Consider the following 140,228-nt stretch of genomic DNA (forward strand, 5'->3'; position numbering starts at 1 on the left):
AATGAAACTATACCCAAAGAGCAGTAAAATATAGTAATATTTAAGTATGTGGCAGATTTGACAAGTTCTTAGGGTCACAATGAATACCCAAAACTTGGATTTAAAATGGATGGATGGATGGATAGCTTGGATACTTTTAAAATACATTTGTATAGTATGTGATGGTTTACTCGGTCACCTTCTAAACCTTAGGCTGCAGCTTTTCGACCAGAAATTTGCTAGCTGAGCTGTGAACGAGGTCAAATCTTGGCTTCGACACTATGTGACCATTGCCACTATTGCCAAATGGCAGAGAACGGAACTTGCTGCCACAGTAAATATTAGCTTATATGTTTACCGTGTTGCAGTGGTCTACTTAGCTCAAATCTTTAACATACCTGTTCTTGACAAATACTCTTTCATGTTGGGTAGCGCAGCAGGCAATATGTGCGTACGTACTAAACCCTCAACATCAAGTTTAGCATTTTAAAAAAACCAGCTAAGTTGAATTCGTTTCTACCAGTGCAAAATTCAGCTCCGAAAGTAAAACATGTCCATAAAAATTCATTAATTTCAAGTCTTTTAACGATTGTAAAACAAAAAACGTCCTGAAAAATTTACGACTTAAAAACAAGCAACGTTACGTGCATTGTATTTTGACCTTATGGTATTTCTATACTGTACGATTTCTACCTTATTAGGGTATTATAGGCGTATTGTTAATTACAAAAGAAATTTAACTAAAACAGCGCAAACCTGTAAGGACCTATACCTATAATTGCAACTATAATATAAACAAAATTCACGCAAAATTTTTGCAGGTTTTTCATACCTGATAGCTGGTAATCTGCCAAAACGTAAAAATATTTTGTCTGCTCGCTTCGCTGCGAAATAGTTTGTGAAAACTTTAATTTATATATAATATTGGCCTGAATAAAATAACAGTGGCGATCAATTACGATGAGGCCAATAATATAGGTTCATAAAGACACTTATTTTTAGACCTTAGCCCGAGAACGTTTACCTATATTTTGCCAATTTATTTTCATTAAGAGATTTGTACAACAGAATTGGTACTTATATCGCCTTTGACATTCGTTATTGACTGTCTAATTATTTCTGTGATTTTCACTTTAGTAGTTGACATAAATACAAATTCTTTAGTTTTATAACATTAATTTTAAAATATATCCTAGTAAAAAGTCATGCTTCATACAATAAAGTTAATCCTAATTTCGTTGGATGGATTAAGGAACACTTCTTTTGTAGAAAACGATGTATTTGCCAGATCGTAGAGACAAAAAGCTTGAAAAAAGCGACACAACCCTATTTCTGAATCACAGGCAATTATAAAACTGTGTTACACAAAAATGATGTTTATGCTCATATCTCATTCACGATTCCCATGTTATGATGAAACAAAAGAACAAACAAAAAGATTCCTCATGACAGAGACGCCTCACCACTCTAATTAGGTCAAGCGAGAGCTCCACGAGCCCCCCTTTCTCTAATGAATTCCTCTGATGATACAATACAAGCATTTTTAGTGCTATAACGCGAATAGCAGAGTTGCTAGTTAATACTGTCACAGCTGAGTTGACAGCAAAAGCTCACTTAGCTGCAAGTATAATTGGAATGATACCATGATATCTTTAAATCTTGAATATAAACGTTTAAATAGTAATTGTTGGAAATCAAGTCGCATAACAGCTATGTTCGCAACGGTTGTTGATTTCTAAAAAGTTCGGTTATTAAGAGAAATTGTAATAATCCATGAGCATTTTATGCTCATGGATTATTACAAATGGTATTTTTCCAACATTTAATAATGATCAGTCAAAGAAAATGCCGAAATAAATTAAACCTAAACTCCATTTTTAATATTTACATTCTCAAATTTCGCCATCTGTTACAAAAATCTGTTTAGGGAATAATTGTTCATTTAGTTTGGAAAACATTTATTACATATAGAGGTCAGGCTAATAAAGTTTTGTAGAAATATATATTTTTATAGGTTCTTTATACCATGCACAGAGATCTTATTCTCAAATTATGAATTTCTTATTTGCATTAACTGTGACAAAAATAAATGCAATTTATCACCAGCTCGTTTGTCCTCATATACATTTCAGATAGTCAGAGGCTCGAGCACGTCGTTAATGAAGATTAATGACCTCTCAGCAAAGTCACACTTTCTTGCTTTTATCTCTCTTCCACTTAATATTCAGAATGAGCAATCAAGTAGCATTAAGTTTTTAGGGGACAAAAGAGACTCTTTTAATTTCCAACCGTCTCGCCGCTTACTTGCATATAATTAATTAATATTCTATACGTTGATAGGCCTTTTGTCAATGAAATTAATATTTTTTTTTCATTAGCACCGAAAAATAGCGTAATCTCTACCTTTATTTATTTACATAATATAGATCTCAAATAGTTGAATATTCGATTGATAAATAAAAATTCACTGCTGAACCTCAGCTGTTGTTTTATGCTGTATTATTTCACGCATTTAATTTAATTCCCAGGAGGCCGTGTGAACAGTGATTATGCAAATATGGACGCCCTTTGCGCGGATCACATAAATCGTTTCATATTTTATCACATTTTTGTATGTATTTGGTAAGCGAACCATCAGTCAGGATTTGCGGTAAAGGTTGCTACTAATTTGATTGATGATTTGTTTTCTGTAACGTTAAAACGTCTCGCTTAGATTTTGTTAGGTATAATTATGATGTTTTGTAGAAAATAGTGAAACAGTAGGTACGGTACACACGGGCGGACCTAGTGTTATACATACGCAAAGGTCATTCTGGGGTGTAGTGCTGGGTAACACGTTTCTATTCCCCGTACACCGCTGACACCAAAAACTTCTATTTTCGCTTCAAGCACGTACAGTTTCCTGTAAGTGCATCTACTTCAATATATTTCCCACGATAAAAAATAAGTGCAAAGGAAGACTCTACACCTCGAGTGACCTCAGCAGTAGCTTTAACTTGAACGCTACTACGATATTTTTGGCAATATAACTTAAGCAATATTTTCAGCCCTTTGTAAATGCTCCAAAAAAACCTGTATAAAGTTATAAAATGTATAAAATTATAAATATGTTTGACTTCGTTCGCGATAACAATAATCTATTACACAGTACGTAATAATATAAATTCGTAAGTTAAGTTGAGATGGTTGTTATTTAATTGCACCAAAATTAGACACAGCAACTTAGTGTATATGCTGCATCCCAATATCATAAATGCGAAATTGTATATGTTTGTTTATTTGTTACCTATTTTCAGTCCTACAACTGCACCGATAGTTATTAAATTTGACACATATAGTAAAGCTTCTGTCCTGAAGATGGTTATAGGATACTTCTTATCCGGAAAAAAACGTTCCCGAAGAATTCTTGTTTTGGCAAAAGTAAGTTCGAGTAAATCGCCTATCGTGTATTATTATTAAAAACCAAAAAAGGGCGGATGAAATCTTTATAAGAATTTTAGTCATCATCTTAACAACCCATTACGGCGCACCACATGTCATGGATCTCCAACCGGCTCTCAAAATAATAAAGGTTTAGCCTGCAACCTGCTGGTCCCGTATACGATTTTGAGAAAATTATGTAGAACTCTCAGGCATGCTGGTTTCGTCACGATATTTTCCTTAACCGTTAAAGCAAGTGATATTTTAATTGCTTAAAGCGCACATAACTTAATTTTAGAAGTGCGTGCTTTGATTCGAACTCGGCCCCCGAAATTGAAGCCGAAGTCCTAACCACTAGGCTATCATTGCTTATTAAAAATATTTATTGATTGTCATGCGGAACGTAAAGTTCTATGAGCAAAACTCAAAACTAAGGATACGAGTATTAGAACAGCGAATGAAAATGAGGATGTATAAGATTCAAAGGCCGCCTAATCCCATACCACAAATAGCAATTTGCATTCTGATAAGAGAACAGAATTGGCTTTTAACTTCAGACACTTCATTGCATTCAAATGACATGTTTGTAATTCTAACAGAGTTTTGGGTATAAACTACATGGAAGGTTTCTCTCGTATGTAATTTAGATCTCGTAGTTATATATTATTATCTTTTAGAAGAAATAAATAACTTTGCAATAATTATTTTACAGGCTAATTCTTGACATATGTTACTTTGAAAAATTATTAAAATGGGAACGATTATATTAACAATCATTGTTCTGTGGGTTATATTATACTACTGTTGCCCGCGTTTTTCGTTCGCATTTATTACGTTTTTTCTTATAATTCCCGTAGGAACCGTTTGTTTTAATTTAAAGCCTCTGTTACTCTGCTTATTAAATAATTAAAATACAAAAAGCAATTGAAGTATCACTTGCTTCAACGGTGAAGGAAAACATTGTGAGAAAACCCGCAGAGAAGCAACCTGGTTAGAGCAATTGTTCACACCCTAGCTATTTTATCGTTTACGTAATCCTTTATACTATAATAGGACTTTTCTATAAGCTTTCGCTTAATACAAACTTTCAACTTTTTTAGTGACATCCCCAAGATATCATATCGGTAATTTATTGTAAAATTGTATACAATTTCCTTTAAACATTATCAACAAATTGTATACAATATCAACCCATTACCGGCCCACTCAACGGCACAGGTCTCCCATAGTGAAAAGGGCTCAGGCTGTAGTCCACCACGCTGGCCACAGTCCACTGGCAGTGTGTATTATTACTGCACATACCTTTGAGAACATTATAGAGAACTCTCTGGTATGCGGGTTTTCTCACAATGTTTTCCTTCACCGTTGAAGCAAGTGATACTTCAATTGATTTTTATATTTTAATTATTTAATAAGCAGAGTAACAGAGGCTATTAATTAATACAAACGGTTCCTACGGGATTTATAAAAAAAAACCGTAATAAACGCGAACGAAATACGCGGGATACAGTAGTATAATATAATAAAACTCTCTGGCATGCGGGTTTCCTCACAATGTTTTTCTTCACCGTTGAAGCAAGAGACACTTCAATTGCTTTTTATATTTTAATATTATAATTTGCATTTTAATATTTTGTTGGGTAATTTTCCACCATTGTAGCGTTAATTCTGAAATTAATTTGCTTTAATTTAAAAATATATACACCTATTTCGAATGATCGTAGATCATAATTGGTAACTAATAAAGCTGATCCATCCAGGAGTCTTGCGTATAATCCACAATAACTTATGCTTGGTCAGCACGGTAATTGATGTATGATAGTTCGGTTAGCTGCCTGGCTTTGCATAAATGCCAATAACCAATATTGACATTTATATTAGAGATATGATAATCCCCATTCAATGGAACTGGAGAAGATAGATCAAGCAGAGTTAATAAATTTTTGCTCAAAGCGACGAAAGGCGCTTGAATATTTTGGCTCACGAGTACTTCATTATAACAACCAATTCAGGGCACGGTCCCATAGTGTAAAGGGTTTAGGCCGCAGTGTACTCGCCTTTAAAAACGTTATAGAGAACTCTTAGGCATGCTGGTTTCCTCACGATGTTATTCTTCACCGTTGAAGCAAGTGATATTTTAAAACACACATAACTTTGAAAAGTTGGTCCGTGCTGATATTCGAACTCGACTCAAAGTAAAGCTGAAGTCCTAAAAACTAGGCTATTGCCGCTTCACTAGGTTTCACTTTTGGCTTTACTTTCTCGTCAGCAATTTTCCCCAAAATATCGGCATAAAAAACAAAATGTATAAAACGAATAAATATTAAAATAGAGCACCACAATTTGTTATTTTTACCATTTCCGTGAAGGCATCTGAGCTGCTATGTCATGAAAAAAAAACAAGATATTATACCGTTGCCAATAACAATAATTATTATGCCTTTACTATGCGAAAACCATTTAAACTTTGTGAGTATGAGTATGAATATTAGACATGGGGCATTAAACCCCTCAGAAAAACGACAGCATTTCAATAGTTATAATAGTAGGACCTCAGATAGCTTTACATTAGACTTCCGTGGGCATTTGCCACAGAGAATGGAAGGAATGTATTTTGTAACCGACTTATATGGGTTTAGCGTATAAAACACTTTGCTTTAATCGGAGAGTGTGATAAAACTTAAATAAGTTTAATAAAGTGGGAGAAAAAGAAAACTAAAAGATAGTGCTTTGTAACTGAAAAGTATTTTTCTCCATTCTTCTCCCATTACTTTTAACTAATTTTGCAAAGAATTCATCCACTTTATATGGTTTTCAGACAATATTTGTGCCCGCAAATGGTCAAAGAGAGACAATGGTCAAACCAAATAAAAAATGTCAAAGCGTTTGTTTTTATTCTAAAGCACACACCAAACAATGGAGGAATTCAACATAACCAAAGGAACGTCCTTTTTCATTCGCAATTTATCTATTTTTGAACATGTCAAAGATCCTATATAGTAACATGTTAGTTATTTATACAACAGTACTTTTCAGTTACCGATAAAGATAAAAGGAAAAATAAAATAAGCTCGAAACTATTTTCGTTACCGCTACAAAAAACAAAAACTAGTGTTAAATTTTGTTATTCCCAAATCAATCTCAATGTTACTATAAAATTATATTATACTACCTTAACTAATTGCGATAGAAGTCATAAACACTTGAAATCGTATGAAGAAAACTTGATGCGTTTCCGCCTTCAATAGTCAGCGAGCCTTTTTATCACCAGATGAGGCAATTAAACACATTTTTGTAAATAACTTGAAATTTCCTTCAATTTCTTATAGTCTTAAAATACCAACTGATTCATTAGAATTCAAACGTACACAAATAACCAGACATGTGAGAATTAGACTTTGCAAAACTCACACGGGTTCAATTATATATTTGATTAAATTATTCGACCGCATCAAAAACACAGATTATGGTCATAAAATAAAAAATATGGTTTTTTTTTAACTATGTCGGTACGGAACGGTCGTTTCAGAATTAGACATCTCAATGTCTCGACAACTTGAAAAACCTTTATTATTTTAGACGACGGTAGAGAATAAAAGTTAATGCCTACCCGACCCCAATAAAATTACGAATAGATTCAGTTTTGAAACAAATTGTCCCGCAAACATCTAAATCATCAGGTCTATCATACGGACGGACGGATAAATAGATAGACAGCAGAGTAACATGAAAAGAGCTCGGTTGCTGTAGAAATCCATCCAATTCCGCATTACATGTATTACATTGACTGATGACAACTAATTGAACGCTATTTGTATGCCAAGTAAAGATTTTATTATAAGTAAAGATTGAAATACAAGTTTTGTCTGCTACTTTTTTTTGCAATTTCCAGTACTAGCCTAAAGAAAATAGTACCTAAGTTAAATACTATTACACACACTAAGTTTATGTTGCTAAATATGTACATTTCATTGCTATTTCAATTTGAATAAGCTAAATGTACACCTTACAAGAAGGGAATCGTTGATTGAAACACAAGTGAGTTAATAACTGAATAGGCAAGTGTTGTAACCATTTCTATTTATTGTTCAGACGTTAATGCTGTATTTCATTCGGTTGATTTTTCAGCTAAATAATCTTGATTAAAAATAGAAGCATTTTCCCGGTCTATTTTTATTATTTGCTACTCGATTAATAATCTATATCTATAATGCTTTAGCTCCAAAAACAAGTTAAAATGTTATTAGAGAGTAGATGATCTAATAATTATATGTTTGAATGTTTAGTATTAATTATTATTGAATTTACAATAAGCAATGTTATTATTGTTTTTTTTTAATTCTTAATTTTATATAGCTTATGTTTTATTTTTATTTTATTTTTTGTTATTATTACTTGTTGTTAAATTCTTTTAATAGACGAATTGGGCAACTGTAATGTCTTCACGGGGTGCGTTTCTAAATAAATAAATAAATATAACAAAGACTTAACTTTATATATTTCTCAAAGGTTTTTGTGTAAATATGAAACATCTATCTCAATACCTAATATATAGTTATATGATTTAAGCATAGCCACCCGGCTAAAATTCTCCAAAACAATGGTGAGCCACGAATATATTCTAAAAAATTTGGAAACGTTTTGCGAAAATAAGTCCATCGTGCGTCCATTTTTACCATAGAAACATTGTAGCAGTAAATAGAAACACTGTTACTAGAATACAAGGTTATATGGCTTTCATCGCATCTTGAATTATAGACTGCAATATCGGTAACATTACTTCTCACCACTTTCGTCAATGCTGACATCTCTGAAGCTATCACAAGATATACCGACGTTCACAACAGCAAGCATAATACCGAATGAGTATATAATAAATTGATGTTTCAATGCGAATTTATGTCACAAACACATGGCTCCATTACCAAAATCTAATGATATCGTTTCAATATTCGAACCGGTTTTCTCAAATATTCAAATTGGATTGCTGCCAGTTAACATTACTTTAACTTACTACTAACTTTCGATTTTACGGAACTTTTGCCAGAACTTTTGACAAAAGCTCTCTATATAGATATATTTTAACTGCATTAGATCAACTTCATTAAAAAATAGTATACCGCCTCGTTTAATGGCGTGTTTGACTACAAATTTCAAAATCTTGGGCCAAAAATTGTATGGGACAAAGGTGTGCTTTAAGTTCTGTTTTTAGCCGGAGTCAGAAAATTGGTGTTGTGATTATCCTGTACCTTGGGGCTCTCCAGCGTATAAATTCCCGATTTATTCATTATTTTTGCAGCCATCATTCAATCAATCAATTAATCAAATCTTTATGCAGTTTAGGCTATAGTTACAGCACTTATGGACGTCATACATTGTATGTTTTATAAATACAATAATAACACTTATATTAATGTTATCAAATAAAAACAATGGTCAATAATTAATAATTAAAATAAAGTAAAGTTTATGTTACAGTCTTAAAATTAGATGTTTAATAAAATTAATTGTTATATTACTGTTATTATTATAAGCCCTTATATAATTATTGTTATATTACCACTAAAGCATTCATTAATAAATTAATGATTGGGGGAATTTATTAATAATATGCATTTACTCCACCATCAATAACCTATGTCCGAATTTCTTTATCATTTAAATAGCCTTTAACACAATAGTAGGCTTTCTTTATTTACTAACCGAAAGATCACTGATGTTAAGAGGAATTTTGTTGTAAAAACAGGTACATTATTTAAACATTATAGAACCGCTTATAGGTAGGACCAACCAGCGAAAAGACATTTACTTTAAGTGAAAATTAAAAACTTAAGACCCGGTTAGTGTCTACTAGACTAGTTAATTACTAAAGTTAATAACTAAAGATACTGTGGGATTTTATAAAATGAGCAAGCGATTAAAAAACCTAAAGTCGGAAAATAATGAAGATTTGTTTATGGATTTGTATTGAATTTTCAAGAAACATTTTTGGCAATATAGGCCGACCGCAGAGCTAGTTGCGCTCTCAAAAAGCTCTCACCACACTATCTTGACACCTTATAACGTTTGGCACTAGAGACTCGCAAGTTTGCTAACGAGCTAACTAAATTTCTAGTTTGTATTTAATTCGAGTTAGATTCGAAACGAATTAAACATTACGAAGTGCCTGTGGCTTTATTTGCGTTGCAAAATTTAGCTTTGTATCCTAAGCTATTCTATATGCAATTTCCAAGAAAATGTCATCAAAGTCTAGATCTTAAATACGAAAAAGCTATAGTATATGTTTATAGGATGGCGTTTGTAACTTAAACAGCTAGATATATATAATAAGTATTAAGGTAATCACCAAAAAGTATGATTTAGCACCAATTTAAATTGGGTAATATAGGGAGGATAATATTGATGAATTCAATTATTACTTCTCTACCTTTTAACCAGATAATTTAAGTTCCTTTCACAGAATATAGAACAATGTATTTTTAGGCTCCTAAGGTGCACGGATAATAAAATTTTAGCACCCCCTGAAGCGGTAAAAGTTTTGGAAGATATAAAGTTTCATGTTCTTAAGTTACTGACATGAAAAACAACTTAACATATTTATTTTTAATTAAAATAGTGTAAAAGTTTTACTTTTTTTTAAATAAACCTCAAAAGATGTAAAAATGTATTTAGATTCAAAATTGATTTAATTTAAGTAGACGTAGACCATAAACACTTTTAAAACGTCAAGTCAATCTGTTTGTAGGGACTCTTCTACCGGTTCGGAAGACGACAAGAAGCGGGCAATCACATTGTTTATAATTAAATAGTTCTCAATTTCTTAACATCCTGCTTACAAAATAAATAATTTAATGAACACATTACAGAACTTAACCAAATTGCAGATATTTCCTTGAGAGCACTCTCCGTGGAACAGGAAGAAGCCATTTCGAAGTTAAATTAGTTCACCAGTTTCAAATACTCACTGGCTTTTAGTGTAAGAACTCGATATTTCCTTAATGAAAAATATTTTCCATGATGTTACTATAGTATATACATATTTAGCCCAATAATACTATCATCACCCTTAGAATATTTCCCACTACTGGGCACAGACCAGCTATCATTTAGAGTTAAGATCCACCGAGCAGCTCCACTGAGTGTTGGTGGGCTTTAACAACTCTTCATAGTGGTAACAGCAAGACCGAGGGCTGCACTTGCTTTTCGAGGCACGGGAGAGAATAACACAAACTTCGAGACTAAAAATTTTACTAGAAATTTTATCGAAATTACTCAAATAAAACCCTGCACCCAATACTTCGTGATCCGTTGTCCAGCATGTTCACCTATGCCAATGAGATAGTCGCATGCCGAGGGTGGGACAAATTTAATTGATTGTAAAAAGAACCTTATACCTAACAATCTTCAGCCTGACAGCGAGGCAGTTACTGTTGAAAATATGAGATATATACAAAAATAGAAAAAAAATATCATCGTTATTTTCACGGAATTCGTACTTATATTAACGTTTTCACGTTTAAGGGAAATTGTTGAGATAACAGCTTTGTAAGGGATAGGGTAAAAAGTTTTATCCCCGAAGTGAGAGGTAATGCCGGGTTCGTCGAAAAACAATTCCAGTACGTGACCCGCGCCGTATATATCCTTTGGGAGCTTCCCACTGATATATTGCTGCAGGTGTATATTGGGAAAAGATGTTCTCGCCGCCGGATCCTTTTTACAAAGAGTTCATGTTATACTCGTACATCGGTTAACCGCTAAGAATTACTTTCGACGCTAAAGACATCCAAACGGCTTGGACTTATTTTTACTGATATTTAATTCTCTTTCTCAATAATGAATCATTTTTTAAGTATATTTGCATTAATGCATGTAAATGCAAAGTGTCATTTAATGAATCGCCAAGACGCAACTTCCTCATCAATAAATCAGATATAAAGATTCTACAGATAATTTCATAATTTATTAATATATTTATATTAAATCACGTAAACAGTACCAATCCCGGTGACCAATTCCAGTTTCACTTTACTTAAAATGGCCCAGTCGATGTACGCAAAGTTGACCTTAGTCAGCATATGAATGATCGACTTTGGAAGTAGGAAGAAAATTGGGCATCCGTCAGTTACCTCCGATCCCTAACAAAAAATAGAAAACGTTAAACAATAAGTCAAAATTTGCAGATAGTTGGCTCTTATACAGAAAGTTAACAAAAGGCTGACTTGGTTACGCAGTAATGAATCTTAATTAATATAATATGCATAATACCTATGTGTTACTTGTGAGATACATTGTTTTCATGCGATAACCAACTCCAAACTATTTTATTTAAAAAAATTAATATTTTTAATTCTGATATGGTTGGTCACTATAAGATGGTGTTAGGTTAACTAACTACGTAATAAACACAGAGGTTAAATAGGGACTTAGTATAGAATCCGAAATGCATGGATCTCACAACTTTTAACTGTACTTGGTTTTTACAACTTTTGATAGCATTCCTATTTCTAATGGGCACATTTTGATGACTGACAACACATTCAGTATTATAGTAGTAAAGAAAAATACACAAAATTAAAAAAAAAAGTGTAGAAACAGACTTTTTTAAAATAAGACTCAAAAAAATGCACCGCATCAGTATATCATAATGCGACATGACTTTTTAATATCAATGTCACGTAATTAAATACCTGGCTTTTAAAAATAGCGTCCTCGTAAAATAACTGTTGCGAAACTTTCCCAATTATCGGTTGGACAAAATTTAAACATTCGTACAAATAATGTTCTTTACGTGATAATTAAAATTGCGATAATAAATACCATATTATTGCTTTCGATACTGATGAAATCTTTATAAATGCTTTGTTGGTCAGCATGTTCAACTAGGGATTGTGAGGTCCTGGGTTCAATTCCCGTTACTGGAGTCCTATAAGAGAGGCTTCCCTAAGCTGAAAAAACATGAAAATATCTTAGTTAGCAAAAACTTTTTTTCCCATAAATTATATATAACGATTTGTTAGAAACATAACCATGATTTCCATTTTATCAAATATAGATTAAATATTTTTTTATATCGGTAATACTGGGACTCAAAAACCATGAACTCAAAACCTCTTTATTCAAACTACCATATTAGATAAACGCGTTTTAATAGTACGTAGTTTTTGATTAACCATGCAAATAGTTATGAACCGTCGTCGCCTATAAACAGAGCAACACTTCGCAGGGAGTACAAGGAACTAATCCTACAAAACGCCACTGTAGATGGTACAGTATCGATGTACGTCATCCTGAGGCGTAGGTGCTAAGACTCGTGTGCCTGTAATTACACCAGCAATCACGCCCTTTAGACCGGAACTCAGCAGTGCTACATGGCGGCAGAAAAACGAATGGCGATAGTTAGTTCCCCGGACGAGTTTTTCTACAAGTCGCGTTTTTCACCTAAATAAAATAAAAAAGTTCCCAAAAGTAACGTTCATTTTACAAAAGATGCTTATACTAACTCGTTTTACTAGTGCCTTTTGTTACGTTGGGAATACGATACCGACTAAGTACAATTAGCTGCTGGCTAGAATCCAAAATAAAGGAACTTTTAGCTTGGGATATTGAAAAGATTAATACAGCTTATGGATAAGTATACTTCGGTCAAAGTTTTTATTTCCACTATAATAACTAAAAATCAAATTAGCAGAACTTGCGTTATTTGATCCCGTATCTATGCTGAAACTATAACATACATTTTTTTATGATTCCAAGCGACCGTAGACGCTGTCTTATGGGTTTCGATCTTCTTTTAAAGATTTTAATCTTATTTCAAAAGTTTCTTAAACTGTACATAGTTACCTCATAAGCGAAGCGTTGAGGTTGTGCTCTACTCTCGACATTTCAAAAAAAGCAGTTTTCTCGAAACTGAAATTGATTTTTTGTTATTTATATTGCACTTACAGGTTAATTTGAGTACACTAATATCAAGTCAAATAATTTGTCAGGCACATAAAATACATTTCAATAACAATTTTTTTGTTTAACATAGAAAATAATAACATTAAACATAATCTTTTCTGGACGTCCGTGTATGGACGGGTGTATGCGGCATCAAAATTGGTCGAAAAAATGATCGTATCGGAATATTTTTTTTTTAATTATCTAAAGTAACACACGACATAATTTCTTAGTTAATTTCAATCACGTTCAATTCACTGTCGTTAAATTTCCATGTAATTATTCTAGCTAATATTAATTGTAACTTTCAATGTGCAATCATTATGACATTCCCGTGTCTTGTTTACAAAAAATGAATAAAAAATTAATATGAAAAAAAAAAATTGTAATGAGCATTGAAAGTTTCAATTAAAAAAAATTCAATTTTATTGTGCAAAAAATGCGATTATGAGTGCACTTTTGGATTTTCTTTTTTACAAATACACGACTAAACAATTAATAATCTAAAAAGTGGGCCAAAATTCCATTTGACTTTTTTATTCCTCAGAAAGAACCAACTATAGATACTTACCTATACTTTGAACTTAATTGTCAAACTCACACTGTCTGTGAGGCCTTGTTAAATGTTCATAAATAATAAATAATTTGATATTGCGGTGTTAAGAACGAAACCTTCAAAGTTCCTGAAACAAGTCTGCATAATATTAATTAACAGAAAATTAATTGTTAGTTACCGAAATGTTTTCATTAAAGTTTTGCCAGCCTAAATTATAGCTTAATAATTTTACACAAACTGTAGCACCACACTTTCATATGACTATCACATACCGAGCCTTGTAAACGTGTTTATCGTGGAAAAAGCCTTTGGAAGAAATACATCAATAAAAAATATTGCTAATAATGACTGCTGGCACGAAGCGCTTACTAAAAAGCTATTGCAGATATGTGTATTACGCAGGAGCCGGAAATTTTTGGTACCAGAATATTTTCCCAGAAACAGGCTGCTACAAAATTTACAGCACCGTTTCATTTACTGTATACTTCGTTATGATTCTTCTCGAAAATCTCGCGTTTCTATTCGGAGATTTTCCCGAAGTGGAAAAAAAGTCTGCCATGATGTTTGCTGCTATTCACGATATTATTCTCATTAAAATGTTTCTTCTACTTTACCATAAAAGCTCTATTAAGAAATTAAATTATGAAATGGCTACAGTTATGGAATCAATCGAAGAGGAAAAGGTTATGGAAAAACAGCACAGGAAAGTTAAATTGGGAATCACGTTTTATATAATAACAGTGTATCTATCTTTGACTGCATATGGTGTCGAGAGTCTAAGGAAGACAATTGTTGAAGGTAGAACTGAACTTCTGGTAGTTAAAACATGATATTAAAAAAATACGCTCTTTCAAATATACTTTTTAAAAAATCTAACTTATTATGAACTTTTAATTGAATTACAGGGACTCCTTTCTACACCGTGGTCACGTACCTCCCTCATTACCAAGATGACTCCGTAACTGCTAGTATATTTCGTGTGTTTTTCTATATGACTTGGCTGTACATGATGCTGCCTATGATTTCAGCTGATTGTATGCCTATTATCCATCTCATCACAATAGCGTATAAGTTCATCACGTTATGTCAACATTACGAGAGGATAAGACGAAAATTCGATGAGAATGTATTAAACATGAGAAACGAAGCAGCTGCTATGGTATTGAAAGCTGGGTGTTTAGATGGAATTCGTATGCATCAGAAATTGATGTTGTGAGTTAAATCTTGTTTAATTTAATGAGTACATTTATATAACCACATTTTATTAAATTTATACTGTGTTACAGTCTTGCAAATGAAATTCATCGCGTATTTGGAATCATAATGTCACTACAAGTTTGTGAAAGTTCGGCAGTGGCAGTCTTGCTTTTGCTTCGCTTAGCGGTGAGCGAAAACTTTCTTAAGCAAAGAAATATTGTTGTTTGTAAACCTCTGAACTATTTTTGCAACTTTCAGCTTTCTCCTCATCTGAACCTAACGAATGCCTTCATGACATACACGTTTGTAGGCTCTCTGTTCTTTTTACTTGCTCTGAATCTTTGGAATGCAGGCGAAATTACTTATCAGGTACCTGCATCGTACATATTTTTGAATTGTTTACAAATAGGTTTAATTTATTAATAAAGCTTACTTGAGCTTTTTTCCTAAATAAATTGGGAGTTTTTCCTATAAGGTGTAATGTATCTTATAATTATAAACCAGTTTAATGAATATTCCAAACAGGCATCACTATTGGCGGACTCGATGTTTTATTGCGGCTGGCATCTTTGTCAGATGGACCAACGACCCCATTACGACATAAGACGTTTGGTTATCATTGGGTGTGCCCAGGCGCAAAAGCCGCTAATACTCAAAGCTTTTGGTATTCAGGATCTCTCATATACCACGTTTGTATCGGTATGTTATGTTAGTCTCTAAATAATAATAATCTTTTCATAGGCCTTCTTGTAGTCAATCCAAGCAGCCGTGAGGTTTTTTCTGTTTCGCCGAACCTGCTGGCAAATAGCAGTATCAATGATTATCTTAATTCCTACGGGTACTTCATTTCAATCGTTTTACCGGGCTATTTAACTTTTATTTCAAATCAGACTATAACGTTCTTTAGATTAGTGTGTTCAAACTTATCAACTTAGTATAGGTAGATTCTTAAAAGTTATTAAAATCTTGGTTATTACAGTACAAACTCGGGCTTATAAGGAATAGCCAATTGTAACGCTGTACAACGAATAATATTGTCTCTATCCAAAAATGCCAGCTGCCTCTTAGAGTTTGAGCCTCCATTATCGATGACACACAAAGTCAACTCGCATCAGTATTTATGTTGTTTTTTATATGTTGCCACAAATAAATATTAAAATTAGCTTAGAAGAACTTTGTATATACTCTTTTTTGGGTCAAGCAGTTAGGTATTATGAATTGCTTTTAAACTAAATATTATCATAAAAACAGAAATGTTATTAATGTTAAAATATATAATTTATTAAGAGGAGGAAAAAGTTAACTCTGGGCTAGTAGGTAGTCTCTATAAAACAAGTAAAGCTGCATAAACTGCAAGATAACTTTGTTTTCCTTTCAGGTGGCAAGAATGACGTATTCGATTTTCGCTGTATTTTATCAGCGCCGGGAGTGAAGATGAAGTAGCGTCTATTCTTAGAATACAACATTTTTAAACTTTAATATTTGTTCGGCTCCTTTGAGCTTTTCAGTTGGCACATCAAATATTTGTCTAGTTTTTGGATATTATGATTTTTCTAACATTATCAAATCTTTAAATTTAACTCGTTTTGAGTATTTACCTATATAAATATATGTCTAATTTCTTTATTAAAAAACGGACGTGTTGCTTATTTATTAATGGAAATAAAGATAATTATTAATACTGTCGTGTATCAATTTAAATCCTATCCTATGCTAGTGATAAGCGTTACCACTTCCACGGCTGTAAATTTGTTCTGAAAAATATATGGCCGTAGTTTACGGGAAGAAACACTACAAACGTGCACTTACAAACGTCTATGACGGGGAACCCTCAAAGGCAGACAAAAAAATATACATTTTCAATAGAAACCACATAATATAGCCCAGGTATTTTCTTCAAAAATATCAATAACTTTCAGGGTTTTAATTTTTTAGGATTCCTTTCAGCTACGTTAGGATATTTTTCAGAACAAAATACAGTATAAAACGCATTTTGGTTTGGTTTTGTATTGAAGGATTCCAAAATTAGTGCCGTAAGCTAAAGCAAGTTTTGATGGTTATGTAAATATCTAGATTTTAATAGGATCAAAAGGATGATAACAATATTTTCAAATATTACGAAAATTGTGTGTCTTGACCCTTTTTAAATTTTCAATAATATCCTATATTCACGCTATAGGTCGTAGCTCTAAAACTCTTCCTTTCCTTTTCCTTCTTCTGCATCAGAAAGTGCAGGCAATTGCTCAGCAATGCAATATCACTAAAGATAATGATTATATATATAACTCGTAATATTATTTGGATAAAATCGTGTAAATCTTTTAAAGATTGTTATTAAAGGTAGTTCGCTACGCTACGAATAGTGTCTACTGCAGGTGATCAATCTTCAGTAATAAAAACCAAGATTCTCCACACCTAATGGCTTTTAAATTAATCGAAGGAGAAAAGACACTGGAAACCTTATAAATGTTACTGTCTTTTGCAGTTACTTCGTTCTTTGGTTAAAGTTTTACGCCTGAAATAAATCTAATCGACTGGTTCCTGTATTGATTTAATGGCACAAATTTGTACATAACATATTCATGAATATCTTTAGACACTATTATTTGAATATGCACAAAGCACTTTTTAGCAAGCGATAAGTTGATTGCGATTAAGGTTTCGTTTTATTTTATGTTTATTCCCAAGTTCTATTTTAAATTGTTTTGATAACGCTCTCGTTATGTGCTGTGCAGGAAATACTTAAACTATCAAAAAGCTAAACAGGCATTTTCTTGGATTTCCAAGAAAGCTGCTGAGGAAAGAGCTAAGCTGGCGAAGAAAAGAGCTTAGAAGGTCATCTTCTTTGGATTTTTAATGGAGGGAGCTGATCCTGCACGTAGAGGAAATTTTGGGTTGGTACTATATAACTACCATCTATCTATTTCACTTTTACAATTGGTAGGTCCTTGATATAGACAGGTCGCAATGGAGAAGTGTTGTGTCTGCCCTTACCCCCAAAGGGGGGACGTAGGACGCAAAGAGGACCTTGATATGGCAAAGGCTGCTGCGGCTTACAGCGAGGCAAATTAATCCTTGAGGGATAGTTTTCCCCAGACGAGCTCAAACGGTGGCGTGGAAAGGATTCACCGTTGTGTAATTTGGTGATCCCGAACCCTCCGAATAGTTGCTGCACACGCTACATCACGCAGCCCTCTGGTTTGAATGGGTTGAACATGTTAATTGATTTCTCCCTGCAGAAGTCGGGTATCTCGTTCGTTCTCGTTCTCTGTCACCTAAAAAATTAAAGAGGTTTATAAGCAAACGCGCTCCACCTTAAGCCTCAACATACTTACTTTTTTTTGTTTTTTTCTACTACAAGTTAGCACTTGACTGCCATCTCACGCGCTGCTAGCACGGATTGGTGATCGCAGTATATGGTAGTAGTAGCACAGTGGACGCTGCTACCCGTTCTCCTAGTCGCCTCGTACGACACTCGCCGCAAGAGGGGTGGTGATAAGTGCATCTACTAAACCGCATTCTTACGTACATCAAACGAAATGACAACAAAGAGTTTTTGCGACCTCTATGACACAGCGGTGAGGGCTGTGGATTTAAGTGGGACGTCCCGGGTTCAATACCCAGCTGGGCCAATTTGGTAATTTATAATTTCTTAATTTTTCTTGGCCTGGACTGGTGAGTGGCTTCGGCTATGGCCAAATTACCACCCTACCCACCAATTATTCTAATAGTAGTTAAAGTTTTGTAGTAACCGATTAACGGAATGGTTTTGACAAAATTTACAGCTCCTATAAGATTAGCCCATTATCATCTAAGAGTGCATCGATACTTACTAGCAGGTGAGACTGCAGTCAAGGACTTACTCCTAATGGAGTACAAAAAAAGAGTTGAATAACACGTTGTGAATTAAGATATACTTGTTCGTGGCGAGTAGCCACGTTTACCGATCCGCCCATCTCGTGACTAGTCATTAGCAGCGGCCAACAACCGTCACTAAGTAATTACGGGAGATTGATGGAGACCACGCTAACCACGTTCCACGCCTCACGCCTCCTTAGATCAAATCAAATTGAAACCATCATTTACAACAGTTAAATTCCACTGCACAATATTATTGGTCAAACAGTCAACAGTTAATTTTTCTCAGTAAATTTTGTGATACAGCAGTCACTACTTCTTTTTCTGTCGTTTAGTTTAAATTCATTCAATTTAAATTCATCATTCATCAAGTTTCATCATCGTCATCATCACATAAACCCTACTACCCTTGCAGACCTGCCCACTCCAGAGCACGGGTCTCCTCCAACAATGAGCCGTAGCCCACCACGCTAGCCCAGTGCGGATTGGTGGACTCCACACACCTTCGAGAACATAATGTAGGACTCTCAGGCATGCCGGTTTCCTCACGATGTTTTCCTTCACCGTTGAAGCAAGTGATATTTTAATAACATCAAATGCACATAACTACGAATAGGTAGAGGTGCGTGCTGGGATTCAAACCCGGCCCCCCGAAAGTGAAGTCGAGCTCCTACCCAATGCACTATCACCGCTTCATTCACATTTTAGTTAAATGTAAATAAATAAAAACTTAAATTAATAATGTTTTATTTGCGACGGGAAATGTATTTCCCGTCATTTGTCACGATAGTTAAAAAAGACTGAGCTGGCCTAAAAAAATAATAAAAAAGTTTTTAACTTACAAATGAATCTGATTTTATCAGACTCCCTTAGGACGTATACAGACATAGAAGCATAGAAACAGTAAACACGCATGTCGGTAAACAAACCTGATGCGCCGCTAAATCGGGGCATTAATATACCCCGCTTTGTTTAATTATTGACGCTGGGCATTACACTGTTTTTGTGTATAATGCCTTCACAGGCTGCTCATCATTATGTATACTTCATATAAATAAGTTTGTTATAAATTTTGTAAATTTAAAATGCATATAAAAAAATCGAATCTTTTATATGCATTTTAATTTTATATTTAGACGAATTATAAATTCATCACTAGTAGAAAATTATTAAGTTTTAGACGAGGCATTGCATTACTAGCAATCCGAAAGTACGAGTAGCTCTATAGTCACAATTACACAATGTTTTTCTTTTATACCTCTACAAACTCTGCAAACTCACTAAATGGTAAGTTATCATCCAATCTTAGATGTTAGCGGGCTAACCTGTTAGGGGTATGAGCAGTTAAAAGCCATACATCGTATGGAAACGCTATATCGCTTGGCGGCACTTTTTTGTGGAAGTGTACAGCTCTCATAGTTAAATTTTCTATAACGGTATCCTCTTTTAGATAAGTTTTTATAACGGTAGCCCCTTATTAGAATACCTCATAGAAGTATGGGGAAGTGCATATGATACAAACCTCAAACCTATTCCAATTTTTTAAACAAACTCTTGAAAACCTTTTTCCAACTAGATTATCGTTATCCAACTAAACAACTTTATAAAAAAATTAACATACTTTCCCTTAGCCAGCTGTATAAATACAAAACATGCATTTACATTACAAAAATTATATACATTACAAAAATACTTACCGAAGTCATACATACACAAATTACTTTTAAAACTAAATAACATCTAAATACACGAAATAGGCATAAATCAAGATTACCCAAGCCTAGAAATAAGTATGCAGTGGCGTACACTTCGTACATGCACAAAAGCACTGCATACCCAAATTATTTTATATAGCTCGTATTAGAGGGGAATATTTAAATTTTATAATATATATCTGCTTTATGCATACCTTGGCTGAAGACCCTGTGCACGCCACTGTAAGTATGGCAGTAAAACTATGCAGGTTAAGGGAGCACTACTATACAACAGTCTACCCAAAGAGATTTTTTGCGCGAAATCTTTTAAATCATTTAAAAATATGCTAAAAAAGCATTGTTTAAATTTTTAATAAACGCGCCACCTTTTGTATTTTTGTGTTTGTTTTGTTTTGTATAACACTAAATAGATAATATATTACCACTTCTTTATGTTAATTTAATTTCTCATTAAGTGAAACTGTTTCTTTTGAGTCTTATAATGTCTTTAAACTTTAAACCTAGATATATAGCCAGTCATATATCCAAGTTTAAGTCAGTCTCTTTAAAAGTTTAATAAACAGTACGCTGGAAGTAAGCGAATATTCTCGGTCATCAAAAATATATATTATTACATAGTATGTTTGCCTTTGTCGTTTAATAAATCATAATATGTTCTCAATATAAGTACCTACTATACGAAGTATAAGAGCTGGTATACTGATTAATATTATAATACGTTGCTTTCTAGCTTGCATTACAGGCGACCTCATTCGACGGTGGGAGGTGTAAAAATTGTGATCGATGATTCTGTTTCCTAACATAATGGTGCGGTAATGGAAGTTATTTTATATTTGCTTTCTTCCAAAATGTGGAAATTATTCTTTTTAATCGAAACGGGGCGCTTTACTAAGTACTATTTACAATTTTGTTAACTTTAGTTATAAAGTTTTATAGCTTCACGTACCTAATTAAAACTTAAGTGATTTTTATCAAAAAAAAAAAATTGTGCACTTACTTGACCAAATTGTCAAGTTTGTTGCAAATAGGCCTTTTAAAAAACAGTTTTAAAAACTCATAATAATATTATTCCATAAATAGTTAAGTGAGAAATGCTTGCTCTCGATCCAGACTTTTTTGTTATGAGAAGATATCTACACCGTATCTAAAATGCGTGTATCCGTAAAAATCCGCTACCTGATAAAAATATACCACTACACACATATATACCACTAAATGAAATAGCTAGGCTATGTCGCATTAAATTAAAGAATCCGTCAAAAAAGTTGATTTATTAATCCATTAGTAAGGAAACCTTACTTAAGAATATAAGATGCGAAATCTATCCCGGGCTATGGCTTTCAGTGCCGCCATTTTTTTTATTTCAAATCACACCCTAACCTTACCTGTTTTAAAGAAGTAACTTGTATGTTTTAGGTCACCTCCGTTAATTATTTAAATGCACAAATTATTTGTTTGTTAAGAAAAGACTGGAGAAAGAGGTTTCATTATTTTATGCAATATCAGGAAGCGGCGTAGCAAGCTACGTCGAGTGCTACGCAGTGCTTTATGTGGGCAATTTTATAATCCTGTCTTTGTTCGTTAGATTTTTAGCATAGAGTTAATTAAAAGGGCGGGGAGCAAAATAGGCAACTTTTTTTACCAGGAAAACAAATTGTATAAAACGATAACAAACGCGTACGAAGATCGCAAGCAACAGCTAGTAAGAAATATAAATCGATACATGTCAACATCCCGGTCTTCCATTTTTGCTCGTAGTTATTAATTACGTTAATAAATACAATATCTATCTCGCAGGTGGTGCACGAGCAGTAATAGCTTTATTGTAGATAATTCTGAATTTTAAACAGGTGAAAGTCAAGATTAAGCCAAGAGTGCGTGATTTTGGAGGTCGGCTCATCAATCTTAATTATGGCGTCAACGGCTCTATTATCGCACCTGGCTAGCATAATTATATGAAAGGACATAACCGAGGCAGACGTAGTAGTAGACTCATCTTAATAATATTATAATTAAAGTAGCTGTTGCCCGGGACTACGTCTACATTTGCTACGTTTTTAAATACCCTAATTAAATAAAAATGTATGTTTTTAAATCCCCTTAAAAAGTAGCACTCAATTTCTATGGGTATGCAACGTTGACTGAATTCAGTAAATGGGTGGGTATCGAATTATAAATACTGACATATATGTTCAGTCCTTTATTTTAATATTTAATGAAATTAAAGTATTACATATTGTAACTAGCTCTGCGGTTTTACCCGCATAAACTTCGGGATGCTTGTACTGCTACATATGGTCCACGAAGTTCTTTAATAAATTAGTGACGTAAATATTTCTAACAGATGTAGTACTGAAACTTATCGCAAAAATCGTCAAAATCTCGGATAGCACCAATTCACCCATTAGAAAAAGTATCACTGAGACTCGATTCAGAGAAATAATTAACCTGTCTTTGTAAAACTGAAAATTGTAATGACCTGAAAATTTAAATTTCCGTGTATATGTGTGTGTATGTGAATAGGTGTATGAATTAAAGTTTTAAAAATTAATAATGAGACCCAATAAAACCTTGGGTCTCATTATTAATTTTTAATAAAATAAAATTAAATGTAAATACAGCTATTAGGTTGTTACTGTGTAAAGATGCGATTGAAGTAAGCTTATCAAAAAACCTGGAATAAGCCTGTTAAATTATTTGTTTTGTTCGTAGATGTGTTTTAATAATAACTTTTTTAATGCTGTGTAAACACGATGGAACTTTCTACCAATTAATAGTCACCATTTCACATTAAATTGGTTTCAAGGTATGTGTGCGGTTTAATCGGTAAATCTTGAATTTAACCTGCTTTCACAGCTTGCCGGTGATTTACCGTACAACAATGAATAGGCTCTAACGGGAGATGGCGGGAACCACTAAATCTTGTAATTGAAATTCTCCTCCGATATCGCTTCAACGCAATGGTCTTTGTGTTGCGTAAAACAGGTACTATCGTATCGAATCCATTTTCTTTTTATGTACTTTTTTGTTTATACTTTTGCTGGTTTTTGTTGCGAGAAAATTGATCGCTGATCTCAGATTGTTGGTTTAAGTAAAATGTTTTCTGGTAACGAAAGTAAGTACTTTTAATATACTTAACTTTTGAGTTTTCTTTAGCAGATAATCTAAAGATAACATCACTTCTTCCGTGAAGTAGACCTAACAATGTTGCTTGAGGTTGGTAGCATGAATATTATGGCAGAAAAAGTTACATTTAAGTGAGTACTCGTAGATATATATATGCCAAAAACTATTGTTTTCCAAATAGTAGAATGCAGTGTGGTTTCCAAAATGCAGGATTTTTCTAAAATCCAACGAAAATTACATCACGAACACGTCCTTAAGAAAACTACTTGTCCTCTAACACGGTCAGTAAACGCGCGATTGGCCGCACGCCAAACACTTTAACGTTACAATCTGGTTCACTACTTCAAATGTAAGGATTTATTAGATTTCTAACTTCCGCATTTAAAAATTAAACCCTTTTAGGGTTATAAAACTTTTTGAAAACAAGCTTTAAATATTAAAACGTCGCCTAGCGAGTTCCTAAGTATGTACGTAAGTAAGCAACGCGGGAAAATAAATAATCTTACGGGATACCAGAAATTCTATCGCATCCGTTAGTGTTGTGCTGTAATTAGATATGAAGCAAGAAGAGCTGCGGGCATTCATGCCAGTAACAATGAGTGCTATGCAAATTTTGTTCAGTCCAATAATCCGCATAGCACGACTCAAATCACCCTTCGACAGCAGCGGTTTTGTTAGTTTCACCCCAGTCGAACTTTGGCAGAAATTGGCGCCTAATAGTTCTTACAAAACCACAAATTGCTGCTAGCTATGGCTAATATCTAACAGTTGCTGACTTACAGATCTTGGTTAATTCCACTATGGTAATGTTTTCCAACTCACGGCTGGTAATAATATTGGCCATTTGTATTATTAATTATTAGGTAACCAATAATCATATAGACACGTAGGTCTAATATCCTATGAGACCCATAGGCTTGAGATGGATGGACATTGGGGCCCTAAAGTGTTTCAATGGGACCTATATGGACAGTGGCGTGCACACGATATAATATGAAGAAAATCGACAGAAAGTTATACACATTTAGGGGTAGGCTTTTTTGTAATTCTTACAAAACCTATCCTTAAGTTTTTTATAATTCTTACTGATGATTTTCTTCATATTATATCGTCTGCATACCCTGTGCATACCTTCTATGCACGCCACTGTATATGGAGCCCTTTGATACTAGCGGTGCTAACCATGGCGCGCGAAATTCCTTACAAAAGAATGATTGGATTCCATCGATTAAGATAATAATGATGTAGGATGCCAACCCGCAAACCAATTAACTTTATTTTTGCCATGGGGTTAGTTCAAAGGACGGAGAGTGGCATAGAGATACTTTTTACCCCTGTAAAACAAACGATACCCACGAGATTTGTAAAAAACCTTTATAAAATCGGACAAAGAACGCGGACAACAGCTTGTCAAATATAATTTTATCCAATTATTTCTTGAAAATATTTTTAAACCACCATGCTTATTCCTATCGCTAAGCAGTAATCTCGTACAAGATAGAACAATGATTGTTAAATTGTAATACAATGTTGGAAAAGAGCAACTAGGGAGTTTCTTGCCGGCTTCTAATCGGTAGAATCTGCCTTCCGAACTGGTGGTAGAGTCACTACGAACAAATATACATAACTTTTTAAAAGTGCTTATATGAGGCCGAGTTGAAATAAATTAATTTTGAATTTATTTTAATTTAATAACTTTTTTTTAAGGAAGACAGCGCTGGTTTACTGCGAAAGTGTAAGTCTTCTATGTTTAATACTATTTAACAAAGACATTGCGGACCCGTTATAATTGAAATTCTAAAATTGAGAAAATAATATTTACCTACCAGCCATAAATTTTGCTCAATGTTCTTTATTTCACGGAATCAAAATTCACCTTCCGGAGTTCATCAAAACTTGAAACAATCAAAACTTCACTTTGTCTTTGCCTACAAATAAATTCAGACTCAGCAAAATAAACATAAAAACCCTCAAGTAATGTACTTCATTAGCTACTCAAATAATAAATTTAACATCGGTTTTCGATGGAAATACAAATTGAAATCTCATTCTGTAAAATTTTCAACTTGCAAATTTTGATTTACCACCAACTTCACATTAAATATGCGTAGTAATAAAACCGATTACTAACTGAGAACCGAGGAATTAGTTTTGAATTCAGTAGTGAAAATATTGCTTACTCATGCCTGTCTAATAAGTAGTTATTGTAACAATGGAGTTAATCACATGATACATCTCCATTTTCACCGTGGCTGACTTCATAGAGACGGTCCAGATGGTTTAGTTCAGTCAGTTATTTTCTAATTTCCCGTACACCACAGCTGCCACTCCAGCGTAATCTTTCGAATGAATTAGCTATTCAGATCGGAAACAGTGCATATGGATCATGGTAATTTGGTTACAAATTAAATTTGTATTCCCCTTTAGCTGCAGTTTCGAATCGAAATATAGCCTACTAGCGTCCCCCGCGTTTTGTTGTTGCCGTCTATTTGTATGTTCGGTATGTTATATAAAACATTGTATTAGTCAGGCGGATACCTTTGTACGGGAGCTATAGTGATATGCTCGACCGTAGCAATAGGAAGATCTTCCTCCGAGCGGGTGATCGTGCTCGGGGACCGAGGTCCGGACATTCATTTTTGGAAGTTGTATATATAGGCATTCTTCGTGAACACTTTGCTAGCGTGATGTAGGAGTTTAGTAGCGCCATCTAGTTATGTAATGTGAAGACCGCCACACCTTACTAATAGAAGTTAACTCCCGCTCCGAGGCGTCCACTAGCGTTAAGTGTGGTGGGGGGCTCAGTTTATGTCTGTGAGTTCTTACACCACACGTCATAAAGTCGTGTTCGTCAGAAAATCTAGTTTAAAATAAATTTATGAACGTATTTTGAAAATAAATATGCACTGCATAAAATAACGAATTCATTTTGTAATAGAAAAACTTTATTGCAACACAACACAATAGGTAAAAACACAAGGAAACTTCTTAATAATAAATAATGATAAATAAATAACTGTTCATTATTTTTTGTTAAGTAGGTATATGTATATACAAATTAATGTATCTAAATTTTTCAGTGTTTACTTTTTAATGATACGCATATCGTTAAATCCTATTATAACATACTCGTAGATATGGTCACAAAAACCTTGTGTATGAACTAATTCTTACTAGGAACCCATTTTTGAGTGACAATGCGAGATGGTGATAGTAAAAATAGCCGGAAAATTTGGTTTTAGTAGACGGGTCATTTAAACAGTATTTGCTTTAGTACTAAGTTGACAAATGTTTTAAGTTCATAATACCTCCTTAAATAATGAAATTTTAATTTGAGTAGCTAAAGTTTTGGATCCTTCCATGTGTTCAGTAGTGTTTATACATAAAAAGAGTGAGTATGTCTTCGTTTGTATGACCAAACATCCGTCATTTGATACAGCTATAGATTACTTACTTAAATTAATATGTATATTTAATACGGCTTTATTTTGATTAATATGGTAAAACAAAAAAAGCACTTTATATTATATACTTAATAGGGTTATTCTTGATAGTTATCTGACGGAACAAACAACCCGTACGTTTTCTTGAATTCATAAAAGTATGCAGAGAAATGACCAGTAGGAAATACAGAACGATCACCAACTTGCTCCGAGAACGATAGTGTTTCGCTAGTTACGATAATAAATAGGGCCTTAACGCCGCCAAATGGCCGATTAGGGCATTCTTGACTCGAACACGCGCGTTCTGGTAAAGTAAGCATTTTGTTTGCTACGAGTCTCAGGGGTTTATGGGAAACAGAAAGATTGTTCCCTTGTTAAATCACATATTGGAAAAACAGCGAACTGTTTGTAATATTTTATTCCGTAAAAAGAACTTGCATCTTCTATAATAGGCTTAGGTATGGAATAATAGCTACCATTACACACCTACATGATAAAAAAGTTTGAAAATGTAATGTTTGACTAGATACCTACTTCGTTTTAATACCTTAGATCCCGCAATGTGCATTTTTACGAAGATTATGGGCTCTATATATATTCGGTTCAGCGGGATATGAAAGGTTAGATGGTGACAAATAAAAGCACATCCGGCTAAGGAGCCAGCCCAAAGTAAGCGTAGCTTATGTTATGGGTACTAAGATGATTGATGAATATTGTTATGCATAAAATATCGAAATATTTTATACAAACACCCAAACTGAAAAATATTCAAGACAAACAACACAACACACCGACACAAACAAATATTTTCCAGCTGTGAGAATCGAACTCACAGCGTTGGACTAAGGGTCTTTGTTCACTGCGCCAATCGGCCGTCAACAACACGTATAAGTAAACCTAATATTTTATTAAACCTAACAGCTCTTTGTGTAACAAACCCTGAATATTTCGTCAGTATCCTATCGTTCATTGACATGTTAAGAATTTGGGTCGGTTCATGACTCCCTTTGAAGCAGCCGAATGCCGGTATAGGAAATTAGGTATGCGCTTCAGCCTGTATCGACCGACCCAAGTCACTTCGGTAATTTCAACGGAAATAAAGCGAAAGCAATAAAAAATACTATCCTGGTATGAGTGATACTCGTGCATCGTGGGTCCCGTACTCTAGAAGAAAAAATAGAAACGTAAAACTATAACATAGCGTAATAGACAAAAAAAACCTTTCCTTCAAGAAGGCAATAAACTTGTTTGCAGAGGTTTTTTGCTGATATCTAAACAGCTATGCTATTAGGGGACTTATTATTAGTAAATTAGTAACTTAAAACTTTCATAAATTAATGTTACCCAAATTTTTGGTCAAAAATAGTCACCTCTTACTGTAATGCGATTGGAATACCTTTTTTTTCATGCATATAATTCTTTATTCGTAAATAAAATGTTATGAAATATGCCATTTCGCCCTATCAACGGCCTATCTGACTAAAGGCCCTTTTTTCTCGCGGGGAAATACTCATGGATACCAGCACGCCACAGGGAGGCACTGTGGTTATGGCGGACTCGTACCGACTGAAACCCCACGGTGTTCCCACCAGTCGCCAGTTGGCTGGGCAATGGGAATGTTTTCGCACACATCCGCGACCTAGCTACCGGCGACCGCCGTGGCAAACCCTTCTCTGACACATACTAAAATGGCTCTACAAATCGCCGCAGGCCCACCGGTAACACACGTTGCGCACGTTCTAATCCGAGGACTTCCAATGGGTGACGGATTCGTCGCATCAATCGCATGGAGGACCTCATCAAGGGGGCAGTTGGCGTTCGTGAGTAAGACGCCTGCGCCCGATAAAATAAAATAAATATACTACGACAATACACACATCGCCACCTAGCCCCAAAGTAAGCATAGCTTGTGTTATGGGTACTAAGATGACTGATGAATAATTATATTAATAATATACATAAATACTTATAATATATCGATAAACATCCAGACACTGAAAAACATTCATGTTCATCACACAAAAATTGTCCAGTTGTGGGAATCGAACCCACGGCCTTGGCTGAGAAAGCAGGGTCGCTGCCCACTGCGCCAATCGGCCGTCAAAAATGGAATCTTAACCGATCCTCCTACGACGGATCGGTTAAGATTCCAAGTCGTTTTTACGTCCTTACCTTATTTGTTCGCAGAAGGAGACAATTCATCTGACTATACGCCTCCCCCAACGGAATAGTTTGTCCATAATTTATTACGCTGGGCAGACGGGTTAGAGTACAGAGGAATCTATTTTTTTTTAATTTAAAATGTTTGATTTTGTTTATATTTTCTGTACTTCAATCAAGGAATAATAAAAGGTTTTTATTTTTTTTTTTCATTTATTTATTAGTTCAAAAGACGCTGATGCCCGATGTCCGTTTTATTTTCTTAATAACCTCGTACGACACTTGCGGCAAGCGGATTTGTGATTACTGTAGTCTGATCTGCCATCACACACTACTATTTCCGCCTATATGTAGATAAAAAACTTCTTCCATTTATAAGTACGTAAATTTAATTAATGATTTCCTAGATTTCTATTTTAAATAAAAGTAATTATAGAATACAAAATAGTTTATTTTCGCATTTGAAAACAACAACAAATTGAGTGTTATTTGAGTACCTAGTTAATTGAATGTTCTGCTTGAGGGGCTTCCTGTTCTTTATAGGGGTATAGTTTATTAATCAATAAGATATTTTCTTGACCTCTAGACTCTTGATGAAATTTAATAAAATCTATCAAAGATAAACATCTTTGATAGGTTAGCAAAAATAGTTTCTTGACTCAGAATGTTTGATTACTTCTCTCGTTACAAACTTTTCCCTGTCTAGTGATGGGTCGGTAGCAGATTAATGTTTTCTTTGTACGTATTGGCGCTCTATTTGTAGATGACTATATCAAAAGATATAAATAACAAAATAATAAAATATCTTCAATAGTTGCCAGACTTGTCGAAGGCCGATCGTGGTATTAATATATCGATATTTTATTACGATTTATAATACTTCGACAAAGCAATGGGTATTAAACCAAAGAAACGCTCAAAAACTTTCCACTGATAGCCAGAGTTGTAGAGTTAGGAGAAAATGACTGGACATGACAATTGTCGTGTGTCAATATTCTGTCAATTTATTTTCGTGTTTTGTGTGCCGTAACTTTATTATGAAAACAAAACGCTACTCTGAACTTACCAATACTTTTTATAATATAACGCGCGTTAGTACCTAGGATGGGATTCTTGGTGTGGCAACACCGCCTATAACAGCTGTTCAAAGATCTCTGTACTTTATTTTGTTATTTTAATTTATTTTGTGTGTTTTTAGTGCCCAAATCCAATTTAATCGCCTAATTTATATAATAAATAGTAGTATATATTAATAGTTTAAGTGTTAAAAGTGCGTAAGAAAAGTTTTCGTCGATGTAAACAAAGTGACAGTTAGGTTAGTAAAACTTGAATTTTAAACTTCTGTTTTGGTGTTTTTAAAGAGTGCTAGTAGCTGTTTTGGCTTTGAAACAACTATTTAGCGTGTATATGCAATTGCCCGTTATCCAAGTGTAACGCTGCAATTGTTATAACAATACACTGCAATACCGAAACCTACCTGTCATTTCGCATTCTTTGGGTGATTACTCCTTGTTTCATTAATTAATTAATTACAAAATGATGACCCGCAGAGCCTTAGCGCGCCAGGAGCAATCCAAATTACAATTGGCCCTGAAAGAATTAAAGGCAAGCAAGGAGCTATGCACCCAATTGAATAATGAAAGAGACGAAAACGAAAAGGAATTATTAGAAGTCCTTGGGAATAATAATAGACTAAAATTAGCACTATCGGATTTGCACATAAAGTATGTAGACATTGTAGAAGAGCGGGATAGACTTCAGTTATTAGTAAATAGGTTTGATGAGTGCCGTGCTGAGTATGAGGAGGCTCTGAGCCAGATTACTACCCTGCAGCGGGAGCTAAGTGATGCCCACCACCAGATCACCGAACTGGAAGATGCAGCCCATAACACAACAGCAATACACACTCAAAGCCTATATGAAGAATTAGTTGATAGGGCCCCACAGTTGGTTACTGCTGCTGCTGACATGTCTACTGCTAATACCAACTTCTCTAATTTATTGATAGTCAAATCAGATACAGTAGTCAATCCCTGCAGCAGTAGGAAACTAAAAAAGTATATCAAAGTTAACCGATATATTAAAAAAACACAGAAACTGTTAAAAGTACATAAAAATTCTGTTAAATCTCTGAAACCAAAGAAAGAACGTTTAGAATTATTGAATGAAATTAAAATGTATAGTTCACAGTTAGAAAGTAATAGATTAAGTTATGAATCTGACACACAAATCCTAGAAGCACAAATAGCCAGATTACAGACTTCTTTACGTACACTGGCAGTAAAGTTTGATATGTATCAAAGGCAAATGATATCTGAGTACACACAGACTTCAGATGAATGGCATAAGACAGACCAACCCAGTGGTAAATTAACATCACTATCTACCCATAGTTTTGATAGTATAGGAAGTCATCCCCAGTTTGTGTCATCAGTGTCATCACCCTCTAATGTGAGAAAGGTGTGTGTCAGGTTAAGTAACTCAAAATCACAAAACATAAATATTAATAATAATTCCTTTATTGAAGCAAATGCTCATAGTAGCAGTTCAATAAAAACAATTATGTACAGCGATGAAATTGGATGTAACATGGGCTTATATCTTAACTCTCAGTTGAATGGACACACAGTTTTGAACTACTGTTTACCCAACTCAAATTTAAAAGCTATTGTAGCTGCAATTTGTAGAAATAGGAATATGTTTGACTGTAATACTAATTTAATTATCATAATGGGAAATAGAGGGAATGTTAACAAACCTGAGCTGATTAAACTTATTGATTCTTTAAATACATTAAATGTAAATAGTATTGTATTATACACATTTCCTTATTTTCATAACTTGCCACACCAAGAAAATACTATTAGGTATAATTTAAATATGACTTTGTACAATTTATGTACATATAATAAGAAATTTCATGTTATAGACTTTAGCAAATGTGCTAATCCTACTTATAATTTGTACCGAGATAGATATTACCTATCACACTATTTTAAACAACAGATAGCTGTTTCGCTATCGTATTTTTTTACCATAACAGCCAAGAACTTGGCTAAACCAGCTGCTTTTATTGAGCAGTGTAATAGTTTTGACATGAAAACCTTGGAAATTATTCCAAGTCATTTTAGTTTAAACTAGTTAAGGAGACAACAGAGGCTTTCTCTTGCTTAGAAAAGCAGACAACTGAGTCTCCCTCAGGCATATATGAAAAAAATTATAGTAAGGGGTCGCACAATGTACTATTAAACCAAAAATATAATAAAAAATCTAATTCTAATTATATCAACTTGGTTCACCAAAATATTCAATGTATTAGAGGAAAAGACTTAGAGATTGAATTATTTTTAAATGATTTTAACATTAGCATTTTATGTATAACTGAGCACTGGTTGAAAACCCATGAATATTTGTTTAATTTTGGTAACCACCAGGTTGGTAGTTCGTTCACCAGGGTTACAGCGATTCATGGAGGCTCTTTAATTTTATTAAATAAAAATTTAAAATTTAAAAACAGAAACGATATTGTTAGCCTTTCTGTTGAACGGACAATAGAGCTAGCCTCGGTTGAACTAGAGCAATTTATAATTGTTACTGTTTATAGGCCACCCTTGTCAAACTTTGAACTTTTTGAAAAGGTAATGGATGAAGTGTTATTTAAAATATCAAAGTGTAATAAAAAGTTAATAATATGCGGAGATTTTAATGTAAACATTTTAGAAAATAACTCTTTAAGTATCAAGTTATTGAATTTATTTAAAACTTACAATCTATCAAATATGTTCATGGAGCCCACAAGAATAACTGCTACTAGCGCCACCTGTTTGGATAACATCTTTACAAATATAATTCCTATAAGCAAAAATATTATTAGTAAATTAGACTCTGATCATTGTGGTCAAATTATTCAATTTGAAAATGTGAAGAAAAATGTTTCTAAACGTAAAATAACATTTGTTCCTGTAACATCCAACCGCATAGAGAAAATGAGATATAGCCTAGTAAATGACCTCCCATTCCTACCCTCAGGGGCGACTCCAAATGCAATGTACAGCTCCTTTTTCAATACCTTTAATAGACTATTTCATTCTATATTTACTAGTAAGTCGGTTGTGATTACTGATACATTAAATTTTAGTGAGTGGGCGACAGTTGAACTTCATAAAAATAGGCAAAAGCTGTACGAATTGTATGCTGAACGTCAATTTAACACTGGTGATAAGTTTGGGGATTATGTTAAATTGTTTTCCAAGAATTTTAAACGCGCTTGCCACTTAGAAAAGACGCGATACATCAAAAATAAAATTAAAAATAGCAGCAATGCAATCAAAACTACTTGGAACATAATTAATGAGGAGACGGGAAGAGTAACACCACGAAATATTAATTTTAAACTTAATGTAGATAATAAAGCCTTAACAACAGATTTCGAGGTGGCTACTGCTTTTGAAACCTTCTTTACCAACATTCCCGTCTCCACAACAGAATCATTAAACTCTTCACCAGACATGGCTCTCTCTCTATTAAAGGAAAATGTGCCTGAGTGTAACCATTCTTTTAAATTCACGCATGTTAGTGGCTCTAACGTTATTAAAGCCTTTAAATTATTAATTAATAAAAAAACAAATGATCTGTGGGGCATTTCCGTAAACGTTGTCAAATCATTAATTGATATTGTTGCACCCGATTTAGCCTTAATATTTAATAATTGTATAGATTGTGGTGTGTTTCCTGACTTAATGAAACTTAGTAAAATAGTTCCATTGTTTAAATCGGGTAGTACTTCTGACCCCACTAACTTTAGACCAGTATCCGTACTACCCACTTTCAGTAAAATCTTTGAAAAACTCATTTTAAATCAATTACTTTACCATTTTCATAAGTATAATTTACTTCATATTAAGCAATTTGGTTTCACACGGGGTCGCTCAACAATCGACGCAGGTGTTGAGCTAATACAAAACATATTTGAAGCCTGGGAGGAGTCACGTGATGCACTTGGTGTGTTCTGTGACTTATCTAAGGCGTTTGATTGTGTTCAACACGAAACGTTAGTTAGGAAACTACACCACTATGGAATTCAGGGTGTAGCTCTAGACTTAATGAGTAACTATCTACGCGATAGAATTCAGAAAGTCGACGTGAATGGAAAACGGTCTAATGGATCAGTTATGAAAATAGGTGTCCCACAGGGGTCTATATTAGGACCATTTCTGTTCCTTATTTACATTAATGACCTTCCTTACCTTGCCAAGGATAAACACGGGATAGTTCTGTTTGCCGATGATACATCACTGACTTTTAAAATAAATCGACGTGAACTAGCTTTTGACGACGTAAACAACTCTCTCGCTAAAGTGGTACAGTGGTTTGAAGCTAATAATTTGGTTCTTAACGGAAAAAAAACCAAGTGTATAAAATTCACTTTACCTAATGTTAAACACGTGAAAACCACTGTACTACTTAATAATGAGGAACTGAAACTGGAGGATACGACAGTTTTTCTAGGAATAACGTTAGATTCTAAACTTCAATGGGGCCCTCATGTAAATAATTTATCGAACAGGCTTAGTTCTGCTGCCTATGCGGTAAAGAAGATACGCCATATGACCGACGTAGAAACTGCTAGACTGGTATATTTTAGTTACTTTCACAGCATTATGTCATATGGAATTTTACTTTGGGGTAATGCTGCTGATATTAGCACTATTTTCGTGCTGCAGAAGAGGGCTGTTCGTTCTATCTACAAAATGGGTCCGAGAGAGTCATTGAGAGATAAATTTAAAGATTTTAAAATAATGACAGTGTATAGTCAGTACATATTTGAAAATTTAATGTACGTCCATAATAACATTTCTAAATTTAAGAAAAAATGTGACTGCAATAATTTAAACATTAGAAGTAAGAATAAACTTACAGTGCAATATACTAGGTTACATAAAATTCATAATTCGTTTAAAGGAAATTGCATACAATTCTACAATAAACTACCAATTGACATCTTGGAGATGTCTCTTAAAAAGTTCAAAGTTTGTATTAAACGTAAGCTTATAGAAAAGTCCTATTATAGTATAAAGGACTACGTAAACGATAAAAAAGCTTGGGTGTAAATTATTGCTCTAATCAGGTTGCTCTTCTAATAATTTAAAATTACATTGTGAGATGGCGATAACAAAAAAAAAAAAAAAAAAACACCCGGCTAAGTTTGTTGTGGGCTTCTTCTTAGACCGGGACGCGTTTGGAACCCTCGTAGCTTTAGTTTTAAGTTTACGAATGTGGTTATCGCCATCATCTTACTACCGTGTAATTCTTATGTACGCATCAAAAGTGCCACCTGTGGGCCTACTTGAATAAAGATATTTTTGACTTTGACTTTGACTTTTGACTTTGGACTTTCAATTTCACCCTAATTACACTTGTCACACACGGCACAGTTCAGTTCTACTACTACTGAATTTTAAATTAAATTGGTTGAAATAACAAATAGCCTTATTTAAACATCCGTACTAACATGACCTTTTGCCATTTACTAGCTATCATCTACTAAACCAAATACTTTTCGGTAAACAATACCTTCCTAATATAGATATTAATTTTTAATATTAAGTATAACATTATTCACGTAACGCGGCCCCTCTGAAAGCTGATTACGCAAATACGAATGCCTCTTGCGTAAATCACGTAAATTGCGTTAAATTTCATAACATTTCATGTAATATTTTTCATCAAAGCCTACAATCATTTATAATTCCACCTAAAGCGCAATTGCTGGATTACTGAAGTGATGCCATTAACCCAAATAGTGAATAAATAGGTCCAGATTTCAACCATACATCATTATTCAAAATTAATTTAATTATTACTTAATATGTAACCCATATCAGTAGTACCATCTTTATTCGAATTAAATAAAATCCTTAGTCGTGTGATTCCGTAGTTCTTCACCACTAAACAGTGATAGCTGTCTTTTATGTTTACCTTATATTTACACGACGATTTTCTAATTTACCACAGAGAAAAAAAATCGTCTAAGTAGTTACTAATTTCGTTATCATATGCCAGTATGCACCCAGCGTTGGAAATATATTGGCCATCCAAGCGCTTATCAAGTAAAGAGTAGTAATATATTGAATAAATGATCAAAAGTATATAAACCAGAAAACGGAAACTGGTCACCTACTGAGACTTGTTGAATTTATCACGAATATAACTAAAGGAAAAGAGAGGGAAAGATGGGAAAGGACAAGCAAGACTGTGTTTTTTTTGTCCCAACGAAAGTTTGGGGTAAGGACTTAGTAACGGAGAGGAAAATCCTTATGGATGCCTTGTACATGCCCAACACCATTGGAAATGTTGCCCAACGGCCTAGGGACTAAAACACATCCATTCGATATTGCCGGAACCACTTATACATCTGGAAGAGAGCATCTGGTTTCTTTAGGTCATACTTGGCCTACTCTATTTTATCCTTCTTTTCACAATACCTCGCAAAATATCCGCGCATATATCCAATTATTGAAAGTTGGCAGCGTAAGTGGAATGATCCTGCATGCGATTTTTTAATGTTCTGAATGAATGTGTGAATTTTCATTTTTCTGTGTTCTCTTCTTCACAATACAGGATAACTCACTTGCGTGAGTATGTTACAGCGTGCAGGAATAAACAACGTCATGGCCGCTCATCTCCAGATTTCCGAGACTACGCATCTAGTCCTTGTCTGCTACATTATTCATCGCTCCACCTATTTACTAATTACCGAAACTCTTGAGGCCCTCGTAAGTCTATTGGTCGGCCGAGAAATCTGACCAGCCAAATACTAGGTACTTCAGCTCTTATAGCTCCGGCTACTGAAGTTATTTGACGAATTATTATTAATTACTCTTTTCTGGACTATACGATCTCCGACCGAAGGGTGTGCGCTGTGGTCTTAGAATTAGGAGGTCCTTTAGGGTTCGATACTCGGCGGGGCAATTTAAAATTTTATAATTTCTTAATTTTTTTGGTCTCACCTTTAGGAATGCTTTGGGCTTTTTGTTACCGAAAAAGACGCACCGCGGTGCGTTCCGGGGTCCCCTATAGAAACCAGGGGAATGGGTTTTCTACAACGTGTAACCGAATTACAATGTTGAAGGATGCATAAGTACTCGTATATTTCATAAGGAATCATCCTGTAAAAATATTAAATCAAACGAAGCATATTTATTTTCCATACAAACGAATTCAAAACATTCTAAGTGTTTACTTATGACAACCCTATTGAAGATAAAAGACCGACACGCGTATAATTCCTACGCTACGCGACGCGTACCTTATAAAGTGACAGGAGTCACATGATTTTAATTTTGCATATGTTAGGGCTGCACCTGAATTCTTCCCGTAAAAACTGGCAGTGGTTTCCTCAAAAACTATTTGGTTTTCGGTTTCACAGATAAATCAAGAGACAGTACATAATATACCTCCAAAGTTTGTGAAGTATTATTTCGGTTTTCATTATACGTTGTATAAGTGTCATCTTTCTAAGAGGATACTCCAGTACCATCTCAGACTGCATCACCACTAACAGACAAGGGCTAACTTGTAGTGGAATGAAAAAAAACTTAATTAATTTTGCTAAAACTAAGAAGGCTTGCGTGCTGATTTGCAAGATAATTTGTACCTGCAGTTGTTTCACTACACAGTTTAATAGAAATCAATATGCTATAAAGATCACCCATATAGCTGAACAACAATCTGAAATTGAAAACGAATGGAAAACACATTATTGCCTACACGCAATAGCCCATAACCGGCGTAGCACGGTTTAGTGTGAAATAGCACAACAATAGTACGCGAACCGTGAATGCAGTATTATATAATCAAAAGGAAGAATATTAAAACAACGCTGTGACGACCGATTGGCGCAGTAGGCAGAAACCCTGCTTTCTGAGTCCAAGGCCGTCGGGTCGATTCCCACAACTGGACAATGTTTGTGTGATGAACATGAATATTTTTCAGTGCCTGGTTGTTTATCTATATATTAAAAGTATTTATGTATATTATTCATAAAATTATGTATCAGTAATATTAGTGACCCACAAGCTAAACTTACTGTGGGACTAGATGGCAATGTGTGTATTGTCGTAGTATATTTATTTATTTATTAACACTCAATTATCTTTTTTACTTTGTAGATAAAGATTATAAAGAGGAAAGATGGGATTTTTCTAATTTATATGTAATGAATAAAATCAAAAACCGTTTCATCTCCGTGTGTACCATAACCATGTGTACTCTTCTATCTCTTGAGGTCTTAGAATTTACTACTTAACTTATTAAATTATCCACCGGCCCGCCTGGCTGCCCCCCTGCCCGACCACCTGCCTGCCCGCCTGGCTGTCCGCCAGGCAGCCCGCCTGCCAGCCTCGGATCGTTCCCCGACAGCGAAATTTTGAAATTTATTATTTCTGAATTTTCCCTGGGTTAGCCTTGTGGGAGGCTTCAGCCGTAGTTACCACTGAGACGTTCTGCAAAGGTTAGCCAATTTGGGGTACGGGTTTAAAACTGCTGTACCTCTAACAGGTTAACCCGCTACCATCTTAGACTGCATCATCACCACTAGGTAAAATTGCAATCACGGCAAAGAAATGGTTTTTCTCTTACAATTTACACAGTAAACGCCAATATTACACAAGGCGTAACGCCAGTTCATAATAAAAACATTATGGATAAGGTTGCTTGGAAGCAATCAACTCCACGTTCGCCTCTTACAAGATTGAATAATGATTATGAAATTGTAAAATATTCATGTTGGAAAAAAATAACCACTGCGTTTCTTTCCAGCTTCTTCCAATTGTAATCTTAGGAACTCTTTTTATAGAAAAAGGCTATTAAATAAATAATATTTCACGCTACGAACGTAATAATAGTAGATTATGAATCTAGTTTTCTGACATTGCATTTTACAGTCGAGGCGGTATGAGCTAAGGCGAATGCGCTGAGAAAACCGAGAGTGTAACAAGTATGTAATGTACTAAACAAGTTTCATACGACGATTTTCATAACACTTGCGAGGAAAAAAAACAGGATAAACAATTAATTACGAGATAAAGGATTCTCAGAAAATAACTGACCATTTTTTGCTGTTTTTTTTCACTATATAAAAGTTTCCTAGGCGGATCTTTGACTTTTGACTTTTTTTTCGCGCGCCAAGATAAACCGACACACAGCCAGCATCGTTCGTTGCTATATTAAAAATATAATACCCCTTTATTATATTTTTAATATAGCAGAATATTTTCGTATTTATAACATGTTTAAAATATAACTACTTAAAATAAATAAATATAACTACATAACGTTTAATTTTATCAAATCATTCACTATAGAAGTGAATGATTTGATAAAATTAAACGTTCATTGATCATAATTAAGAACGTAAAAATATTTGTTCATTAATGGAAAAGCCTTTTAGTTTAAGCCGCAAAAAAACCTCTTTGTTTTTAAAAAAAAATAATCCGTAGTACCCGGCAAAATTAAAAGTGGTCCATCTTCATAGATATAACTTGCAGCGAGATGCAAACTAAACTTAATCGTCTTCATCATAAATAAAGCAAAAGTAGGTTCGGTTACTATGAGCCTTATATCGATGTAATAAGGAGCAAATGTGATGAAAATGAAGTTATGGTTGTATTATATATCAGCTTTAATTTTAGCAGGATTTTGTGAGGTTTTAGTTCTTATTTAACCATTTTTTTTTACAGGCAACTTATTCCTGAAAGTTATTAAAAACTTATCTGAATAAAAGGCATTAATATTATTAATACTAATTAAGTACTTATCAATATTTTTGCTACACTCAAGTTATTAAGAATATTACCTGCAACCACTTAAAAATGTAATAAAAAGTATAGATCTCTAAGAAGTCCCAACTAATTCACAGAGTACAATATTGAAACTAATTCCACAGTTGATTGAAACTTATAAGACGGAAAACAACTTTGAGCTTCAAAATTCAGTAATACTTATTGAAAAGTTTTCAGACAATCCGGCGCTACATCAGCTTTCACTTAGGTTTTAATACGGTATTGCGAAAATTATCGTTTCATTAAAACATTTGACTATTTAAGAACTAAGCGATCGTTTTTAACACTTAACAATTTAAGAATTAAGCTACCGTATAATACATTAACTATTAAAGTTTGAAGTGGCAATAGCCCAGTGGGTGATGTTTGGGTTGCCTTGCACAGAATTCTATTCCCAGCCCTAATTTTTTTGTGTTATGGCCTTTTTAAAGCAATAAAATATCACTTGTCACAATCACAATCTGCCTGCTGAAATCCGTGGAAGTAGTTCCCTTCCGATATTTAAGAGTCAGTCAGTCAATTGTGTGTTAAAATCTACTTATATATTTTATGTTTGTTATTTTTTTATATATACTATGTATATTTTATATTTATATATTACGTATATTTATTTAAATTACATATGCATTTGTATCTTTACATTTTGGTATTTATGTATCAACACTCTTGGCACTATACCGTTCTCTTGCTGTAAGTCCTATCTACAAAGGTAGCCTGTAAGAGATTGCTTGCAGCGATAAGGCCGCCTTTGCATGTCTACATTGTGTACTGTATACTCCTGACTGTTTCTTTTCCTGTATGTTATACGTGCATTAAAGTGTTTCTTAGTCTTCTTCTTCTTGTTTTAACGGCCAAGGAAAACATCGTGAGGTAACCTGCATGACTGAGAGCACTCCGTAATGTTCTCACAGGTGTGAAGTCTATTAATCAGCACTTGGCTAGCGTGGTGGACTACGGCCTAAACCCTTCAGCACGGCTAGCATGGGCAGGAGACAAATATATCCCCGAGGAAAGGATATAAATTTATAGTCTCCCACAGCTTTATCAACTCTCAGAGCACTGGCGCACAAATGGAAATAATATCCAAATAATATATGTGTATTAATAAACGGGGGTAAACTTCTCCTATTCCATGTTCCAGTTATTTAGCAGGTGGGCACGTTAATTATATTCCTTGTCAGGGGATGTAATCGGGGGATATAATTTTGACGGCCGATTGGCGCAGTGGGCAGCGACCCTGCTTTCTCAGAAAGGGCCGTGGCACAGCTGGAAAATGTTTGTGTGATGAACAGGAATGTTTTTCAGTGTCTGGGTGTTTATATATGTATTTTATAAGTATTTATGTATATTATTCATAAAAAAATATTCATCAGTCATCTTAGCGCCCATAACACAGGCTACGCTTACTTTGGGGCTAGATGGCGATGTGTGTATTGTCGTAGTATATTTATTTATTTATTTATCTCCCGCGAGTGCTAGCCCTGCTGAGAGAAGACCCGTGCCGTGTAGTGGGCTGGTAATGATGATGATGAAGAAATTATGATGAGTGATACTAAAGCGGCTATTTAAACACGACAGCTTAAACTCAAAAATACTCTACTACTAGGGATTACAGCAAATAAATTATACCTATCTACTTTTTGTTTATTTAGACTAACTGGTCTTGTTTGTTTATTCTTGTTAAATAGCTCGTTGGAGAGTTAATATGGTAGAATGCACTCTGCTGAAGTGTGTGACTTCAGCAGAGTGCTTTCAGAGAGAGTTTCAGAGAGTTTACTGCAGATGCTAATGGGATGTGATGTTAAGTGCAATTTTAAAGACAAAATACCACAAATTAAAATCAGCAATAATCCTAAACAGGCTTAGTCTTGCAGTTCGGTGTTTTAAAGCGATCACATAATTTTATTCGGCTTCGGCTTCACTTTGGGGGGCCGAGTTCAAATCCCAGCATGCACCTCTTACTTTTCTAAGTTATGTGCGTTTTAAATGAAATATCACTTGCTTCTCAAAGGCGTGTGAAGTCCACCAATACACACTGGGCCAGCGTGGTGGACTGCGGCCGGAACCTTTCTCATTGTGGGAGGAGACCCTTGCCCTTCTCCTCAGGTTGATAGTAACAGGGCGGAACGTTCCAGGGCATATTGCTTGCATGCCCTCGGTTCATAGGCGATGGTTTTCAATCAGGTGTGCAATCATCTTGGTACATCAAAAACTACTATTAAAATACATATACATATTTATACATGTATTATTTATTGAAATTATTGAGCTGTATTATTACAATTGTCACCATAAATGTATTTACTAAATACTATTCTAGTAAAATGACAAAAGTTTTACTCATATCTCGTACCTACTTCATCGTTCGAGATCATCGGAACAGTTCCAACTGGTAGTCGTAACAATAGAATACGATCTGCTTTATTGTTGTTGTCTAACAGGGAAATAATAGGAGACATGCGGTAAACTTTTACAACTTATTGGATAGAAGCAGGTGCTATTTTGTGAAAGTCCATAACCTATAACGAACATAAAGCTCGTAATTCGTACGTAAAGAGCGTATTTTGAAGGACCAGTGTGGTTCTGGTGCTTAAGAAATCCTTTAATGTGGATTGTAAATACTCTTAATCTGTACTAATATTATGAATGCGAAAGTATGTTTGTTTGCTTGTCTTTCCTAAACGCCCTAGTTAACCAATCAATAAACTTGATTTTTGGGATAGAGATAGTTGAAAGGACGGAGAGTCACATAGGCTACTTTTTTCACAGGAAAACATACGGGATTTGTAAGCAACCGTAATAAAAGAGAACAAAGAACGCGGGCAACAACTAGTACAATATTTATTTATTTAGGAAAACCAACAGCTAATACATTTTTTCATGTCCAAGTTTCAACGTTGTGAGCTAAGTGAATGTTCAGCTTAGGTACTACAGGTTTCCACAACGTTTACAAATAACATTAATTATATTTTAAAAATAAAACTGCATTACCAAATAAATATCTATAAATACTACTTATTAATAAGGTTATAATGTTGAGAATTAAATAGAATTAAAATAAAATGAAATTAAAATAAAAAAAAAAAAAAAAAAAATGACCCCTAATTATCTTAGTTACGCTGCAGTTATACCACAAAATTATATTTAACTAGCGTACCCAGCCCGCTTCGCCGGGCTAGACTTTGCTTTATTTTATTTAAACAATAAACTTACATCATTAAATTTTAATTTAAGTCTCATAATATATCAAATCATTCATTTCTCTCCGTATTCATTCTCTTCTATTCTCTTCTCGAGCGGGTGAAGATCATTATCTACACCCATGTACACCCAACAATAGAACATCATAGTAAATAAAAGCTGTATTTGACAGTTTGACAGTTCAAAAATAGGAGTGCTCCGATCGTCACAAAACTTTACAGGATTACTCTCCAGGTCAATCCGGAAATTCCCTGAAAGTTTCATTGAAATCGGTCTAGCCGTTTCGGAGCCTATACGGAACATACCCAAACACTTTCTCTTTTACATATATAGATTTAAGGAGCCAGTGCTGTATGTTGAAATGACAACGAACGATATAAATTGCTCGTATGGCGGAGGCGTCAAAAAAGGGAGGGGCAGAGGACGTTTACACGAACAATGTCAATGCATAACTAATTCTCAACTTGCAGAAATTATTATTACTTCATGTAATGCGGAATATTTCAGTTTTATTTTAAAAGCAATCTTAAAAAAACTTTTTATCATGACTTATTATAATGGCTCGACAACACATTAACACGTGTGTGTGTGAATTAATATTTTAATGTTATCTAGACTGGATTCCTTTATATGTGTGCCGCAATCATCTACATCATCATATTCAACACATTTTCGGCCCTCTACATGGCACGGATCTCCTCTCTAGGGTTATGGCTGTGGCCAATCACGCTCGCAAAGCGCGGATTGGTAGACTTAACACGCCTTTTAGAATGTTATGGAGAGAACTCTCAGGCTTGCGCTTTCGCGGTTAAAAGAAGGGATAGTTTCAATTGCTTAAATTAAAAACGCACACAACTCCGACAAATTAGAGGCACGTGCCAAGAATCGAACTCAGATCCTCCAATAGGGATGCAAAAGCTCTAACCACTAGGCTATCACCGCTTCTATAATATATTTCCATGTCAGCCATAGCAAATATTATTTCCAGAAAATATATGTTGAACAAATTAAGTTTTTCATTATCATGAATACTGTATTATTTCGGTATAGCACTCCTTCTCAACTAGACTCGGTCCGTACACCGTGAGCCTATTACGAACACTCCGCCGTCCGTCCGTCTGTCTATCCGTCTGTCACCAGACTATGAACCGTGATAGTTAGACAGTTGAAATCACAGATTTCTGTTGCCGCTATTACAACATATATATTAAAAACATACGTCTATAAATGACAGAGTTCACCTAACAAACATTTTAAAAAAATACACCGAATTGAGAACCTCCTATTTTATCAAGTATACGTATCAAGTCAGTAGGTACAACCGGATAAGTTGCGACCTTGAGGCCGTAAAAAACCCGTCTAGAGAACCCAGAACAGACAGCCCCTCCATATATCCTCTCATTTCAAAGGGTCGATACTACTACATAATTTATTCTGATATTTTCTCCAACGTTTAAAGTTTATTTAGTAACGGCAATAGTTTTATTTATTTTGGCTCGACGAAATTTTTTAGCTCTTTGAATAATGCGGAAAGAACCTGCTATGCTATTGAACTTATCTAATAGAGAAAAATACCCCATAAAAGTAATGCATGAGGATCGAAACAACATGCTTGCACACCGACGAATTGAATTAAAATCATAAATCAACAAAAAAGGTCACTGAAATTAAAGTGAAGTGAATTAGAGAAGGGTCATCATTCAGGCATCTAATGCAATCATTTTAAAATGATTGCATTCTGAAACGACTTTTAGATTGGTAGAAATGTAGAAGTTAATTCGTCAACAGCTCGGGCGGCTGTCGATCAACTGACATGGAATTAGCAAAGCCAAACCAAATTGAAATCTCAAGGGTCCCACCCACGTTGGTTCAATAGAACCGTACATTTCGGAATTTATCAGTAGGTACCCTTACTAAAACATGCACACCTCGCATCTGTGTATTAAAGGATTGCAATATGAAATCAGAGTAAAATGGACTTGATGGTGCTTGGTCTGAATGAAGTGAAGAAGAAGAAACAATTTATAGCACGTATAACATACAGGAAAAGAAACAGTAAGGAGTATAGAGTAAACTATGTAGACATGCAAAGGCGGCCTTATTGCTACAAGCAATCTCTTACAGGTTACCTCTGTAGACAATAATTACAGCAAGAGATTGGGATAGTGCGTAGTGTATATGTAATATACAAATAAATAGATAATTAAAATAGATCTTACGTAATGTATGAATATATAATATATATATATTAAATATAACAAACATCATATATATAAGAAGATTTGAATACAAAATTTACAAACAATAATAAAGCTTCTTAGTAAAATACCCTTACTCAAAGAGAGGTAGTCGTCCTTCAGACGACTCTTAAATATCAGAAGGGATTAACTAAAAAAAACCACGGACTTCAGCAGGCAGATTATTCCAGACAAATTCGTGAATGGCATTTTTTTATTTACGCTATGAGTTAACCCTTGACTGCGATCTCACCTGTAAGATGGTATCGAGCTTACTAGTTAGGCTATAGCAGTTATATTAAACCCATACTCCCGATCGGTTTATACACGGCAACAGAACGCTATATCGCTTGGCGGATTTGTCATTAGTGTGTAGCCTAAGTAAGGCCCTTGACACCTCCCACCTGACAAGAAAAAAAAAAAAAATTGATATTATAAATGTCCTCACCGGCAGAGTGATTACGTATCTCACAACAGGCTTGCGACAAGCGTAAATCTCGCGATCATTGCAGTCAAACGACACTTTTGCATACAAAAAAAATACAAAAGTGACATTTGGCAGCAAGTATAGATTCAAACTACTACTAGAACATCCCACTTATAAGCTTGAGCATCCCACAGAGCTCACCAATGCGATCGGGAAGTTGTCTAATGAATATTTTTAAGAAGTCATATTCTTAGTATAAAATTCCATAATTTGAGGAGGAAGTAAAAACCGATGAACAAAAAAAATATCAAAGAAATTGAAAAACTTTCCTCGCACACATGTATTTGATTAAAAAAAGTTTTGACTGGGATTTATTAAAACTATCAATGGGCGCTAAATTCACGTAGCAAAGCTACGAGGCATAAGCTCTACGAGATAATATTGTTTCACATTAAAAACAAAAACATGGACCTAGCCGCGAGCAATTAAACCAGTTTGGTGCCTACGTACATATAAATGATAACCACACAAAACATGTTTTTCGCTCTCGTTCATGTTATTTATGTGCAATTAATTTTTGCGCGATAAGCAATGTTCACTTGTATTGAAATTAATTTAGATAATGAATAATACGCTTAATGCGTTCCGTTAAATCATGTCATAAAGTAACCAATGATATAAATAACAATTTTGCGGTTTGTAATAAAATTTCGTTAAATAATAATATGTTTATTCATTATCAAACGCTTAAAACTACCGAACTAACAGTTGGAAATGTTGAACTGTGATATTCGAATATGGATTGTGGTTAATTAAAATATTTAACCTGCCACATGTTAACCTCATTTATAACCAGGTTTTGAATTCTAATTGTCTATGAATTTATTTATGTGATTTATTTAAAAAAAAAAGATGAAATATATCAAATTATTCGAAGTTTATAAACCGACAGAAAGTAGAAGGTTCTGTATTATCTTTTTTGTTTGCTCGCCGATTTCTCTTATCTTAATCTTTTACTTTTTGAAAGTAAAAGATGTCACCATGTCAGAATCTGATGAAGAGATCCTATGGAAATTGGGGGAATCCTCAAATTTACCACCGGCGTATACTCTGTCAACTGTTGGGCAGAACCGATTTCTCTTTCGCCCAATATAACGTCTTACGAATATTGTGCGAATTATCGGACGCATTTCATAAATCAATTCTTTAATAGCGCGGGTCTTACCCCATAACTTCTATATACGGGTAAAACCTAGTTTAGAAACTAATTCAAAACAGCATTTTAAGATAATTCTATTATTTTATGCTCAAGCTCAATTTATAAAACTGGAGCGCTTGTAACTTAATAGTTTATACCGTGCTGGGGATACAACTCTGTCCTACTGTGTATTCATTAGGACAGAGTTGTATCCCCGGCACGCAACCCTTCGGAGTTACGTGCGTTTTAATTGTAATTTTGTCGTTATTGACACGGCGAATGCGCGGAGCACATCTAATTAACTAATATAGCAAATTTGAGCCTAGTCATTTTTTAATAGCCTAGTTATTCCAACTGCCAAATTTGGGTAACCCTATTTAATTGACCATAAGCATTACGTTTTAAACGTAGGTATTTACCTGTATGAAGCTGTATAGAGCCTCTCAATATTGCAAACGATCTCTCTATATTTTGGACTACTGCCAACTAGCGTTATCCATTCGACATGCCTATTCCTAGATGACCTAAAATTAGTTTTATGTTCAAGAATTAACAAGCGAATGCAAGCTGGCGATACATTGTAGCATTCGGCCATGTCTGAGTAAGCTAGTAGGTATCTGTTCTATAATTTAAAATATTACATTAAATTTATACTGCATATTTTAGTTACTGGGGTTTATATAGACTTATCAGAGTCAGGGCATTCCGGTATCATGGGCCTCGTAAAATTCAAAGGACATCAGGTATCTCAACAATCATAGTTTTAGTTTTACGTTTACGAATTTAGTTATCTCGATCACAAAACAAAAATAATTAAAAAAAATGTGAGCGCATCCTTAGGGGTGCATAAAGGGTATGTCAGCCAGTCGACGCCCGAGCATGATGTATCTGAATTCTCATTTATGTTTTCTTTTGTTTAATAGTAAAATATCTAGTAGTTATTTGTTTAAAAAAAGATTTACCTGGATATAATCCATATAGGAATCTTCTGACTACAATAAAAGAATCTTCACTGATACCTTTCCTATATTCTTTGAGAACCTCACGACGAAAGCTCTTTGTAACAAATGTCCAACAATACTATTACCTTTTGTGCAAAGGTATGAACCAATAAATATTTTTATATTAACGACACTCACTCCTGTGGATATCTCTCTGGTACGTTCAAGCAACAGCTTCGGTAGAAGTCTCCATCTTTGTATAAGTAGGTATAAAATTATCTTTGTATTTTTCCGTACAAAAAGAGTCCCTATTAATATGAATCCGCTGACCGTGTCTGTCTGTCTGTCTGTCCCTCTGTCACTAGGCTGTATCTCTTGAATCGTAATTTCACAGATGATGTACTTCAGTTGCTGCTATAGCAAAAATACTAAAAAACAATAAAATAAATATTTACGTGGGCTTCCATAAAACAGAAATTATATATGCCGTTTTTAACGTTCGTGCGCGATTCCGACTGGCACTTTGCCGGTTGTTGTTAAATATATTATTTTCCAAATACATGTTATCAAAAGAATACGGGATCGCCTAATAGTAAGCTGCAACCCAACCTGGAAGTGTGCTAACCTAAATGAGCCCAGCCGTATTTGACCTCAGAGAACGTTGCAGATTCCACTCAAGAACGCTCTGAGTGAGTATGCTCTGAGGTGACTCACGTAACCTGCCTTAGTACCTACTAAGCGATCAATCATATTCGAATGCTTTAGCAAACATTAAACTATATGGGTAGGTACTATCGGATCTTTACGAAGCTTGAAAGAAATTAAGACTTGTTGTATACAGCCGTTTTCTGTTAAAGTCTCGTACCTTATCAAAACAATGGAACATTGTTAAATATATCGCTTCGACACATCTTTATGCATTTCTCTCTGGCTGCCCTGTTTACGCTGGCTATCTTGCTTTCATACGCGAAATTCAACTGTAGCTGCCGCGTTATCGAGTGTATCTCGAGGTCCTAGATAATTGCTTATCGAAGCATTTCTGTGTTCTGTAGACGATCGTGTCAGTAGATGTTCATTATATTCCGAAATATCCGTTATAGCTACTTATGCAATTATTAATTAATAACTTCATCTGAATGACAAAATACAGATGTCACCACCCCTCCTTTTCCCTGGATTAACCATCGATTTAGTTCAGCAGTTAACTGTTATAGGCTAATTATAACGATGATGAAAATTTCATATACAATGAAGACATAATTAACATAAAATTAAAATCAATTTACTAGTATTGATGTCAGGTAAAGTATTAACAATTTGACGATTTCGATGTAGATATTTTTGTTCAAAATCAATCAACGCAAATAAATATTGCAAAATGTATCTCTTTACTGCTCAATTGTATATTAATATTAGTATCTTAACTTACAGATATGTTAAACAAATTTATGTAAACAAAAATATTAAATATTAAATTAGTGTGTAGGCCTACATGCGTGGACTTAGGCAAAAATATGGACGAAAATACAGATACGGTAACACCCTGTAAAAGTAGATTACTAGTAACCGGAAAATATCAATAGTTTTATGTTTTATGTTAAAATAACTTACTATTTGTAATAATGACACGAAAAGTCGCTTGCATTGATTTTTGCAATTATAAACTTTAAAATTTCCTTTCACATGCGAAATGTTTTAATATTAATACAGCCAATAATTGTGAAAGTTGCGCGGCTGTACGTGAGCTCACGGTTTCTGCGGTTAATTAAAAATGCATTTCATTTTAACATAGGCTGCTTTAACGTAATGTGAAGGTATTCCTGACACATTCATTTCATGTAGTTAGCTATTATTTTGAAAATCGTACCTACTAGAATCTACCCGCCGCTTCGTTTACGTTTATCCTGTACCTACTATATTAAAGGGACACCTATGTTATGAGTGTGTTAAAAAGGCCCTTAGGGTAGAGGTAAAGAGAGATACAGAGCTAGACTCTCACATCAAAGTTGTCCGGAAAATAAGACTTAGTAAAATAGGCGTGGTTTTTCTACATAGGAAATAAATAAAAGATGGTGATTCCATAAAACCAAACTGTTTTATTTCTCTTACGTAATTGTAGAAAGCAGTTACTGATTTGCATTTTACTTTACTTCTATTTAAAATACATTAGTATTTTAAATCTTCAATAAATAATATGATTCGACCACCAATTCGGAAACCTAATTCGAGCAAGAATTTGGCAAGAAACCTCTTAGAACTGCTGTAAATCTTTCGATACACAAAATCTAAGAGTTTATCTCTAACAATTAATCACACAAAGATATATTATTATATCTTTCATTAAAACATGATAATAAGAAATAACACCATATAGAAAATTATCTGAACTACAATCAGATCTGGGATCTTATACACAACAATAAAGTAACTTCTCAAACAGTTCACTAAAAATGTAAAGACATGTGTAACCCACACATTATTAATAAATATAAAATACACAATTGGGTACACACAAAGATTTAAACATAAATTACACCATAGTAACATTTAGGAAACACTAAGAATACTTATCTTTATTCTAGCAGCTTGGAGACATAGCTCACCCAATTATAACACAAGACTCGATCCCTTTTTAGATTTGCACCGTGTTTTATAACTTTGAAGGTAGGTGGGAAACTACGTCCCACCACCTTCCCATCGAATATATTTTACTGTACATGGTGGTAACCTAAGAACCACAATAATAACAAGTCAATTGTTAAATATTATAATAACTTTACCAGAGATATGCTTTTACGATAAATCATAATTCAATATGATATGAATTATTATTCATTTAAATAATATCCAAGCAGTTGCTGTACTTTAAATGTTTATAAATAACATTATTAAGAATAAATCAGATAGTAATCTACTACAGTTATGGTCTACCAGTTGCAAAGATAAAACAGTACAAGTGTTGACACACTTGTACTGTTTTATCTACCTAACTGAACAGAGATGCTATACTCAATAATACCATAGAGTAAAATTGACAGAACTTTGTAGAATTATGTAAACAATAATATTCCAATACTTTATTACGGAAATAAGTATACTTTCTTATAGTCTCTGACTATATTCTAACAAGTGCGAAAGTTTCGGTAAAAAAAATAAACCAAAAACTCAATCGGATCAAACAGCCAGAAGTTTAATTACAAACCGTTTAAGATTTCACAGAAGATAGTTTAATCACAAAAAATTGTATAAAATTCGTTTATCCACTTTAGATTGAACCTAATAACTGAATTGCATTTTAGCTCAAACCTTTAAGTACATATATCCGGGATAGTTTGTGATCAAGAAGGAGATCTAACAAAATTAAAATTACTGGTTATCATAATTTAAATTCTATTTTATAATTTAATAAAATAAATTAAGTCACATACATACCTTCCCTATTTATAAACACTACAGCGTAATATTGTGAGTGCAAAGTATCCAAGCGTGTATTTCCTTCTGATTGGACACCATCAGCTCATGTATACGTAATGTATGATGCTCGGTATTCACTGTTGGAAAACATACAATCTTTTTAAGTTTAAAAAAACTATTAAAGAATTAATTTATGTTACAGTTTTTTGCACTTACCTTCAATCTGATAAAGATAGAGGTCGAAATCCATAAGTGAGACTTAACGAATCAACATATCTGTAAGTGCAACTCGAGATAGAAACCATGGAGAACCCTGATATTAATTAGTGAACAAGAATACAATTAACTCCATTTATATTCGCCCAAAATAAAACAACCCAAAAAAGGTTATAATTACAAGCGCCAGGAATTTAATGGAGCCAAAGCAAAGATTATGTGCACCCATTACATTTCTCTAACTTATATTAAGTTGGCTGACCAGGTGGCTGCCTAAGTTGATGTCTAGTCGAGACATGCGATGTTATTCTTAATAACGCTACAATTTGACTCTGGATTTGATTTCTTAAATCTTGTACTTGTACTCTCCCCTGTAGATAAGGATATCACTACGAAGTTTGCGTTGATATGCTAAAGAAAGGCTGCATTAGCGTATAAACTGCTGATTGTCTATATAGATAATACTTATTTATTTATTTAGATACTTAAAACATAACTATTCTTTGGAAGTAGACCGGAATCGTTATTAGAAAGTTTATCTAAAGGTGAGGGTTCGAAACGGTTGATTACTTTTCTCTTTGTTGTACTATTTCCCTTCTTAGTGACAGGTCAGTAGCGAGGGAATGTTGCCTTTGTATTGTATTGCCACTTTTCAACTATATTACATCACTCTCACTCGATCAGATTTCGACAAAGAAAATAAGTGTGGTGGTGTAGGATTGTGTTGGCGTTTAAAACTAAGCATACTTTTCAGTGCTGTAGATAATACTTTTACCCACATAATATTATTTCCTCGGACGTTTATAATGTTTGGAATAGAACATTATAAATTTATTTCTCTTTCAAATATAGGTAATGCATTATTAAAAGAAAAATAAGTAGGTATATATACTACCTCATTACCTTTATTTGTTTTATTTGTACCTATAACTTTCTAATACAATTTTGAACGTACTGAAGATCTTAAAATTTTTGTCACAAAATGCCTCTTGATTGCAGTTTAGATTTCCGTGACATAGACAGTTTAAAAGGTTAGTAATCTTTTGAAATCCATCACAAATTTTCAACGACAACAGAAATGTAATATCGGCGGGAAAGATGTAATTTGGTGTAAAGTTGCTCAATAGATAACTCCTTATTTGAAATTTATTGAATGATACTTCTTACTCAATAACCCTTCAGTGATGGATTTAATTGTATCTATCGAATAGAATAAATAAGACTTTCGTACCTAGTTTTATATCGTTTCGATTTATTTACGATCATTTGATTCGACAATTTGGAATGAGACTAAACTAAGGACCTCTAATAAATAAATATCCCAAAGATAACTCAATTTTAAAAAACACAGACATTTATTTTCCAGGTTTGGCTGATTTGTCATTATTTTAAAACGTTTCAAAGAGCATGATGTCGAAACCGACTAAAATTACGAGTTTAAGTTTATTTGCTGTTCCCCACGGTACCCGTAACTTAGGTATTGTTAATAACTTGAAAGAAATGTTTTAATTAACTTTGATATGAAATGCGTTATTGTGGCTTACCTACAATAGATAGGTCTCTCTATACCCACCTACCTATACTCCAAGAACTTCTTTGTAGATATAATAAAGACTAATATCTATGTAGTACATGTTTACTTTATTTATGTATGCTTTTACCAACTTGTCAGAGGAACTTGCTTTCTATCGGAGAAAATTTTAAATCGAGATAATAGTTTTTTTTTTCATTTGACGCTAACGGTAACAATGCAGTAATTATAAGTGCGCAAATTATGAAGAGGTATTGAAATCCTTGATTTATTAATATCTAATTTATCCTATATCAGACTAGAGCACAAGTGTGAAACGAAACTCCATTGTTTGTTAAATAGTCACCTAGTTAAACATAAAATTTCCTTTATTACCGGTTGAATATGGAATAGTACAAATCTCCAATGATGAAATTAACGGTTAATGGAATTGTATTTTTGTAAAACGCAAATATAGTGTAAATATTTGCTTAAAGTTCAGACTCAAGTGCTACAAATATTTACCGCATTACAATTTGTTGGCAAAATGTAAATTCATTGTTTCTGATACACTACTCGAACAACATTATTCCGATATTGCTTTTGTAGAAATTAAAGCCATAGTTGCTTTTTATCATGGTACAATTTTACGCAAATTGTGTTGCAAACATTGCGTTTTTAGGGTTCCGTAGGGTCGTCTTGGGTCGTTATGTCTGCGTGTTGAACCGCCTTACCATGTAAAAGGTAAGGCGGTTCAACACGCAAAACATTATTAAAGCTTTGCTGATATTTGCTCGAAGTTTTCTACCCTTTAGACGTTTATACAAAATTCTAAATATACACGTTGATTGATTGATATTTTTAATTTTAAGTACCTACCAGTTATATTGAAAAATCGGATAATTCTAGAGTAGATACTGACTGACAAACAAGATTGTTGTTATTATTAGTGGAAAGTGTAATAGTACACAATGGTTTGATAATCACTTTATTATCTTCATTCTTAGGTATTTTATGATGACGCCGTGCAAAAGAGGATGATGACAATATAAATCATGGACTACAAAAAAAAACTATACATTAGAACATTAACCCTCTTCTTACTGTGGGAGGAGACCCGTGCCCCGTAGTGGGCCGGTAATGATGATGCTGATGATGAAATTAGGGCAAGTGTAACTACTGGAATTGACCATCAAGAAAGATTGTTCACAGCAATACCACTAATTACATATCGCAACCCTAGGACGACGATAGACGTAAGACAGAACCACTTCTTTGAACTTAACTCAATCATTCATATACAAGCTCTACTTATACTTCATTATTTTATGGTAGCATATAAAAAAATCGATTGTTTGTCTTTAAGCCCCGAACTACAAACACAACAAGATCGGCGTAATAAATTAATCTAGCGGCAATTAACCGACGCCTTGCCGTCTTTATCTCGAAAGTTCTCTTAACAAAGTTATATCTTTCTTTCCAATTCCAAGGTTTCTAAATTTGTAAACAATTTTCCGCCACTTGTCGTCTCAAATCGACAAGTTTGTACAAAAACTTCTTTATTATCAATTTCGTGTTCTATTTTAAATAATAATTGTATAACGTTTTAGAATCAAAGCGTTTTCTTCGGATAGAATTATTTCCCGATTCAATTCTGTCAGTTTTGAAGAAACATGATTAAATGTTTGCGTAAATACTTAGATTTATAAATACCTACTGCTAAAGGGCTGATATACAGTTTTCGAGGCGGAAACTCCTTACGAATACTGTGAAATAAATGTGAAAGTGTCTTTGTTCGTTTGTTTGTATGTCCTTCCTCCTGGAAAAACATCAAATTCCCAAGGTAGTTTAAATGCATCTTAATAATAATAATAATAATAAATATTTATTAACCACAATAAATAAATTGCAACATACTACAACAAGAGGACAGAGACAAAAAATACAATAATTTAGTATGTCGCTTCGTTGTGGTCAACGCGTCACCTACTCAGCTCTGTGCCGCAGCACCATGGCAGTAAATGCCAAGGAATACTACAACGCTGATTTTCAGTAGGAACCAAAGGTCACGGGTTTTTGCGGACAGGCAGCGACATGGTGTGACGTAGTGTTTGTATACTCTATGGGTAAGTTATTGACAAATAACAAATATAATACAAACACTCCGTCCTTGTAACTTTAACCTTCGTATATTTTTCACCAAATACCTTCACTATTACTCGCAGCGAACCAACGACATTCACTGCGAGTGACACTGCGGGCGCAACTAGATGATAATAATGATGAACCTTCTACTAGAATTACATACTAATATCTTGAACTCATTCAAAATATAAGTAGAAATAGTGAAACAACAATATTCACTCCCTTGTGTTAGGCACCTGTCTGTGGGAGGTCTGGGGTAGGCAGGAGCAATTTGTCAATTTATATTTTCTCAACTTTGGTAAAGGTCTGTAGAAAGCTTTTGCCTCGGCCATAGTTACCACCCTACCCACAAAGATGTGGTCCCAAGCGCTTTTGCATTTCGGTACAATATAACGTAGAAACAAAAATACATTTATGGGTTTAATATAACTGGGATACCTATATAACCATAACAGGCTACCCCGTAACCAATTTAGGTGCACTCAATATGTAGTAAATACAGGTTAATTAAGCAAACTAGATGTTTAGCTGCATTTATAAAATATAAATATTAGACGCGACCCAATTCCTAAAACCAAGTGCTACAATAGTGAAAGCACTGTTTTTTTTTCATCACAAATCTGGACAAAGAGTTGCTCCAACAAGAGATTTATCACAAGCTACGGCAACAACAGAAAAGTTTCGAACAAACGTCGGGAACAACTGTTACCTATAGAATAACCTCAGTACGGCTACTTTTTACAGCGAAACTCAATTCAATGTTACTTGTAGGTACATAGCGCAACAATTTTTAAATGTGCAAGTTGGCTAGTACTGCAGGTAATACATTTATTTTCGGTATCTTATCTCGCTGTTTTTTTCTGGTGGTTGGCTTCCGACGTGGCTAGTTACCACCCCATCGACATAGCATAGTTAATAAAACTAGCAGGTTAGCCCGTAACCATCATAGATTGCATAAGCCCACAACACCAGGCGAGATTGAAGTTTTTACAAATACCGTGGGAACAGTTAGTTTCCCTAAAATAACAAGTGGACTACGTTAATTTTCGTCCTTTCAACTATCTCTATGCCAAAAATCAAGTTGATTGGTTGGTTGGTTAGGGCGCAATGGAAGGACAAACAATCAAACAAAAAAAAACACTTTCGCATATATTATACTAGTTACGACTACCTGTTGCCGCCCACGTTTTCGTCCCTGTTTACTACGGTGTTTTTCAAATCCCTTAAGTTTGTTTTTCGTCCTTTCAATTAGGGCGTGAAGGAAAGACAAGCAAACAAACAAATCAAACAGACTTTTGCATTTACAATATTAGTAAGGATTACTAGGGGTAGTATTTATATATATGATGATAGTATGATAGTACCTATGATGTATAAAACATCTTAGTTGGCTTTCCAAATAAGGTATATGGATATTTTTACGCTTCAGTTACTAACAAGATCACTTCCTTTTCTGAAGACGTGACGTGTATAATGCGGCTATAACGAGCTTCAAACTCCATCCATCTTCAGTCTTAATTAGTTGGTGACAGTTGTAGACTATGGGCGTTAACCGCAATGCAGTCATTATCTTTTTAATACTGTCATGTTACATAATAACTCCATGTTCTGACAACCTTTGCTTAAAAGTGCATGAATATTTAAATCCAAACATTTATATAATAATTCATCCTTAATTTTACAACTTAGTAAAGTTAAAAGGCAGGTTAAAAATAGATTTATAATTGCTTAAAATTTTAAACAATACAATTAATTTTGTTTCGTTTACAATTGTTTTGTCAGTGCTATTGAATGTAGTGATTCGCGTTCCATTAAGGCAATCAACTTTCTGATATAAATTACTTACCAGATCAACAAACAAAAGGAAAACATTTTGATTGTGAAATTCAAATAAAACTGGTAAATATAATTCTATATTTCTGGTTGCCACAGACATAGGCTAAAGCTTCTTAAGGTTGTACTGTGCAAAGTATTGAACAGAGCTGAAGAATGTCTGTCAATGTTAATAGCTTTACTGAATTAATAAATTACTTACCAGATCAACAAACAAAAGGAAAACATTTTGATTGTGAAATTCAAATAAAACTGGTCAATATAATTCTATATTTCTGGTTGCCACAGACATAGGCTAGAGCTTCTTAAGGTTGTACTGTGCAAAGTATTGAACAGAGCTGAAGAGTGTCTGTCAATGTTAATAGCTTTACTGAATTAATCATCATCATCACATCACCCATTACCGGCCCACTACAGAGCACGGGCCTCCTCCCACAATGACAAGGGGTAAAGGCTGTAATCCACCACGCTGGCCCAGTGCGGATTTTGACTCCACACACCTTTGAGGACATTATGTAGAACTGTTAGGCATGCACATGGTTTCCTCACGATGTTATCCTTACCGTTGAAGCAAGTGATGTTTTAATTACATAAAACGCACATAACTTAGAAAATTTAAAGGGGTGAAAGTTAAGTCCAGCTCCTACGCAATGCGCCCTAATCGCTTCTTTAATTGAATTACTCTCAAAGAACTACATGCAAGTACACAGTAAGTCGTAAGTAGTTGCGCAACTATTAACTTAAAGTATCATCGGCTAGATACTACTTATATTCTTGAGGCAACGCGCGTCGTCCGCAACCAACGATATGCCCCTCTGTCATCATAACTCTTGTTGTCTTGTATACCTACTTCACCGTACACGCATGGTACTTCCAACGCAACGTACGTTAGAAAAAACAAATCTTATATGTGGATAAGCAGCCTTACACTGTAATCCATGAAATGTCTTACTCAGCCAACCAAAGAGTCTGTATGCGCTATAAACACGTTTAAACACCAGCTAAAGAGAAAAATATTTTTGTTGAGATTGTCATTGATTTTTGAAGGATAAACTTACAAAGGATAAAATTAAAAGTAATTCAACTTAAGAAATACCTACCTACTAAGGAAAATTAAAAGACAACACAACAAGTCCGTCTGTCCGGCCGTATATCCGTAAATCCGACTGTCGGTCTGTCTGTCAGTTTGTCTGTTTGACTGTTTGTTTGTTTGTTTGTTTGTTTGAGTGTGTCTGGTGTGACTTATATGTTAGAGTGGACACTGTAGGTGGCGCTGCAAACAGGTTTTAGGTTCTTTTAAAGATTTTTCGCTGTTGGAAATACAATTGGACACGGTAATAACCTATTTGGCGCAGACCAATTGCCTATACCTATACCAAAAATAAAAACAGGGCAAGTAAAATACGCGTGGCAATAGAGTATTTCTTTTAGTAAAAATAGGTAGGTAAGTACTCAACGTTGAAATGTGATACATCGAGAGAACAATTTATTCGCGGTCCATAAAACCCGTGGGACTCGTCGCAAACAAATGCTTACTTTATCCGGACGCCCGTGTTCTCTTCAAGAGTGCCCTAATAGACAGTTTGTTCGGCGCTAAGCATCTATATATTATCGTAACTAACGGAACACTATCGTTTTCGGGAAGAGTCTTAGGATAATTTAGTTTCCTTTTTTCTAGCAAGTCATCTTCTGGGGTCTTTATGCGGGTTTCAGTGCCATACGCCCTACCTATAATCTTATACCTGTATGAAAAATCTTCACTGTACAAAAAAATGAATTTGTGATCCATATTTTGACACCTCTTCCATAAGTTTTAACAAACTGCAAAGTCTTATCTTGATATAATTTAACACACAGGATCTCCTTTCATATAACACAAGCTTGTTCCATAAATTACTGACCGGATGCTGTGGTATCAATTCCTTTCTTTTCTCTCAAAATTAATTAAAAAATATTAAATGCAAATGAGCTTTTTATCCTTTTACAATATCTATTTATCAACATGCCCTTTTGTAAGTGCCTAGTGCAGACTCGCTTTTAAGCGATAAATTAGCTCGTTGTACCTTTCTCGTTCTTTTCAGTCATTATGGTGTACACTGTAGGTACAATAAAGTGTATTTTTATTTAATTTCATGTACTGGTACATGCCTACGTGTTTTGTAAATATGTAGGCATTTTCCTAAACAATACAACATATGTTATAAAAAGCGAAGATCTGGATCTGGCATCCGTGATTTTAGCTACTCCTAAACCATTCAGTATGTACATTTTTTTACATTTCCCTGCGATATACTTAGAGATATTCCAAACAAACTATCCGGACTGCTCGTACCCTAATAAATTAAAACAACATCTTTATACTTCGTTAGGTATTGTACGTCGTTCCATGAAACTTTGCATATCATTAGTTCCATTGTTACCCAATTGTCATCGATGGCGAGGCAATATTTAAACACAAAAGACCGACATCCGACCCAATGTTTAATGTAACAATGGGTTGAATGATATCCGAATTATGCTTTCCATGTTGGTACAAAAAAACATTATTTTACTCTTTCATAAAACAGAAAGCAATAGAGGGGGTTTCTTTTTTTACGATATGTAGGGTATAAAAAAACTGTGTTTAATTCAAGTTTGCATTTTGTGGTAGTCATGTCTGGTATAACGGAATCAATAGGTTCCTGTTGATATCACTTTGTCGAGCATATGGATCTGGAGTGGATTGATGACAATAATTTGAGCTACTAATCAAAATTATTGTGTCGAAAATTCACGTCCAGACGTTAACGAATACAAAAACTATGTTCAGCAACTCCACAGACGTCTATGACTCGTAGGCTTATTGTTTCAATTATGAATACCATATGCGCCTTTATATTGAATACCTACCTATCGATTATCCTTTGTAAGTTTGTGTATAAGTAGGAATATATTCACAGATATAACTATACGTACCTATCAATTTTGTTGCGTGAGTTAATAGGTTATCAACTGTGCTTTAGTACGTTCTTGTCTCCAGTAATCCCTACGTGAATAAAATAACATGGCACAGAAAAAAAAGAGAACATTTCTAACAACCATTAAGAAACTAAAGAAGGTGCGCTTTAGAAGAAAGTGCGAAAATAATTATAGTAGCCCGTTAAGACTAAAACTCGTTAGGTATTTACAAAGTTCAACAACGCACGGGCTGCCCTACATCGTAAATAATCGCTTTCATTATTTAGAGAAGTAAGTAAAACTATTTGTGTCTTTCTTCTTGCTAACTGCTGAACAGTTTCATTAGAATTTAGTTTTGCATTGGCTATTTATAACGATGAAATAACACCAAAGTCCGAACACATTATAAAGAAGTATTTAAAACAAAAGTCGGTAGACAATAATTTAATAAATAAATATTATTGATAGCCTAGTGGGTAACGCTTCAGCTTCCCTTTTGAAGCACCAAGTTCGAACTCCGTCCCGCACCTATTTTCTGAAGAAGGTACGTGTGTTTTTAATTTAAACAATTAAAATATCACTTGCTTTAAAGGGTAAAAAAACATCGTGACAAGAGTTCTCCATAAGTTCTCAAAGGCGTGCCAAGTCTTCCAATTTGCACTTGGCCAGCGTGGTGGACTACGGCCAAAATCCTTCTCATTCTAGAGCCCGTGCACTGCAGCGGTCCAGTAAAAATTAATTTTAAAAAAACCATTATATATTTTGAATTTATTTCAGGACATTTTGGATTATTAACATAGTTGTTTGCATAACAATAATGGTTATTTTATTAACTCTACAATACTCAAGATTTGTCGTAAGTATTAGATCTACTATTAAATTTTATATAATAAATAAATAAATAAACTATGACAAAACACACATCTATCTGCTGTCTAGCCCCAAAGTAAGCGTAGCTTGTCTTATGGGTACTAAGATAACTGATGAATATTTTTATGAATAATATACATAAGCACATTTTAAACACCCAGAAACCAACACTTTCATGTTGATCGCACGAACATTTCCCAGTTATGGGAATCGAACCCACGGCCCTGGATTCAGAAAGCAAGGTCTAATTATAATAAATAATAATGTATAGAAATAGATGTTCTACTGCAGGTTAAAGTTATCCAAATAATTCTATGTTTTAAGGCTTCCCCGACTGTTATGATTGTAGAAAGGAACTACTTTGATTGGAATATATCCTACCCCGCAATAACACTTTGTCCGCTTTACAAACCTGATATCATAAAATTCGGAAAATTTGTCAAGTAAGTCATATATTTTAAAAATCAGTATATCAACAGTTTGGGTAAACAAATCTATAATATAACTAGTAGTCTAGCCTAGTAAAGTAGATCTTAACAATAATAAAATTCAGTTTTTATTAATAGCGATACCAATAATATAACAGGACTAAACATGAGAGGTTTTTTATGGGCCATAGCACATGCTGCTTTAGATACTTTAAGTTATTTGGATTTAAATCTTCCGACTGAAGTACAGGTACGGAATAATTTTCAGTATTTAAACATTATGTCGTTGTAAATATACTACCACAATATACACATTGCCATCTAGCCCCAAAGTAAGCGTAGCTTGTGTTATGCGTACTAAGGTGACTGATGATAAACCTTTTTTTATGAATAATATACATAAATACTTATAATATTCAAATAAACACCCAGACACTGAATAACATTCATGTTCAGCACACAAGCATTTACCAGTTGTGGGAATCGAACCCACAGCTTTGGACTCAGTAAGGTCACTACCAACTCCGCCAATCGGCCGTCAAAGTATTACAGAAGAGATAATTTTCTATAGAAAACTTATCAATTATATTGACAATGGACTGATAATCCCCTTTCAGTAACGCACTATATTTAAAATTAATATTACCGGCGCAGTTGACCTAATAATTTTTTGAACAGTGTTTTCTGGATAGTTAATTATCTATGTAACTACATTAGTAACGCAGTATGTCATGTCCTTCCTACTATAATAAAACTACGATTGTAAAAAATATACGTGTTTTTTTTTACGCTGATGCTAAGCAGATTTTAGTAAATTAATATTTCTTTTTTCATAGCTAATTGAACCCAAGAACTACGCAAAAGTGGCTGCTAATATGTTCCGAGAGTTTGAGGAAGGCTGGTTTGCTAGCAATACCAATAAGGTGATGTCTGTGGACGCTACCATGACGGAAATGGGAATGTGCCACGTAATTAATTCCAATGTAGCTATATTCGACAGGCCTTTGTGAGTAACAATTTTTGATAAAAATTCCGGTTCTCAAATTGCCTCTTTGTTTTATACGCCGATATCCAATATTTCGGCGCCAATTTGACAATGGTTCGACTTGAGTCCAGAAAAATTGCATTAACATTGGATAAGTAGTATATTTGAAGGCCCATATTAAGAATATGTAACCAATCAATGTTGATCATACGTTAACAATTAATTTAGTAATAAGTTGATAGTTAAAATTTAACATGTTCGTAACAACGAGGCTAGAATTTTATTTGCTTACAATTCAAGTTTTATTGATACTACTGCTTAATAAAATGTGAGGCTGGTCCTACTGTGTGACAGAACTGGAATGAGTCTTGCTTCGTGACCTATCTTAATTCTTTCAATTTGTTGTGTCATAAAACTTCTGAATGTTAAATTAATCCATAACAAGTAGGAAAAAATCGTTTTGATATTCAAATTCAAATAATAACAAATTATAAATTATTTTATTTTATATTTAGTTTAGTTTTTACCTATTCTGTTTTAAAATAGTTTAGATGGGTCATAGTTACCTAATTAAACAATTTTGTTTTACACGGGCTCGCTCAACTATCGACGCTGGTGTTGAGCTAATACATAATATATTTGAAGCTTGGGAGGAGTCACATGATGCACTTGGTGTGTTCTGTGATTTGTCTAAGGCGTTTGATTGTGTTGTACATGAAACGTTAGTCAGAAAACTACACCACTATGGAATTCAGGGTGTAGCTCTCGACTTGATTAGTTACTACTTGCGTGATAGGGTGCAAATGGTAGACGTTAATGGAAACCGGTCTAATGGGTCATTTGTGAAAATTGGTGTTCCACAGGGTTCTATATTAGGACCTTTTCTATTCCTTATTTACATTAATGACCTGCCTTACCTTGTTAAGGACAATCACGGGATAGTATTGTTTGCTGATGATACATCACTTATGTTCAAAATTAAGAGACGTGAATTAGCTTTAGACGATGTAAACAACTTTCTCGCTAAAGTAGTACAATGGTTTGAAGCTAATAATTTGGTTTTAAATGAAAATAAAACTAAGTGCATAAAATTCACATTACCAAATGTTAAACATGTAAAAACCACTATACTACTTAATAATGAGGAATTGAATCCGGTGGATACAACAGTATTTCTAGGAATAACGTTAGATGCTAAACTTCAATGGGGCCCGCATGTAAATAATTTATCGAACAGGCTTAGTTCTGCTGCCTATGCAGTAAAGAAGATACGCCACCTGACAGACATAGAAACTGCTAGGCTAGTCTATTTTAGTTACTTTCACAGCATTATGTCATATGGAATTTTACTATGGGGTAATGCTGCTGACATTGGCACTATTTTCGTGCTGCAGAAGAAGGCTGTTCGTGCGATCTATAAAATGGGTCCGAGAGAGTCATTGAATAAATTTAAAGATGTTAAAATAATGACACTCTATAGCCAATACATATTTGAAAATTTAATGTATGTTCACAAAAATATATCAAAATTTAAAAGAAAATGTGACTGCAATAATTTGAACGTTAGAAGCAAAAATAAACTTGCAGTGCAGTACACTAGACTACACAAAATAAGCAATTCATTTAAAGGAAATTGTATACAATTTTACAATAAATTACCGGTTGATATCTTGGGGATGTCACTAAAGAAGTTCAAAGTTTGTATTAAGCGAAAGCTTATAGAAAAGTCCTATTATAGTATAAAGGATTACGTAAACGATAAAAAAGCTTGGGTGTAAACAATTGCTCTAACCAGGTTGCTTCTTAAATATTTTCTAATGACAATGTGAGATGGTGATAACAAAAAGAACACCCGGCTAAGTTTGTTGTGGGCTTCTTCTTAGACCAGGGCGCGATTGGAACCCTCGTAGCTTTAGTTTTAAGTTTACGATTGTAGTTATCGCCATCACTACTCACTGCTATGTACACATTTTGTATATAATAACGCATCAAAAGTGCCATCTATGTGCCTATTTGAATAAAGAAATATTTGACTTTGACTAAATAAAAATATTATTTATAACAATAATATTTTCTCTAAAAAATATTTTGATAGATAGGTACTGCCTTAAAACAGATCTATCGGTTTTGGTGCCACGATGTCACAGACAGACAAGCTCACCAACATATGATTATCTAACCTCTTTATGTGTAAGGTGAAAAAAGTACTTAATTCATCTCGAAATTACTTGATCGTCATAGCATAGTAATCTTAAAATTTAAGATACAATTTAAGTTATAATCATAATATATACATTTACGCTTTTCGTTTATATGTAATCAATGGGCACCAAAAAACTGTTGTGTGAACTTCACTTCACTTCATATGCTTATATATATAAAAGAAAAACCCATGCTAAAAAATTTATAACCTAGAATTAAGGATTAATATTTTAGCATTAACCATACCATTAACCTACGCTTAAAAAATAATACCAATAATGGAGCAAAGTCCCTACTCCTGTAGACATATTTATGGAAATTAAACTTTATATTTATAGCAATTGGAATCGAGTCAACACCACAGCAGACACTTATGTCAAAAAAAATATGGATATCTCAATATTTGAAGCAGATTTCGTTACTATTATAACAGACTATGCATCCATTTATAAGGTAGTGGTTTGTTATCAATCACTTATTGGTAGACAACTAAGGTACACATAATCCTCATCTGTCTCAATCCAATTCAAGGAAAGTTGGGAGCACCTTAGCAAAGCCTGTGTTCTAAGAGATAAATTTCGTAATATGCACAAAAACTGTTTTATCTTGTACCCCCTTCACCTTTTATATAAGTGTGTTGTGAGGCATCATAAAGATTTGCACCTCTGCGTAGTTGATTTTTTACAGTCACGTACAAAGCCGCTCTACTTCCTAGTTTCTAATATGCGCGTTAAAGGTCTACCGTGTTCTCGTCAAGGTAAGACGAGAAAAAAAGCGATTAAAGCATCGTTTTCTCTATAACTGTTAGACGAGTACTTTCAAATATTCAATCCGGGTACACAAGCATCACGATGTTACGTGAGTATGCGATTGCAGGCTAAAGCCGATCACTATATGTAGGTATTCAAAAGTTAAATCTTCAGCCAAATTTCCTATTGCTTAATGTGATCAAGTGCTATAGTCGATCATGCTTAGACCAACCACGCATATTTACCTACCATTATTTTGGTATTACGATTATGCAAACATACGCCTTATTAAACATGAAACATACCTACCTTTATGCCCACCTATTAACATATTGTTTTATCTTCAGGTATTTATCCATGATCCCGATGAAGTCACGATGACTACGGGATCCTCGTTCACCTTCGATGTAGAGGGCGTCGTGTCCTTCGGTTTGTCTGTTTGGAGCACGAGAATATCGGAAGAATTGCGTTACAAATCACTACGAATACGTAAATGCCGGTTAGATTTTTTTAAAGTATACCTTTTATATTAATTAAACAAGCAAGCAAAGCTGAGGAATGGATGCAGACAGAATATCTACCGTTGAGAACAAGGAGTCGTGATCAAATCCGTAGAGCCATTTGCTATCTCAACCACTCTATTTAACAACGAAAACAGGTTTGTGTTTGAGAAGCTTAAACAAAGGTCCAGCCACGTGATTCCTACAATAGTGTAGGTAAGCAATATGTATGATACTAAGGCAGTGAGTTTTACGTATAAGGTATTTATTTTTTCTGTAAATGGCAAAGAGCTAAAAAGCGTAAGAATAAAAGCAATCAAAGCATGTATAGCTATACACACACTCTTGGCATTATCCCGTTCTTTTGCTATAAGTCCTGTCTACAAAGATTGCTTGCAGCAATAAGGCCACCTTTGCATCTTTAATTGTTTACTGTATACTCCTTATTGTTTCTTTTCCTGTATGTTATACGTGCAATGAAGTGTTACTACTTCTTCTTCTTCTTCTTCATCTCTATTGAGCTCTGAGAATCGTGTTAATGAGCAACAGCTTTAAGGTAGGCAAGTAGTTCTATTTAAGAAGGCACTTAGTTATGCATTGTAATCTACACATGCTTGTATTTTAACACAACAAACTAGATTTGCTCTTGTAGGTCTTTTTCACGAATAAGCTTTTAATCATAATCTGAAAAAACTATTATGAATTTAGTACCTACCTACCTGTTTTAGATTCAATCACGAACCAATAAGCAAGAGATATCCTGTGTATTCGTTCAATCATTGCATATTAGAATGTAGAATCAAAATGATCCTGAGGATATGTGGATGTGTGCCTCACTTCTATAAACCTTTAAGTAAGTATATCTATCTTTATTATACAAACCGATCATCAACCGATGGACGTTCACAGCTGGACAAAGTTACCTATTTTGTAATGATTTCTAAATTCCAGTCTTATTTAGTCAGATTTGCGGCCTCCTGGATCTCGTGTGCTGTTCTTTGTCCACCTAGTACCGAAATGAATTATCAATCTGATCAAAAATCTTTAGATTTTAGACTGAATTTAGTAATGCTATTCCTAGCTACAGGAAAGGTTTGGAAAGGAAAAGCACTACTAATTTCAGCCTGCCATCTAAAGATTTTTGATTAGATTAATTATTAATTTCAGGCATTAGTGTACAGTGTAATTATAACCTATATGTTTTAGGGTACAAGGTCACCATTCCTGGATGTGTAGCTATGTCATCGTAGCACTCAAAACGGATGTACCTAAAGTTTTTGATTTGGTTTTTATTCGATGGTGTGTTTCGGTATCTTTCTTAAATAATAAATATATGTTCAGCCTTTAGAAGATTTTTTTTTGTATCAAATTTTATCGTAACTGGTGCAGGGATATCAGGTATACAATCATTGCTATTTTTAATTGCAGTTGTTAATTGACTCGAAATTGCGTACAATAAGATCTTTAAGACATAACGATATAATAAGAACCTTATCCTGATGCTGCAATCAAAAAACCTGTGAACGTTCGACCACTTATAGCAGTTTTTTTGTGAGCTGATGGATTAGACCTAGTGACCTAAAAATAAATATTATAATTCTAAAACATAATGTAAACATTATTGTAATAAGACTGCAAACGATAGTAGTTAGGCCCCTGTATGTGATAAGGAATTAGGAAGGTATGTTCACAGATCGTTTTGCATAGTAGGCATACAGAAAACTTGATGTAACCAAGTTCAAGTATCATGAAGATGACTAACAACCGTATATATATTTATGTACAGCGACACATTATTATTCAAGGTTATGAACGTATATGTAATATACCAGAGCTAAAATGTGTTTTGAAACATAGAAAGGAAATAATTACTTTGAAATCTTCCGAAGAAACTTTCAAACAATTTTGTAACATCAAAGACCTCCCGAGGATATCACGAGATTGCGGTTGCCTTAACAGTTGTGAGCTGGATATGTATTATAAAGACAACGAAGACTTTTTGTATCAAAAAGGGCTGAATAAATTAAAAATCAAAATCACGTCATTCCCAAAAGTTCGGGTCGTACGAGACGTCATCTTCAGCTTTTATGATATCGTGTGTGAGTATAATAAACCTTTTTCAAAAGGTTTACCCTTTTTTTTAATTGTTTTTTAAATTGTTCTAATTATAACTAATAAATAGTACACGAGGCATAACAAAAACTCTCTATGAACTCAATAGTTTATTTTTTGTTTTGTTTTAAAACTGCGCGGCGACATGTAGGTATAAATATTCTTTTTTTCCTTTGTCGATTAACGGGCTCGAATCTTTCAATGCGTCTCAGTATGAGTCCTAACTGTTAAATTCGTTCTTTCGCATTAGAATTTGTAACATTTTTTTGAAACTATCATATATCATGTATCGATTATGACCCTTTTTCAGTGGTTTAGTTATTCAATATTACTTTATGGAAGTGGACATTCTGTTTTTAATTCACTTTTACCGCAATTGAGGCTTTATTTTATTTTTACAAATGAACTTTTAGAATAGGATTTTTTAATGTAGTAACAATGTGTTTTATATATTGAAAAATAATAATCGTATGCCTAATTACCGATGGCGTGCACTTCATACATGCAAAAAAGCACTGCCTACCCTATTATTGATATATAACTCGTATAGGAGGAGGATTTTTGCCACTTGATGCAATCTTCCTGCTGTATGCATACCCAAGTAAATAACCAGTGCACGCCACTGCTAATTACAATAATTTAAGTATTAAGTATTTATTTCAGTAAGGAGTGGAGGTGTAGTGAATCTCTGCATTGGAAGCTCGCTAATTTCCTTAGTAGAATTACTATTAGTAATATTAAAGTGTATTCTTTATTTTCCAATAAGAGCCATTCGATCAATTTATTAGAATACTTCAAATAAAATATAGACAATGTACGGTTAAAATGCATTTTATTTATACCTCCATAAATTATTATTATAATACACATATACAAAGAAATAATTCCCTCATGCGTCTTCGGTGTTACCTGAAACAAAGGCCGAATTATATTTTTATCTAATTTTGGGATTTCTTTTTAATGTTAAAAACAAAATAGTTAAAAATTTAATAATAAAATAGTAATAAATAACTCTTTACAAAATTTCTTACTTTGTTCTTCTCACGTTGGTCTCGTTTGCGGGCCTTTTACAAAATGTATGAATCCCATAGGCTTCTGATGGCTGTCTGACGTAACATCATGTGAAGGCTTTAGGTTTAAAACTTTTTGACAAAGTACAAGCAATCAATATGTTAACATAAAAACTGCAATTTTAGGTAATTATATGATAACGTCCGCCAGTTAGTTTGGTTAAATCCAACTTTAGTCGTGAATACTCAATTGTGGACGATATATTACGTCAATGTTAATATTATCTGATTGCACTTCTTGCTTCTTTTATATAATTGTAAACTCGTTTTCGACTCTTTGGTTTCCCTTCCCAATATAAACAGCGTAATGCACCTAAAACCATGTACACAATACAATTTAATTTTTTAATTTATCAAATACTTAAACAAGTGTCGCAGTATGAACATAATAACTGTGCATTTTTAATTACCTGTAATCACGAAGTCTATTTACTATTGATTTTATCAACAATTTTCGGTAAGTGTATTTTACCATAAACTCTCTGAAGTTGAGATACATCCTAGTTTATCCTTTTCAATAATGTGCCGCTTGACTGTTATCGATAATATTTCCATTGTATCATTTGAATTTACTCTGTAGGTATCTGAAAATTATAACAAGAAATCACATAATAATTAAATAATTTTCCTAAATCGTTTATGACAAAACAGAGTAACTAGCCCACAACATAAATCCGAAGATACAGAAGAATGTCAAATCCCAAAGACTCCAAAAGCTTCTTCAATTTTCAAGATGTTCGCAGTTGCTATCACGATCGATCTATAAACATTATCGTGTGCGTGTATCAAGTATCAACAGTTAATACGATTAGTAATAGACCAATTACTCAGAAAATCAGATCATGAATGAGAAAAGAGAAACGGACCCATAATATTTGATAGTGTTTTTCTTCTTAACCGCTTCCGAAATATTTGACCAATTTTTGAATCTACAAGTAACACCATGCATGCCTAGAAAGACAAGTGATAAAAACTCCAAATTCCATGACTTGAAAACTTACCATGCAAGCAAAATTTATGACAATGGAGCCATTTGTGTCAAAATTTGTCTTCTTGAAGAGTTCCAGAATGTAGAGATGGACAACGTCGCTTTCAAACTTGATCCAGAATCGAAACTCATGTTTGCAACTTCCGTTATTCTCAAAACCATACAAACAAACTAGAATATGTTATACTCAAAGACAAATATATATTTAAATTATTGGAGAACAAATGAGAAACGTATATAAAATGTGGTGTGCTTTCACTATAACTTAAATATTTTTAATGCTTTCCATATACAATAGTATATTAAACTGAGACCATTTGGAATCCATTTTTATCTTTAAGATTATGATAAAATAAATACAGTTATTATTTATTTATGATAGTATTAAATGTCGTGAACAACTGAAGGCCTTGAAAACTTTTTTATATGCAATTTATAAAAATCAACTTAAGGCCGTTTACGAATAGATTGATTTAAGGATTTAAAGATTTTACTTCAATAATTTCCGTCAGTTACTATTTATATCATTTTAGTTCGACCATTACTGTATTTGGAAACATATATACGTATACGTACAGCACACCATACTTTATAAAACTCGATATCGAGATGCTCGACCTTCCTTCCGTAGATCCAGGACATGATTTACCAAACTGTTAAAACCTTCGATCACCATTCGTTTTACAACAAATCTTGTCAAATTGCTCATCGTTAATTTCTTATTTACAAATGCGAACAGACGAAAAACTGTAAAGCAGAAATTTTGATTTAGATGTATGTAACGTGTCATATATTTTAAACTGAGGATCACGTAAATTAAACATTCTCGTATTCGGAAAATTCTACATTCCTTCATCATTAATTGACTGCTGTAGGTATGAACGATGGAAAAGCGATTTTAAAATCAAAAAGACGTATTAGAGCGACCGACTATGATTTTAGTCAGTCATCAAATGGATGTTCCACATTTCTATCTCATCAGATTGGGTAGCAGCTGCAAAAAAAAGTTTACGCGTCTTTCTCAAACCAATTATATTTCCTGGTCAAAAGTAAAGTCAAAAAACTCCACGATTTTGGCCAGGCTTGCCTCGAAAATAACGGATAGGACAGAAATGTCGCAATTCTGGCCGCACAAGTCAGGATTTCGCGTAGGTTTCCGACGCGGTTGTAAGATCCAGGCACCCGAAAATGTATTCCATACGACAGCAGCAGTCTTCCACACAAAACGATTCCATTCGTACTAATATGACCATAATATCCTCAAGCACGAGCTAGGCGTCAAGTCAACTAAGAAAAAAAGTTCAACTGCAAGTGACTTTTCATGAGATTTAAATCAAACCAATCGGGTGAACTTGTAAATTATTTGCGATATTATGCTGGCCATTTCTATACAAAAGTTTGTAATCTAGAAAGAAAGCCATACAATTCAAGGGAACCTCTGTATACTTATTTAACCGGTGGACACAGTAGTCCCTTTTCTTTTTTATGCCATAGGAGTTCGTCTACGTGATTGGTCAAATCAACACTCTGCTCAAACGGTACGATCGTAACAAAGTCTGGGGCACGACTGGAAATTGTACAAACAGATTCAACAGCAATCAAACGTCCGTGTCCAATCAAAAAACCGACTTAGAATCAACGAATTACCTGACATTTGCGGTTAGCTAAATTTTTCTTTGCCATTGTGGAAACAGCGGAACTTCAATTCTTGTTTACGCGATGACAATAAATTAAAATAAAAAACAAACGTGTAAATTTTTCACGACCATGATATTCCTTTAATTAAATACAGACCGCTACAAATATATAATAAAACAAATTACGATACCACAATAGAATCCTGTTAAAAATTATTAAAGTGAGGTTTAAAAAAACAATAATAAGCTGTATTGTCTAAAATCAGTAATTTATTGAAATCTGAATTTTATTGGAACTTGACAAACTCTACACAGACACGAAGTCAAACATTATAAAAGAGACAATATTAAAACGCTATCTATTGAATTTCCAAAATACAAACAAATAATAATATGAATGGAATCGATAGAAACATTCTAATGACTAATCTCAAGAAGCCCTTTGAATTCAGTTAGCAATGTGTGTCGTGGCAAAACAAGACATGAATAAATTAAGACATTTACTTAAATTTATTTGACCTTTACGTGTACACAAAAAAAAATTGACTTACACTAACTAATCTAACCTAATTATAAGAATTGTCAAAACTTCGAGTCAATCGAAAGAAAAAGAAAAATTATTACGCAGCAGATGAATAAGACGATCACAAGCAGTTTTCGACCAAGAGACCTCAACTTCAATACCACATTCCTGAAAATATAAAAGAATTAATTATACCCACCTCTTTTACGACATTACAAGTATACACCCTATGCAATTAAAGTCCCATCACATAAGACGACGAAAATAGGCATTCTGTTCCTTTAACAGAAAATTTGAGCTCAAGTAGCACAAAACATGCCCGACCAAATCACTGGCGTTTATAGATTTTTTTGCAGCAAAACTTTAGAATACCCTCAACATTAATCTTATTGGTAAACAAAAGACATAAAACCTACATTGTTTTCGTAGCTGCAGGGCAAAAAGTATTTGCTAGAGAGATAAATACGGGCTATTTAGCGTGGAACCTTTTCCCGACTTTATAGCATTTTAGACTAACTAGAGTCGAAATTATTACTCCGCAAAGAACTGCTTCAACAAAGCTAAGCACTGTCACTCATACCGACTTAAATAAAAGGGTCTAAGAGCATTGCTTTGCTTAGCATAGCCAAAGTATTTCCTTTAATTTTACGAATGCATTCACAACATTTTAATTAACCAAAATAAACAGAAATCAATTTGTTTCTTTGTTCATTTTTATTTTTAATGAATATTATTAAGTCTCATATTAAAATTATAATACTTATCAATATTTTATTAAAAAAATAGTCTAGTCTACAATTTTAAAAATATATTAAAATTGAACGCTACAAAACATCGAGAAATTGACATGTGTTAGGTTTGTCCTGCCGTCTTTGTGTGCTGTCAGATCAATGAATGTGGTGTTGTTGAGTTTGCATTTTTAGTGTTTATTTTTCAATAATCATATTTTTGTGTACTTTTCTTGAATTCCTCGACTTTTTTATTACCTTAAAACCTTAAAACGTGCTCAGTCCACAATACTCTGTATTGTGGCTAATTTAAACAATGGCTTAGTATTAGATCTATTTAAGGTAATGTGATGCTTAGAACAGATTCTTAGCTCTTACTTGGCTTAAGACTTCGTTTAGCAACGTTTTTTATCTGGGCCTAAGTTTCATTCAGAAAGTTAAGTAAATGAATTAAAAATGGATATATATGAATGTAATTAATGGAATTCAAGATAACTTATTTTTTGCATATTTAATTAGACTATAATTAAATAGTTTAGTGTCTGTTTAGTGTTTCTATTGTTATAATATTAACACCTAATTCAATTCTTTGGGCTAAATGAAAAGGCAGTCTTTCTTTCATTGAAAACATATGAATAAAAGCGCAAGCGCATAATAATCCTAACCAGATAATCGTTATAATGCAATCTTTGGGTTGAATTCACTAAGAGGTTTCGTTCTTTACATACAAATTCATCACACAAACTATACTTAACCCATTCAATGCCGAGGACTCCTATCAATTCTAAAAACATGCAGATACCAGGCCTCCCGATTCGAAACTGAATGATCTAGGTGAAATAGCAATAAAATAAAGAGTTTCAATATTTATAACCAACAAATAAAATAAAGCATTTGCCAATGTATGGTGTCGAAAAATGCTAATAGTAAACGGAAGCCGCCCATCGCCGTCATTGACATATAGTCAAAGTTTGATACACTTATTATAATATTAAAATAAAATATTTACAACCTATTTAAAAATTATCATAAAGATTCTAGAGAATACCTATAACAATTACCAACTTTACACAAACACACCCAATCTTTTAACAGAGTTGTACGTGTGAAATACAAATTGAGTAGAAATCTACAGGCTCAATACTATGTGCGTCTAAGAGTACATAAATCGCATACGCCAATGGGCGATCCTTTGGAAATACATGACGGCGCGGGGTAACTCGTTCTATATTGGCGATGAATGAGTTAAAGTATATATCCTCCTCTACAGACTACCAAACGAGTACATCATACAGGTCATAGATATTTTAAACAAACAACCAACAACCTGTATAGCAACCACCTTTTTTATCTTATTTCCAGTATAAGAAAGACATTTATCAAATGCTGTGGAACCAGTAGGTACAGACGAAAAGAAACCCAATCCCAACCCAAATTTTTGCACAGAATCGAATACGATACAAGCTTGAGCTACAAACTAAAATACATATAAAAAGTGCCGACTCCGCAGGACACAAAGGGAACCTTTCAACAAGCTCATTTTAAATATCGTAATTTTAAATCTGAAAAATGAACGACCGCAATTACTAAATCCTCGGTGCAGAACACCGAAAATACGAGTCTCACGAATTCGACAATTGTTGATATGTATTTTAACATACCTATGTGTTTGAAATAAATACTAAAGCCTCTACGCACTGTCGACTAGACAGTCTCATAGGCAATAAAACTTTGAAAACCGACAAGCGACTTGAGTAACCACTCAAAACTAAAAAGTAACAGTGGTTCGATTTTACATTGAGCAATCGCTCTAAAATAAAACCTAAATATTGTGTAATAAAAAACTTACTTTTACTGCAAGCTTCTCTTAAAAGAATCGAACATCTATTGTCCTGCCGTCAATACGGGTCCTGTCAAACATTTCTGTATAACATGTTAAGGACAAAATTGCACAATAAATAATACTGTCATCATCATCATCATCATCATCATCAGCAGCAGCAGCAGCAGCAGCAGCAGCAGCAGCAGCAGCAGTAGTAGTTGCAGTAATAGCTTTTTGTGACAGAGCTTTGTCAAGGGCAGTACTACCGCCATTCTTATTTTGGCCGCCAATCAGCGTTGCTGAATTCCAGTCTGAAGCCCGTGGTTGCCGGTTTAATATGGCAAGGGCCACTGGCGGCACTTTTTAGGACATGGCTTCCCACTTACCGTCAGGTGGACCATCATCTGCCTGCTCCGTCAATTATTAAAAAGCCTTAATGGCATAGGTGAAAAGGATGGCGCTATTTCAATTCCATACAAATCGTAGTTAACTTTTACACAATCGAATAGGTGGAATTTCACAAACTTTTTTGTTTTTAAAAGGATACTGACTGCTCTCTCGGCATCCCATTCTTTATGGAATCTCACGATGGCAGTATCTGTCGCTGTCATTTCCGCGAACTTCACGTCGCCGCATTCGCTGAACTTTTCACGAATTAATTGCCATGTGACTGTTGGAGGAAGCTGGAATAAAAACGATTGATTCAGTTATTTGTACTTTATGCTAAATTGAAACATGTGTTTGTGACTTTGAAATCATCATCATATCAACCCATTACCGATCCACTGCAGGGCATGGGTCACACATATGAGAAGGGTGTAGGCAGTAGTTTACTACAGTGGCCCAGTGCGGGTTGGTGGACTTTGAAATAGCTGCCTCTTATTCAACTGAAAGTATTATACAGTGATATAGACCAATTTTACTGAGCTTACATCTCTTAGAGAATTAAAAGATTGTATGGAAGCCGCATGTTTTTCGAACTGAGCATAAAAAATGATTTTTAAAATCAAACCCACCATCTTCATAATCCATCAATTCAATAAAGGCATGAACGGGGGGGTTAGTCTGCATGAAAGTCCTACGTTTTAGAAATCAAAGCGATAAAATCTCCCGCCAGATAGTGTTTATAAATAAAATACCTGGAGTTAACCGCCATTTTTGTAGGCGTAAAATATGAGTACGCAAGTTTTTAAAATTAAATTTTACTAATCAGAAATTTGTACGTTCAAAAAGATATATAGTCGTAAAATAGCTTACATTTGTGATCATAACCATATCAGATGGTTGCTTGTCCCGGTTGTTGTTTTGTTGAACTCCCGGGTCCCGGCCGTATCCCTGCCCCGACACCGAGGATCCACCTAGTTGACGATTAGGCCCTGCGTTAAATTGTACAAACATCATAAAACATGTGTAAGCAGCAAAGGTGCCGAAATATATCATCAAAAACCTGACATTTCCTCCCCTCCTTTTTTTTAAAACTCATTTCGACGACGTGTCTAGCGCACGGTGAGCGCTTATTTAGGAATTTATAATTTCCGAATTTTCTCTGGTCTGGCATGGTGGGGGGCTTCGACAAAGACCGTTCCACTCAACGATTTAGCGTTGCGGTACGATGTCGCATAAAAACCTATAAGGTATATATGGCTTTAACTGCCCTACTCCCTAACAGGTTTGTCCGCTACTATCTTAGACTGCATCATGACTTACTACCAGGTGAGCTTGCAGTCAAGGGCTAACTTGTAGTGCAACAAAAACATGATAGTTATTGCTGAAACTTCATTCCAATATCAACAAACGTTGAAAAGCAGTTGTATAGTAACCCTTACTAGTAAAACCATTAGAGATTCATTGAATAAAAAATTAAGTTTTTTTTTTACTTTTCGGGTATCAGATCTTTATAACTACTGAATTAAGTAAAATAGCAACTTCAAATTTTCCCAAAACTGAAAATAAAACAAATATCGAAACACAGAGATGGGCTCGCAAGCTGATACGGCTTTAAAATTATTCATGACCTTTAGCATTTGTTCTTGGTTTCTAAACTTATACTTAATCATGGCAACATTCACATGGAAATTAATAAAAACCCATTGGAATAACCCTGGAATAAGTTTATTAGATGGTAGTAGTAGCATAAGTGTAATAAGCATATGGAGAGTCAACATTTTACTACAATACTCATTCAGTGTACCGGCATGCAAGTATAGCCGGTCTGCCACAGTGGGCAGCAGTTGGACAGAGCAACAGGAATTGTCCGCACCATACCCAGCGGATCTGACTCACTATATACTATTTTTATATGGTAGTAAACATAATGCAAATTAGAGCAAAATTGAAACTATAAATCTTTATTGCCTTCATTATAATACTCATGTTTTAGTAGACTTAATTTTCTAACTAGCATATAGATTTCAGGAGTCAAAAGGCACTACTGTTTAAGAAAGAAGATAGATCAGATATACAAGGTCATTTAGAAAGAGAACACATATAAAACATATAAAAATTCTTGATTTTCATATAAAAGTTATCTAAAACCTGTGTAGGTATGTATGTGTATGTGTGAACATATGAAATTTTATTTTTTATTATTTTAATTAGAACCTTTTATTTAGTACCTGATAGTGGTCCACTGCTCATACTTGTATTCGGTCCCACTCCCATAACGTTGTTGCTGTGGCTGTTGTTTCCTAGCACATTCCCAACATCTGACGTATTGAGGCCCATAGTATTACTGTTTGCAACTTGAGCTTGCGACAACACATTGGCAAGATCATTGGCGGTAAGACCCTGCTGCAACAGCTGGTTCTGTAGGGCTCCTAGACCCGTGAGCCCTAAGGCCTGCAAAACCATATTATAAGTGTAACTGGCACTATTGCAACCTTCAATCAATAATTTACTAGATATGAGATAAATCTAAGAGAAAAATTTACCTATTGAAACTCACGACAATATTTTATTCAGTTTGTACTAAAATTTCTAATTGTAAAATGTAATGCTTGATTTGTCACTTCTTTTAGGTAGCAATGGACTACTGAGGAACAGACTGAACTTGAGACATGATTTTATGCATAGATATGGGCTGGCGAGTGATTCAGGCTACTTTTAATACTGATCAAATTGTGGGGCTACTTTTTATACTGATCAAATTGCAGGGCTCCTAAATATAATATATAATATACAATATGTCCATATTTAGTGATTGCCATTGGTTTGGAAGCAAATTCTAATGAGAAGTGAGAACCCATATACACTGCAGTTTCACTTTGATACAAACAGGTTATATATGTTGCATTATATATAATAGTAATCATTGAATATTTAATTAATCTATTGTCTTAGTAGCTTTATCTTCAATCATATAATTAAGAAACTAATAAAAAAAATGTAACCTGCATTGGTAATATTGATATTTTTTACACTATGATTTCTTATTATTATTATTAATAATAACATATTTATAATAATATAAAAGTTAAAATTATACAAATAAATACCTGCAAGCTTAAACTGTTGCTAAGTGCTGCATTTGTGGTCAGTGTGTTGGCACCTAAACTTGAACCAAGGCCATTTAAAGCTACACCACCCGTAGGAATAGCGCCTAAAACTCCTGCACCCATCGATGATCCAGCAGTTGCTAAGTTCAGTGTATTGGGAGTTGTATTCTGGGGCAAATTCCTAGCCACATCTCTCAACGGTTCCCCATTGGGTCCCAGCCCTATGCCGATGCCTTTGAGACCTTCAGGCAATCTTAGTTCAGTCTTATCTGTCATGCCCCTGTCCATACGGACTGTCATTCTGCGATCAAATAGCATCTGCTTATCAAACATTGATATTGCCTAAAAAAAATCCAATTAACAATATTCACAAATTAGGAAAAAGGGAATTTATTTATTATTAGTGTGTACTAAATGACCTATGATTTTCATACCACTTAAGGAACGCTGCATAATAAAAGTAATCTGAAGGGGCAATTCCTGGTGCAAAAAGTAGGAAAATCCCAAATTGGTAATTTGGAGTTAGATTTTTCGCCCTTTGGGTTTTTCTATTCTTTATTCCCGAAACAAGAATTATGAAAATAGGTTTACAATTTAAATTGTATTATATATGTATTATTAATATATAGTTTTAAATGTAAAATGTGAAAATTGCTAATAATGTTTGTGCTAATTTTTTAATAACATATCTTTCTTTCCTTAAATAAACGAATCAGACACTACATTCTTTTACTTTAAACTAAAGTTAAGCTAAGATGGTTCTTCAAATGGTACAAGAAACCAATAATATCTTTGAATCGAAGAATTTGTTAACATAGACAATTTATAAGGAGCCTGGTTTCTGTAATAATTGAAATATATGCAATTAATTATATAATTGCAATAATTGTAATCATGGCATCAAAAATATACTTTTAAGGGAAAGTTCACCTGTACAGCTTCAACAGGATGGTCATATTCAATAACAGCAAATCCTCTGCTATTGCCGTCTTTGTCAACAGCTAAGTCAATATTGCGTACTTTTCCCGCCATTTTGAACACCTCCTTTATTTTAGAGCGATCTGCTTTGTAGTCAAGCTAAAAATAAGTATATTATCAATAACAACACTTATTTAATCTACGCACCAAACTTAAATGTCATAACACAAAAATGTCTTAGTAAGTCAGCATTTGATTTCTGATCTAAACTTTTAAAATGTATGTATCATTAAAATAATTACTTCTTTTGTGTGGAATGATTGAACAGATTTTGAGAAGACTTTGACATAGTATTAGAGGTTTAGAGGACATATGTATATTGTAATCACATTTAACAGCAGGCACAACTAAACTAATTAGGACTGAACTTTTACATTATGGAATTTTACAATAGGAAGACATTGTTGCTGATTCTGTTGTACATAAATCTCTTAGCATGTCATGTTTGATTGTCTAGCACTTCTTTTACAACTGTCACCTTTAATTCTAGTCTATTTTTAAACCTGTAATTCTGCAGATTAAATCACAGGTAAGGCAGTAGTGATAATGATGAATTTGCTTTTGATCCAATAAAAACTTTTTCACTTTAATATTCTTAATAAATGTACTACTCACATTTGCGACAAATACTTTCTTGACTAAAGGTGGTGACACATTTATAGACTCCAAAAACTGTAGACTCAAACCATATGTGTTATAGTTTTCTGGTTCTCTTGGTTTGTTCCCTCCCCAACTATGTGTTAAAACCAAGAAATTAATAAAATTTTATTACATATTAAATATAATGTTAGACATGTAGATAAATTTAAATTCAACAACACATTTATCGGAAAAAATATTGTTCTATTGTATTTGTGTTTTTACTAAGTGTTAGAATACTTATAAAAAAAAAATAGTCTCTATACCTATTTAAGTTTATATTATTTTTAATCTTTTTTAAAACATACATTTATAAACTTAAAAGTAACAAAAAGATTATGTATATATGCAGGTAAATTTTTTCTTTAAGAGAAAAAAATAATAATTTCTTTTAGAAAAAATTTACTTCAAATTCATAGCTATGAAAATAGACATACCCATCTTTATCATCTCTCATGTTCCGTCCACCACCGCCGCCGCCACCACCACCGCCACCACCACCTCCACCTCCTCCTCCTCCTTGCCTGGGGTTATTCAATCTGTTTCTTTCATTACCTAAAAATAAATAGGGAAAATATTTGTCTTGAAAATCATCTTTGGTAACAAATCTATTTTTATATTATTTATATAACTCTTTATTTGTACACCACTATGAAGTTAGGAAAATAAAAAAAACAATAGAAATACAAAGATGGAAGTAAAATACAAAAAGCAACCTTATCTTAGTAGCAATCTCTGCCAGGCAAACCTTTGTATTAGGACAAGATGAGTGAGAGCGGACAGGTGGTGTAAAATTATTATAAACCTACATTCAAGTAGCTAAATACAAATACATAAACAAAATTGCACAAATAAGAAAAATATAATTAATATAAAATAATAAACTAATATATACTCAATCATACATAAATACTTAAGAACAATTATAGATAATAAAACTAAACATAAACAAGGTACTAAAAGGAAACTTACACTTAAACAAGAAAAACAAACAGTTTCCCTTGTTTAAGTGATTTGGATAGGTCTATAGTAACATTATTCCTTAAATTCTTGGTCCAACAAGGAAACCTGTACTTTTGGTACAAGTCTTTAATTTACATTGCTGTGGAACAGTGATTTTAGAGAAGTTAAGTAACCGTGTTCAATTGTTATAACTAACAACTTTAAAAATAATATTACAATGCTAAGAAAATATAGAACAAAAATCTTTTGGATTAACTAATTAATATAAATGAAAGTAACAATTATTATAATACAGATAACACTTACCAGTTTCTTCTTTTAAAACAAGTTTCCTCCCATTAAGTTCATATCTGTGCATAACAAAAAGAGCTTTCTTCATAGCTTCAGAGTTTGCAAATTCAACCACACCACATCCCCTTGGTTTTCCATTTTCATCATTAAATAATTCAACATAAGCTACATCACCTACCTAAAAATTTCAAATAGCTTTACATCAATCTATCCTCTCCTTAAGGAACTTTGTTTCACCTCTCAGATCAAATTGTGTAGGAAAAAATTATAAAATTTATTAACAGGAGTTGCCCACTGCTTTATATTTAGTTTTTTGGTTTTTCATGAAAAACGTAGAAACTATACTTTTTCCCGGGATAAAAAGCAGCTTTGTGTTAATCCAGGTTATAATCTATACTCTTTCCAAAATTCAGTCAAATTGATTCTGTAGTTTTAGTGTGAAAGAGTAACAAAGATCCATCCAAACTTTATCATCTTTAATATTAGTAGGATTGTTCAAACTTACAAATTTACATTTTCAATTTACATTTACACAAAAGCATTTGACCAACTGATATCAATGTCACACCTCAGTACAATTAAGTTGCCGGCACAAATGAACCACCTCTTGATAACTATGTTAGTCAAAGTCACATCGTTTGTATGACCAATGGCATTACCAATTGTATGCAGTGTGCAATCCTACTTTATAAAGTTTTTAATTCTCTTCTGTATCTTGTAGCACTAAACGATTATTTATGCATACATAAGCTCAAGAGAATACAAAGCATCCCAAACTCTTATTAAAAACAATTCTAATCCTTCCAAAATGAAGGTTCCTGTGGTACGTCATGTTGAAAATTGAAATATCAACACTGAAAGAAAAACTCACGCCTCGAGTGTAAAACTTTCTTGTATTTGTACTGCAAGTTATGAGAAGTAAAATTTTATAAAGATAATACCTTGTCTTTAAATAAATCCTTCAATTCGGTCCAACGAAACTCATACGGTATGTTAGAAACAAATAACCGCTTTCCTTCAGACCTGTCTCGGTCTCCAGAACGGTCACGTGTGGCGTCGGAGAACCTGGAAGGTCGGTCTCCGCGCCTGGAGCGATCTCTTTCCTTTTCTCTTTGGTTGTCCATCATCTAGTAACGTAATAATTAGTGAGTAGTTTCCTCAAAACACAAAACTTGCAAATAATTCAAAAAACTCTTGACAGACCCCGCGTCAACCACTTCACAATTTAATTAAAAAGTACAGTATGAGAATTATACCTCGTTTTACAATTCGCTATGTTAAATTATGTCAATTATGCAGAACACTGAACAATCAATAGAATCAAACTCTTGGTTTCTCACTATTTTTCGCAAGTTATCTTTCTACAAAATGGCGGTTCAGTTAAGCTGAGCCTGGAGCCGGTTGGCAATTGGCAAATGGCAAGTTAAACACCATAAAAACTCTAGAACTATAGAGTCAACTGTAAAGTAAGGTGTGTTCATCCAAAGTTGATGTTTGAGTTGATTGGCAAAACTGTGAAATTCAGTGTTGCAAGCTTTAAATAAGAATTCATTCTTGCAAAATTAATTTGGCTATCTTGACTTATAACCTCAATAAAAAGTAATTTTTTTCACACAGGGTACGTGGGGTAGGGTAGGTCTAAGGCAGCAATAAAAAGGTAAAAACACCCACGCTATAAGAGAAAAGACCTGATTGGTTGTTAGTGTTTGTATTATTATAGTACTTACATATGACCACCATGACACTTGATATTCTATGAAAATTACTTTAGAATCAAAGTCAACCTCAAAGTCAAAGTTAAATATTTCTTTTTTAAAATAAATCAATAATCGTCAACTTAGAACTAAATCCACGAGGATTCCAAACGCGCCCTGGTCTAAGAAGAAGCCCACAATCAACCTAGCCGGTTGTTTTTTTTTGTTACAACCATCTCGCATTGTCGTTTAAAATTATTAAATTGAATTCTAACGTAACCTATGATTGCAACGGGTGATCTATAAAAAGATGATTTGTTAATTTAACCCGTACATGGCAAAAAGTGGAGAGTACCAATTTCCAAACTCCAGCTGAAAATTTCTTAACTAAAAACTCAAAGTCTAACTATTTCAAAACGACTGGAGAATTAATGCTTGGTCTGCGTGATCTTTATTCGAATATGCGTACTATTATTCCAACGTGAATCATGAACTAACCATGAACCCGATATCGATATTTTTCACAACAAAAATATGCCATATTTAATTTAAGAAGAAACTGTTGCAAATAAATAATTGGTTACAAAAAGGAAAGCGCAGTTGGTGACTTTGACTGACCGAAACTTTAGCTAGCCACTAAGCGACGAAGCAACACTATAAATAACTTGTTCGTCTATGGTTCTTCTTTTCAGATTTCATACGTAGATCCATAATAATCTGTGAGACTTACTTTCCTGGTCTGTGATCAAACATGGCGTCAGTCATTTACGTACACGCACACATATAAAGCGGTGCTTAAAATATTCTACACAATATATAATCTGTGATGTACTTACTGCATATGTATGTATATTTTTCGCCTACGATAGCCATGCAGGCGAACTCGCTATATTTTTATTTTTATTAATTAGTTTACAATTACACTAGATATGGAACAGACCAAGGCTAATTTGCCTAGACTTTTTGTGTGCACCGCTATAGAAAACAAGGATGAAATAGAAGAGGTATTGTGTAAATTTTCGCAGTTTCCAACAAAGAATCATTTAGTCAGCCATGTAAAATCTAGTTTTCCGTATTCCAACTGTGGCGGCGCCACCTTATCGTAGCGCGAAAGTTCAAAATTATCTTGTAAGTTCCTGTTAGTTTTAGGAATCATAATTAATTGTACGTTTATCAATTCCAGAGATATGAAAGGGCCTACAACTTTTTTCAATCCCTTGTGGCGGACTGCAGCGAAAAGGAAGCTCACGATGCATTAAATAATGCCGTATGTAAAAATCATGAAGACGTGTCACTTGGGATGCTCATGTCCATTCTCACAGAGCCTCACAACGCCACAAAATGTTACAGAGACCTTACGCTTATCACACGAGATGGGCTAACATCTGTGCTTAACAATCTGTCCAATCTGATTTTGGAAAGGTATTTAAAGTTTCAAGACACCACCCGTAACCAACTTCTGTGGCTTGTTAAGGAAATGATAAGGAATGCAGTTACTGGCGTTGACAGTGTTTGCTGGAACTTAATGCGTTACGCCTCGGGAGGGGATATTACACAAAAAAATATTTACCTTGTAGAATCTCTTTTAGACATATACATAGATAACCGAATATGGCTTGACAAATTCCCTGTCCTTGTATGTATGGTAGTGTACACTTACTTGAGATTAATTGAAGATCATAACATACCACAGCTGATGGCACTAAGACAAAAAGAAGTAAACTTTGTCATTGCCCTAATAAGAGAGCATTTTAATGAAGTGTTAACCCTTGGTAGAGATTTAGTGAGACTATTACAAAATGTTGCCCGTATACCAGAATTTAACCAACTATGGCAGGATATTTTGCTCAACCCCAAAACATTGTCTCCAACTTTCATTAGCGTCATGCAACTTCTACAAACAAGAACCTCCAGACGTTACCTACAATCTAGATTGACACCCGACATGGAGAGAAAATTAGTCTTTCTAACATCCCAAGTAAGGTTTGGACATCATAAAAAGTACCAAGAATGGTTTCAAAGACAATACCTTGCTACACCAGAGTCTCAATCACTACGTAGTGATATGATCAGGTTTATTGTAGGTGTCATACATCCTACCAATGAATTACTTTGTTCAGATATAATTCCAAGATGGGCTGTTATTGGCTGGTTATTAACAACTTGTACTTCAAATGTTGCAGCATCAAATGCTAAACTGGCTCTATTTTACGATTGGCTCTTTTATGACCCCGAAAAGGATAATATTATGAATATAGAACCAGCTATTCTTGTGATGCATCACTCAATGAGATCACATCCTGCTGTAACTGCAACTTTATTAGACTTTCTTTGTCGAATTATTCCAAATTTTTATCCACCTTTTGCTGACAAAGTCAAACAAGGTATTTTTAATTCTCTGCAGCAAATTATTGAAAAAAGGGTGCTACCCAATTTACAGCCTTTATTTGACTCTCCAAAGTTGGATAGAGAATTACGCACAACTGTTAGAGAGACATTTAAAGAGTTTTGCAGCAATGGAAATGGAGAAGGTGTTTCTGGTATCCGTGATGAGGGAAATGAAGATATACCCAGAGGAGGTCCTGATGAGCCCGCATTCTCAGATGATGAAGATGATGCTCCTCCTCACATTGCAGAGGACACTGATGATGATGATTTACCATTATCAGAAGTACGTGCAAGAGAAAGGCCAGAGTTGGCAGCAGCTTTACCGGTAATTCTGCGGCCATTTGCTGAAACCTTACTGGATGAAAGAACATCAGTAGCTGCAACTGCTTTATTAGATGCATGTGGTAGTCCATCACCCACCCCAACAGCACTTGCAGATTTATTTGTCGCAATATTGCAAGAAGCGCCACCATTGAAGATGAGTCGATTCCCTTCACCATCAGAGCTTGAGACAATATTGAACTCGCCAATCTTCTCTATGTTCCATTATTTAGTTCCTGGTAATAGCACAGAGGGAAGACGTAAACTTGTACTAGAGACTTTAAAAGAAATTTATACCCAGGCTACAGTTCAGTGTGTGGGTTACTGTTTATTGTTTTACTTAAAAGTATGCTATGAAAGAGAAAAGCGTGCCGAAAGAGATCCAGCTAAAAAGAGGAATGTCAAATTTAAAGCAGTTGTATACAGGGAATATTGTAGTTACCTTGAGTTGAAAGTTGCAGAGAGTTTAGCAGATGACTTTGAGAAGTGTCAAGAATCTGATGCAAATGTACTTGTGTGGTTAATACCAGATGTATATAGAGAGTATAAGGATCAAGTTCAGAATCACATCAGGTTGTTGCACATAATTGTTTCAACATTGGACGCTGGACAGTTACAACGCCTTGTTTGTCTCACGTTACAAGGCAATTTGATGATGTTTAAATCTGATGACATAACAACTATGCTGTCTACAAGTCTTAATTGGGAGACGTTTGAACAATACTGTCTTTGGCAACTTTTGACAGCACATGAAATTTCTGTTGAAGATGTATTGCCAATAATACCAAAACTGTCATATAAAGAGCATGCTGAAGCATTAACTTCAGTGCTTTTAATGTTGAAGCAGGAGCGTCCAACTGCTGATGTTGTAAGACAAATGTTTTGTAGGACAGTGGACGAAGAGGACACATTTGTTGTGTCCACAGTAATGTATTGGTGCCAGGACTTTGAGGACAAGGTTGGAGATCTGCTCGCAGTTCTGTTAAGCACTCGCTATCCGGGCACTAGTCCCAATAAAAGAAAACGCCCTGGAAAGCATAACATTCCACCAAATGCGCCACCTTCAGCGGAATTAGTGAGTAAAATTATTTTTTTTTACTTATACTCTCATCTATAAATTACACATTAACTGCAATAGAAACCATCAACAAAGTGACTTTATGTGACAACAGGACTTTTCTAGGAGGAGGCCCCTAGGGAAGTCTAAAACTTAAGTACTTATTAAAAATCTGGCAGCATTAAATCAATGTTAAAAGTCATGTAATTTATGGATGACCCTATGTGACAAACTTCACATTAATATTATTTGTAAAAGCAGTTAAAAATAATTCAAGTAATTAATAAAGTTTACTTACAATGACTCATTTCACAGGCAGTTGGTTTGAATCAATTTTTTAAATGATAAAGTGAGATTTGAAACATTAAAAAGTAATATAATATTTTGTCCTCATAGGTTTTAGGTCATTTAGAACAAATAAGAGTATGCTGTGTTGAACAAGATGATATGTCAATTTTTAATATGGAGTGTTTGCAGAAAGCTTTACAACAATCGCAGTCAAATAGTAGTGATAGTTTAAAGGTTAGTAGAGGAATATTATTTATATATGTTTGTAGTTCTGTTGCTTGAATGAAATGTAGGCTTTTTATGATAAGTACGATATTTCACGTGGGTAAGGTAGCGTTTAGTACAAATTTCGCTAACCGAGTACTGAACAGACCATTTGTTTAAGGAAATGTTAAATTTTTATTAAAAAAAATAGTATTCGTACTTGTTAAGTGCGATATAATTTAACTAAGCAGTTAGAATATAAAAAAGTACATATAAAAAAATCCTTCTCATTCAAAGAACCATGCCATGTAGTGGGCCGGTAATGTGTTAATGACGATGACAAAATTTCAAAGTCAATAAAATCTGGAATCGACGCTTTCTGTTTATTCCAACCATTGCTAATACAGATATTTTTCTCTTTTTCTAGAGACAATATAGCGAATTATTTCTATTGGCCTGGGAGGACGAACTACCCATATCAAGAAGAGCAAGGAAACTAGCGTCCAATTCATTACCGATAAATCCGAGCTTGCATTCATCTAATGAAGATAGTGAGGTAACATACCTAACTATTTTTTTTTAATTAATACCAGTGTATTACTTTCTCAAATCAATAATTCCTATTTTTTTATTATTTTTAATGCGAAAGTGCGTTTTTTCTGTGTCCTTCTTTCATGCAGCCAAAAAGCTTGTTGATGTGATTTTTTTTAAATTCATTCGAATCCAAATAATAAGACTCTAGAAATGATGTGTATGCACCACTTTGTCGCCGCGAACGAGACCTAAAGGACTCGGAACAGCGACTTTTAATTATACGTCGTTTTGAAAAACAGTATGGATCCCATCCCATGCGTACGCGTAGTAGTACGCACGCTGGGAGTGGGACGCGTCCGTAGCGTTTCATTTTCTCGTTATTCTTTTATCTATGGTAGGGTTATTTTCTCAACTAATTTATATAACCTGTAACTGATTTATAGGGCTTTTACGTCCAGTGGCTTACTTCCATTAGAGATGTTCGGTCGTTAAATTATTTACTTAAGATACATAGAAGATAATAATCTCCCAAGCTCACTTCATTTCCGCTAAGTGACTTAAATTTCTTATGACCTACATAGAGACCATGTTTAGAAACCGCAACATACGAATTAACTAAAATATTTTGTAAATTTATCGCTTTCAGGAAGAGGAAATCGTCAAACCGAAACAAGCAAAACGTCGAAAGAAAGCTATATCGGATAGCGATTAACATATCTCATCGTAAAACCATGGTAATTTTAAAACACCAAAGTGCAACTCAACAATACAATAAATATAAATACATATGTGTAAATCATACTTAACTATTGTTTGCTATCTTTTTGTTTTATTACGTTGGAAACAAAACGTTTTTAATTATGTGCTAAAATCAACGAACATGAATACTATTGTAAAAATCGTAGATAAACAAAAGGTGGCGAAGACAGGCGTTGGAGCCTTAGCATTTATACTCTGGACCTTCAATAGATTCATTTAGGTAATGATAGTATGGCAATAGATTTTGTCGGCTTGCCGCCTCTAGAATCAGTTTGGGAACATCCGGACTATACAGTCTGATCAAGACGGCACTACAGGACCATTATATATGATGCATAAAGTACACTGAATAAATAATATAAATATAATTATTCTCAATAGGGTATTTGAATGTTTATTTTCATCATTGCAAGTTAACAATAATAATGTTCTTTATTAAAAAAAACCAAATAGCACCGTTCGCGGTCACGTGACCGTAATGACGTCACACGTTTAAAGAAATTTAAAAATTGATAGTAAACTGTAATATCGATCTTTAAAATGACTTCTGAGAATTCTTTTGTTGCGTACAAAACACTTACGTTGTCGCAAGCTATTATGGTCTCTAAGTCACTAGTAAAAAAGTTTTTTCTAACTATGGTAATAATACATTGTTTATTGTATGAGTTTGGCGTAGAAAAAAATAAAAACTAGTGAGAAAAATTATGCTTTATTTTCTAGTTCAGTGAGCAGAAATAATATTTAAAAAAAAAATAATTTTCATGGATAACACCAGTAGAAGTCATAATTTTTAATACAATCAAATACCCTATTACAAACTTTGACCTAAAAGGACAAGATCCATAAAAACATACAAGTTGCAAAAGCGGTTAAAGCAACAATCACTATTTTAAAATAAATTATTAGCGTTATCTTAATGTCCGTCGCAAGCTTACAATGTATTCATAGGAATGCATTTATGCAGGCAAAAGATCTCTTTTAGATCAGTTGCAGTTTCGTGTATCACATAAATTGCAGTTATTATTTTGGTTTTATTCAATGTAAACTAACACCATATTACTTAATACAAATAATATTACTGTGTAATATTATTGTTACAATATAATAATTTTGCCACAATTATGTTAGTAAACACTAAAGATATAATATTATTATACTTTGTTGTTTGATATAAAATGATGTTGCAGCGAATGCAATATATTGTATAAATTGATAGTCTTGTGGCATCACCAAGATGAAATGCACAATAATGTTATCAAAAACTTTGGTGATGGACAAATGTTATTTTAAGTATGTTTTCACTGTAAATTTCGTATGTAGTAAATATTGTATAAATACCATATTGTTATACTTTTTTTTTATCCATACATACTATGTGGGACTTATTTTAATTATAAGGTACGAGACCAAGAATTATATTCAAAAGATATATTGTATTGATGCAATTTTCGAAATACATTTTACACTAGGATCAATAAAGTATTTCCCCTAACTAATACTTTTATTCAATTACATCTTCGTGTCGTTTTTATTAAACCACGTCACTAACCCTCAAACTCACAGGATGGAACCCTCAGTATCTTCCATCTAAAATATATGTTATGGAATATAAAAATTAACTAAGATTTATTTATAACAACCGAAATAAAACCATTTTAGTAAATATAAGATTAAACTTAAAGCTTAGCTTGGCTTTAAACTTGCTCCAATTTTCTACTGCATTTTATATATAATGGTGAGAATAATTCTCTTATTATATTATTATTTAATATCTTATGTAGAAGTTAATGTTGATAAACTCTTAATACCTTTCAATAAGCTTCTAACAATAAAAAAAAAACTCTAAAATATTTAAGAATGTTTGCACTAATGCGAAATCGCTACACATTAAATATAGTATAATGAAATCTGATAACAAAATACAAAGAACCTGGAAAATAGTTAATTACGAGTCAGGAAAAACTAAATCTCGTGATGTGGATTTTGAACTTATTGTTGATAACAATAAAGTGACGTCTGACATGGAGGTTGCTAATACTTTCCAAAACTTCTTTCAGCATGTTCCCATTTTGTTAACAGATTCTCTAAGCTCTTCACCAATAGCAGCTCAGCGTATATTGAGAGATAATGTTAAAGAGTGCAATGTTTTATTTAATTTTAAACATATATTGTAAAGAATTTCAGGTTATTAAAGTTGAAAAAAACCGGTGATCTGTGGGGTATGTCGGTGATGGTCATTTCTAACATTATTGACGTTATTGCCCCTTATCTAGCCGTAATTTTTAATGAATGTGTTGATATGGGTATTCTTCCGAACCTAATGAAATGTAGTAAATTAATACCCCTTTTTAAATCCGGTCATAAAAATGACCTTAACAATTACAGGCCTATTTCAATCTTGCCAACTCTTAGTAAGGTCTTTGAAAAAATTATACTTTATCAATTTTTAAATCATTTTAATGTAAATAACTTACTTCATCCGGAGCAGTACGGCTTCACTAAAGGTCGTAGTACAACGGATGCAGGCGCAAGACTTATAAAGCATATTTACGATGCCTGGGAACGTTCGCAGAATGCCATTGGTGTTTTCTGTGATCTGTCCAAAGCATTCGATTGCGTTGAACACAAAACGTTGTTATTAAAACTAAGCCACTATGGCATCAAAAACGTTGCACTCAATTTAATTGCCTCTTATCTAAGTGATAGAATTCAAAGGGTATGCGTAAAAGACATAACACCCCACAAGGTAAATTTTGGGTCCCTTATTGTTTCTGGTGTATATAAATGATCTGCCACACCATGTCAGGGGCACTTGTGAGATTGTACTGTTCATCTCTCATTTTTAAGACTGATAGAAACAAAGATAATTTTGACGACGTAAACCGTGCTTTGTCACATGTGTCAGACTGGTTTACTGTTAATAACTTACTTTTAAATGCAAAAAAAACCAAGTGTTTGGAATTTGTATTGCCTAACGTAAAAAAAATTGATAAAAACATCATAATAAATGGAGAAACACTTGAAATAGAAAACTCCATTGTTTTTCTAGGAGTGACCTTAGATTGTAAGCTACAGTGGGGTACCCATATAGAAAGCCTAGCGAGTAAACTCAGCTCAGCTGCATATGCAATCAGGAAAATTAGACAGCTTACCGATGTTGAAACAGCTAGGCTTGTTTATTTCGCATACTTTCACAGTATTATGTCCTATGGGATCTTGCTGTGGGGAAAAGCTGCAGATATTGAAAGTATATTTATACTACAGAAAAGAGCCGTACGATCCATATATAAACTTGGATCACGCGAATCGCTTCGTGAAAAATTTAAACAAATAGGTAGGTATTCTTACAGTACCTTCGCAATACATTTATAATAATATAGTCTTTGTGAGACAACATATTACTCTTTATAAATCATAAGCTGAAATTAACAATCGACTTACCAGAAACGGTCATAAATTAGTGATATCTGCATATCGTCTGCGAAAGGTGCAGAACTCCTTTGTGGGGTTGAGTATACGCTTTTACATGATTCCTAAGGAAATTCTTGACCTACCAATGCATACATTTAAAAAATGTGTAAAAACGCATCTAGTACAGCGAGGTTACTATACATTTGATGAATTCCTCAATGACAAGGTAGAATGGAAGCAGCCAGCCTCGCTCTCATCTCCCGCAAGATAGCAAAATGATTGTGAATGTTGATGTTGGAAAAGAGCAACTACTGAGTTTCTTGCCGGCTCTTCTCGGTAGAATCTGCTTTCCGAACCGGTGGTAGAGTCACACAAACATACATACTTGACGTTTCAAAAGTGCTTATAAAGTAGGCCTACTTGAAATAAATGAATTTGAATTTGAATATTATTGAAAAAATAAATTTCTTAATTAGTTACTCTAATCCAAAACCGTCACTCAGAAAAGCAAATATATTACAATGTTATTAGGAAATTGTTGCACAAAACAAAGATTTATTTATTTCAACTTTTATTGCCTAAATGCACTTCAATACAATCAATATTTTAAACATGTGTTTTCAAGATCAACAAGTACACTTAGAGCTTAGTACCAAATTACCTATACAAGTCTAACGGAATAAAATGTATAAATTGAATATTCAAAAACCTTCCCAAAGTTTTATAAGTTTTTACCCAATCAAAAAAATCTTAAAACTATATATTTTATGTGAATATTACAGTTACAATTATTATTAATAACAGTCATATCTCAAAATTCTAGCCCAATCAACAGATGACAAAACAAATTCGCCAAACTGTTAGAAAATTATAATAAGATTTTTTTTTTCTTTAAGGAGCAAACAGCCTTTCTCTCAATAAACATCAACCAACCTTCCACACTTTTGGTTATGTGTGTCACCTCTTACTGAAGATATTCAACCTCATAATAATGTTTATTTATTATTTATTATGTTGTACCTAATTCTCAAAATAGTTAGTAACATTGGCAGTCTTTAATGAAATAAACTATAAAACACTATTTTTACAAGGTTAAATTTTTACTGAAATTAAACTATACATATTATATGTTATGGAATATAAAAAATTAACTAAGATTTATTTATAACAACTGAAATAACTAATGAAGAATATACAAGTATATAAATCTAAAGTTTTCCCTGTTTATACCTCTGTCTTGCTTGGGCTTTGCTATATTTTGTCTTTTTTTCAGGTACAGGAGTTTCATTTTCATTTGTTTCATTAAAAACTGTAAACAAAAATAATGTGTTAAACGTTTTCATAAAAAATTGTTCTTACACCTACTGATTTTTTTTACCTAAATATTTTATAATAAAATTATAAATAAATAAATAATAATATATAAAAAGTTCTATAATGAACGGAAATCAAGACTTATTAAAAAATATGATGAGAATATTATAACCTTTCACTTTAAACTTCACAATACCTGAACTAATAAGATTTTTTTTTTCATTTTGAATAAACCTTTATACATATAAAAAATGTTAACATTAGATTTGCACATTTAACATTAAGGAAACAATTAGCATTAAAATTAACTGAAATGTCAGAATGTAAATTTTTACCTAAATCTTCTGGAGGTTGTAAAGATTTCCCAGCACTCCATGCACTCATTAATGTTGCCGTTTTTCCTATGGCGAATCCCACTCCTGCTAGTGCTATAGAAAATGCTACCATGCTAAGAGGATGCTGAAAACAGGGATATTTAAAATTAATAACATATTTATATTATTAAAATATTTTGTTTTACCATTATTGATATTCTGATAAATATACATATATTTCTCCATCTCTATTGTTTAACTGTCACAAATGGTATTTCACAATAACCTATTACAGATGTTTAGCATAAATTAGTGAAATTGTCAATCTGCAACAAGAACTTTTTTTTTGTGGTTTTTTATTCCAATGCTAACTTGATCTTGATCCACCTGGTGATGAAATGTATAAACCTATTTTAAACAAGCCAATCCAGTACATTGCCCAAAAGAAAAGCAGCATTGTACCTGAACACTACATTGCTTTGCTGCATGTAAGACCTAAATCCTAATTATAGGGCTACCACACACCACGTTGCTCACCACAGACCAACGGGGTGCACCAGGTTTTATTAATACAATATGTCTTTAAACCATAAGGTAATTTTTAAGTCCCGATTGCGTAATATAATATCAGCATATTATAAATAAAATAACAATAAGTTTACACAAAATATAACCAGATATTAAAATTGATAGGTACCAACTATAATTATTGATTGGTTAGTTTCAGCCAACTATAAATATAGATAGGTTAGTTTCATGGAATTTTATTAACAGAAGAAATATCTTAATGATGAAAATACTTTAAACCACTTAGCTGTTATTAGATTAAAAAGTAAAATATTGATGGAAGAGAGTAACCTGCCCTGATTCTTTTCTATTGCTTCCTGAAGCAGTAAATAATATTTATAATAATTCTTCTATTATAAAACTAAGATTAAATATTCTATTTGGTGCATCTTACATTTAATGTTGGGCTTGTAGTCAAGGTGTAATCTAATAATACAACGGTTATACCCATTATTAACCCAACGCAAGTGCAGATCCAAATGGTATTCTGACGACCTAAAAAAACACAAAGCACATCATTTAATTTACATTCAATAATAATTAGTTTAATCTGGTGACAACGGGCTGTTTTTTTCTTGTGCATATGATACGCTTGGCTGAACAGCATGTAAGCGCAGCCAACATACATGGCACATTTCCACACAGGCATGACATTAGTTTCTTTCTTTGTAGATATCAGTGTATAAATACAGCCCCTCCTACAAATGTAATTTTTTATCTAAACATTCCCTTGAGATTCAATTAAAAAAATGTTAGCATTTTATAATGTACTAAGGAATAATCAATAATCTCATGCCATTTTACTATCTAGTGTTTGGATAGTGAGAGAATATATAAAAATCTTTAAAAATTTAGCAATATCTCATTTAGCCAAAATTTTAACATTTTGTCAAAACTGTTCATAAGTTTTTTTACAAAATTAGAGTATAATTATAATACCTATTATATTTGATTATGAAACATGGTTGAAGTCAATATATTTAAATAATGATTATTATGAACCCTGTTTCAACTTAAAGACATCTGCTGCTTGTCCCTTGTAGAATTGGAACTAGTGTCCACTGTTCAAAAACCTCTTATTGAAAAGTCACCTTTTATTTTGTTCTTCTGTATATCTGTAATGGTTTTGATGGATTCCATTAACTTAACATTGCGTGGTTCAAGCTGTAATGCTCTTGTATAAGAAATGATAGCTTCATCATACAACCCACTAGCTGCCTCTACTTCAGCCCGACGGAAATAACCCTGAAACATGTTTTTGGACATATGCAATCTAAATAACTAGACTACAAAGCAATTCCCAAAAATATTATAAATTCACAAGTATGTTTGTTGGTTTCTCTTTTCACACAGTAATAGAACAACAGGTTGATGTATGTTTCGGCACAGAAAATAGGCTGAAAGGTCATATAGCCTACTTTTTATCCTGACTAAAATTCCTTCAAAATAAATTAAAACAAGATCTTGTTTTTACCTATTCAGGCTGAATGTAAGGGATACTGTTGAATTTTTGTTATTTTATGCAGGTTGCAGTTACTTAGTAACAATCAATACAACACAAATACCTAGTGTTAATTGTTGGTAGCCTATTCTTGTGAGTTTGCAGATCAGAATATGTCTGTTATAATTTGAAACAGTCACTAAAGATGTATACATTTTTAATCATACATATATATTATTATCATTTCAACCGACAGACTTTCATTGTTGGACTTATCTTTTTTGAATGGACACCCACACACCCAGGCCCTGCTGCAAATTTTTAATCAATATGAATAAATACAAAAAACGTTTTCGTTTGATCTATAAAGGATTAAATATTTATAGTAGAGTATAGGTTTATACCTTTGCCCAGTATGGTTTTAATCTGACAGTTTCATTTGCGTCTTGAAGTGAAAGGTAATGTTGATCTAATTTCAAGAACGCAAACGACCTATTACTGTATAAAACGTGGTTGTTTGGATCCATTTTAAGAGCTTGTGTATAATGTAATACAGCTTCAATGAATTTTCCATCTTTAACACTTTCATTACCCTTCGCTCGGAGTTCTTCGACACTAATGGATTGAGTACCCGTATTTGGTTCATCCATTTTGAGTATAAATTAATGATCTCTTTAATTATCTTTTTACAGTTTAGCACGTTTTCATTTTTAAATAAAAGTAAATAGAGAAAAATATAAATAAGCTCCCGTGCTGTCACCAGTCACAGCCCTGGCCACAGCTTAAAGATAGAAACCACAGAATACTCTGAACAGTGCTGACAGTGGTAAATTGTCAAAAGTTACATTTGTATTATGGATAGCTAGATAGTTTCCTAAAGTATATCAGCCTTCCTAATCCCCTGACATCTTTCACAATCAACCCACTATATTTAACCCCATTTAAAGCATTAATATACAACCCTTCCATCATCACAGATCTAGGTCTGAGTAAAGGATCCCCAGATACCAATATCAAACTACAAAAGCATATTAGTCAAAATTGGTCAAATCATCTTATTATATATGCTTCAAAGCTGTCTCCAGAAGGTTGATGCTGTTGGTGCTGCATGTTGGGTTCCTGTTTACAGAATTGTTTTAAAATTTAAATGCCCTCCCGAGTCTTCTGTGTTTACCGGAGAGGCCATTGCTCTTTTGGAAGCAATCCTGTTTGCACTGTCCCATAACGTACAACAGACGGTTATTCTGACTGACTCTTTAAGCTGTTTAATGTCTATTAAAGAAAACCCCTTTCGCAGCAAATCACGATTTCCCATTATCTTAAAAATCCGGAAGGCTCTGCTCTCTTGCAATCAAAAAGGACTATTCATCTTACTGGTTTGGATTCCAAGCCACTCAGGTGTTCCAGGAAACGAGACTGCTGACTCATGTGCCAAAACAGCTGTTGAGTCAGGTTCTCTAGATCATTTTAAAAATTCATCGCAGGACCTATGTACTCTTGCCAAAACATATATGGAAACAGCCTGGAAAATTTTTTGGAATGATTCCAAATTGGTTAAGGGTAAGTTTTACGCTACCATCCAACAAAACATACCAAGACAACCCTGGTTTTGTCACTCTCGGAGTACAAATCGCTGGATTTCATCCACAATTTCCCGATTGCGTCTTGGTCATGCTAGCACACCTGTACATCTGGCCAAACTCCGGATAAGGGACAACTCCATCTGTGAGTGTGGCTTGGATGAGGGCTCTATAACTCATATTATTTTTAACTGTCCCAAACTTACCTATCCCCTCTATGATGTTCTTCCTCCCAAAGTCCCCCGTCCTTTGAGTGTTAAATGTTTTTTAATGTTTGTTTTCAGTCCTTATTGTAGATTTTTATGTAAATATATAGTAAGTAATAAAATTAAAGTATAATGTACAAAAAATATCCGTGTTAGATATAAATGCATGTGTTGTCTGTGCTGCCTTAGGTTAAAGAACTATCTAGCTAATCACAACTATTTCTTGGTACATATTCAAAATTAACTTTTCATTAGTTTCACCGATCAATCTCCTTCGTGCCTTCTTCATCTACAAGACATTGGCGAAGTACCTTGTGCCCAGTTGGCACAGACAAAAGCCATAAACAAGAATTGAATTGAATGGAGGGTAGAGGTAAGGAGGATCATCTGTGTATATGTAAAAGTGTCGTCAAAATGTATTAAATTAGGATGGCGCCACATTTGCATCAAGGTAACTCTTAAAAGAAGCGCCAATTATAAATATTGTTAGAGTAGGCTTGAAAAATAAACAAGGAAGTAAGGTTATATTTACCACAATATTTTGTACAACGTAAGTTGTTGAAATTCTCAATAATTAACTACTAGTCGATAATGACATTAAATTTTTAACTCGGCATACTTCAATTCATCTACGATTGCTACATTCATACCATACCCTGTGCATCCACCAGCGCCATTGTGGAGGATTTTTGAACTGTTCTTTAGCGCATACAACTGGACACTTTTTCAACTTTTCTCCCATATAAGATGACTCTCCTTACCTCTACCCTCCATATATATTGAAAATTTTGACCGGGGGATGCTGAGTCCAAAACAGATTTTTATTTAATTTTGTCTGTTTGTCTGTCTGTCTTTCCGGGCGTCACGTGAAAACTACTTAACGGATTTAAATAAAATTTCTTTTAAAGTGTATACTATCAAGGATGTATTGTCTAATTTTAATAAGATCTGATAAATATTGTCGGAGATAAAGAACATAACTCTTCCAGATAACAGCAGCCAGCAAGTCGCAAGGCATATGGGACCAGACCAGATGAATGCATGCGTACCATCCTACTAATATTATAAATGCGAAAGTTTGAGGGGATAGATATATGGATAGATGGATTGTTACTTTTTATATACTAATATAGATAAATTTTGGACGGTAAAAATTAACATTATTTATTCAATAATAAAAATAATTGTAGTCACTCATTTGTAACCTGGTTATATAGCCAAATTGGCACACGATTAGTGATTACATACACACATACCTACATATTAAAAATATAACCCTCCTTTTGGAAGTGAGGAAATGAATCATGGCACTCAGTACTTAACGAACAATTCTTAATTTCAATAAGAGAAAAAAAACGGTCTGCGACAACATACGACTATTTTTCAAAGTTATTTTTTAAACTCATACGCGAACGAAGTCGCATAGGTCCGCTAGTTTAACAATAAATTTCTGAGAATGTAGTATCAGCCTTCACACTCCAAAGATTTACAAAAATATTAGTAGGAAATGTTTAGGTCCTGTATCTGAAATTTTTTGTTCAGTGGTATTTGGTTATGATATGTAAGTATTTGTTTCCTCTTACTGACCCCGGGAAAATACCCCGAAACCCACGAGACTTCGGCCTTTTCCCCGCCTTCGGCGACCGGCCGAGGTCACTGCCGAGGTCAAGTGCTTGCAACCTGCTTTCTACTACAGCGGGTGGGTGGATAACTATTAACGTGTTATAAACGTAATTTAAGAAAATAATTTTCTCGATAACTATTTGTTTCCGTGAAAACTATTTTAGTGGTAAATAAAAATCAACAGCCAAATCACAGTCAGAAATACGACACATGTGCTTAGATTATTAATTCTTCATGTTCATTGTTCAGTAGTATCCTCTTATCACAGCCCCTGAAGCTCAGCTCTGATTGTACTTCTCCACTGTCCACAGCAACCCAAAGACAATATAACGTTTTAACGATGATTTATTTTGTTCTTGGTCTAGCGAGTCAAACTGACTAAGGAAAGTAGAAGACCTGCTGACTCTTCACTATTTATTCACTAACTTTTCCAAAAGTTGGCAACTGCTAAAGGTTCTTTATATACTCTTGGAAATGGGGATATCTTAATGGCGTATGGACTCGCTAAGTGCACGCTCACACTATAACAATATACTAACTAATATATATCGTAGAGCCGTTCTATAACAGTACAACATACAGTACGGTTCCATAATATTCTTGATTCAATCAATCAATCAATCAATACAATTTCAATGGGCAATGTCTCAGATATACGAGTCAGGACTAATTATTTTCTCTGGTTATATGCTGTCACTGTGAGTGTCAAATCACATAGTAATATTTTTATTTGCCGTTGCAACTATGTTGCAACCATAGACCATTAAATGTTGCAACTTTGCTAAACTTTGCAAGTAGGTAGGTCTAGGTTATAAAGTTTATAGGTAGTTTTTTAATTGTTGAACCTGTATTCGTTCAATTTTTTTTTTATTTACTATTTTCGTATTTTGGAGAATACTAGTTTTTTAAAATGGGCATTAAGGAAGCTGCTATTTATTTGGACAATCAATGGAACACCTATTATGCCGGCCAGACAGTGAACGGAAGAATAGAATATGTGTTCGATAGCCCCAAAAAAGTTAGAGGTGAGTAAAATCTATTGAAAGATGTGTACGGATGAGTCACAGTTGCCTTAACTTGTAACTCACTACTCAATTAGTTTTTGTATGACTTTCTACATAAAATATTATAAGTTAAATTACTACTAAAGAAACTTACATTCACGGTTGTGGATAAGAAATTAAAGAATTATTTCATTTCTTTGCACCGTCTTGTTACAGCGGTCTGTATTGCGGCTATTAAGGGCGTTCAATTAACGAATACACTTTTATTGGACATCACACACAAAAAATTCACAAAAATACAAATACAATTACAATACAGTTAAAGTAGAAGGTACAATTTGGGAGTTCTGTGGTTCAATTATCTAGTCTGATGGAGATGGAAATTTGTAATTTCTAAATTGGGACAGCTTGGTTGTTGGGAAGCCAGGAGTAACTAACTTACAGTAACACTGTTATTTAGAAATTGAATTATATGGCTATACACAAAATTAATAGACTTTTAACTTCATGGACTCTGACCAACAGACCTTGAACAGTACTGTTAATTTTTACACTAAAACTCCATACCTAATGATTCTTTTAAATATTAAATTAAGTTTAAATTTCAAAAGTGCGTAGGGCCCTTTGTTAGATATCTATGCCACTGACCAATTTACAAGAATTGCAGACTCAAGCAAGTGAAAGCTGAATTTTCATAAGTTTTTTTTTTACAGGAATACATGTAAAGTTTAAAGGCGAAGCTCACACTGAATGGAGTGAAAGCAAAGAAGAACAGGATTTTGAAGGTAAAACACAATCCAGTGATACCCTTCATCAAGGAAATGAGGAATATTTCCAAATATCATATTACTTGCTGGGAAGTAATACTGGTAAGTGTAAAGCATCTTTTCTCTGATTATATTAAATGATCTAATAAAAATATATATTGAGCATGGCAAGGAAAAAATATTAAGTATAATTTTACAGAAATAAAGTTGTATCTGATTATTTTTTTAAATTTAAGGAATAATTTTCATTGTTTTATGTGACATTAGGAACTCATTCTTTTAATGGCTGTTAAAATAGTAATAATTACTTTCTATTATTTATTTATAGGCAATGAGATAGAGATACCGCCTGGTAGACAAGTCTACAACTTCACATGTGCATTGCCTCCAGTTCTGCCATCCTCATTTGAAGGGCAGTATGGTTATGTTAGGTACACTGTTAAAGTTACTCTTGACAGACCGTGGAAATTTGATCAGGATACTAAGATGGCTTTTACCGTCATAAATGCATTGGATTTAAACCTAAATCCATCTTATCGGGTAAGCAGTTCTTACAGGTTATTTTAAAACAATAATTACCTGAATATTGTTAAGAGCCTTTGACATATCTCCTTTTAACCTCAATCAAATGTATATCACCAGAAAATTAAAATATTTGCTCTTGAAGTTATTACTACAAGTCTTTTAGTGTCTGTTTATTATGGGTGGAATTTGTGTACTTCATATTTTTAGTTCATTAAAATTTTTGGTACTTTGCCCACCAATTTAAAAAGCATTTGAATTGATGGGCAAGGACCTCAAGCCAAAGAAATGCTAGTGGAAATTCTGTTCATTTTAAATTTTCATCAACATTTCAGAAAATTTCAACAGGATAAATAAGTCCTAAAATGTGAAACTCAATGTGACTGTATTTATTTTTGGCTGATAGTAAAATGTTTTGAGCAAATAATATAGTAAGATTGAAGCAAAACACATTGTTATTGTTATTAAGTTAGAACTACTATTTTTTAGGAGCCAATACATTTCCAAATGGAGAAAACATTCTGTTGCTTCTGTTGTGCATCACCGCCCCTATCTGTGGATGTGCGAGCTCCTGTATCTGGGTACTGTCCAGGACAAGTGATACCGCTTGCCATAGACATTGAGAACAAGAGTAATGTGCAGTTGCATCTTGTAAAGATTTTCCTAAGAAAGGTATGTTTATATAATATTTTTTATTTATATAGCTTTATAAGGTACTTTCAGTTTATCAAATAAAAAAAAGAGATTTATTTATAGGAAAGTAACTAACTTTTATTTACCTATTAAATAATATATATACCATTTAGCTATTGCTATGTTTGTGCATCAGAGCTATCTATAATTTATTTACATTTCATAGCTTAAATTTTGTTATTTTTCTTTTAGGTTGTCACCTATAGAGCAACAACTCCAACAACAGCTATAAAAAAGTCTAAAGATATAATATTAACTATGCAAGAGGGACCTGTGCCTTCAGGAACTACCAAACATTGGAATTTGAATTTGGAAATACCACCAATACCACCCTCGAACTTAGTTAATTGCAGTATCATTGATCTGGACTATGATATAAAGGTATATTAATCTATATATTTTCAATCATTACATTACAAGACTGTCACATTGGGGATCTTCCCAATGGGGAAGCCATCTTACCTTATCGCCATAACCACTTACAAAATATCTGCTCTTAGTCCACTGACTGATTGCATGATAAACATAAAAAAAAAAACATTACAAGACTAAAAGCATTCGGTGACTGTTTTTTTTCAGTTCTGGACAGTAGACTCTTGAATTGGTTTTGAACCTGATACCTGCCAGTGGAAACATTGTTTCGAAGTATGCAAAATTATTGTGTCCTTCGTATCTATTGTTAAGAATTTACCTAACTCAGTGTGGGCAATTTGTTACTTATACTGTAATTATAAGCAGTAGTGGCCTAGCGGGTAAGGCTTTGGCTTTCCTTCGGTAGGACTAAGTTTGATACCTGGCATGCACATCAAATTTTTGAAGTTGTGTGTGTTTCTAGCAATTTTACTTGCTTCAACCATGAAGGACAATATCATGGTGAAACCTGGATGCCTATGGGTTCTCCATAACCTTTTCAAAGGTGTGTGAAGTCTACTTATCCGCACTTGGCCAGCATCGGGGCTATAGCTTGAACTGTTCACATTTTGAGAGGAGACCTATGATGATGAATCAAAAAAAAATTACGAACTATTTTAATTATGAAAATGTTTACTTATAACAATATGCTACAACCTATGATGGTTGCAGGTGCCACATTTATCTGCACGGCTGGCATGGGCAAGGGACCTATTTCCCCTTCCGGGGAAAAGACAAAATTTTATCTTCTTTCACAGCTTTGTCTACACTCTTGAGTCAAAAAAAAATAATATCAAATAAAATGCGAGAAATATTAACGGGAGTAGCATATTAACTTTTGTCTCCTGCCTATGCTAGCTGTGCTAGTGTTATTTGTATTTTTTTCTCCATTTACAGGTTGAGTGTGCTGTATCAGGTATGCACCTAAACTTAAAGGATCGCAAGTACATCACAATTGGCACTGTGCCACTGGTTGGCATGATTGGCCAGGCGCCACCAACACCTTCTGCTCCAATAGAGCCAAGTTCCCCAAGCCAACCAGCAGTGTTGCCAGTGGCGCCTGGACAGCCCTTGCAACCTGGAATGGTAAGTCTAAAACTTTTACTGAAGTAATAATCCTTACTAATATTATAAATGCAAAACAATTAAATAAAAATAATCAAAGCATTTCCATCACACTTGCTCATAATTTATTATAGCAGAACTTAATACACCAATTTATGGCTCATAATCTTATATTGAATATTATCGCACTTGTACTTGTATCACAATGTATGAAGATGAACCATTTTTAATTTATCCCAATCCAATCCAATATTAGTAATAGTTTTCTTTTAATAAACAAAGAGTTTTTATGCAACTACAAATAGTATGCATATCCTTAAATAAAAATGTATTTTGGACCTGCATTTTTTTACACAAACAAAATCAAATTAAACATACAAAGGTCAGTTAATTTACAACAGCTTATTTCTTGTAGAAACTCCCAACTTTTGCTTTATCTACTTTCCTTATCATCCTGATGATAGGTTTCAGGCGGAGACACGATGCCAGGTGGTTGGGTTGCACCAGGTGCTCCGCAGCCACAGGCGCCTTATCAAACGCTGTATCCTACTTTGAGTAAGTTACCTTTTATATTTTCCAGCATAGTTCCATAGTCAAACAGAAAACAGCTATAGTTTTACAATGAATATAAAACTTTAATCATCTAAAGCCTCTAAAAGTCTACTGCTGGACTAAAGGCCTCTCCCAACGGGAGGGTTTGACCATAATCACCACGCTTTCACGCTTGACGGGTTGGTGATCGCAGTAGATTGTAGTAGTAGCACGGAGGACGCTGCTGCCCGATATCCGTTATATTCTCTTAGTCACCTAGTACCCTACTCTGTTACCTCATGTGGAAGAGATAACTCCTCGAATAATTTCTCATCAAAATTACTATATTTTATTAAAGAAATGATTTTTAGAGAAATAGTACCTATTTAATGAGTCTTGACTAATATTTATTTATTTATTAAATGTAAATGACAGTACTTTACTCTTGATTAATTCATGTGAACTTGGCTAGCGAATCGTGAGAGATTATAAAAACTGAGCTTAGCAAAAAAGAATCAACCCATAACATTTTGTATTATACCACAATTTTTATAACAAGGAATCATTTACTTTAGCTATAATGACCCAAAATGTCGATAGCTCAAAAGTTATTTTGAGTGGATTGAGTGCTTTCTATAATCAACTATATGCACTTAGCATCATCACATGTGGTTATTCAGATATGTTTTGTATTGCAGCTGAGCCAGTTTACAAGGAATCTCCGTACACGGCACGCACGATCCACGACCGTGGCGATAGTAGCCACATGATAACTAGCCCGGCAAAGTTCGCGCCCTACTACCCGACCTACGCGGCCATCCAACCCCCACCCTTACCGCAGTGAACTTGTGACGTCACGTGATTTTCAAGAAGGATAGGTATTCCTATTAGCAGTCTATCAGAACTACGTCGGCAGTTTAATTTTTACTACTGTATCAGGTTATATTTCATTTCGAGAACCCCTAAAATGTGTAGGTTCAACCAATGTGTATGTAAATGCTTCATAAATAGAAGAGATTGGCTGTGTGAAGTAGCATTGCGTGATTATGAAAAATAAAGTTGTTTTATTATTATTGAAATCGCGTTTGAGGTTTAAACTATTGGCTTATACAGTTTACAAGAAGAGCCACTGCAGCAGATAACATATTTTTTCAGGTCACGAAATTCGCAAGTACCTACCTAATGATGGCATTTTTGTGAGCGTGCGATTGCCGCGTAGGAATCTACTGGCTCGTCTCGTTAATTTAAGTTCAAGCTAACATATTCAAGCCACGGGTAAAGATGCCTTTCGTGTAGACACACACTTACAAGTACTATAACGATTTCGGTAAAAGTACGCGTAGTGCTAATAATGTGAATCCAGCTTAAATCGAATAAACTTTCTACCGTCCAATTATCTCACTTCTGATATTAAAGCAAAGTTAGAGGAGCTTGAATTTCATAGACGATAAGACTGCATAGCTTTTTTTAAAAAAAACTTGATTTAATGACTAGTGCAAGAAATATAACCCTAGATACCTGAATTTTCTGTTATTTTGTAAACTTCAAAGGTCAAATAATATAAAGGAGGATTTCTATTGATTATACAGATTATACAGAACAATATACCATTGTAGGTGATCTATGAGTAAAAACTATTGTAAGGGTTCCAAAATTTCGATGCATTTTTGATTTCTTTTATATGCTATTAAAGATAAGAGCTATATAAACGGCTGATTATTATTTATGTCATTATTTTTGTATGGCTTGGATCCAGTCGTAAATTATTAAAATTTAATGTTTTCTCAATATTGTGGCATTTTCTTGTTTTAAAATATGTATTATAAAACAGAAAATGCTTTATATTTTTACATATACGCCTGGATCGAAATCAATATGTTAAGATTGAATGTATGTGCCAGTGCCTAATGATAAACTAAGGCTTTAAATGTACCTAATTAATTAATTAACACTGACTCGATTTCAGTGGTGTTCATCTTTTTGCCTTTGATATTTGAATCCCATTTCACTTTGAATTACGACCTTGGATTGGCTTTTTTGTGTGCCAAAGCAGCAATCTGCACTTTGCCAATTTCTGTATTGAAATGCCTACAAATGGGATTAAAAAAAGATGTATACATATATGCACAATAATCTTTGTGTTCGAATAGTAGACGTATTGTATGTAGACTTAGTGGTATTTGAAGAAACTAAGCCAGAGTAGTGGCAGTTAGCATTGCTAACTACTCTGGCTATAAACTAATTTGATTAAACCCCTATATTTAATTGGCGTATAAGTGGAAATTGCAATAAATTTATATACAAATTTGTAAGTTGAGTTCAGGGCGGCCACAAATATTGGAGGATACATAGGAAAGTAACTTTAGTTATCTTTAATTTTGCCCAAACTCCAAACCTTGTAATTTTTCCATACACGCAAGGCTTCGATGTGGGATATAAAGATATGTTTGCATTAAAACAAATTTTATTGTTACCGAGCCAGTAAAATACATTAAGTATCCATTATTAATGTGTGACTAACAAAGAATTTTGGTTATTGTAATTGTATTGCCTTTTGGTTCTACTATTTTATATATTTTGATTTATAGGATTTTCTTTTGATTATATTTACATTTTCTTCGAATTGGTATATTTTATTTAAGGTATGAATTTAGTGCACAATGAATGTTTACAAATTTTATAAATATACAAATAGTAATTAAAATATTTAAATAATTAGTAATACATTGAATATTATTATTATTGTATAATATTAGAGATTTTTTTTACCTTTTTTGACTAGTAAGTTTGAAACAGGTTCTGTATCTTTTGAAATAGGTTTTATTTTATACCAGAGATCTTAAAAAGCCGCGGAGCGTTTGTTTTTTTGCTCTTCCCCAAATTCATGCTTTATAAGAATGTGTTTATGTTACATTCGAGCCCCTAATCGGCTAGTCCAAGTTGTGAATTATATGTTATAAAAATATTTACTCTGTTTTTATTTTACCTTACGCGCTGTTCGCTTACTACACTCTAATTTGTAAGATATCAATATAGAAATCTCAAGTTGTGAATAAACTTAATGCTTCAGTATTAGCATTTTTATAAATTTTATGTGCATGTTACTATAAATTTTAAATAAACTATTAATTATTTAACGACAGGTTTTTTATTTCTTAAAATTATTTAACAAAGAACTATTCTCACCCGCCGCTTATTTTCAGCCACCGGCAATGCTGCTTTTGTTTGGTGCGCTTTTTAATTTATAATTCAATGCTCAAATATTATTTTTCTCCAATTAGAAGATGGGCGATATAGAATTAATGATGTGTCTGTGTGATCTGTTTGTAGAAATTATATCCGGCCACTTCCATAGTTCTTGGATGTGAACTGATAAAATTTCTACAAAAAGCCGCAGCTGAGATCGACAAAAGGCGTAAATTTGCCTCTCTGATAAGAGTTAAATAATATTCTTAGACCCGTTTGCCGTGAAAACCCTGGGGCCATGGAGCCCAAGTTAAAAAAAAATCTTACGGTTGGTTATAACGCGGTTAATTGCCTCTTCTGGTGACGCAAGGGCTGCATCATTTTTTGCGCAAAGGATCAGCCTGGCTGTTCAGCGCGGAAATGCAGCCAGCACTCTTGACACCATTACACGCGGGCATGACCTTTACACTAATATTTGTAACATGAGAACTTAAAATAAAAATTACTACAGAATATTTTTTTTTAATTCCCAGTCTAAATCGCTTTTTGGTACGCTTTTTCCGGTAGAAAAAAAAAGAGAAGTAGTATCGACAAACTCAATAAACAAGAACGCATAAGCAGCCTACTGCTCAAATAAGAAATATTTGTCTTTGACATTTCTTCTAAGGTATCCCTAGGCATAATTATATGATTAACTTAGTTATTTTGCGATTTTTTACGAGTTAGGTTGGCGCTTTGCGTTATTACTCAAGTTGTCTCGTGTATTCTTAACGGAAATAGAAACAAATATTTGATGAAAGAATCTTTATTTTTTTTCCTTCACAAAATAAAAACATCAGTGTATTGAGCATTTTCAGTAAAAAAAAAAAGAGATAAGATTTCGAATTTGAAAACAATGTAAAGTACACTACAACAGTAAGTTGAATTCATACCCAGTTACAATATACTTAGGTGCTTTTTGACATTTACACATTTTATTTCCTCCCATGATGTAAAATTCTACACAAAACATGTAACATTCATTAATACATATTATGTTACAAAAAAATAAAACTACTTAGCTGGGATAATAACTACAGCTTTTTACAGTGTAAAATATACATTTTAGAAAAATAAAACAGTGTTAACAATTTTTTTTACATGCATTTTATACATATAATATATATATATATATCTTGTTTAATTGTTTTAAATCAATTATTGACTGCTCCCAATAACTGATTAGAAAATAACATAACTTATACAGGAAATGATGTTTGTAGTGAAAACCAATACATGATGTATTTCTAGAATATTAAATAGAAGTGACATGATGCAAATGTTGGTCGGTCCTACTTGTTTTATGTGTAACAAATTTTTTATTTGTATAATGACCAAAATGGATTGAGTTATGACATGTGTCTGCAATAATGGCTTGCATTTGCTTTAACATTTCATATGTTTCTTTAATTAAGATCTCTTATCTCACAAGACAATAAAATCCTGAGTAGTTTGTTTCGTTGTCAGTCTGGATGTCTGTTAATTACATTTGACTTTTATGAAGGAAAAATAATGAAGTATTTATTGCTGACATATTGTCTAATATATGTTATATGTAAAGAGCTTTGATTTTAATGATTGCTTACCTCAATGATAATTGAAACAAAACCATTTTAATGAAGATTGCCCTAAATGAAAAAAAAAAGTACTACCTTGCTAAGTTTTTGCTTCATGTTATGATAAAAATAAAGAAGTAAATTACTAAAGGGCGAACATTTAAGAATCTGTACCATAGGTTTCATCAGGTACTACTTCACTGTGTTTGCGTTACAACATTTAAGTATAGAATCGTAATGTTTACACACGAATTTTGTGCTTAATGGTCATAGACATGATCGTAACAATATGGTAGACACTAAAATGTCTCGGTGTCGCTCTAGCGAGTTACGTACTGGTGTAAAATTCCCCGAAACGTTTGGATATCGAAAGTCCCTATTTGTATTCCTGTAATTTATGATTAGGTTTCCCCTCGCGCATCGGAACCAGTCGCGCGGGCGCTCGTCGCTGCGGTCGCGTCGGACCCGCCGCCGCGCCGGGACTCTCGCTGTCTACTCCCGCGGCCGGAGCGCGGTGGTGGGCGGTGCGCGTCGGCGTCTCTCGTCAGTACCGTGGCTTGCTCCCCGGAGCCCGGAGGAGTGAGTCGGCCGTGCGGCTGACGGCGTCTCTCAGTACTGGCTGCAGCGCGCGCGGAATCCGCCCTGGTACGTGGAGTCTTGCGACAGCAGCCCGTCCGGCTGCGACGGGCAGTCGGGCGCCGCGGACTCCTGGCTGAAGTCGGGCTGCGACGCGCCTTGCGACAGCGACAGCGGCGGCTGCTGCGACAGCGGCTCCTGCGACAGTCGTGGTGGACGGCGCCGTGCGCCGCGCGCCCCGTTCACGGGTAGGCGCTGCGGGCCGCGATGCGCCGCAAAGGCCGCGTGCGGCACGGGCGCGTGCAGCATGGCGGCGCGCTCGGGTCCCACATAGGCCAGCGGGTCGCGCAGCGGTCGCGCGCGGTCGTACACCGAGCCGGGCACCATGGCCTCGCGCGCGTCGAACATGGACGTGGACATGAAGTGCGAGCCGGGGTTCTGCGCGTTCACCAGCTTCTTGGGCTTCGCGAACTGAATCGCAGATTCTTTCAGGTTGGACAGCGGCCCCTCGGTGAGCACCCGCCGTTCCTTGTAGAACGCGAGCAGATGGTTCCATAGCGGCTGTTTGCTGAGCACCTTAGGGTTGCCGACGACGATCAGGCCGTACTTGGCGCGAGTAAGCGCGACGTTCAATCGACGGGGATCGCTCAGGAATCCGATTCCCTGGTGTTCGTTCGAGCGAACGCAAGACATTATTATGATATCCTTCTCTCTGCCCTGGAAGGCGTCCACGCTGGCCACTTCTATTTCCTGATACAGTTTGGCGTGCAAGCTGCCCTGATACTGCATGTGTTGAACCAAATAAGATCGTTGTCCTTCGTAGGGAGTTATGATTCCGATCTGTTCGGGGCGGACGCCAGCTTTCAAGAAGCGAGTTGTGAGCTTTTCGACATTAGCGGCCTCCGTTCGGTTCAAATAAGACGTTCCCGATCCCGCGATTTCCTCCTGCCCTTGGGTGACATAAAAGAACATTGGCCTGTCAGGTCGCGGCCAGGGAAAATCGATTTTGTGCAGACGCCGCTCCTCTGCGCTCACACCATTCTGAAGCGAGCCCTCGTAGAAGAAATCGGATGGAAAACGCGACAGCTCTGGGTGCATACGATACTGCACTTCTAGCCTAAAAGGACGAATTCCGAGGACTACCAGACGCTCGAAAAGGCTCTGGCTGAGGCCAGCTTTAGCGGCTTTCTTGCACATAACCACCGGACCCAGCTGGCAATGATCGCCGACCAGAATGAGTTGCCTCGCACCAAGTACGACTGGGACCATGCACTCTGGCTCAGTGGACTGCATGCCTTCGTCGATCAGGATGGATTGGAAGCGCATCCGAGCCACTCTCGGGTCTCCTGCGCCAACGCACGTGGTACAAACGACATCAGCAGCATCCAGGAGACGTCTCTCTGCGGCGCGCCGGAGTGCACGATAACGTCTTTCGTCTGCAGCGGACAATTCCCCAGCTTCTTCCTTCAGTCTCGTCAGCTTGCGCAGTTCGCTATCGGCCGATCCCAGGGCACGCGCTTGTTCGTGTAGCGCCAGAAAAGACACTGACGACTCCATAGCTTCGCGGGACTTGGCGCAAAGTCGCACTACCTTCAGGCCCGTTCTGTGGATTTTCTCCGTCAACTGGTCCACAGCTGTGTTAGACGGCGCGCATACCAGAACTGGTCCGCCATTTTGACGCACAAGTTGGTATACAATTGTTGCAGATGTAACGGTTTTACCAGTTCCGGGTGGGCCCTGGATCAAGGACAATGGACGCTGCAGGGCATGTTTGACTGCATATACCTGTAAATGAATTGTTCTTTTAAAGAATATTCTATAATACCAACTTTAATATTTAAAAAAACCTGATTAAAATGTGCTTAAAAGTAACAAAAATAATATTGTGCTAAATAGCAGTTTCTTTGCAGAGCGAATCTGGAAACGTAACTTTCGCTTGTTGCTTCATATCAATCATTATCATATTTATATGATGGTGGTAGGTATTTCAAATAAATATATTACAAGAAGTTCTTATTTTATTTTATGTCCAAACATAGGATATGTTACACCAATCTTGGTAAGTTTAATATTAAGATAACACATATTATTAATGTTGTTGTATTTGGCAAAAGTAAATGATTTCGATAATGTAAGGAATATTAACAGATATGAATTTTTAATGAAATTATTATGCATCTAACTAGAAACATTTCTCTCAACTTATTAGGAGTTTTTAATTTACAAAAATTCAAACGCTAATAAAATAGTACCTGCGATCTATTTAAGTCCGGTAGGTTGGGCGCGCTGAAGTGTTTGGGCAGATGCACGCGGAAAAGAACTTCTTCCACCTCGTGGCCCAACAGGCGACGGTAGATGTAGCCCGATACAGACGAGTCGTCCACCGCGAATTTACGTAGCGCCAACTGCATTCTGAAACAGCGTCAAAACTAATGAGACTGCCCCCGGACGTCCTGGAGTCTGTTATAACCTTTGGTATGTAAACAAATTACCTGATGCTAAGTGCGAAGATGCTAAAGATCAGCACTTTCCAAATAAACTTAGACTAGCTAAGTGAGCCCTTGACTTCCCATACCTGATGGGAACTGATTATGCAGTCTAAGATGGTAACAGGCTAACCTTTAATGGGTTTGGCAGTACTATAATATAAAAAGTTAAAAAGTGACTCTATTATGAATTTTGAATTTAAAAAAAAACATCTTGTCCTGCACGATAAGACAAATAAGAAACAACAGTATATTTAGAATTTTACTTTATCACCTACTTTAAAGTAAAAAAAACTTGAACTGAAATTGGCTGTCATAATGCTAAATACCTGTCAAAAGATGTGCTCTTCCATATGAAGTCCACAACAAAGTTGGAGGTGCAATCGAGGGGTGCACCAGCCCCACTCTTCAGCTCAAGGCCAACATCATCACCATAGTTATCAGGCACTTTGATCACATGTCCAACTCCGGACCACGCTTTGTGCAGTTCGCCTACATATCTGGAAGTAACATATCAAAATTAAGCAGTTCTGTGGGGGATAACAAGTTCAAGAGCATTATCATCTGTTGGTGATGCAGTATTAGGCTGAGATATACATATATACATATAGTACATTGACTTAGCCCAGTCAGAGTTAGTTAATAGTTTCTTTGAAATCTTTACTGCAACATCTTTGTTTAGTGTTACAAGACAGATTTATGTCACACAAACAAACAAATTTAGGATCTTAGAAAGTCAATATGCATTTATTATGTTTTAAATATGATTGTATAAGCAAAACTTATGAAGATCTTCTGCAGTATAGTATCCTAACCTTGTTTAAGTAGATATAACAAGCATATAAGTTACCTGGGAATCAATTAAATATTTCTTACCTCAGTCTCAACTCATCTCCATGCATTAATTTCATGTCACTATCAGTCTTTGCCAAAGTGAAATAGGCAATAGTTTTTTTATTGAGCCCCACATCCCAGCGCACTTCAATCCCTTCTTGAGTTTGGGACTCCTTGAGCCTTTTGTCATAATCAGCTTCCAATTTTACAAGTGGACCAAATATGTTCTGGTATTGGTACCCATCTTCATATCTGTAAGGAAAAAAACGTAACTGCTTGAAAAATTTGTTCATGTCTACTCAAGGAACCTCTTTGGTGCCCATAACATTGTCTGCTATTATTTCAGTTTTTACCATTATCAACTTAAAAAAAAACTGCTCTTGATAAGACTTTTATATTTAGAATATTAGTATGTATTTCTGCATACTCATAGGATTTACCTTAATAGAACTTGGTGAGGCTCTTCATCCACACCAGGCTTCTCCAAATCTTGAAAAGTAGCATCCACATTGTCGCGCCAAAGCTCTTCCAGGCGTCCAATCTGCTGAGGTGTGACCTAGAACATGATAATAAACAGACAAATTTTAGTTTCCGTTGTTAAACTCACTTTTTAATTACTGTTTTTAAAAGTCATTCAGGGTCATTCAAATTAGCAGGAATTTTATGACTAAAGCCAATTTCGATAAAACAAGTTCCCAGTCTAGTTAATTGTTACTCTGTCCTATATGGAGCTTATTTTTTAATTTAAATGGAGTTAAGGAATAACAAAAAATGTATATACCTGTCTTGCTCGCATTTGCTCTGCCTCTGAAGGTACTTTAACAAGCCAGGACAAGAAAGCGCGATCCGCTGAAAAAAATATTAAATGAATAAAACAGATTAAATTGTGTTAACCAACAAACCGAATATTATTTGCCCAAGCATTATTATGAAAATAAATGAAATTGAGTATTATTAATTTATTATCTGTGTTTATTACAGTTTTTTACAAATGCTGTGGTAATGGTTTATTTTCCTGGTTTAGAAAGTAGCCTGTGTTATTCTCGCTGCTTTAACTAATTCTATGCATAGAATGTAGTAAATTAGATGCTTAGTTTAGTTAACACACTTTCACATTACTAATAGTAACAATAAGGGTTATCCATTTTCCCATTCTAATTAGAAATCCTTCACATAAAACTGCATTGTTACTAACTATTATGTTAGATTGCAGCCAAACACTAACTTGTTAATAAGGTTATAGTTCTTATACTTACAAATTAAAGGCTTCCATTGCTCTTGATCCCAGTTCATATCTTTCAGGGAACTTTGTGCAGCACATGGCTGGCTGAAATTGGAATTGTAAATTTAATTAAGTATTTTCACTCATTGTTTTACAATATTGACAGAAGATTGAAATGTGGTGATATAAACTTGGTTTATTATAAAAGTTTTCCTCATATTTTTTTTTTTGCAAACTATTTATACCTTTGTCCTAAATTCAACCTTGAAATATTAAACTCAAGCAGTAAGGATATCTGATGTTTGTAAGTGTTTACCTTCAAACAATACTAAAACTACTTAAAAAAATAAGTTTAGATGAAGAGAACTAAGTAATTGGAGTTGGAACTCAAGCATAAAACTTAGTTATAATTTTCCTTTAAATTTAAAATAAAAAGCTCACTCCTTTTCCTTTTCAAAGCTTTAGCTTTAAAATAGTTTAAAGAATATAAGTACTATCCTAGCTGTTCTTACATTGTATAATAAATTACCTTGATCAGTTCCGAGAATAAATTAAATTATGCTTATCATCAACCACTTCATATGGAGTGTATTATAAGGTGCTGCACAAACATACACATTTTATGTTAACTACACAGGCCATTAAAGGAAATCGGTAGATTGTATGTCTTTAACTCAACAATGATAGCACCTACAATAACACCTTTGTTTCTGGATTTAAGTTTCTCTCAAAAGACAGAGACTTAGAGTTTAAAACCTGAAATATTCTCTAATGCAGGAGTTACAGGGATTAAAAATTATTAGCACTTATTAGGATAATAATAATTAGGACCAGCAGCTTAAAGTGCACACAGAGTCACATGAGTGAGCAATGCCACTATCTAAAACAAAAACAAATTACTACTGATCCTGAGAATTGCCAGGAAACCCAATACCCAAAATTTTTGGTATATGTTAATAAAATATTTACTATTTTTTTTTTCCTCATCATATTTGTAGAAAAAAGTGTCAGTATTTGTGCAGCACCTTAACTGTTGTTATTTTGTAGAACCCAAGAGATTCAGATTATTTTGAAACAATTTCTAACTTACCGACACAGAAGAACAACAACAGAATCTGCTTTTGCTGGAATAAATCCCAGAACAAATACATTCCGGGCACCACATGAATAACATTCAAGCAAGGTTTCCCCAAGAGGTCCATCACGGTGTAAAGCTGCTTCCTTATGCTTGGCCCTCACCAGATGGTTAATAATATGTGATCCAGAGGTGTTACCCCTTCCATTGCAGAACCTGTAACAAATTTGATAAAGAATAAAATAACTGCACATTTATCCTCCAACAAGTTTCAGTAATAATAAATTATCTTATCCTTTCTACCTCTAGATAGTTTCTGAATAGTTTAAGATTCTCACTGAATAATTTGTGCATAATATTATCTAGGGGAGGAAATTGAGTCTATGCAGCATTTGCTTCGTTAATGCAATGGGTCAGCTAGAAAGCTAACCTTTTTTGGGAGTCCTCAAACATAAAATGCACTCGAGCTCTTAGAATAGGTATTTGAAGTTATTTAGGGTTAGGAAGACTAACAATGGGACAAGTACAACAGATCTTAAAGGGTTTAAGTGCATTCTCCAAAGCGAGCCTTGATGATTGAGCGATGACATAGATGGTCTTAGAAAAACTTTAGCCTTTTTATTACTATTATATAATTTAAAAACTACATTTTAACTTATTAGAAAGAAGTTACATTCTATATTAGTTATACAGCCTTAAAACCAAGCAGACATATCATTGTAATACAAAAATATATTTGGAACGGTAATTATTTATTTAACTTTCAAATATATGTAAATTTACTTACCACTTGTTACAGATATTGCACATAACGACCGTGGAGGGGTCATGAATGCCGCAGTATTTGCATGCATGATCAGGCAGTTCCTTGCTGCTGTACAAGGCTTCATCTTCTTCCTCAAACTGCAACTCTGCTATAGCATTAGCAACACTCGAAACTTTGGAACTTAGGTCTGATCGCCCTAGACCATTTACCTATATTTTAATAACCGATTAGTTTAGTAGTCCAAAACGTTTACAATTTTCTAATTAGGTTATGCAAATAAACGTTTCCTCACCTGGTTGGATGTAGTCAAACCATGGTCGTGTTGAGACGCGGGTGTTTGGCTCTGAGACGGGATAGTGAAATCGGTAAATTCAAACTCGGACCCCTGGGTGTCAGCACCGATTAGATCAGCCTCTTCAGTCTCCAGGAATGTTAGCGTTTGAGAACTCGGACCATACGCGTCGACACTCATTGTGATGTAATATTTATTTACGGTGAAAGAAACAACGAAAATAGGTCAAAAAGCAAATAGCACTGTACATCAAATGATAATCCCATAACAATCGAACACTATAGTACAATTTGCTATGAATGATGTTGACGATTACGAAAAATCGCCATGTTAGCACATGGTTTGTTTCCGTTTACAAATTTATTAATTTTATTCGATAGTTATTGGGAAATCCAAACTTGAGAGTCCAATGAACCAATTAAAATGCGAAATTAATTATTGCCACCAATGACGTGCTAGAAAATATGTAATAATAGACAAATTATATTTTTGGTGTCACAGACAATGTAGTTTCAATAAAATTTATATTATGCAGATAAGAAATCTACTTCTATATCTATGGCAATTGATAATTGATGGACCATAGGTAAATTTCTTCTACCAATATAATATTACTTTAATGTGGCAGACTGTAACGTATAGATTGTACATTACTACAAAACGATAAATCGCATTTTTCATACGGTTTTCACCAATGGACAGAGGAATAATTACATGTGTAGTTTTCCATAGGTTATATGAAGATTTTCAAAGATTTTGGAAATTATTTAACTATATAATGAGATCTTAAGTATTGACAAAGATTTTATAACAATAAAGCCCTTATTTCCTAAATATTTTACAAATGGTATCTAGATAAATAAATATAGGAAAGAGAAAGTTGCATAAACAGGTTTTCTTAACTAAGCTGAAGTTTTTATTATTAATTATTCTGTGACTTGAGTTTCATAAATATATTTACAAGTAAAACATTTACGTATTTACATCAAAAAAACGATATCAATGCAGTTCCAGTACCTCTCTTTAATCATTTTATAATGTTGTTGCAATTAAGTAGCTAAAATTTAAAAGGCACAAGAAAAAGGTAAAATAACGTGTACGTAAATTTTTATTAATAATAATGCGTACATAAACGAATAGAAGACATAAACTTACTGTAAAGATGTGAATAAAATAAAATTAATACACATTTATTAAAAAAAATAATATTAAATTACATTAAATCTTATTTAATATTAATTAATTTTTATTTTTAAATAAAGGCACTCTAAAAAAACAATCTAGTTTAAAAAATTCAATATCAGTGATAAGAAAGTCCACGAGGCTATATTATGACGTGAATACATTTTTTGCTTAAATTAGTCGAACACAACCTACTAGAGATTTACCGAGTACATGTTTCGCTGAGAAACCGAGTAAGTACCTAGTTTGACTCTGTTTCATTCAAATTGCATTTCGAGTACCTCGCTAATATGTGAAAACCCAAACCGGGCGGTTTGGGTTTTCACATATTAGCGCGAAACAAGTTTTGAGTTTATTCAGGCACCGCAAAAAGGGTTGCGAGCACGCGGGCTCTCGGCTCCTGCTTCAAGTTTCTTTTATGAAGGTTTAGCACGTCTCGTATACAGGTCCCAAGTGTCTTATAAGCAAGTTAAGTACATCATACAGGAAGCAAGTGTCGTTTATGCCAGGGTAGTACGCCTCCCATACAGGTCGCATAGGCATGCCAGTTAAATACGTCTCGTATATAAGTGGCACGTTTATTTTATGCAAGATTATTACTTCTCGTACATACAGGTTGCAAGTGTTTTTTTGAGCAAGTTTAGTAGGTCTCGTATAAAGGTCACAAGTGTCTTATATGCAAGTTTAGTATATCTCGGATACAGGTCACTAGTGTCTTTTATGCAAGTTTAGTACGTTTCATATACAGTGCGCAAGTGTCTTTTACTCTAGTTTAATACGTCTCCTAAACAGGTCGCTAGTGTCTTTTATGCAAGATTAGTAGGTACGTCCCATATTCAGGAAGCAAGTTTGTTTGGTACAAGTTAAGTACGTCTCGTATATGGCAGCAAGTATCGTTTATACAAGTTTAGTTCATTTATTATACAGTACCTTTCCCAAACCGGGTAGGTATTCGGTTCGGGTTTCACATTAGCGCGAAACAAGTTTTAAGTTTATTCAGGCACCGCAAAAAGGGTTGCGAGCACGCGGGCTCTCGGCTCCTGCTTCAAGTTTCAATTCAATTCAATTCAATTCAATTCAATTTTATTTATTTGCTGATACAGGTAAATAGGTGTTACGCGAAAAAATATATGCAGATCTTAACTGTACCACGCCAAATGGCATGCAAAATATTTTCAGGGTAGTGTTTAAAATTTTAAATTGTTACTACTAGGTACAATTAAAATATTGGCAACTACAATGTTTATAATAACACAATACAATTAATAAAATAATAAATTACAAATAAGTTTATATGGGCACATGTCAAAGAAATACAAATAAATTAATAATCACTAACAAATGTTGTTTTCTTTTATGAAAGTTTAGTACGTCTCGTATACAGGTCCCAAGTGTCTTAAAAGCAAGTTAAGTACATCATACAGGAAGCAAGTGTCGTTTATGCCAGGGTAGTACGCCTCACATACACGTCGCTAGTCTCTTTTATGCAAGTTTATAACGTTTCGTATAAATGTAGCAAGTGTCGTTCATACCAGTTAAGTACGTCTCGTATGTAAGTGGCACGTTTATTTTATGCAAGATTATTACTTCTCCTACATACAGGTTGCAAGTGTTTTTTGAGAAAGTTTAGTACGTCTCGTATACAGGTCACAAGTGTCTTTTATTCAAATATATATAATACGACTCGTAAAGCGGTCGCATAATATGTGTTTTATGCAAGTTTAGTACGTCTCGTATCCAGTACGCCAGTGTCTTTTATTCAAGATTGATAAGCCTCGGATACAGTTCGCAAGTGGCTTTTATGCAAGTTTAGTACGTCTCGTATACGGTGCGAAAGTGTCTTTTATTCTAGTTTAATACGTCTCGTATACAGGTCGCTTGTCTTTTATGCAAGTTTAGTACATGCCGTATACATGTCGCAAGTTTATTTCGTCTCGCATACAGGACACAACTGTCTTTTATGCAAGTTTAATACGTCTCGTATACTGGTCGGTAAAATATTTATGCAAGTTTAGTTTAGAAATTGCGACGGGTATAATTTAGAGATGTGATTATGAATTTTGCCAACTAGCCGATTAGTCTGTTGTAAAGACTAGACGACTAAGTCGATCTCGGTTTCGAGGATTTAAATACATTTTCATGTTAGAACATTATTCTTCTACTTTACGATGAAACTAAATCTGAAATAGGTACGAAGAGGATGAGTGCAGCAGCAATTTCAGTCACTACTGACTTGGACAAATATAATTGTAACAAAGAATGTATTTTGAGTTTCACAGCTGGATAGTTTTAAATATCATGAGGCAAATATGTCATTTATAATACTGCATTTCTAAAGAATATAATTGTTTGGTTAACTATGTATCCCTAATTCGCAGGAACAGGAATAACTATCAGACCAAGCCACAGCGAGAGGTGGCCGGGTACAGCTTTATACTTAGTTATAAGTAATTTATAAACCTCTATCTTGACTATATTTTACACCGTACATTATTCAGTAGTTTTATTTGTATGAACCTTTATTCTTGCAACAAAAAAAAACATGCACTTGTTTATGATGTAACTTAACAGGATAATTCCTGTTTTGAATGTAAGCCTCAGATTCCAATACCATTAGTAAGTGCCAGTCGCTAACCACGTGGCGCCGATTAAAAAATATAGAGCAATGATCTTTTGGCGTCATATTGCTGAATGATAGTCACGACTATTATTACGATCATTTTGATAATTCATCCATACTAATATAACATTTAAAAGGTAAATTTGTTTGTTTGTTTTGCCTTCCTTCACGTGACTTTTGGAATAGAGTTAGAAGATATAACGCAGAGTAGTAGTTTTAATCCAGGAAAACCACTGGATTGGTTGAAAACCGTGATAAACCTGAATGAACAATGCGGGTAGCCGCTAGTCAAATTATAAATGGAGTATGGTACGTGTAAGTATAATAATGAATTTGAGCTTTTAATTTAGATACATAGATAGATAAAGTCTTTATTGCACAAATTAAAGAAATAAAAAAACAATAAAAATATATATAAGATGCATAAAGGCAGTCTTATCGCTTCTTTTTTTTTTTTTTAATTTAGGTCGGATAAACGAACGAAAAAACATTTCGTTCACTGGGTTGAGCATTTGGTATACATATTCCTGATTTCATAATAAAAAATTAAATAAATGTATGTAGTATTTTTTAGTAGGTGGGGGGGGGGGGGGGGGGGTTGTTTAGTTATATCCATGTAACTAACAAATACCTAACCTGAAATTCCTTAATTTTTCATATTATGTCCACGTTACTCGGTACTTTACACAGTTTACAGTTGTGTGTTGAAATATGTTGAAAAAAGTTCCATCCATTTTTCTTTAACCGCTTACGCAGAAGGTCTCAAAAGGAAAAAGAACCCTGATTTCGAAACAATCTTCATTGGTTCTATGCTCCTATTGGTCTTAGCGTAATGATATACAGTGGCGTGCACTTCATACAAGCACCTGTTGTGCTTGTATGCACTGCATACCCTAAAATTTTTGTATAACTCATAAAGAGGCCGGATTTTATACCATTTTCCTTCTTTATGCATACCCTAGTCAAAAACCCTGCGCACGCCACTGATGATATATAGCTATATTTTCACGCTAAGACCAATAGGATAGTCGATATAGTCGATAAATGGGCTATCCAATACTGAAACAGATTTTCAAATCGGACAATTAGTTCCTGAGATAATCGCGTTCAAGTAAACAAACACACTTTATATATAGTATAAGGTTAAAGCAATTTAACAACGAAGCAAAACATCGTGAGGAAACCTGGATGCCTGAGGGTAGTGGCGTGCATAGGGTTTTTGACCAGGGTATGCATAAAGAAGGAAGGTGCCATAAAATTGAAAAATCCTTCGCATTTATGAATCATACAAAAATTTTAGGAATGTATGAAGTGCACGCCACTGCCTTAGGGTTGTTCATAAAGTTCTCAGAGGCGTGTGAAGTCTAACAATCCGCACTTGGCCAGCCTGGTCGACTACAGCCTTAATTGTTCGTATTTACATATAACGTGAAAGAAGAATAAAAGGAGGTTTATAGTTTTTTTCAAAGCACGTAAATTTTCAGCATATAGCTATAGATGAAAATGGATTTTATTTTTAAGTATTTGTCAAGTTTGACAGTCAAAATGTTAAAATACATTGGGGATAAAAGTTTACCTGTTAGTACCCACTAAACTCGGGAAATACCTGTCGGATGCGAAAAAACATTTAATAATTTATAACCCACAGAAAGAGTAAGGCAGGTACCCTATGTCCCTATGTCCCTATGTCCATCTTAGGGATTTAAGCTATTAAATCCCTAAGATGGACATAGGGATTTAATAGCTTAAATACACAATATATTATATATTGTATAATTTCATGATACTTAATAGATTAGTAGTTCAGACGTGAAAGCGTAGCAAATAAACAAATGAACTCACATTGCCATTTATAATATTAGTTGAATTACTAAGCAAAGTGTGACCGCGGAAACCAGATAGAAAATAAAATAAAACCACCAAAACCCTTTTTCCGATCGCGGCTACTGGGGCAGTGGTAATCTTGGCGACTCGGCTATTTGCGTTCTATCCGAAAAGTTGGCAGAGATTTTAGAATATGGGTCATCTATCGACAGCGTTGTAGGCTTTTGAACTTTAGGTATAAACTTTAACTGTCGTAAATGTCATTGGAGTGTCTGTCCTTCATAATTATTTTCTTAAAACTATCTATCTGTTGGGAGGTTTCGGCCGCAGCTGGCTACCGCCCTACCGACGAAGACGTGGCGCAAAGTGATTAAGAGTTCTGGTACGATACAGCATATTATAATTCCCAATTCTTTGGATAGGATAACCTGCTCCCATCGTAGACTGCAATGCACCCTTAGTGTAAAATATTTCGCTGTTAATCAAAGGTCGGTTTCCACTATAGATGCTATAACGTAAGAGTCTGATTTTTTGTACCGTGTTACGTCGAGTCTTCTACGGCAAGCGCTTTTGGTAATATAAAAAATAGTATCACAGAAATTGTGCATCTAATAATTATTGTGAACATTGAATAGAAGCAGGCGTTGTGTTGTTGAATACTTTGCGGAAATCCATGACATATTAGGAAAATTAAGCTTAATTTGCTATAGTCCGCGAAAAGCAGGAGAATCTGTTTGGTGTTATTTATAATTTCTTCAATCCTTATACTCCACACCAAACAAATCTTCGGCAATGTAGGGTACATTGCCGAAGACGCACGTTTCGCTCCGAAACCGGAGCATCCTCAGGAGATGTCGACTTTACAATGAATATGTTAAGTATTCCAAGATGAGGAGATCTTGACTTAACAATTATTTCTATTCGCGGACTTTAGCAAATTTAGCATCATTTTGCTAATATAATTGTAAACTGCATTTTTGTTTAACTTATAAATTAAATTGATTGGCACCATGCCAGAGTTTAATATTTACATTCAAATACAAAATTCATTTATTTCAATAAGGCTTACTCTATAGGCACTGTTGAAACGACTGCAAGTCTGTCTGTTTGCAGTGACTCTACCACCGGTTCGGAGCGCATACTCTACCGAGAAGAAGCTGACAAGAAACTCATTTTACTATACTGATAAAAAATTATTATGCGCCGTGCTTCTGTGGGTGTCTGTCTCCACTCAATCTTAATGGAGTTTTGTCTTCCAACCTGCTAGGTATATCTTCCACACCCCCAATACGTTCCACAGCTGGGCACACACTTCGTAACTTATAGGAGGGACTGTTATTGCAGTAAAGACTCACAACTCTGCTCTTTCCGGCTTAAACACTCCGCAGTGAAGTGAAGTTCTATGCTTGGAATATTATGTTATTAATAGAAGAGCCAGAATTATCGACAGCTCGATTATTTGAGAAGTAACAGTGGATACAAAGTTCGGGATATGTAGTTCCAGGAAATTAAAGCGTTAGTAGACATTATAATAATTTAAGAGCTTGTGTCGAGACTACTAGAATATATTTAATTACTTTTACATTAGAGCGTTCCGCTAATTCGGATATTTTATGATTTTCCTTAAGCATTTATCATCTAGCTGGCATATTGTGTAGGAACTTTATTACCTACACGTTAGTAAAATCATGTTTTTCTTATATTTGAGAGATGATTAACAGCCTTATACACATGAGATTAAGCTCTGGTTTCTGAGTTTAAGCTTATTCTATACCTTAATCAATATGATGAGTAAATAAGGAACTAATATTAGCTCAGTCGCATAACCGTCACGTTTACGAGTATATCGGGTTGACTTTTTAATCGACATTACTAATAATTTTAAGTGATATCTATAAACATTGGGTTATCTAATTGTGGAACCAATCCATTGAATCAATGTTTGTACACACTGTTATAAGTATTGTATATTGATCGCTATCATACAAACTTGGACTTAATAAATCAATGTTGCATAATGTTCTTTTGACCAATGAAAGCGAGATATTAGTACAATATGATATATGTATCAAATTTCGTTGCATTTGAGTTTGACTCTTAACTAATTGATGTAAATGCCTCGACTGATGAGCGCGATGCCCTTTCGCCAGATGTTTTATTTGTTTCCTTGGAAACAATTTCTGGCACCGTGCTGATATATAAAATGAAGGTATTTATTGCTAGCCGGCTGCGGGCTAAGTGCATAATTTATTTATTGTCATCTGTGACTCTCTTTTTGTACAATGCATGTTCCAAAGCTGTACTGCTATAGCTAATACTGATGTAATTGTATTGGTTTTCTTCTTTGTTTATTTTTTCTTCAAAACAAAGAAGACACTTTTTGTAGCTGGTAATACTACTATTGGTGAGAACATTGGCAGGGTTCAGGTGTCTTATATCTATTGCTTGGTAAGTTGGTACAAGGCCTTCGGTATTGGAACTTCTTTATATGTAACAAGCTTTTATGAATCATTCAAAAGTACTTATTACCCTTTACTATAAGATGTTCAGTAATAGGTACTGGTTCTAAAGGCGCAGTTATCTTAGATAGAACCCTCATCAAACAAATTAAGTAGGTACCTGTAGGTACAGATATTTTGTGAAGCTGATTATGGCTCTCTTCTTGTATGTTTTTCATTCTGCGAAGCATAAAGCCAAACTTCAAACATTGATTGATTGTTGTGGTTGCAGCATTTTTTTTTGCATTTTGGATGCAATCGTTCAATGGTTTGGTTTCGGTATCAAACCGTAAAGTTGTTAAAATGGTTGTATTTTTGCTTGTTTTATGGGATACCTACTTAGATTAACATCCTTTTTTTAATTCGTCCAAGTTACTGCAACCAACTTGCTACAGTTTATTTTTGAATTGTTGGTCGTCGCGCATCTTCTTTTACTCGTAAGTTGGACGTCCAGTGGTGAACTAAGATTGCTATTTACATTAAACCTACCTTGCCTTAAACTCTATAAGATTATATATAGAGTTTTATTAAGGCACGCATATAGATTATATAATAGAGATTATAAGCCCTGTGTATAGTGGACAGGATTCTACTCCCCGCAATTCGTTTGATTTCATCAGTTTAACTATTTGGAATCGAAATTCTTGCACCGGATGTCAGGCTGCCGATATTAAGAATGTAACACATAAACAGCATACAATAAGTTAACCATTTAACTTTACGATGTCGTTTATTCAATAGTAAGCAATATAATTATTAAGTAATTTAATTAGGTAGGCAGTGAGTTGGATGGTTGTTCCGAACTGCGCTGGGCACAGGACAATTGCTGGCAATTGGTGAGAAGCGGCGCCAGTTGTGATGTCACCACGACTGGTCACTAGGGTGGTTAGAAAATTGTCTTTTCCTGGACATACATACTTCTCTTTTTCTTCTTCTTTCCCTGGGCTTGTCTCCGTACTTGGTCGGCCGGAACATTCCGTTGCACGTAGGTAAATCCATACTTGTAGTCTTGGCAAAGTCTGTGATTAAAGAACTATAGTATTTGACAATAGAACCTTATACCAACCATTAGAATCCAAACCAAACCAGACCAATAGAATGGTCTTGTTTTGACTAGTAGGCGAACACTAGTAGGTATAAACGTGCTGTTTTTAATTTTAGTTCTTCGACCCGGATAGCAAATTTTTAAGGCACTTTTAAATCTATGTTATTAGATACAATCTGCGTAAAAGGAAAAAAAATCTTTGGATAAATCCTTTAAATACTGGAATCTTGGTCACTGTAGTGATCACTGTTTTGATTCTTACGTTCAAAACGCGAGTTATTCATTGATTACAATCTATTACTCAAGCATTCCGCTCTTCCGTATGACCCAAGAAATTGTGTGATGCGTAAGTAGGTAAGTTGTCTGTTAGCAAAAACACTCCATGAAATTAAATGTTTAATTAATATTGTTAATTTAATAACTAGAAAAAGAAATATGTTATTGCACGCAATACGTAAAATAAAGCAAAAAACTTTTATTACAAGAATAACAAATAAATTTAAAATGTAGGCATGCAAAGGCGGCCTTAATGCTGCAAGTAATCTCTTACAGGCAACCTCTGGCAGAACCTGTTGCAAAGAACGGGGCCACGCCACGGTTTATTTACTGTGGCGGGACAGTGTTATAAGCGTACTAATAAATATATATTGTCATATATAAATACAGACAAATACAACAAAATACATAAAAATATAAAATAAACTTTAAAAATAATAAGAAGCTCTTCAAATTGTTCCAACCCCTTTTGTTGGATACCCATAGGCCATGTTATGAGGTTGCGTGGCAAATAACTGGTCCGCTATTTTTGGGAGTTCGCCATATAAGATTAACTATTCAAATTTAAATTCAAAAATGTTTTATTCATGTAGACTTTTTCGCAGACACTTATGAAGCGTTCATACATATAACATGTTACCACTAATGTTAGGTGATTGTGATAACTGCATTCGTTAATATAAAACTAAAGCTAGGACGGTTCCAAACGCGCCCTGGTCTGATCGCGAACAACAAACTTAGCCAGGTTTTTTGTTATCACCATCTCACAGTACAATTATTATTTTAATTTTTTATCTTTCCTTTGTATCTTCTTCATATATTTATGTTTGTTATAAATAATAAAAGTTTTATAATATTTTTATAATCATAATTACAGATGTTTAGTTTTGTGCTTTTTCGTGCACTTGTTGTATAAGACGATATTATCTACCTTATTTCATATCGTCATCGTAAGTTTCGGCATATACATATTTTGCGGCATGAATTGCCGTAACTAACGTTACGTTAAGTTACGTTAACTTACGACGTTTGATATTGTTCACAGGTTAAAAGGACTGTGGCCTGAACATATGGCTTTAATTTCAAATCGCTACCTGTTCGCGTTCTCGTGATAAAGGGACAGAGAGACAGACAGATGTACCTACAAAAAAGTCATACTTTAAGGTTCCGTTTTTACTTTTCCATTTTCTCTTCCGTGTAATTAGACATTTTGTGACACAAAAAAAAAAAAAAAAAAAATACGTATAAATTTTCCAAATCTACACTGATGAGCATTGTACTTACTACATACACAAAAATTTGTGTTTTAACCATTTTGTATTTCTGAATTTACCCATCTGAAAAGCACTAACTGTTGGGCCACCGGAAGCGTACATACATTCTTGTGACACGACATTAATAAAACGTTTCGTGGGTACCCAGAATCTCACACTCAATCGCCACAAAAACATAGGACCCTAACCAGAAAAAAACTAAAATATTGAAATTGATTATCTTACGTAAATCGTACCTATGCGTAAATCATTAAATTAAAATTCCTCTGATTCTGCGGTTTAAAAATAAAACTGAAATGTTCCTTCTTTTTAACCTGTGGAATCGCGCTGCCCGGACATCTCTTGTATTCGTATCAGACGGGTGATCTAACGTACCTTCTGAGAACCAAAATCATGTGAGGGAATTTCGTGTTCACAGTAGACAGCCATATAACACGGTCGGTTAAATTTTACGAATTTACACGCATATAAATTAAACATCGGTATTTCAGCTTAGGCAGGTACTATGTATGCCACGACGGCCTTCGAAAGTGTTCTTTAATGGGATATGTTTCAAAGTAACACGTGAAGTAATAATTAGACATGCGTGGTGCCGTTGGCGCCACTTCTCATCGGGATTCAAGGCGTGCTTATATTATACATATTAATGTTTACCTAGGCATAAAGCACTTGCGAGGGGCAACCTCTTGATGTTCACACGACTTAGTGACTCAGTTTTACAAAATATAGGTACCTATATACATTAGTTGCAGGGTAAACAGTTTTCCTTTACGGTAGTTTCCAAGCCACGGACTAATATTTGGGATTTTTCAATTCTTCCTCATACGTAACTTTACTGTTGTCTAGGTTTACCTCATTATAAAACAGTAACTATAGACGATTTCTGTACATGAAATTTTTCAGGAAAACCGATAATATATAGAATTATTTATTGGTTTTCCTATTATATAATAGGCAGCGCTACAACTATGGGTATATGCGGTAATTTGAGATATGGAATGGAAAATCAGCAAAAAAATAGAACTGTAAAAAGTTAATTTGCAGATGCCAGTGAGGTGTGGCCCTTTGAACAACCCAGTTGATAACTGATTGTTTTCAATAATGTCGAATCACTATCTTTACTTTATATTATTAATATTGTAAAGCTCAAGCTTTGTATGTTTAAACACGCTTATTTAAGTTACGGAACTAAAGGCTATAGCCGTGTAGTTTTAATCTTTTAATTATTGATTTACGAATCTTTGCGCTAAAATGGATCTAGAATTAGTAGGTTTTAATGATATTCCATGGTATATTTTTAGAGCTGTCGAAAAGACAGCAAAACTATTTCTTATTGTTATTATCATCTCCACGTGAGACCAAACTACGAAATTAGGCCCGGGCTTACGCAAGGGATTTCGAAGGTAATTCAGGACCAATATGCATTGTTTAGCCAATGGGTTGAAAACATTTATAACAGCGAGGTTAATATACAATTTGTTGCTATAATGGGTCGCTGCGAAAAGAAAATACGTCAGAGCTGTTCGAATGTACTAATAATGTGATGGGGGCTGAGAAAGGGGCAGCTGGTATTTACTCAATGTACTGGGTCTTAGGGTGGCGAAAACTCCAAATCCGCCACTGTGTAGCATAAAAGGGAACTATAAATATTTGACTTTAGGTACCTCATCTGTCAAGTTGGAGGGAGACTTCCCACAATGACATTGCATAGGTACTATCCATCTCCACAACAATATTAGCATACAATAATAATAATGACTTTTGCTAGGACTGTCTAGACTAGGTAGGTATCTACCTAATATTTACCTACACTAAATTGAGAACAATTTACGAGATGCTGGTTTTATGTTTGCAGACAATTTAGTTCACGGCTCATTGCACACTATGATTTGCTTCAACTGTTAAAATTAGTAACAGTTTATCTTCATACTGATCAAGTTTAATGACTATGTAACTATGATAAAAAATTAAATGGCTATTTCGATTTATCTTATATTTTTGCTTCAGCACAATTTATTGATTCTAAATAATTAAAAAGCACGCGCAGCATCTTTTAAATTCTTTACATGGCCAACCTGTCATTTAATGCCGATAAATTACGTCGAAACGGGGATCGCCTAGTGATTTTAAAGCATTTAAGTCTTTTACTTTTTTACATTGTTACTTGTTATTACCCTGTTGGCTTTCTAAGTTTTTTTTTTTTATATAAATAGCGGAAAAATAGCGGGAAACATGCAGTTCATACGATGTTAAGTGCTATTCTTAATCTGCAGCACTGAAAAAGCCGCTGAATTTTTATTTTTAATTAGCCGCTTTATCTACACCTAAAAAAGCTTCAAATGTGTTTTTGACGAACCACATTAGATGGGAGATTGTGCCACACTTAGCTAGTGTGCAGTAGAAATAACATTTCTGGGATTGCAGGTTTTGTTTTTATTTATTATATCAATATTTATTTATTAACTACGCGATAGATATTATAGAGCATAGAGCAAGTGTGTGCGCAAATACCCTGACTCTAATATTCCGATAAGACGCAGATCCGGCAAGCTTGCCCAGGCACGGAAGAGAAGAAAGAATACCAGTCTGCCAAATGGTGATGATGGTAAATGGTTTTTACGGCTTGACGTACTTTCGGAGAACAAGGATGGGGGTTTTCAATGCACTATCTATTACAAAGCCGCTCCAATACAGATACCATACCGGTACTACCATATTTTGGTTTGTAGACTGGATATAAAAATATTAAATAGAACTAAAAGAAAGACGACTCACTTTTTTATTTCATTATAATTTAAAAAATTGTAGGTTTCAGGATAGAACGTGGAAAACGTTTATTATTCTAAGGCTTAAAGTACCTTTATATTTAACTTCATCCAAATTAGCGATTATAAGACAGAAATTATGCCATAGCAACCGCCCAAAATAACGGGTGGGTTATACCCATGAGTAGCCTATAAAAATATTATGCCTAGTGGGTGAGGCTTCCATTCCTTTCGTGGACTCGGAGTTCGAACTCGACACGCACCACTAACGATGATATGTTACTGTCCAGTTCCAACTATATTCAAAAAATCACGTCAATCAATAGAACTTTTTAGCGACATTCCTGCCACAGTGGTGAGCGCTCTGGTGGACGTCCCGGGAGCAATTCGGGAATTTATAATTTCTTAATTTTCGTCGAGGTTTTGGTCGTATCTACTTACCGTTCTACCTTCAATGGTATGCCTCCAAGTCAAGCGATTTAGGGTTCCAGTTCGATGCCGCTAAAACAGATTAGGGGTAAAGATTTATTATATCTAATGTAGCCCACCGACAGGTTAGCCCGCTACTGTCTTAGACAGCATCATCATTTACCACCGGGTGAGATTGCATTCATGGGCTAGCTTTCAATGGGAAAAAATTAAAAAAACTGTCGCCTTTATTAAAAGTGAAAGCTAAAAACTCACAGAAAGGCAGGCCTTGAACTTAAAGATCCAGTTAATAAGCCCCTATCTACCTGGGATGATAAGCCCAGCTTAAAGCCCCTACTCCGACTGACCTTCGTCGTTCGAGATGTATACCGAATGAGCTAGTATCATTTTTCTTTTATAAATATAAATTATGAACTATATTTGTGTAAGGCCCAATTAAGGGCAAGGTTGTATTCTTAATAGGACGATTTATCACCTTCCCAAGTAGATTCAATAAATAAAGCAACTTTAATAGGGATAGGCGCCTTCGCATTATCGTTACATGTTAATAGTTTGCAATTTTTCTTTGTGGGTTAAGATCGTTACTTACTCGTATATCAAACGCAGAAGTCTGGAAGAGCTCGTCCGAGGAAGTACTATCGTGCTTATTGCTTCTTAGTCGGTTTTAGTTATTGGTGTTTTTTTTGGCCAATAGTAAGCCGGGTCACGAGGTTCTGAGTTAGGTCACAAGCGGTGCAAAAAAGTCCATCATACCATATTGGTTCAGCGTATACGCATATACCTACCAATATGCATTAAAACCAATTGTCCTATCATTTATGAGGGTACTGTTAGAACACTCTACAAATCCATGTCTTGAGAATCTTCGGGACAGTTTGCCTTTTTTGAAAAATAAACAAGATTTTGCCCTTAAACCAAATTGGCGTGCGGCACAGAATTCCACCCCAGGCTTAAACGGCAACATCGGCTTTACGTGTTTTGAAATGCTAGGAGTAGATAGGTATTACGCGTAAGCGACGAAAGGCTCAAAGGCTTGGCGAGTTCACGAAAAAGGTTAATTTGGTCTTGGTCACAAAAAAAGAGAGGGAGAGATATCATCAGTTCTACAGACTGCGATAGGTTCAGCTACCATATTTTCGGTCATAAACGCCGCTCGGGCATCTGCTTATTTGCAAAAATGAATCGCTTTGAGCCGTAGACAGTGCATGAATTTAACAGAACAGAACAGAGCTTGGACTTTGAAGATCAAGTTAGCGGCAAGTAACGTTAAGTATGAGTTCATACACGGGCCCATTACTATGTATACATCTAAAATATAAATTGATTAATATCACGTAATTTAAATACAGTAGGTACTTATATCATGCTTACCTAATGACGTATCCACACACCAAGGTTGAATCTATGAGTGATCAATGGAATACTAAGAGCAATCATTAGATGAAAAGGTACATACCATGCTTACCTACTTATTGAATGGTGATAATATAATAGTGTTTTTGTATAATCATATAATGGCGGTAACATTCCGTAAATTCTTGTGACGATAACTCTTTACCTACTCTACAAAGAATTTTTTTTTATACAGGAAAAACAAATCTTGCACTGCTATTTTCGCACACTATGCAACAATTACCTGATATGCAACTATAAATGGTGTTATTAGTTCCAAACTTAAGGTATTTTTCACTGTAATTGAGTTGGCTACACAACTACGTAACTGCAAATTTACAGGACCTATACGAAGTCTTACCTAATTTTTTTTTTAACGCGTGTACACAAAGAATTTTCGGGGAAATTGATTTAGGCGTAAGTAGATAAATACACGAAACGCATAGAAGCATTTGAGATGTGGGCATTCAGACGCATGTTGGCCATTAGTTGGAGTCGCAAAGTACCCAATGAGGAAGTTCTGCGACGCGTCAACCAACAACGGGAACTTTTGCACACCATCATGATCAGAAAAGTTGCATATCTGGAGCAGGTGCTAAGGCACGAGAGATATGAGCTCTTTCAACTAAGTATGATGGCAAAAGTTGCAAGAAGAAGAGGCGTTGGTCGCGGAAAAAGTCCTGCCTAATAATTAGAAATTAGAATGAATGGTAGGCAAGTAGATAACGTTAAATATCTACCCACCAACTAATTTTATAGGTAGATATTAGTTTTAAATAGTAAAATACAAATATTTGTAAGTATCGGTGGGATCGAATTACTAAAGCAGATATTTTGCCATGACCAAGAGGTCGTAGAACATTTTTCTCGTCAACGCTAGTTAGTCTTGCTTAGCCGTATTAGGAATAGCACATTCCATATCTGTCAGACAAGGTATCATAGTCCTTAAAGGATTAATTGTAATAGTAATGACGTGGGAATAGTCCAAATTTATACCTATGACGTCATACATGTACATTTGGATGGATTTTAGACCAAATAAAATTTAGGGGACCATTGAATGATATTGGTACACGCACTGAAGAATAAGTAATCGTACATCGCTAAGTTTATATTTTTTCAAACGCTCATCTTCGGGCCCAAAACTTGAGCATTGATTTCCTCTTAAACGAACCCATCCATTTTGTGTATCTTTTTTGGTCTTTTGGAAAGTGAATTTAATTAATTAAGTAGGTTTGAATTGAGTTAGTATTGCAATTTAAAATTATACTATGTTTTTCAGGCCAATACGCATTCTTCTTCTTAAAATACCGAAGTTTAACGTATTTTTACTGACCTAGCTCAACGAGTTATGAATGTGTGGCTTGGCACAACGCAAGCCAGAACATGGCAAAGGTAAACTCAGTGCTGGTAGACCCCAAATAGGTAAACATATTATATTAAACGAGTCGCAGGGAGTTACACAATGCAGTCGCCAAAAGCCCGTTGATTTGAGACTCCCCACAACAGACCTGTGTCCAGCTGTAGACCTACGGTTTATATGATATTTATTTCTATTATATTTTATACCAAGAGGTAGTCTCGTATCGTGCATTATAAAACGGCTAGCGTTTAATTTTGGTCACTAACGCACCTTAAGATTTCAAGCAGACAATCATTTCAATACGTAATGCATATTGATCAAGAAAAATCTTACGTAGGTATTTCCTAGAATTAAAGTTAATAATCCTAAGTATGGTCGGATATAAATAACACGATAATTTTCTCGCTACTTGGAATTAAATATCCTTATCAAACCGAATTAGGACCGCTTCAAGTTATGTCTAGGTTCAAACAAGACCTTTTGTAGGTCAATTGAAGTAGAATTCATGACCAGCTATCTATATAAACTCAATATCAACGTACCTACTTAGGTTGTAGGTAGATAATTAATTCTAACGTTGATTCAAGTAATATGAACTCATAATTTACTTACTTGAAATATAAGTTTCAAGCTGTTACAATTATTATACCGATAAACTTATAATATACCCGTTTCGTTTTTTTTGTAAACAATTATTATTTTCTTAACTTTTTAGTGTAAAATAGGTGTGTTCTTTTAGTGCCGCTCATATCAAGGGATGCGGCTATATATTTTTTTAATTACTGTCATGTGATAGCGAAAAGTTATAACTATTGCTACATAGTACATACTGCATATACGAGGGTTTTATAATCAAAATGTGAGTAGATAGGTAACGAGAACCGTTGAACGTTGGGTCCCAAACTCCCAACATGTTTGAGTGGTGACCAGACACTGGAAAGCGCTGTGTTGGTAGACCCCCCCACGAGGTTGATATACGAAATAAAATTAGTCCCAAAGAGTCGCTGGACAACTGGACAAGCGCCATACAATCGTAGCAAGTAGAAATCCCTTCAAGATACCTATGTGGTCGAGATAACTAAGGAAGTGGCACAAAAGTATCTATTAGTCTGTAGCCTTATTATTAGTCTAATCCCTTGGGAACTGTTGGCTTTCCTTGGATAAAAAGTAAACTTTGATACTCTCCGGTCTTTCAACTATCTCTATGCTAAAATCAATACGATCGGTTGTTTAGCTAAGACGTGAAAGAAAAACTTACAAACATACTTTTATATTTCTAATATAAGTAAGGATTTCTAATCTAATCGTTCCTACTTGTAGTTTTGTTTTTGAGCAGGAACTTATTAGGTTTTAATTATGATTTGTTCGGTGAGGCGCTGTCACAATCGATACCTAACTATCGGTGGTTTACGATACCAAGGTGTTTCCGGCATTCGGGCGAGCCGTCATCGACCATCGTCACCTGCGATGCGCTTGCCGGCCTTCACCGTACGCGATCGGTCGTTCACGCACCTTCCAAGCTAATTATAGAACTGTGAATGACTAGCGAGTAGCGACACATTCTCTTTCAGTATGCTAATGCTTTTTTTGAATGCAGTAAATATAATAAAATGCCTTTGTATATTATATTGTAAGTAAGTCGAAGTCCTCCTAGATACCCCCGCGCCACGGGAAGGCGCAGAGGTTTTGTCAGACTCTTACTAAAACTTACGCTTTTCGTACTCACCGTATGACGACGGAGCCACGGGAAAACTTTCGCACACAAGCGCGACTTCGGAAACGGTTGTCTGCCGAGGCAGGCCCGCCTCTGGCACTACTACTACTTGTTAGTGTACTAGAGGCGTGCTGGACAGCAAACTCAAGAACCGTACTCTTGGTGATAGACAACCCCGTTTCCATCGCCCGCAAGACCTCCAAAGTTCCTACCAGCAAGAGAACTAGGGGACTTTTAAGACAGCAGCAAACGTTCGCGGACCAACCCCGCACGCCAGTCCCGTACAGTACCTGGACGGGCCTTCCACTGCACTGCATCTTGTTAACCGATGTTTCTAAGATGCACCGGCACCGAACACTGAGGCACCGAGGTACAAGAGGAGGTTACCCAACCTGACACCCCTACTTGTACATATCTAGGACTACCATCACTTATTAATAATTACATAAAAATTTTATTAACCGACGTCAATAAAGTAGGAGTTCTCCATTCGATTGTATTTTGATTTTAGATACCTAATTACTTAAAACTCCTTCCGATAAACCGATTTGAAAAATTCGCTTATTTTAGACTTTCTACCAAGCCTTCAGATTCTATCTCACTATGTCCTATACAATTTTTCCTTGGTATACATAGTTTCCTTGGTAACTTAAATACGAAACAAAATGTGTAATCTATTCTATCTCATTCACTGCCATACATGTGTCGTCTATAAATCTGTCTCTTTCTTTATCGTGAAGCATTGCGTTACATATAGTTTAAAATAACAACGGTTCTTATTTCCCTTCAATAATTATTATAACACAAAGCAATACAATATAACTCTGTAGTGCAGTGAGTGCGCGAATTTTGTTTAGCTTTAGTTTCTAGCATAATTTTAAAATTAATTAATCAAAGAGATGAAAATATTGACACAAATAAAAATTCATCAACAATCAATACTTACACTAAAACTTTCTAATACCCAGGCGCAAACAAATGCATGAAACACAGGTGTGTATCTCATTCTATCGCCGGCTGAATCCTACACATGTTTGTATTTGTGTCTTACCTGTCGTTTATTCCGTTGCATCCGGTTTGAAATCACAACGATTCCAAAGAAGTTTTACTTAAAAAATCGAGTATCCGAATATCTCTTTGTATGTCATCAAAGCCTTCGCGATTATTAAACATTAATGTAAAACAACTAACAGCATACGAAAAGCTTTTTTTATTTCGTTATGAAAAAATCGGATTATGTTCCTAAGTACTAAAATAGGCGGGTCTTTACTGCCACAGACGAGTTAGCATTATCTTAAAATATTCATAATAGACAATAAGTCATCATGGCATACTAGGAAAATACATTAACTTTATCCAGGTTTGATACTCTACCAGATTAACGATTGCCATCTTTTTTTATTGATCACAGACTGGTTCTTGACCTTTGATGGTTTGGTTTGATACCTACAATGTATGCACAAAACATCTCCGTAATCTGATGCTAAACAAAGAACATAATATAACTTGGTTGGTTTGATTTTTAGAAATTACTAGCGGACCCTTGTAACTTCGACCGCGTGTGAGTCAATCGAGAAGCTAGAATAGATGTGATACTGAGTTAATAAGTTGTCATTATATTAGTAAATACATACATACATACATACATACATACATACATACATACATGCATACATCCACCCTCACAAACTTTCGCATTTATAATATTAAGTAGTATGGTACGCATGTATTCGATCGTTGGCCCACATGCCTTTCTACTTGCTGTTATTTGTGTAGAGTTATGTTCTTTATCTCAACCAATATTTATCAGATCTTAATTAAAATTAGACACTACTTGTTTCATAGTAAAAACTAAAAAATAAAGAAATATTTATTAAAATCGATTTTAATTTAACGGAACAAAAGTAAAAATAATATTTCTTTTAATCCCGCTTCACGGAGGAAACTTCTTGTTTATCGGGATATAAGGTATCCTATATGTTGAACCGGAATATCAGCTACCACTATACTAAACTTTATTTAAATCCGTTTATTAGTTTTCGCGTGATGCCCGGACAGACAGACAGACAGACAAAAATTAAATAAAACTACACGACCCGCGCAAATTCGTTGCACCAAAACGGTTATTACCGGAAAACACAAATAAAATGACATTTTCTAAAAATGAATCCTAGCTAGATCGATTGCTCGTTTAAAGATATAAAAATTTGTTTTGGACTCAGTTTATTATAAACCATCCCCCGGTTAAAATTTTCATAATATATTAAAAGTACAGAAATCTTCCAGTTACAGTTTTATTTTAAGTATAGACAAATTACACGGCACAGAATTGTTACAGTTGTCTATGCCAAAAGTCAAGTTGATCGGTTGCTTAGTTAAGGCGTCAAGGAATTACAAAGAACAAACAAACCACCACACTCGCATTCATAATTTTACTAGCGGTCGCTCGCGACTTTGTCCGTCCACCTTAAAAGATATACATATACTGCCCCAGACGTTTTTTTGAACTTTTGTTCCACTTTGTCATACATGACTTTATTGAATCTTCGGTATTCTCTCAAAAGGAGAAAAAACCCCCATTTTGGAACATTCGTGCTGTGCTCCTGTCAGTCTTAGCGTGATGATATATAGCCTTCCTCGGTAAATGGGTTATCCAACACTGAAATAATTTTTCTAATGGACCAGTAGTTCCTGAGATCATCGCGGTCAAGTAAACAAACAAACTCTTAAGCTTTATATATTAGTATAAATAAATAAATATACTACGACAATACACACATCGCCACCTAGCCCCAAAGTAAGCGTAGCTTGTGTTATGGGTACTAAGATGACTGATGAATATTTTTATGAATTATATATACATAAATACTTAGAAAATACATATAAACACCCAGACACTGAAAAACACTTAATGCTCATCACACAAACATTTTCCAGTTGTGGGAATCGAACCCACGGCCTTGGACTCAGAAAGCAAAGTCGCTGCCCACTGCGCCAGTCGGCCGTCTAGTATAAAATATAGTAAGGATAGTTAGCATGTCACGATTATGATTTTGTCTGATAATCGCAGATTACGCTTTATATTCATTTTATATCGTGGACTTCTCCAGTCAGAATCTCTAGCCCATGCATCGCCCTATTACCCAAGCGCCCTTATAAGTAAAAATGTTAACATGTCTAAAAAATCGTTAGGTCAATTTAGAAAAAAACTCCTTTCATTACTCGATCAGCTGATCGGTCATTTTGTATGGAGAATCAATTGAAAGTGGGGAGGCCGGCGCTCACTGCACCGCCGCGTCCGTGAGCAACGCACACCAAAATCAAATTCAAAATTTCATGTAGGCCTATCACAGGCACTTATGAAGCGTTCATACATAATTGTAAGGGGATGGTGATAACTTCGTTCGCCAAGTTAAATCTAAAGCTACGAGGTAAAGACGCCTCTCTTCTAACCAATATCTAAAGCTACTTCATATATCCTGGTACCTAGAACTTTTAGAAGTCCGGTCACAGCTGTAGTCATGCGTTCAGTGTGACGTCATTCAGTGCTAATGCCGGTGAAACGAAACTTATTTTCACATGATATGACTCAAAATGATATGGTAAATAAAAATCAGGATGAAAAGAACCTTTGATCGTACCCATTGATGGCCTATAACCTATACACATATACTGACCTGCTTTGAGGCGACTTAGAGGCGATGCAAAGAATGGCTTAAAAGTCGGTCTAATTTAGCTTAGGTTATGATAACAGTGCTGGCATGTGGTCTAAGTCTAAGGTCTAAGTCATATAAAATAAAACGTATATACCTACTGTCTGAATTCCGTTGTAGGTATTTAGAACAGCCAGAACAATTCGCCGTTGAGCAGGAAGACACACTAAACGCGTGGCGGTAGCAGCGTTGGCTGGCACCGTGACGGGTTTCATACAGTTCCTTATTATAACTTCAAGAAGTCACGTCGCGTCGTTAAACTGCTACTGTGGTCACACCAAACCACAAGGAAAGGCCAACCACACGGTGCCGCGCAAATATGGGTCCTACTTGCGACCAATACCAAGATTCTATTTCAAAGAAGCACATCTTTTGATTGGACATAAAGCATTTGCGGGTTAGCTGAACTTTATATGCTAGTGAAAATGTAACGTTAAATTTATACGAGTATGAAAATTTACAATGAATAAACCCGGACAAAAATAACAAGTCATTGGATGGAAAGTCTGTAGTTTACTTACGTAAATTGAGAACTTTTTGTTTAAATTTGAAGGAAAGACGTAAACAGGGTTATTGTTAGACTTGTCCGGAGTAATTTATTTGTTTTGTTTATTACAGAAAAGGTGGTTTCACAACAAATAATAATGTTCCAACGTTAGAAAGTCGGTTAAAAGAAACTTCTTATTGAACTTTTTGTTTAGCAATAGATAGGTACGTTATTTATATTTCTTTTCGCAAATGTAGTTTGATATTTTTACGGCTTTTTTGGCAAAATTTATTTTTCAGCTCGTTAACATAACACTTATGTTTATATATATGTTAATTTTAAACAAGACAATAATAAGGATGGGAGCGCCATGTACGCGTATGTAAAATAAATGTGTGTTTACTTGTATTGTGCATTTACAGAGGAATTTAATTTGTCAACGCTTTTGCAAATAAATAATCACAATGTTTTGTTTCCTTATGTTAATTTCTCAACTTATATGTTCAAACGTACAATGTTTTTTTACAGTTGCTTACCATTAGTGACGATATAAAAATGTTGATGTTACTTACCGACATTTTGTTTAGTAGAATCTGTCTCCCTAACCGGTGCAGTCGTCATACAAACAAACATGCTTCACTTTACAAAAGTACTTATAGAGTAGGTATGCCTACTTGCAATAGATGTTTTTTTTAATTTTCGTTAGGAACAACTGTTGCCGTTAAACAACAAGCATTAGCTTTTCTGACAAAAAAATATTAGTAGGGCCGCATTTGGCCAGCGTGGCGGACAACGGCTTTAACCCCTACTCATTGTGGGAGGTACGTGCCCTGTTGTGGGCTGGGGCGTCTCTAAGCCCCTCGCTTCACTTCGTATTCTAGTTGAAACATCTTTGCTATGCTAAGTACTATAAAGTACGCCAAGCCACCTTGGGAAACTTGAGGATAATAATGAGGATGATTTTGGGAACTTACGTAAATACGTAATAAGCAATATATATATATATATAGTTAAGCGGTTCAAATGAACCGCTTAACTGAATTACCTAAATGTATCTGTATGTCTATTATTAATAATCAATACTTTATTGTGGGCACATACCGAAAATTAATATCGAGAATTTAAACATATTTTTCGGTTGATTAAAGGAGGAAAATTGGATTAAACGAAATCCTAATTATATTTACAGTTTATTGCAGGTAGAATTTATAATTATTATCTAGTATTCCTTGTATACTATATTTTCTTCCTAACAAGATAGCTTCGATTGGATCCATTGCGTTTATAGTGCCAACCTAATGTAGAGTTGATATTCGTCTATCTACCTATATCGTAACGTTTCTGTCTCCGTCTTGTTTGGTGTTCCTTTTTAGATAACTACCTACAATTGAACGTTGGATGATATGCCTATCAAACAAACATACAACCGGATTGAGAAGCTTCATTTGTTGAATTCGATTAAAAAGTGTTTCTATTTGTTTGTTACCCATGTTCTGCTCAACTGCTAACCCCAGTAGCAGAACGAATCATTGGCTTGGTACCTACTTTTTGTTTTTATTTGACACATGTAGCTATCGCATTCACATCACGAGATGCATAAAATATGTCTGAAAGACTCATAAGAGCCTATGGAAGACTAACTTAAATA

General features: G+C 34.4%; 7 protein-coding genes across 9 annotated transcripts; 4 read left to right on the plus strand and 3 right to left on the minus strand.

The window, feature by feature from the left end:
* The first annotated feature begins 14,238 nt into the window (after nt 1-14,238).
* LOC120632761 lies at nt 14,239-16,523 on the plus strand. The gene is made up of 6 exons (XM_039902751.1): nt 14,239-14,692; nt 14,800-15,106; nt 15,181-15,277; nt 15,350-15,460; nt 15,617-15,790; nt 16,470-16,523. The coding sequence occupies exons 1-6, from the start codon at nt 14,239-14,241 to the stop codon at nt 16,521-16,523; spliced, it is 1,197 nt and encodes a 398-aa protein (XP_039758685.1).
* A 44,557-nt stretch (nt 16,524-61,080) lies between these two features.
* On the plus strand, nt 61,081-68,971 carry LOC120632874 (sodium channel protein Nach-like). The gene is made up of 9 exons (XM_039902913.1): nt 61,081-61,149; nt 61,488-61,606; nt 61,730-61,841; nt 62,428-62,597; nt 65,117-65,231; nt 65,875-66,026; nt 66,756-66,880; nt 67,833-68,126; nt 68,803-68,971. Exons 1-9 carry the CDS (start codon nt 61,111-61,113, stop codon nt 68,925-68,927), a joined length of 1,251 nt encoding a protein of 416 aa, XP_039758847.1. The 5' UTR covers nt 61,081-61,110; the 3' UTR covers nt 68,928-68,971.
* On the minus strand, nt 68,957-82,677 carry LOC120632559 (myelin expression factor 2). Of its 2 annotated transcripts, XR_005659146.1 has the most exons (14): nt 82,529-82,677; nt 82,214-82,399; nt 81,288-81,450; nt 80,456-80,573; nt 79,995-80,112; nt 79,332-79,478; nt 78,402-78,743; nt 77,523-77,745; nt 76,165-76,283; nt 75,455-75,590; nt 74,935-75,008; nt 69,620-69,793; nt 69,171-69,522; nt 68,957-69,048 (listed from the first exon to the last, which is right to left on the minus strand). XR_005659146.1 is itself a non-coding variant. In XM_039902429.1 (12 exons), the coding sequence occupies exons 2-11, from the start codon at nt 82,397-82,399 to the stop codon at nt 74,953-74,955; spliced, it is 1,608 nt and encodes a 535-aa protein (XP_039758363.1). In that variant the 5' UTR covers nt 82,529-82,677; the 3' UTR covers nt 71,949-72,525; nt 74,935-74,952. The 2 variants fall into 2 exon arrangements, 1 of the variants encoding a protein (XP_039758363.1); XM_039902429.1 differs by lacking the exons at nt 68,957-69,048; nt 69,171-69,522; nt 69,620-69,793 and adding an exon at nt 71,949-72,525.
* A 1,067-nt stretch (nt 82,678-83,744) lies between these two features.
* LOC120632575 (integrator complex subunit 3 homolog) lies at nt 83,745-90,022 on the plus strand. Of its 2 annotated transcripts, none has more exons than XM_039902474.1 (5): nt 83,745-83,809; nt 84,150-86,750; nt 87,129-87,254; nt 87,652-87,780; nt 88,405-90,022. In XM_039902474.1, the coding sequence occupies exons 2-5, from the start codon at nt 84,267-84,269 to the stop codon at nt 88,468-88,470; spliced, it is 2,805 nt and encodes a 934-aa protein (XP_039758408.1). In that variant the 5' UTR covers nt 83,745-83,809; nt 84,150-84,266; the 3' UTR covers nt 88,471-90,022. The 2 variants fall into 2 exon arrangements, with proteins under 2 accessions (XP_039758408.1, XP_039758407.1); XM_039902473.1 differs by lacking the exon at nt 83,745-83,809 and adding an exon at nt 83,823-83,970 and having other exon boundaries at nt 88,405-90,021.
* A 2,460-nt stretch (nt 90,023-92,482) lies between these two features.
* Nucleotides 92,483-96,360, minus strand: LOC120632815 (hsp70-Hsp90 organizing protein 3-like). Its single transcript, XM_039902835.1, has 5 exons — nt 95,969-96,360; nt 95,215-95,368; nt 94,518-94,618; nt 93,578-93,701; nt 92,483-93,237 (listed from the first exon to the last, which is right to left on the minus strand). Exons 1-5 carry the CDS (start codon nt 96,212-96,214, stop codon nt 93,137-93,139), a joined length of 726 nt encoding a protein of 241 aa, XP_039758769.1. The 5' UTR covers nt 96,215-96,360; the 3' UTR covers nt 92,483-93,136.
* A 3,403-nt stretch (nt 96,361-99,763) lies between these two features.
* LOC120632667 (arrestin domain-containing protein 17) lies at nt 99,764-105,457 on the plus strand. The gene is made up of 8 exons (XM_039902618.1): nt 99,764-99,998; nt 100,691-100,846; nt 101,073-101,284; nt 101,756-101,938; nt 102,152-102,340; nt 103,268-103,456; nt 103,900-103,990; nt 104,665-105,457. The coding sequence occupies exons 1-8, from the start codon at nt 99,884-99,886 to the stop codon at nt 104,808-104,810; spliced, it is 1,281 nt and encodes a 426-aa protein (XP_039758552.1). The 5' UTR covers nt 99,764-99,883; the 3' UTR covers nt 104,811-105,457.
* Nucleotides 105,458-107,965: 2,508 nt separating this feature from the next.
* Nucleotides 107,966-116,404, minus strand: LOC120632550 (regulator of nonsense transcripts 1). Its single transcript, XM_039902412.1, has 10 exons — nt 115,999-116,404; nt 115,728-115,915; nt 114,956-115,156; nt 113,900-113,970; nt 113,425-113,492; nt 113,084-113,199; nt 112,686-112,895; nt 112,139-112,309; nt 111,576-111,735; nt 107,966-111,108 (listed from the first exon to the last, which is right to left on the minus strand). The coding sequence occupies exons 1-10, from the start codon at nt 116,176-116,178 to the stop codon at nt 109,357-109,359; spliced, it is 3,117 nt and encodes a 1,038-aa protein (XP_039758346.1). The 5' UTR covers nt 116,179-116,404; the 3' UTR covers nt 107,966-109,356.
* Nucleotides 116,405-140,228: the final 23,824 nt, after the last annotated feature.

The sequence above is a fragment of the Pararge aegeria genome, chromosome 20 (genome assembly GCF_905163445.1).
Source record: "Pararge aegeria chromosome 20, ilParAegt1.1, whole genome shotgun sequence".
In the NCBI taxonomy this organism is placed as follows: domain Eukaryota; kingdom Metazoa; phylum Arthropoda; class Insecta; order Lepidoptera; family Nymphalidae; genus Pararge; species Pararge aegeria.

Bases quoted from the DNA above. Each gene is read 5' to 3' on its own strand.
- LOC120632815 (XM_039902835.1), bottom strand. From the start codon at position 96,214: ATGGATGAACCAAATACGGGTACTCAATCCATTAGTGTCGAAGAACTC. The intron at 95,369-95,968 runs GTATAAACCTAT...AACATGTTTCAG, and splicing joins TAAAACCATACTGGGCAAAG to GGTTATTTCCGTCGGGCTGA. The intron at 93,238-93,577 runs GTAAAAATTTAC...TTTTGTTTACAG, and splicing joins ACAACCTCCAGAAGATTTAG to TTTTTAATGAAACAAATGAA.
- LOC120632667 (XM_039902618.1), top strand. From the start codon at position 99,884: ATGGGCATTAAGGAAGCTGCTATTTATTTGGACAATCAATGGAACACC. The intron at 99,999-100,690 runs GTGAGTAAAATC...TTTTTTTTACAG, and splicing joins TAGCCCCAAAAAAGTTAGAG to GAATACATGTAAAGTTTAAA. The intron at 101,285-101,755 runs GTAAGCAGTTCT...ACTATTTTTTAG, and splicing joins ACCTAAATCCATCTTATCGG to GAGCCAATACATTTCCAAAT.
- LOC120632550 (XM_039902412.1), bottom strand. From the start codon at position 116,178: ATGAGTGTCGACGCGTATGGTCCGAGTTCTCAAACGCTAACATTCCTG. The intron at 113,971-114,955 runs GTAAGTTAGAAA...TTCCAATTTCAG, and splicing joins GTTGTTGTTCTTCTGTGTCG to CCAGCCATGTGCTGCACAAA. The intron at 113,493-113,899 runs GTAAGTATAAGA...TATTTTTTTCAG, and splicing joins GCAATGGAAGCCTTTAATTT to CGGATCGCGCTTTCTTGTCC.
- LOC120632575 (XM_039902473.1), top strand. From the start codon at position 83,896: ATGGAACAGACCAAGGCTAATTTGCCTAGACTTTTTGTGTGCACCGCT. The intron at 86,751-87,128 runs GTGAGTAAAATT...TTGTCCTCATAG, and splicing joins CGCCACCTTCAGCGGAATTA to GTTTTAGGTCATTTAGAACA. The intron at 87,781-88,404 runs GTAACATACCTA...TATCGCTTTCAG, and splicing joins CATCTAATGAAGATAGTGAG to GAAGAGGAAATCGTCAAACC.
- LOC120632559 (XM_039902429.1), bottom strand. From the start codon at position 82,399: ATGATGGACAACCAAAGAGAAAAGGAAAGAGATCGCTCCAGGCGCGGA. The intron at 80,574-81,287 runs GTAAGTGTTATC...ATTTATTTTTAG, and splicing joins TGTTTTAAAAGAAGAAACTG to GTAATGAAAGAAACAGATTG. The intron at 76,284-77,522 runs GTACTAAATAAA...AATTTAACGCAG, and splicing joins GAGCAGTGGACCACTATCAG to GGCCTAATCGTCAACTAGGT.
- LOC120632761 (XM_039902751.1), top strand. From the start codon at position 14,239: ATGACTGCTGGCACGAAGCGCTTACTAAAAAGCTATTGCAGATATGTG. The intron at 14,693-14,799 runs GTAGAACTGAAC...ATTGAATTACAG, and splicing joins AAGGAAGACAATTGTTGAAG to GGACTCCTTTCTACACCGTG. The intron at 15,461-15,616 runs GTACCTGCATCG...TATTCCAAACAG, and splicing joins CAGGCGAAATTACTTATCAG to GCATCACTATTGGCGGACTC.
- LOC120632874 (XM_039902913.1), top strand. From the start codon at position 61,111: ATGGTTATTTTATTAACTCTACAATACTCAAGATTTGTC. The intron at 61,607-61,729 runs GTAAGTCATATA...TTTTATTAATAG, and splicing joins AAATTCGGAAAATTTGTCAA to CGATACCAATAATATAACAG. The intron at 61,842-62,427 runs GTACGGAATAAT...CTTTTTTCATAG, and splicing joins ATCTTCCGACTGAAGTACAG to CTAATTGAACCCAAGAACTA.